At 40.5% G+C, this 144,179-nt stretch overlaps 1 protein-coding gene across 1 annotated transcript; it reads left to right on the top strand.

Annotated features, from left to right (window-relative positions):
• The first annotated feature begins 35,629 nt into the window (after positions 1–35,629).
• Positions 35,630–114,351, top strand: PIP4K2A (phosphatidylinositol-5-phosphate 4-kinase type 2 alpha). The gene is made up of 10 exons (XM_060782388.2): positions 35,630–35,989; positions 65,268–65,365; positions 70,714–70,810; positions 80,378–80,530; positions 91,115–91,261; positions 94,304–94,342; positions 97,268–97,381; positions 102,517–102,757; positions 103,252–103,355; positions 106,388–114,351. The coding sequence occupies exons 1-10, from the start codon at positions 35,849–35,851 to the stop codon at positions 106,466–106,468; spliced, it is 1,215 nt and encodes a 404-aa protein (XP_060638371.1). The 5' UTR covers positions 35,630–35,848; the 3' UTR covers positions 106,469–114,351.
• Positions 114,352–144,179: the final 29,828 nt, after the last annotated feature.

The following is a 144,179-nucleotide window of genomic DNA, read 5'->3' as shown; positions in this document are numbered from 1 at the left end:
AAGTAAAAAGCGAAAGGAATAAGAAGGGAGAGAGTTAAACCAAGACAAAATAAGGAAAGGAAGGGAAAGAAAGGAAAGAAGAGAAGGAAGAGAAGGAAGAGAATTAAGAGAACAACTAAGCTAAAAAATCTCAAAGCAAGAACTCAAAACAGGCTCAAAACAGGCTCACTCGCCTAACTGCTCAAACAAATACACTAAATTGTTAAAACCTACCCACCATTGCGACCTTGAAAACGCCGCATCCACCTCCCGGCACCATCCTCTTGGCAAATTAAACAACCCCCTCCTCCAACCTTGACAATACAAGATAAGATAAAGAAGCAGAGTCAAGAGGCGCACTCCCCCCACAGGCATAGCACCCTGCAAACGAAGAGCAAGAAAGGAGGAGCCCAGTAGCAACGGAGCACCCTGGGAAGGGAGAAGGCGGAAGCGGAGTACCCGCGAGGCGCGCTCCCTACCAACAAAGGGAAAGCCGGAAACACGTGGAGCTCTAAAGGGGAGAAGGCGGAAGGCGGAAACGGCATACCCGCGTGGCGCGCTCCCTCTGAGAGAAAGACAGAGCCACGTGGAGCCAAGACAGGGGAGAAGGCGGAAGTGACGACAGGGAAGGAGGGGGGAAAGAGCAGAAGAAAATACACGCAGAAGGTGCCTAGAGAGGTAGGAAGCGAGCGTAAAGACCGCGGAAGAGCAGCAAAGGGTAAGAAAAAACACCTGAACATATAAGAAGAATTATTTAAACATATAGTTAAATATATACACAGATATTCGGATACCTATCAAGCCTAACAAATAAACAAATAAGTAAATATATTTACACTTAAAAAAAATCAACCTAATCAAACAACTGTAAATAAATAAATCTTAAAAATAAATAAATAAATAAATAAATAAAAAGGAAGACAGAGCATAAAAAGTTTGAGGATCCCAACAAAAACAATAACAGATTGCAACTGAAAACTGACAATAGCGACAAGAATTAAGAAAAAGAAACTAAGGACACTTGAATTCAAATAACATTTTCCAACCTCTACTTTGAATACTCAACAGTACTAGCCACACCAAAACAACCTGTGGCAAGTGTGTATAATTTTCAAGCCAATGCTCTTGCTCTGAGATTCTTCCTTCTCGCCATTGTCGTCATCATCATCATCATCATCATCATCATCTTTATTTATACCCCATGACTATCTCCCCAAAGGGACTCGGGACGGCTCACAAAAAGCACCCAAAGGTGCAAATACACAAAATACAATAGGTGCATTAACAATATCACAATAACAATAACAGACCACATAAAATTATTAAACCCTACAAGCTAAAATCAATAAAATGCAACAATAGCTGCAGATATAAATAATTTGCAATCAATATCTTAGAACTGGAGAAGGAGAGCCTGAACCATAGAAATTCCAATAATTCTACTTGGAAATGGTTGCATGTGTGAGGCCTATTCCCTTAATGAAAATACATTCTCCAAAGTCCATTGATTACCTAATTCTGAATGTGAAAATAACATAGGTCAGGATCATCTTACACTAGCTTGTTTCCCAAAGAATTGCTTGAAAGATCCACACTGTTTCCATCCCTGGATTGGAGTCCCCCTTTTAACCATGTTGCCCTCATAGTAGTCTCATGTGGATGCCCACTGTCATTTTCCAGTCCTCAAAATTTGAAAAAAATAATTAAAAATGCATTTTAGCTGGAAAAACCTGGTGCCATTTTGTACTTAAACACTACTTTTCCAAAGCCAGAAATAGCAAACATCTGGTCCAAAATTGACCAAAAGTGTATTCTGGTTATGGAAGATAGAAGCTTTGGTGGGACAAACTGGATTGTATTTAGATCAGAAGGATTTAACATAGTTCTCCAGCTTCCAATTAATTCCCATCCCATTATTTTATCTTTACTACTCTCGTACATCATTAGCTGTGATTGAGGAGACACAATGGCTTCTTCCTGGTAATATATTTTGCATTGAATTAGAGAGGATGGGGTAGAACTAGACAAAGCTTAGAAGCCTTTCTGAACTACAAGTTCTAAAACCCTCCTAACTATGGAATTCTGGTAGTTGTAGTCCAGTGGTTCTGAACCTATGGGTCCCCAGGTGTTTTGGCCTATGACTCCCAGAAATCCCAGCCAGTTTACCAGCTGTTAGGATTTCTGGGAGTTGAAACATCTGGGGACCCACAAGTTGAGAACCACTGTAGTCCAAGAAAGTTATATTTTCAGATTTTTGGACATGACATTCCCGATTTTTTGCTCTGACTCCTCTTATCCTGTCCTGAGAAAAAGAAATCTCTTGGTGATATCACTGCCTTGAAAATAGAGGGTATCTGTGTATATGTTCCCTCATTTGGTAGACATGGTATTTCTGAGATGAATGTGACTTGGCAACCAGTCCTGGAAACTGGCTCTATCATTGCAACATCTCACCATTTCCATAATCACTGTGTGGTTGACTGACAACTTTCATCATCAGTGACTAACTTTGGGGATTCAACATGTGTGGTAAGTGGCCACAGGGTCTATCTAGGGATAATGCAAGAGTGGGTTGTTGTAGGTTTTTTGGGTTATATGGACATGTTCTAGAACATGGCCATATAGCCTGAAAAACCTACAACAACCCAGTGATTCCAGCCATGAAAGCTTTCAACAATACAATGCAAGAGTGACTATTGTGACAATACTGTCTTTTCTATTCTCTCTCAACAGCATCATTCAGATATCATTGCTGTGGAAAGCACATGTTCTGAGGCTAACCTAAAACTTGAGTTGCCCGAGGCAGAGGCTGGCATGAAATTCTTCCCTTATCCGATATTTAGATTGTTAGTTGATGGGACAGTATCCCAAACTACCTATGAGACACAAGGCAGAAGGGTTTAAGATAGACCCTTTGGCACATATGGCCTACAATGCAGGGGTCAAAAAGTGGGTACACTAGGAGAGACAGCCTAAGGGAGCTGTTGTTGTTTTCTATTATCTGCACCCTATGGCTTAATAATATCTCAGTAGTGTTAGCTGGACAATCGAATTTTTTCATCAAACATTTTGGTGCCGCAGAGGGTTAAACTGCTGAGATGCTGAACTTTCTGACCAAAAGGTTGGCAGTTCGAATCCGGGGAGCACGGTGAGCTCTCACTGTTAGACCCAGCTTCTGCCAACCTAGCAGTTTGAAAAAATGCAAATGTGAATAGATCAATAGGTATCACCTTAGCAGGAAGATAACTGGCCACATGACCTAGAAGGTATCTACGGACAACACGGGCTCTTCGACTTTAGAAATGGAGATGAACACCAACACCCAGAGTCGGACACAATTAGACTTAATGTCAGGGGAAACCTTTATCTTTTATCAAACATTTTAAAGCTCGTAATTACAGTAAATTATGCATAAATGTATATTCAAGGTACTTCTCTATTAAGAATTTACGGTGTTTTAATTCCTTAGAGAATACGTGCCTACATAAATACATTACTTTTCTTGTTATCTTTTTTTTAAAAAATCCTTCACTTTAGTGACTGCAGCTATAGAACACATGCATTTCACGAGCAGTGTGTTTTTTCGTCTGCACTTTGCAATGCGCATATTGTTAAAACAATATATTTCTCTGACGTTGTGTAAGCAGCAATTATGGGAACGCAGTTCTAAAATGCCTCTTTAACAGGTGTAATTCTGCACATTAAGAACATTTCATTCTGAAAAATCGTAGTTGTCGGAGTGGCTTGTTCTCCCCTGAGACGCATTGGCAATGTTTGATTCAGCCCAGCACAGGCCTGGCTGCTGAGTCTTCTTCTCTCAAGAGAGACATGGACAGTTTGTGCTTAGGTGTCCTGCATTAAAATTCTCATAAACTTAGCATCAGTTATTGAAAAATATTTGCAATACAAAGTTGATGGCACAGTAATAGTCATGTATACATAACTTTAGGATTTAGATTAAGAGTAACATTTTGGTGGTACGTCCAGAACATGGGAGTTGGGGGCAGAGTCGTGCCCCTTTACTAGCTTGTCTTTAAACCAGCTTGTTGTTTTGCAAGTAAATGGGGAACTGTTTGCAATTGGAGGAGAGCTTGGGGCATTTTTTACACAAGCTTGTAAAGAGTCCAACTGCTAGAAGAGGTACATTTTTAAGTGTAACTCCAGCCAAAAATATATATAGCTATATTAGCTTTGGATAGTATAGGAAAGGGTTAACATCTCTTTGGTGTTTCCTTTGCTGTCTGTGCCCCTATTCAGAAGATCTCACCTCAATTTCTGTCCCGGTGATAATTGAATTTTGAAAAATTTTGCTTGTTGTGGAAACAAGGATTGGTGCGAAAGCTCCAGTGAAAAACCCTTCCCCTATGATAACTCTTTCAGGAGCTAATTTCCCTTCCAAGGAGTACATTTCTCTCACTTCCTGTTGCCTCATCCTGTTTCATAACTATGAGTATTTGTAAGTCAGATGTTTGTAACTCAAGAACTATCTGTAGTGCAGATAAACTTTATGTAGATATGTCATTGCACTTTTCTTCCTTATAATTTTGATTCTAGGGGCCACATCAAGCCTTCTTTCACATAGTAATGAAGGACAGTCAGGACAAACCACCTTAAACATACCTGCACATTTGATGGGACTGAGAGAAAATCCTCCCTTGCAGATCTTACTGACTTGTATAGGTAGATACTGCCTTTAGGTCATATCCTATGCTCTAGTCAACAAGTGACACAGGAATCAGATGGTGGTACAGCAAGAGATGTCAGGTACTGAATTCAGCACAATCCAGAAGTTGTGATAGCAACACTAGAACTGAAAGAGTGCGCAAAGAGTACACATCCCATCTGAAATCCTGTTGCTGCTAACTTCAGAATTCTGGGGCTTTTAATTTAGGTAAGGGGCCTTTAAAATGCTCAGCCAGAGAGGTCCTGGGTTTCACTAAACTACAAGTCCCAGAAATCTGCAGCTCTTTAAACTCTTGTGTGACAATGCACCAAGTCAGTAATCCAAATAAAAAAGAAAGTAAGCAAAGCACATCTGTCAGTTGTGGCCAATCATCAAGATCAGGATCAGAGCAAACACTAGGAGCACTACCACTCAGTTATCAAGGTTGAGTTGTTGCAAGCATTAAGGAAACCAGGGACCTACTAGGAAATTTATAGGCAGCTATCTCAGGAAACTAGGTACTTAATTAGTCAGTATTTACTGTTTTAACAGACACAGCCTCATCACACTAGCACAGATCCACTTTAAATCCAGTTTCTGCCTCCAGCAGAATTCTGGGATTTGTAGTTTAGTGGGGCCCAGGACCTGCCTGGCTGAGCAGTTTAAAGGCCCCTCCCAAAATTACCAGCCCCATAATTCTGCAGGAAGTAGAAACTGAATTTAAAGTGGAACCATGCTCTAGTGATGAGGTCCAATCTGCATAGCCTCTACTTGTCTCTTTTGTGATCTTCAGAGGCCATTTCCCACCACCTGCCACCTCCTGCTGGGGAGTGGGCCTCCCAACTGCCTTATCCTCCAACTCAGTGGTTCTCAACCTGTGGGTCTCCAGATGTTTTGACCTTCAACTCTCCCTCCAAAAAATAAAAATCATGATACATAAAATATTTAGGGGTTGGCATCATGCAACTTTCTAGACATGAGACTATAGGTCCCAGCAGTCCCAGCCATCATTTGTAATGGTGAGAAATGCTGGGAACTGCAGTCAAATGACATCAGAAGGATCCTATGATCTCACCGCTGAACTAGATGCAAAGTCAATCCAACCGAAAACCCACTGAAATGAATGGACTTTGCTAATCAAAACTAACTTCTGTCCCATTAATTTCAAAGGAATTAGTCTAGAAAATCTTAGAAACTTCCTTCTAAGAGTTATATAGCAGTATGCTATAATAGCAGTATGCTATAAGACATATTTAGCTCTTGCAGGGGTCAAGTTCAGGCAGCAAACTACGTGTAGCTGGCTTTGCCACTGGTGACCCTTTGACTTTGCTTCTGCTTATCCAGCCCACTGTCCCAAGAGCAAGAGTGCATCACGATCCCATTAGAGATGGATTTGACAGAGTCACCTTCAAACCACAGAGCTACTACGTAGAACCTACTCTTCTGCAATTTGCTTTTGCCTGTGGATCCTGTTGACTTTAGTTGCAACAAAGAATCTTCCAGATTGTTGTTCAGAATTTAATGTGTAATTAGAAGTGAATGTTCCTCTCTATTTATCAATAATGCAGATTCAGCCCAGCTCCTCTGCTGTCGGTGCTGCTATTATTATGCAGCACAATATGTTCACACTGACAACACAGCTCCAATTAATAATTTATAGATGATCTGAATGAGTCTGTCACACCGAGCAACGGCATTAGTCACAAAGTTTGTAGCTCAGTGTTTGCAGATGAGCCCAGATTAATAATGATATTAAATTGGGTTCTATAACGTTAGCATGTCATTGATTTCATGTGAAGGAGGGCTAAGTGAAGCAATTCTATAAATGCATTATGTGCAAGGGAATTTGCTTTATTTTCACTTGAGAGTAAGCAGGTAAGGTTCTGGTCCGGACTGAGATCCCTATGTAACAAAATTAAAAAAAAAATATGTTCCTGGTTTGAAAGTGTTATTTCCTGTTTAATTGTGTGGTACTTACTTTGAAAGTAGTAGTTGTTATACTCCAGAAACTTTGTTTTTGTGGCTGCCACAAAATATGTTGAGATTCTGTAAGATATTAATTGAAAAACAACAACAATAAAAAACAATTTTATTTCCACAGTTTAAGGAGGGTTACAACATTGCTAAAGCACATAATCAAAACACATAAACATTTAAAAATACTCCTTAGAATACACATGTTAAAACGTATTGTCATAAAATACATATTAAAATACACAAAACAAAAGTTAAGACATAGAGTGGAAATTTAAAATTCATCAACATAGTGAAATGTACTATAAGATGTCCTGTGAAAACAAGGTTTTTGCTGTTTAATAAACTTTTTTGATGTTTTATAACTCAGGAACAAAAACCATGTTGCATGGTGTTACAAATGCCTCTAGACTGAGGATGATAGGCATTGAAACTCCTAGAGGGGACTTGGTTTACATGACTGGCTCAAAATACTTAATTTCTCAATTTAATCTGGGTTTTTTAATACATGTATTTTAGATTTTCACCATATCCTGTAACAATCCAAAGAGTTTGCACTAGGATCTATTAACAGAGCTGTCATTTCATGCCTCAGGGGAGCATGCTTGCTCCATCAATGTTTAACATTTGCGTAAATGATCAGCCGCTCCCAGAAGGGACAGAGAGTTTCATCTATGCTGATGATTATGCCATCACCACTCAAGCAGAGAGCTTTGAAATCGTTGAACAGAAGCTCTCCTATTGCAGAAAATACAGCTGATTCCGAATCTATCTAAAATCCATCTAAAATACTTTTCATCTTAAGAACAAACATCTCGGGCTCTGACAATTACCTGGAAAGGAATACCATTGGAGCATTGCAGCATACCCAAATACCTGAGCTGTGCTCTGACTTACAAGAAGCACTGCTCGATTATCAAGCAAATAATGGGTGCTAGAAATAATATCATACAAAAGCTGATTGGCACGACCTTGGGATCACAACCAAACACAGTGAAGACATCTGCCCTTGCACTTTGCTACTCTGCTGCTGAGTATGCATGTCCAGTGTGGAGTACATCTCACCACATTAAAACAGTGGGTGTTGCTCTTAATGATACATGCCACATTATCACAAGATGTCTACGCCCAACACCACTGGAGAAATTATACAGTTTAGCTGGTATTGAACTTCCTGAGATCCGTCAGGAAGTACCAGCCTGTAATGAAAGGACCAAAGCACTGACATTTCAAGTCCATCCTCTGTTTGGATATCAGCTAGCAAGCCAATGCGTTAAATCAAAAAATAGCTTCCTGAGATCTACAGAGATACTTGCAGGAATATTTCAGCAAGCAAGAGTCCAAAAGTGGCAGGCAAAAACCCAGAACCTCAATCAGTGGCTGATACTGGATGAGAAACTCCCTCCTGGGCAGACAGAAGAGTGGACGACTTTAAAGGTGATGAACAGACTGTGCTCTGGCACCACGAGATGCAGCGCTAACTTTACAAAATGGGGCTACAAAGTGGAGTCCACGACATGTGAGTGTGGGGAAGAGCAAACCACAGACCACCTATTACAATGTAACCTGAGACCTGCCACATGCACAATGGAGGACCTTCTCACAGCGACACCAGAGACACTCCAAGTGGCTAGCTTCTAATCAAACAAAATTTAGCATAATGCCAAGTTTTTAACTGTGTGATTTTAAATACATTATAACTGTACCCTCAATTCGCTTCTGACATGATAAATAAATAATTTCAAAGATAGACAGACAGATATGTATGAATACAATATACACGAAATAAACATATGCATGCAATATAAATGGCAGGAATGGCAATTCACCATAAAATGTATCCAGGCTGCTCTTGTGCAATTTGATGTGTTGAAAGCAGCTACTGAAGCTTTCCACAACGGGGAGATAAGAATGACCCTTAAGTTAGTGTTAAAAATACAAGAGCAGGTCTGTTTCTGCCAGTACATTCAATGTTAGAATTTACTGTTAAACAATCATACAAGTGTTTATTTTTAGCCTTCCTCCCACACACTCTCACGTAAAGTCTGCAAAGAAGTTTTATCCAGGCCTGTTATTCCATTATGCAGATGCATATGAAAACCTTGTTTGTTACCTGAAAGCCGCAGTGCACTTTCCATTTTTCTTTGAACCTATTCTTTGTTTCTTTAAATGCACTGTTCTTTCTCGCATCCCCTTGATGAAACCTTATCTGTAAGAACAGAAATAAATGAAACACAGATGCAACCAGTAGGGAGGCTTGTTTACATTCCACAACATGACAGTGGGCTGCCTGGAGTGGATAATAAGACATCCAGAATTCATTTAAGGCTTCAAACAACTTGAGCTTCAAGAATCCCATCCAGTAGCAGGTTTCAGAAGAACAGCCACGAAACTGTTGTACCAAAAAGAACAAAGAGTCCAGGGGCATTAAACTTTATAGTGGCATAAATCCAGTAGTATCACCCACTTTGGCAGATCTTTTTCATTTTCATTAGCATCATACAGAGTATGGAAAACTTCCCATTTTGCATCTACGGTAACTCCCAGTTACTTTAGCCCAGGCATGGGCAAACTTCAACTCCCAAGTCCAAAACACCTGGAGGGCTGAAGTTTGCCCATGCCTGGTCTAAAGGTATTGGGAGTTAGATGCAAAGTGGGAATTGTGGGACTTGAAGTCCAAAACACCTGGAGAGCTGAAGTTTGCCCATGCCTGCTTTAACCTATATGGCTTGTGGAGTGATGCTAGTTCAGAATTCAGAGAAATTTTCTCCACAATATATATATATTCCAAACCCTGATGCTAATACATTTAATCTATCACTTGATCATCATAGCCTAATTATCATAGGAAGTTTGCTTGCATATAAGCAGACCACATCTCCATAGTGCAGTCATCCCTCTAAATTCACTGGGTTGGAGCTGCAGAACACTCCAGAGAAGCATTCTCTCTAGGAATTTCTATGTTCTCCACCACAAATGGTCAATTTCTGGCAGGAATTGACCATAAAATCATATCAGAGGATCTAGAGATTCTTAGAGATAATATGTTAATTTTTTTATCGTGTCAGAAGCGACTTGAGAAACTCCAAGTCGCTTCTGGTTTGAGAGAATTGGCCATCTGCAAGGACATTGACCAAGGAAAGCCCGGATGTGTTAGCATCCTGTGGGAGGCTTCTCTCATGTACCCACATGGGAAGCTGGAGCTGACAGACAGGAACTCACCCCAACTCGCGCATTCAAACCTCTGATCAGCAGTTCAGCCAACACTTGGGTTTAACCCATTTCACCACTGCCATTCTGCTTATAATATGTTAATCAAATCCAGAAATGATCAAATCCACAAAATTTAAATGTAGAGACTACTATATCTAACATTGTTTGCAGTGTCTCCTGAATCATTGATGTTTTCCTTTTCCAACAAATAAACCTGAGTTTATCTGGGTTCATTTAAAATTGTGAAAGTGGGATATAAAATCTTTTTAATCAGGAATACCAGAACTTGAACCTTGGGCCTTTGACAAATAGTCAGCAGGTGTGCTCTAGAACTAAGATGTGATCTCTCCCTGTGGACCCTTTTATAAACATTTTCTGGACTTTGATTTCGGAAGTGTTGGGCACAAATTAAAAGCTTAGATGTAGAACACCACTTATCTTGCTTGCTCTATGTTAATTGCATGGCAAGGATTTGGATTTAATGGTCCTTGTAATCTCTTCCAACTATGATTCTATGATGCCAACTTCCCAATTTAAAATGAACTCTGATGCAAAGGGAAAATGCCAGGCTCATTAGAAAAATGAATTTAATATGAAATATGTTGCAAGTAGAATTTTAGATGTTCTTTAAAAATTATTAAAAAGAAAGCAAATAATTTTGCAACATAAGCAATAAATGTATTTTTCGCATGGAAAACATCTAATATGTTTGGTTTATTATTAAGTTCTATTCTTGTTGCCAGTTGATATTGTTTGGTTACCCTTGATGTCATTTATGCCATGCAGAAAGAAAGTACAACCCATTCCTTCGTGTTTCCTACATTATATGCTGAGCAAAGATGGAATGTTTTGCTTTGCATTCATATCTGCGGTAGCTAAAGACAATTAGAAGAAGCAAGCAGAATAGATTATGAAGCAATTAGCTCTGCTACAAGCCTGCAACATTCTTGGAACCGGTTGGCATAAACTGCATTGTGTTTGACCATGGAGATGGTGGTTGTTTTTACTATGCGGACATATTTTGCTAAACTGGTTGAAATTGTAACATCAACAGCCTCTTTATAGACATTTTATAGTTGTGTGAGTTCAAATTGTTTACAGCGTTTGGTAATCTTATCATGGAGTTTTCTTGGCAAGCTGTGCTTGCCATTGCCTTCCTCCAAGGTTGAGAGAGTGTGACTTGCTCAAGGTGACCCAGTGGTATTCCATAATCAATCAATAATTCAAATCCTGGTCTCCAGAATCCCAGTCCAGTGGTCAAGTCACTACACTAGGCATGAACATTTTTTTTTGCTTTGGGATCGCATTGTGGGCCTGGCCTAGAGGGCCGGGCACACACAGAGTGGGGAGGGTCTGGGAGAGGGAGAGTCAGGAGCAGGCAGAGCAGGGCTGGGGTCATCCTGAGGTTTTCCTCCCAGCATAAGGATGGGGCTGCTTGCTCCATCTTTATGAGAGGAGGAAGGCGGGACCCACAGCAGCTGGACCGATCCTCCTCCCCCAATCCTCAGGCTGTCCTCTTGGCATTATGCTGGGAGCGGAGCAAAATAGGCGGTGGCTGAGAGTGTTCCGGGGGGCTCTCAGCCACCGCATGCCTTCCTCAATCCACCCTCCTGGCGTAAGGATGGGCCGGTCGCGCCATCCTTATGACGGGAGGAAAGCAAGACGCAGAGTGGCTGAGAGTGCTCCAGAGGGCTCTCAACTACTACATGCCTTCCTCCCACATCTTTTTGCGATAAGGACACAGTAGCCTGCTGTATCCTTCTGACAAGCGGATAGGGAAAATGAGGAGGGACCTTCGTTTGCCCATGCCTGCACTACACCATGCTGCCCCCAGTGGTGCAGTGGGTTAAACCCCTGTGCCCGCAGGTTCGAATCCGGGGAGAGGCGGATAAGCTCCCTCTATCAGTCCCAACTCCTCATGCGGGGACATAAGAGAAGCCTCCCACAAGGATGATAAAAACATCAAATCATCCAGGCGTCCCCTAGGCAACGTCCTTGCAGACGGCCAATTCTCTCACACCAGAAGTGACTTGCAGTTTCTCAAGTCACTACTGACACAACAAAAAAAAAAACCATGCTGATACTCGATATATACAGTGAGTATTGGCTTACCAAGTCTTCATGCATTCAGCGAGTTTGCTCTAATTGGGGTGAACAATTGGATTTATGCCCAGAAGGTTAGGCAAAAGTTTTCCCATACCCAACATTTGCTTCCTGTTCTTTGAAAATGAGACAAAACAGATTGAATCTCAGACCTTCTGTATACAAAGCTGGGGCTATAACATGTCTTCATTACACAACATGTCTGCCATAGCACAAAAAGAATGATGGCACCTACAGCCAGTTCCATTCTCAAACTGTTCTTAATTGCAGAAGAAAGTATATAGTCTTCGTATATACATTTCCAAAGATAAAGATGAAAAACATCTGGCCTGCTACCTTTTGGACTATAGCTTTCACAATTCCTCGATATTGGCTATGTTGTGTGAAGCTAATGGGAGCTGTATGCACTTCCCACTTTGTTGATCCCTATGAAAACTTATCTTTGCATGAAAGAGCATGGGAGACCTCCAGCATTGTTGTAATATTTATGAATATACTTGCAAAGCACTTAGAGCACAAGTAGACATTTAAGACAGACAGCATTACCACCAATCCAGAATCAGTTTTCCCAAATGAATAATTACATCCTGGGGTTGCTCCTCAACCAACTCAAAGCTTTCTGCAACTTTTTTTGGCCTAGTTTAATATACCGTAAAAAAAGAACCTGAGTTTGCAAGACTTGGAGTGTATTTCCATGTAGAATTAATACAGTTTGACACCACCTTAACTGCCATGGATCAATGCTATGGAACCATAGGAGCTGTGATTTGATGAGGCACCAGCACTCTTTGGCAGAGAAGCTAAACATGTTGTAAAACCACAACCCCAACAATTCCATAGCACAGAGCCATGGCAGTTAAAGCACTGCCAAACTGAAGTGTAGATGCATACTTGCTTTCAAAGAGGTTAGTTAACACCAGAATCATATGCCCATCCTATACTTTACTTCTTCAGTAGGCAATTCCTGCTTCTGGGCAATAAACATTTCATATCTGTTCAATGTGCAATTCAAACTTCAAATGGCACCTTATCAGTTGGATTCCATATGGACAATTTTAAGAGTGCGTGTATGAGTCTAAAATATTTGTGCAGTCATTTCCCTCTGAGAGCTCTGCAATGATAAAGCATGTTTACACAGTGCCAACTTGGTTATATTCAAGAGCAAGACAGATGATTTTATAAAGCCCAGAAGGCTTGAGTAGGTACATTTCAAACTTTGTCTTACGTTAAGATCTATTTGCATCTTGGAAGGAATGTAGGTGTCTCCAATATAAAGTAATTAAATAAATCCACAGAATTTGCACAGGATGTGAAATCAGCTTTGTCTTGAGATTTCTTCCAGAATATCCCATATCAGCTGAAGATTAAAGGAAATTATATGATAGCCTTACCTTCATTTTCCAGACCAGCATGGTGGAGTGGTTCGAATATTGGAATTGAAATTGTTAACAATGATTCTGGACACCCTACATATCATCTATGGCTTATGACCTAATTAAAACTGCTGCCGCATACCCTCCAATTGTCCTGAATTGGCATGCCAATTAATCCTTTGTTGTCCCACTTTTCCAACTGTTTCTCTCTCCTTCTCACATTCCCCCCTTTGTCCTTAGCTTACTTCAGTGGCTACAATCTGAGCTCAGAGTTCAAAAGAAGTTATTTCAGTGGGAAGGCAAGGAGGAGTAGATGGGCTTTTGCCCTTCCCTGTAGACTGAGGCAAAAGCAAACTGCTGCAGTTCTTCCTAGTTTGCATGTCCTCTTCAATTAATAACTTTGCCATCTTTACAACATTTCAATGCAACAGGCCAGAGATGTATCTGCACTGTAGAAGTAATGCAGTTTGAAACCACTTTATCATGGCTCAGTGCTACGGAATCTTGGGAGTCGGTGTTTAGTGAGATACCAGCAGTCTTTGGTAGAGAAAGATCAAAGTACAACTCCAGGGATTCCATAAAATTGAGCCATGGGAGTTAAAGTGGTATCAAACTTCAATAATTCTGCAGTGTAGATGCCCCCATCCCTATTTTAATCTAAAATATTGGAGGCTATGTTATCATAATGTGTTATGGAAGACACTCTCCAACCAGCGCATTGAAATAAGACTCACTTGCCAGTTTGAGAAGGAGCCCCCAGTAGTGTAATGGATTCAACCCTTATACCAGCAGGACTGAAGACTGACAGATCGGAGGTTCAAATCTGGGGAGAGCGTGGATGAGCTCCCTCTATCAGCTCCAGCTCTCCATGTGGGAACATGAGAAAAGTCTCCCACAAGGATGGTAAAACATCAAAACATCCAGGCGTTCCCTGGGCAACGTCCTTGCAGATGGACAATTTTCTCACGTCAGAAGCGACTTGCAGTTTCACAAGTCGCTTCTGACACATAAAAAAAATTTAGGAAAATTCTGTACATGAAAATGGAAACAAGTTGTGTCCATTTCTCCTTAGCAAAGCTTGCTTTTATAGACTCTCACAAGGCCTTCAGCGGTAAAATTAATGCATTTCTGGTATCCAAGACAATTTACAGCTGATAAAGGAAAGACAAATAAAACACATGCATATAAAAACATTAAAAATGTCTTGAAATGTACGTGAATTGTTTTTATATTGAAATCCATTTAGAACACATATATTAAAAGGCAAAAATACAAATATAGAAAAACACATTATTAAAAAGCTTTTGCAGGCAATTTTCAAAATCTTATCATTTTTAAAAAAAACCTCACCTGCCAACAGAATTACAGTAAAGTGGGACTGAACTAGGAAAAGAATTTGAAAATCAGAGGATAGCCAATATATTTAGCAAATGCAAATATATTTAAGCTGAAGCTGCTCTGTGCAGAAGTTTACTTTAAAAATTATTGGAGCAGGAAGGCTGTTCTTCTCCATATCTGTTTGAGTCTGCTTTATTGATCTATAACATTTGCACAAGAATCAAACTAGAAAAACATTTGTCTGTAGGGCGTTCCTTTCCCATCCAGTCCTTTGGCATAAACAGCCTTCCCTGAAATTGAACTGAATAACAAATTGACGGGCTAGAAGAGAATATTACACCACCATCTGTTGTTGGCATTGAGATCGTGGTAAACATCTCAAGTGCAATTCGGAGAGCTGAGCAATAACACACCTGGGAGTAAAACTCAAGCAGTTTTTTCCAGCAGTCAAATTCACTCACAGTCTATATTTAGCACACACTTTTCTCCATCCTAACAGAACTCAGTTGTAGTTATTTACTGATCGAGTTCAGGGCCAAATAGTGAGGAAGCTCAAGAAGATTTACTTTCCGAGGGAAACCAGCACCATCTCCACCCTGAAATCAAAATCCATAGTTAATACTCATGGTTAGTAAAGTTATTTTTGGCACTCGAGGCAAAAAAACTTCCCTCTGTCCATCTGAAAACGATGTCAAAACCCAGCAGGTGCTTCAGTCTGCCAAATGGTAGGGCTGGCCCTGACCACAGGTTCTTCATGACCACCTATGTATGTTTGGGTTGCATCACTGGATTATTTAGAGAAGCCACGTTGTTGTCTACTTCTTATTCAACTTATGGTGACCCTATGAGAGACCTACAAGTCACCTTATTCTCAATGGATTTTGCATACGCAGAGCTGTTGCTTCCTGATTGAGTTTGTCCATTTATAATGTGATGCGGGGACATGAGAGAAGCCTCCCACAAGGATGATAAAACATCAAAAATCATCCAGGCGTCCCCTGGGCAACGTCCTTGCAGACGGCCAATTCTCTCACAACAGGAGCGGTTGGTCCTGACACAACAAAAAAAAATCTATAATGTGGTCAACCCTTTATTCCTACTGCCCTCCACTTTATTAAGCATGGCTGTCTTTTCTAGTGAGCCATCTCTTATTATTATATGGCCAAAGTACAACAGCCTCAGTTTTAGTCATGTCAGCTTCCAGGGAGAATTAATGACTCATTTGTTCTAGGATCCATCTATTGGTCTTTTTAGCAGCCCATGGTATCCACAGAACTCTCCTTCAGGACCACAGCTCCAGTTTTTTTTCATCCTATCATCTTTCTTATTCTGGTCCAATTTACCTGTCTGAACACATCTCCTCCTATGAGTCAACAAGAGCTTTAAGATCGGCTGGAGAGGCCCTGCTCTTGGTCCCACACAACCTTTGCAAGCGCGATTGGTGGGGATGAGAGACAGGGCCTTCTCAGTGGTGGCCCCCAGGTTGTGGAATTCCCTCCCCAATGACATCAGGCAGGCCTCATCTCTTCTGGTTTTCAGAAAAAAGGTAAAGACATGGCTCTGTACACAAGCATTTGCAGAATGAATCATAATAGTTTCAACACAGTCTTACTGTGTTATTATTCTATGTGTTTTATTGTTTAACTGTTTCAAGTGTTTTTAATATATGGGATAGGTTTTATGACTATGTTTTAAGAGGCATTGAATCTTGCCGGAGTTGTAAGCCGCCTTGAGTCCCTCTATGGGGGAGGGGTAGAAATGAAGCAAATAAATAAGCAAATAAATTTCTTTTTCTTTTTCATCCTATCAACTTTCTTCAGTTTTCAGGTTTCACAGTCATACAGCAAAATGGTAAATATGATGGCATGGACCATCCTAACTTTAGTATTCAGTAGTATAGCTTTACATTTCAGGATGTAAAGATCAGCCCTGTCCTTGCAACTGTATTGCACAATCTCCTGCCTGCCTTAGTTTAGTAATTTGACAACTATATCAGGCTATTGGTTATTTGTTGATGTTTGTTTTATGTTGTTTTATGATGTTGCTTTTATAAATTGTACTGTACTTATTGTAATCTATGTCTGACTGGATTTGTATCTATGTAAGCCGCCTAGAGTCCCTTCAGGGAGATGGTGGCGGAATACAAAAATAAAGTTATTATTATTATTATTATTGTTGTTGTTGTTGTTGTTGTTGTTGTGTTGTCTAGTTCCTTTGTAGCTACAGCTCACATACATACATGCATATTTACATACATACACAGAGAGATAAAGTAAAGCCTCCAGTTGTAGCAAATTGTAATCCAGTTGTATTTGTAAATCAGCAGACTAGTAAATCAACACAGCAGATTGTCCTGGAGTCCAGTCAGAAGTCAACTGTGCGAGAGATCAATTTTCAAACCATTTATTTCATTTTGAAAAGCCATCATTAGTCTTATGCGGTCTCTCTGCCATCACCCCATCCATCTCCCTCTCTATTCTCTCAGGGAGGAAGAAACAAATGTCTGCTAAGAACAGAACTTTGGAAATGACCATTTAAAGTTCATTCATTATCATTACACTGACAAGCCCATCACCCCGCCCTCCCAAGAAGTTACCAGTATAGTTCGTTACAATCATAAAAGTAACCTTCCCTTCCCAGACCTGGAAGACCTAGAAAGTCCCTTGAGAAGACACCGCAGAGGTACATGCCTTTAGTGAAATGTTTACTACAAATAAGCTACTGAATCTTTCCTGTTCCAACTATTCTTCACTGCCTACTAAACCATGACTTCTACATTATCAACAATGTACTATATTTTAGAACTATGTGCAATGTCAACAGTTGACTCAAATGCTGAGTCACATTTTCCTTTTGCAAAAGCCACACCAATTTTCCTAGGCAAAGGTTTCCTCTCCTTCATAACGCTGCCACGGGGCACAGGTTAATGGCAGGTATGTAATTTTTATGGTATTGCCCTGTACCCCAGCTTTAAATAACTGGTTACATTCCACTGCTCTAATATAGAAGCTAATTTTTATTGTGTTATATTCCATAATGTGTTATTCAGCAATTTACTATGATTTTTTATGAACTCCTCAGTAATTGCATTTTGGCTTGAATCTTTTTCATATGAGAAGATTTCTAAAGAATATAATACGCGGTATGGAGATTGGACAACTACAAGAGGCTCACGGATCGATAAAGGATAAAAGTTTCCTCTGGGGAGTGGTGATCATCTCCATTTCTAAGCCAAACAGCCGCCGTTGTCCATAGACACCTCCAAGGTCATGTGGCCGGCATGACAGCATCGAGCACCGTTACCTTCTTGCTGAAACAGTACCGATTGATCTACTCACATCTGCATGTTTTCGAACTGCTCCTTTGGCAGAAGTTGGGGCTAACAGTGGGAGCTCACCCCACTCCCCGGATTCAACCATCCACCTTCTGATAAGCAAGTTCTGCAGCTCAGTGGTTTAACCTTCTGTGCCACGATGGTGCAGGTGGATGTCAGCGTCAAAAGAACTGCAGTCATGTTCTTCAGAAACTAATAGATGCCAGGTAGCCATCCCTCTTTTTTGATGGTATTGGATTAAAGTTTGGGTGAAGGGTCATGTTACAATGCTATAATGCCATGTGTCTGATATTTTGGGAGGGAGATTTGTATGTGTGTGCATCCAATGCATGTGTGCCAAAGAATGAGAAAGGGCAGGAGTAATGTATTGGTGGAGGTAGCATGCAGAAAGCCCAAAATACTTTGTGCAATACAGTTTTAGTACAAATGGACACTGACATGATGTGTTCAAATAAGATGTGTTCTGAGGCTAAGGAAGTGTAACTTTTCCAAGTTGGGTTTAATAGCCAAGCAGGGATTCAAAACCTGATCTCCAGAGTCATAGTCCAACATTCAAAACACTACACCTTACTGGCTCTCCTTTTCTTAATTCTATTTGCTATGTTTGATGTAGTAATTTGCATCTTAAATGTGTTTTAACTGTTTTCATGATGGTTTTCATAACATTGGCATTTGGTTCCTTTTAAAATTTTGAAGAATAGTTTTAAAAAATGTGTTCTTGTTTTAAATATTGTTGTAAACCACCTTGGATTCCAACGAGGGAAAAAGGTGGGATCGGCAGTCAAGAAAAAAATACTATTCTTCCTGAGGTTACTTTACTCCCAAGTAAGTGAATAGTAGGATAAAAGACAACTAGAAAGGTAAAGGAATTATTCCAAGCCATCAGGAGCCACTCTTTAAATTTAATATTATTAATAAGAAACATGAAGATGTTTAATGTATTGTCGAAGGCTTTTATAAAAGAAATAAAAGGAATATCGAGGCAGGGTGGACACCACGATCACACCTCCGCCCTTAGATATAGCGCGTGGAACAAAAGGGCTGACCCTAAGTGACGGAAGTACTTGGTAGAAATATAGCTGCCACCACCTCAGAATTGCCGGCCTGAGGAACCAAAAGGGTGTGATTGTATAATAAGTAAAAGAATGTTTGAGCACTGAGACTTTTATGGCTGACTGGGCTTCAGAAATGTATTGGGAGAGTGAGTTCTGAGGGAAACGAATGGATTGAGGCGAACACCAGTTAAAAGTAAACTAATAAAGAGTTTATTTTAACTTGAGAATAACAACAACTCGTTGGAATGAGTGGTACAAAATCTTGATGCAGTTGCAGTAACTTGGTTGCTTGAACACAAACAGTTCTCCTGACAGAATAGCTTTCTCACCTTGAGTCTCTTTAACCAACTGTTCTATTATTAGACACAGTTTTACTTGGAGCACAGACCCCTGTCTGCCTCCCTCAACTGGCTATAAGGTATCTTTGAAACCTCTCTTAGGCTCAATAAGACACAGCTCTCCTTTACTAGCCTCTCTAGTAAAGCTCTAGCCTAATGTCTTCACCATATACCTTAAACCTAGAGACTAGCTAACGCTCTCCTTCTGTCAGTTCCCTGCTCTAAAAATCCAACTCTCTCTGTCTGATGTTAAAACTCTTCTCCTTCTCTGTCAGACAAGACAGCTCCTTTCCCTCCATTCAGCTGACTCCACCCCTGATTGTTACACCCAATCAGGAGTCAGCCTGACTCCTCCTCCTTCTCTGTACAACAGCCAGGAGACCAGCCACTGCCAAGCAGGCTTCGGCCTAGCCAGCTAAAAAGGTAGTTTTATTACAGCTTTCATGGCTGGAATCACTGGATTGCTGTAAGTTTTTTGGGTTGTATGGCCATGTTACAGAAGCATTCTCTCCTAACGTTTTGCCTGCATCTATGGCAGGTATCATCAGAGGTTGTGAGGTTGTAAGGCTGCAACCTCACAACCTCTGAGGATGCTTGCCATAGCTATAGTATCATGGGGTTGGAAGGGTCCTTGTAGGAAAATCTCCAGGCACCATAATCAGTTGAGGTAAGGGGAATGGTAACAAAAATAAGGGCACTGGTACTTCAACACATCTACAAGGCACTGGTTTGGGAAAAGCCGTTTTAGTCTATAGCCAAGAACTATCCTTTTGGAAATTTTGCCTGTTATTAAAACTTGCCATTATCCAACTCGCGTCTTGTCTCTACCCACACTTTACATTGTACCTTTCTCTCTCAGGTTTCATCTTCCACTCTGCCCTTTGCCTTCTTTTCCTCACAGGCTTCTAAATCTATTTATTCCACCCATTTCCTCATTATCAGCTTCGAAAATATATTTTCTCCTTCGTGTATTTTTATCCCTGCTACGCTGTACATTTCCCCCTCATCTGGGAACTGGTGTTTGATTTTCCACAGACCAAAAGATAATAGGTGCTATTTTTCACACCAACTGGTCTATGCACTGGGGACAACCCCAGATCTTCCTAAGCTAATTAAGTAATATCTGAAAATAATAGCACAGCCTGAGTCATGGCTGTATTGTGAGTGGTTTAAAGAAATGAAACACCACTGCAATCTGGAGAAATATACTGGGATATCAGTTCTATAGAGAGCCAGTGCTGTATAGTGGCTTGAGCACTGGATTTATTAATTACGACCCTGGAGAACAGGGTTCAAATCCCCACACCATTATGTAAAACCACTGGCTCTGGTCAAGCCACACTCTCTCAGCCTCAGGAGAAGGCAAAGGCAAAACACCACTGAACAGATCTTTCCAAGATAATCCCATAATAGGTTTGCTTTAGGGTCACCATAAGTCGAAAAGATCTTGAAAACCCACAATAACAACAGTTATCACTTCTAGTGCACTCAATGGACACAGAGATTCTAATAACAGTTTAAGGTAACAAGAGTAAAAAGAAAGTTTGGGGGGTTTTGGAAATTTTAATTTCACTTTCTTCAGATTTTGTAAACCTCACTTTCTCTTCCATGTATGAAGAAATTTGCAAATTTTAGCAAGTTCTTCAAAAATGAAACTAAATGAAAATTTCCCCTGTTAGCTACATCCCATGCAAATAACAACCAAGTAGCCTTATACTGAGTAAGATCACTGGTCCATCTGGCTCAAGATGTTCGGTTCTAACAACTGTGGCTCTCCAGGGTTCCAGGCAGTGTTTCTTCCTAGCCATACATAGAGACCTCCCATCCAAGTGCTAACCTGATCCAGCTCTGCATATCTGCTGGGGGTGCTTTAGCTCAGTGGTTCCCAAGAGTGGTCCCTATCTTATACCTCAAGATTGGAGAAATCTCTTTCAGAATGAGGAATCAATTCGATTTTCAACATTTTTGGAAACCATGTTCATTTGCTGGGCAAGGCCCATAGGGGACAGACCTTTTAGTTTACAGCTTTTAACTAGCTGTAACTATATATTAACAGAGACACTTCAGCCTCTTAGGCCCCTTCCACACAGCTTAATAAAATCCCACATTATCCGCTTTGAACTAGAATATATGGCAGTGTGACCAGGGACCAGGACCACTCTCCAACAGCCAACAGTAGTACCAAAAGGATTACAAATCTGTTTTTGGTCAACTTTAGATTCAGTTTGGTTTTTTGGGGTGCTGATTCAGAAAATTGCATTGGATAGACCACATCAGCTCTAGTTTCTGATACAGAACATATCCCACCCAGTAGTCCCCATCTGCTCCATAGAAAACCATATTTAATAAGCCTCGGCACTATATGAGAATTTCCCAAGACCAGTTGCTCTCATTGCAACAGTGTAGTAACGGTGAGGCCGTGGACCATATTTTAGTTATTGCATACCACTAGTGGTCTACAGACCACAGGTTGGGAACCACTGTCTTATACTGAATAAGATCACTGGTCCCTCTGGCTCAAGATATTCAGTTCTAACAACTGTGGCTCTCCAGAGTTTCAGGCAGCATTTTTTCCTAGCCCTACATAGAGACCTTGGTACTTGCTGATGGTAGTCTCCCATCTGAGTACTAACCAGATCCAGCTCTGCATATCTGCTGGGGATACTTTAGTTCAGTGGTTCTCAACCTGGGGTCCCCAGATGTTTTTGGTCTACAACTCCAAGAAATCCCAGCCAGTTTACCAGCTGTTAGGATTTCTGGGAGTTGAAGGCCAAAAACATCTGGGGACCCCAGGTTGAGAACCACTGCTTTAGTTGCATATGCTGTGCTGAGCACATGGTAAGAGTCAATGGCCCAACAGAGAGTGTTATTTATGTTCTACCATCTTCACCTGAGGGCCAGCATGAGGAAATGGAATAGTTTAGGCACATATACTCATGCAGAGCTTTGTATGTAATATTGGCATAACTAAAATTAATTAATTTTGGGAGTTATTTTAGCAGAGGTTCTCAAACTTTTTAAACAGAGGGCCAGTTCACAGTCCCTCAGACTGTTGGAGGGCAGACTATGGATCGGGGAAAAAATGAAAGAATTCCTGTGTATACTGCACATATATTATTTGTAGTGCAAAAAACATGAAATAATAACACAATATTTAAAATTAAGAACAAAGTTAAGCAATATAAAATTAACAGTATTTCAAACTGGAAGTGTGGGACTGCTTTCAGCTGATGAGATAATTAGAATTGTTATATTGCTTTCAAGTCGTTTCAGACTTAGGGCAACCCTAAGCCTAAAGTTTAGGGTAAATGACATTGGAGGGCCGCATCCAGCCTGTAGGCCTAATTTGGGGACCCCTGTTCTATAGGAATGCATTTATTACTTTCATGCATTGTGTGCCTCAGATCTTTTCTCTGTAGATACTGTAGGTTTGTGACTTCAGCTATATCTTTGTGCAATATGTAGCCAGGACTGTAGGAATGCAGAGCTCATCATGAGAGTTCCCATTCCTATGCCCCAAGGAGAGTTAAAAATGCAAGTGGCTGTACTGTGAGTATTATATGTACCGGTATAAATAAATAAACACAGACAAACCAGTTCAAAATGTTCAAGGAGTTCTCCTAACACCCAGGAGAACACGCTTTCTTTCAAAGTCAGTAAATCAATTGCAGTAATCATAGCTAGAAAAACCAATTTCTCACTCACTCCACTGCTGTGAAGATTGGCATCCAGAAGTAAGAGGGAAAGCTGAGACAGATGTAAGTAGTGGGTGATCCCTCCATTCTTGCTAATCAAAAAGTCCTGGTGCTTCAACTCAGAAATCCCTGGTTCCATGACAACACTGAATGGAAGTTATGGATAGCTATGCTGTAGGTTGAACCATGTCCTCATGTTCAGGATCTACACATATGTGTATAAAGATATATCCCCCACCTGATTGTTACGTGGATGCAACGGTTTGTAGAATGGACTAACTATTTATGAATTTGGAGGTTTGCCTTGTAAAATACTGCTAGTATGGGAATTTTTATGAAGTGAGTCAGATGTTTTGGCTGATTGTTCTTGTCGAGTGAGTAACCCTGAATGGTAATTTCCTTGTCATATAGTAAATGTAAAAAAAAAAAAAAGGATAATGGAACACCGTCAACTCTACTCATTTACTGTTTCTCATTTTTTTCTATCCTTCCTGATAACTTTCTGCCTGATTGTAGTGCATTTTCTCAACTGATATCTTGGTCCCATAAGGCATAAGTTTCTCTCGTGTTTGTTTTTCTGTAGTGTATGCAGAACATAAGTCACAGGTACTGAGACTGGATACAGTGCTCCATGTAACTCAAAACAAATTAGTCTTCTGGGCAACTGGGAAAAAGGAACAGGAGTAGAAATTTGCTTCACTTCCAACTTCTGTTCTCAAGTGGTGAAGTAAATGTTGAAATGCAGATCCTTATCAGGATATGCCACCCCCAAAGGAAGAGGGCCAATAACAACACTTATTATTATTATTATCATCATTATTATTACTATCAGTAGTTTGTATTTGTATTCTGCACTTCCTCTCTTCCAAAGGGGACTCAAAGTGGCTAGCACTAAAAATCTTACAATAGAGGTCCTAGGGAAGTCTAGTCAAAAGGGTGTGATGGGTAAACAAGAAGGGCAGTAGAGGTTATTAACGAGGAAGAGCACAAAAAATACTGTTTTATGCAGAGAAACTCCAGCATTTTGTACAGAGTTTAGAAAGATAACCTTATATTCCCTCTTTCCCTCTCCTGCTGACTTAAATGCAAACTACTTCTGCACTTTGGATTCATTATTGCAGCACTTGAAGGAAGCTGAAGAAGGAAGCAAAACTGGGTCATTTTAAAAGGGAAATGAGAAAGCAGGATGGCAGAGGACTAAGCATAGCTATCTTTGTCAAACTGGAACAGTTAGAAGTCCAGCTGAAATAGTCTCCAGGCTGTTCCAAGTGCCAGGAATCCACTCTCACTCCCCATTCCTACCCACCCTGGAAAATCTTTGGGATCTTTTCCTGGAAGTTAGGGACAAAAGAGGAGAGAGAGGAACAGGACCTCATAATCTTTGAGGGTGCCTGCCAGAGATGTGGGTGAAACATCAGGAGAGAATGCTTTTGGAACATGGCCATACAGCCCAAAAAAACTCTCAACAACCCAGGATTAGAGCTTTTTCTTTTCTCTTTATGTATTCTTGAGAAACGCAGGCAGTTTTTTATGTGTATTTCTATTGTCTTTCTATAGAAGTCTTTTGTAAAGCCAATGTGTCTTAATTGACCATTAAAGGTCAAGCTACTCTCAAATTATGTGCACTATTTATTTATTTACAGTGTTTATATTCCGCCCTTCTTACACCAAAGGGGATTCAGGATGGATCATAGACCACATATACGGCAAACATTCAGTGCCAATTATACAGTGGCAAGACAGACAAGAGATAGAGGTATATATACGCTTTTTCCCTCTTTCAGCATCCTTGGAGGTTGTACTCAGTTCCGGCCACAGGAGGCTGCTGTCGCTCCATCTCCTTGCTTTCCTCGTTTTTCTGCTTGGAACACCGTGCCTAAAATACCTCCCCACTTAATGTGGTTCCTAATTATCTACTCACATTTGTTTTCGAACTGCTAGGTAGGCAGAAGCTGGGCTAAGGTCAGGCACTCACCCAGACCCGGGCTTCAAACTGTCAACCTTCCAGATTTATTGCAGGTTGGTGATTGGCTCACAAAATCCACTGCTTCCCTCTGCAACTATGGAAGACTGCAGGTATAACTGGATGTTTTAAGGGAAGAGTTGTTGGGAGAGATTGGTGACTATTATTATTATTATTATTATTATATTTATACCTCACTTTTTGTCTCTATAAGGAGACTCAATAAAGGTCTATGCTAATTTAATATCAAGGTCTGTGCTAATCAAAAAGCCCCAGCACTTCATTTCTGTGAGCCCTGACTCCATCATACTACTGAGTACAATAGAGGAAGGTGGTGTCAGTCTCAAGAAGAAGGAGCCTGGCTGGTTTGAGACATTTTTTTCTGCCTAAGGCAAAGCAGCAAATGACATGTCTAAATTATTTTGACATCAGCCAAGTTCTTCTGATGTGTGAGACCAGAAATCCCACAAGCTCCTCTCTTCATCTCTGTCAGTAAAAACAAAACAATTACATATCTAAACATTTGCTGCTCTTTCATAGCACCGAAACTCTTTTGCCCGAGGCAGCCACCTCTGTCTGCCTAATTGTGGGACAATCCCATTGCATACTCCTGTGCATGAGCTTTGCTTTTATTAATTGTTTAACCTGGCACTGCATCCTAGGGTTTAAATTGAATTAACATTTCAACTGTCACAATGCTTTGGAGATGTACACTGACCTTGACACTTTTTCTTCCTTCAGAGATTTTAGAATATGCACAGAGGCACAGGACCTCTGGGTTTGTTTGTTTTTCCGCTCTTGGGTTTGCGCTGTTTTGCCTTTCTTTGCTTCTGTAAAATCAAGCTTCCCATTCAGATTCTTCTCCCTAGTGTTTTGAGCAAGGAAAAGCTTGTGTCTTGTTTATCTAGTTAGATGTTTATTTGGAGACTTTAAGAAAAAGATGAAAAGGGAAGTGGCTTTTTGATTGTCATCAGGGTTAGTCAATGCTTTCCACAGCATTGTGAAGTAACAAGGAAGTTGTATGCCTTCAAGTTGTTTCAGAGTCATGGCGATCTAAAGATGACCTAAGCTGAACCTAACACAGGTTCTTCTGAGGCTAAGGGTGCATCTACACTGAAGAATGAATGCAGTTTGACACCACTTTAACAACCTTGTTTTGATGCTGTGGAATCCTAGAAGTTGTAATTCAGTGAGGCATCAGCACTATTTTATAGAGAAGGTTAAAGATCACCTAAAACTACAATCACTGAACTATGGAGGTTAAAGTGGTTAAAGTTAAAGACTGCATTAATTGTATAGTGTAGATGCATTCTTAGAGTTTACAGCTACTGGATAAATTCTGGCAGAAACAGATGCTCCTAAGTAAAGTTGTTTGATGGACTAAAAAGGGGTATCTACTGATCCATTAGAGAGGCAGCATGGTGTAATGGTTTGAGCATTGCACTATGATTTTAGAGACTAGGGTTCAAATCACTATGTAGACATGAAAACACGCTGTGTGATCTTAGACCAGTTACACTTTCTCAGCCTCAAGGAATATATAAATCTCTGAGCATATCTTGCCAAGAAACCCCTGTGATAAGTTTACCTTGGAGAGGCCAGAAGTTGGAAGTGTCATGAAGGCACACAACAACAACAACAACAATTGCTTTTACCATGTAAATTATGCATGTCTGCACACAGCCATACATAAGCCTTCTATCCAAGCAGCTTGTGGGACTTAATATTATCACTACATTACCTTTGCAGGTGTCTTTGAGTGATGATTCACCAGTGAGAATCACACATAGGTATTTTAAAAGTAGTGTGGGAAACAGCATAACATAATGTGGAGGGAATAATGCTCCTGGAAAATGGAAATGTATATGCTAAACTCACTGATAATTTTTCTTTCATGCCAGAAGTAACTTGAGAACTTACTGCAAATTGGTTCTGGTGTGAGAGAATTGGCTATCTGCAAGGACATTGCCCAAGGGATACCCGGATGTGTTACCATCCTGTGGGAGGCTTTTCTCATGTCCCTGCATGGGAAGCTGGGGCTGACAGATGGGAGCTCACCCTGTCTCGCAGATTCGAACCACTGACCTTCGAGTCTTCTGGTCAGCAGTTCAGTCGGCACAAGGGTTTATACACTGCGCCACCGCGGCTCCTACTGAGACAATAAAACCATAATATTCCTTACTGTGAAGAGTTGACAAGAGAAAGAAGAACAGGATTGTTGAAAAGTCCGACAGACCAGACTTCATTTCCTGGGCCAGAAGACATGTCTATTTCCCAATAAACCCAGTATGCACTACTAAGTAAGTGCACAGAAGTTTGAAGCCTCCAATAGATTTAGAGCAGAATGAATGACCAGACGTGCTGTGCACCTTCAGTGAACTGCTGTGATTTTATGGTTGCCCTGGGCCTCAAGCTGTTTTTACCTCAACATCCTGACACTGAAAAGTACACAGGCATGACAGTGGCCAGGGAAATATAAAGGTTCAGAAATACTTCCTTTATTCCCCTTTGCTTTAAAGTCTGGCCGTTACCTTTTTGTCATTTTTAGAAATTTTCCGGACAGATTTGGCCAGGGCATATCACAATAATTTTGGGGGTTTTCTGCTGGTGTATTTTCTCATTAGGTCCCCCATAATGCATTGTAGGTGGTGGTGTGGGGGTGTATTTTACCTTCTGCTCAAAGCATATATTGGAGCCCCTGGTGGCGCAGTGGGTTAAACCCCTGTGCCGGCAGGACTGAAGACCAACAGGTCGCAGGTTCGAATCCGGGGAGAGGCGGATGAGCTCTCTCTATCAGCTCCAGCTCCTCATGCGGGGACATGAGAGAAGCCCTCCCACAACGATGATAAAAACATCAAAACATCCGGGCATCCCCTGGGCAATGTCCTTGCAGACGGCCAATTCTCTCATACCAGAAGCGACTTGCAGTTTCTCAAGTCGCTCCTGACACGATAAAAAAAGAAGAAGCATATATTATCCAGCAAACAGCTTTTTTGATTCTCCCAGCATTGCCTGGTTATAAAATTATTTCTGGGTCTTATTTAGGTTTTCTATCTCTCTTCTGACTTGCTTCGATTGTGTTTTTCTATCCAATGATTCTCTACAGCCCATTTCAAATGTAACAGCAATACCTACATAAACCCTAGAGCTCCCCTTTCCTTTCCTCTTGCAAAAACACAGAGATTTTAGAAACAGTTGCATTTGCTTCTAAATTATCTGGAATTCCTAACAGGTGGATCCCTAGTTAGTGTAAACAACAATTTGCTAACAAGCCAGGCTCATGAGAACTTGGACATGTTATTTTTGGACTACAGTCAATCAGTGTGGGAGGATTCTGGTATTTGCAATAGGAAACAGCATTTCCAAGTATTGGGTTTTTAAGTGCTGGCTTGTTCCACCCAGCCTTAGTTTAGAACAACCTTTTAAAACCATTTTACTTTGTAAGAATCCTTTAAATGTTTTTCAGGTCTCGGGAAACCCTGGCATGAAAGATATCTACAGCTAATATTTTCCCAATCATGACCTCTTATAGTATCCTAAGTAACCTCACATGGAATCTCAGGGTTCCAGGAAGCCATAATTTAAACCAATTAATTCCTCAGTTTGGCTGTAATGAGGACTTCTTGTTTAAATAACAAAAGTGATAATCTCCTCCTCACATCCAAAACTGAGGGTGGGAAAGGAAACTTGTGAGACCAAAGTTCACTGCTGCACTTTCCCATCACTTTAAATCATGCAATGCTAAATAAATTAGTAAAACATGCCTGTATTGTAGGCTTTCCTGCCCATAAGATGTGTTGAGTTACGTGTCTAGGCTGAGGATGATGGAACTTGTAGATCAACAAAACATAAGGAAACCTTGTAGATTAAGGCTGCTATATGATTTATAATAATATACCAATGTATCAAGGACATGACAGTCATCTTTAAAATATCTCTACAATATTCAATATTCAATGGATTCAAATGGTAAGGAAATTTCAATGAAGCTTTAGGAAGAACTTTCTAATAATAACAGCTGTTTGATAATTGAAGGTGGTAGATTCTCCTTTATTGTAGATTTTTAATAAATCAGATTACAACTTTTTAGTGTGCTTTAGTATTGAATTTCTGCACTGGCAGGGGGTGGACTAGATGGCGCTTGGGTTGCTTTCCAACTCTATCTATATATATAAATTTGTTAGGGGCATCCAATGAGGAAACAAAACTCAAAAACCCCCCAACGAAACTTAACCAAAATTCCCATGCCCATAACACAACCCACAAGGTACAAACATATCTACTCAAAATGAAAAACAACACAACAACACACTCACAAAACGGCAAAACAACAAAACTCAAAAATCCCCCAACGAAACTTAACCAAAATCCCTGTGCCCATAACACAACCCACAAGGTACAAACATATCTACTCAAAATGAAAAACAACACAACAACACACTCACAAAACGGCAAAACAACAAAACTCAAAAATCCCCCAACGAAACTTAACCAAAATCCCTGTGCCCATAACACAACCCACAAGGTACAAACATATCTACTCAAAATGAAAAACAACACAACAACACACTCACAAAACGGCAAAACAACAAAACTCAAAAATCCCCCAACGAAACTTAACCAAAATCCCTGTGCCCATAACACAACCCACAAGGTACAAACATATCTACTCAAAATGAAAAACAACACAGCAACACACTCACAAAACGGCAAAAGAACAAAACTCAAAAAAACCCCAACGAACCTTAACCAAAATTCCCATGCCCATAACACAACCCACAAGGTACAAACATATCTACTCAAAATGAAAAACAACACAACACACTCACAAAACGGCAAAACAACTGAGCATGCGCATTGGCGCCCAGCCGCAAGTTCCATCGCGCGCGCACATGGCCTTCCGGCCAACGTTCCCTCTGCGGAAACCATGCCCACTCCAAGCCCCGCCGCGCCGCTTCCCGCACACACACACCCCCTGCCGCACACACACACGCAACCCCACGCTCCATCACTCCCCCCGCCGCCGCACACACACACGCAACCCCACGCTCCATCACTCCCCCCCGCCGCCGCACACACACGCAACCCCACTCCCCCTGCCGCCGCACACACACACGCAACCCCAGGCTCCATCACTCCCCCCGCCGCCGCACACACACACGCAACCCCAAGCTCCATCACTCCCCCCACCGCCGCACACACACATGCAACCCCAGGCTCCATCACTCCCCCCGCCGCCGCACACACACACACAACCCCACGCTCCATCACTCCCCTGCCCCAATCTTACCTCCTTTTACTTCAGGCCACCTCCAAACCCCACCCCGCCCCTTCCCGCCCTGTCAAAATCTAGGAAAGACAGGAAGGAAGGAAAGAAGGAAGAAAGAGAAAGGGAGGTGAAGAAAAAGGGGGAAGGAAGGAAAGTTAGAGGAAGAAGAAAAGGAAAGAAAAGGAAAGATGGAAGGAAAGAAAAGAGAGACAGCAGAAGAGAAAGAAAAAGGGGGAAGGAAGGAAAGAGATAGAGAAAGAAGAGGAGAAGGAAAGATGGGAAGGAAGGAAGGAAGGAGGGAGGGAGGGAGGGAGGGAGGGAAAGAAGGAGAGAAAGAGGGAAGATTGGCCACAGCAACACATGGCGGGTAAAGGTTGTTATTTCTATTATTGTTATTATGCTATTGTTCCTATGAGACCCTTTTAGGGGGAATGGGAGAGGTGTCAGGTCCCGGAGGCAATGCATTGCATTATTGTTATTGTTATGATGGTGGTGAAATAAAAGGAAATAAAAAGTGAAAGAAGGAAGCAAACAGGGAGGGAAGAAAGGCAAAGGAAGAAAGGGGGAGGGAATGAAGGAAAGAGAGAAGGATGAAACCAAGTAGTGAAAGAAGGAAAGAAAGAAAGAGGTAGAGAAGGAAGAAAGGAGAGAAAGGGTGAGGAAAAGGGGGAAGGAATAGGTAGGGACCTCTCTTTCATAATAGTCCAGATATCTACCTCAACTTTGATAAGTTTTACTATAGGCCACAGCAACGCGTGGCAGGGCACAGCTAGTAATTCTATAACAACCAACATGGATGACTGGGTGAGTGATGTAAGTCATCTAACAACCACCCATAGTGTACTTCCTCTTAGACATACCATGGCATCTCTAATTTCATAACTGAACTGGAAGGAAAGTATCTGGAGGAGGAATGCACACATTGAACTCAAAGTAAATCCCATTCAGTTCAATGGGACTGGCTTCTCAGTTGGCTAGGATTGCACTTTTAAGTGTCACTCTCTGAAGCAAAGTCTGAACTCCATCATAAGCAGCGCAAACAGCCGTGGGACAAAAGACATTATAGAATTGCCCGTTGCATTGACTCGGCAATTTCTTCAGCAGCAAAAATGTACTTCCTCTGCAGTTTGCAATCCCTGACAGCTGACCTATTACTGGCTTGCAGAGGAAGTGTTGGCAGCAACTTCAACTGCAAATGTAGGAAGGGATGGGGTGGGGGCGGGGCGGGGGGAAACCACACAAGAAGTATGCACAGGCAAAATACCAGCAGCAGCAGTAGCATCCAACGTTGTACTTTTATTTGCTGCAGATGTAAAGCCCTTCTTAGTTTCAAAGAAACTGGAAGCGTCTGAAGTCTTCTGGAGGAGAACATTCTTGGATTTTAACCCAAAGCTGCTTTTTAAAAATCTTGCTTCTGCCAGTCTTACTTCTGAGTAAACCTTCAAAATGACATGCTCAAAGCTTCTGCTCATTTTCAAAGAACTGAGTCTCTATCAGATGATATCAAGATTTTCACCCTCTGTGTATATGTGCCTTCAACTGCCTGTCAATTTATGGCAACCCCATGAATTTCATAAGGTTTTCTGTTGGTCACTATAAAGTGTTCTGGATTAAAGATATAGTAGAATCTCTCTTATCCAACATAAACGGGCCAGCAGAACATTGGATAAGTGAAAATGTTGGATAATAAGGAGGGATTAAGGAAAAGCCTATTAAATATCAAATTGTGCAATGATTTTAAAAATTAAGAACCAAAACATCATGTTTTACAACAAATTGACAGAAAAAGCAGTTCAATACATGGTAACATTATGTAGTAATTACTGTATTTAGGACATTAGCACCAAAACAGACAAGGGTTCTTTCTTTCTGCGACTCTGGACATTATTCCACAGGTAAATATACACTCCACTTCCCGCACCTGTGGATCCAAGCAGGAGGCAGACACTTTTGGATAATACAGAATGTTGGATAAGTGAAGGTTGGATAAGCAAGACTCTACTGTAGCTGCAGTGCATAGCACCCATATTTTCTGATTTGTAAGGGCCATAAGGAAGGCTGAGCAAAGGAAGGTTGACACTTTTGAACTGTGGTGTTGGAGGAAAATTCTGAGAGTGCCTTGGACCACAAGAAGATCAAACCAGTCCATACTCCAGGAAACTCCCTCACTGAAGGGAAGGATATTAGAGGCAAAGTTTGACCACATAATGAGAAGACAGGAAAGCTTGGAAAAATTAATGATGCTGGAGAAAATTGAAGGACAAAGGAAGAAGGTCCAACCAAGGGCAAGGTGGTTGTTATCCTTGAAGTGACTGGCTTGGCCTTGAAGGAGCTGGGGGTGGCCACCTCCGACAGGGAGCTTTGGCGTGGACTGGTCCATGAGGTCACGAAGAGTTGTAAATGACTGAACGAATAAACAACAAAAAGAGCTTATAAAAATGTCCAGTTTTTCCAAAGATAGGTAGTGCTTTACAAAAAGAAATTCTTAACTATACCTTGTTCCAAAGATAACCATTGATTTCAATTGTGCTTTCTGCCTAGTTAGGATATGCAGCCCTAACATCTTACTAATATAAAAGAATTCATCAACAACAAATAATAAGAACTACAGCCATGGCCTGGAATATATTAGGTGTGGGAGGAACATCTTTGATGAGCGATATAAAGGCTCCTTAAGATGAAAATGTTTTTTCTGGCAGGAGCCCCAAACCGAGATGTTGACGTGCCTGTTTCAGTACAAAGAGCAAGAAAACTGGAGCTAGCATCAGACGCCAAGACACATCTGAGCTGGGAACATGGGAGCTGATTCAAAACGTAGGTCAGCGTACTGATGAACCCAAAACAGGAGATCTCTATGACGGAAATGGAAAGGGAAGTAAGGAGATGCAACAAGAAGAATGTATAAGCATTATCTATTTCATCTGCGGTAATCAAATGAGACAAGGTAAGTGCATGCAGCAATGATGATGATGAAACATTCAAAAGCAACAGAGTTATCTGCATGCACTTTTTGGGTACTGTGGAGCACTTTTATGAGTCATTAACACACCGAGTCATTAACACGCTGATTCTGGATTATAATTCCTCAAATCTCACAATTTATTTGGTTGTTGGCCAAGGGCATTTGGAGAGTTTCAGTTTATAAAGAGACCACACAAGGACTTCAGGAGTTCAAATCTCCTTGCCCATGGAAACCTATTGGGTGATTTTGGGCAAGCCACACTCTCTCAACCTCAGAAGAAGGCAGTGACAAATTTCCTCTGAGCAAACTCACCCACCCACCCCCAAAAACACACAATAAGTTTGCCATAGGGTCGCCATTAGTTTTTCATGTCAGGAGTCACTTAAGAAACTGCCCAGGGGACGCTCGGATGTTTTTGATGTTTTACCCATCCTTGTGAGAGGCTTCTCTCGTGTCCCCATATGGAAGTGTTTCTCAACCTGGGGGTCGGGACCCCGGGGGGGGGGTCGCAAGGGGGTGTCAGAGGGGTCACCAAAAAACATCAGAAAACACAGTATTTTCTGTTGGTCATGGGGGTTCTGTTTGGGAAATTTGACCCAAATCTATCGTTTGTGGGATTCAGAATTCCCTTTGATTGCAGGTAAACTATAAATCCCAGCAACTACAACTCCCAAATGTCAAGGTCTATTTTCTCTAAATAGTGTTCACATTTGGGTATATTGAATATTTGTGCCAAGTTTGGTTCAGATCCATCATTGTTTGATTCCACAGTGTTCTTTGGATATAGGTGAACTACAATTCCAAAACTCAAGGTCAATGCCCATCAAGCTCTTGTAGTATTTTATGTTAGTCATGGAAGTTCTGTGTGCCAAGATTGGTTCAATTCCATCATTGGTGGAGTACAAAATGCTCTTTGATTGTAGGTTAACTATAAATCCCAGCAACTACAACTCCCAAATGACAAAAATCAACTCCCCCCCCCCCCCGAAGTCCACCAGTATTCAAATTGGGGTGTATCGGGTATTTGTGTCAAATTTGGTCCAGTGAATGAGAATACACCTTGCATATCAGGAATTTACGTTACAATTCACAATATTCGCAAAATTACAGTTAGAAAGTAGCAATGAAAATAATTTTATGATTGGGGGCCACCACAACAAGAGGAACTGTATTAAGGGGTCATGGCATTAGGAAGGTTGGGAGCCCCTGGTGGCGCAGTGGGTTAAACTCCTGTGCTGGCAGGACTGAAGACCGACAGGTCGCAGGGTCGAATCCAGGGAGAGGCGGATGAGCTCCCTCTATCAGCTCCAGCTCCTCATGCGGGGACATGAGAGAAGCCTCCCCCAAGGATGATAAAAACATCAAATCATCCAGGCGTCCCCTGGGCAACGTCCTTGCAGACGGCCAATTCTCTCACACCAGGAGTCACTCCTGACACGACTAAAAAAAAATTAGGAAGGTTGAGAACCACTGCCGTATGGGGAGCTGGAGCTGACAGAAGGAGCTCATCCGAGCGGCTTAAGGAGCTGGGCATGTTTAGCCTGAAGAAGAGAAGGCTGAGAGGGGATATGATAGCCATGTATAAATATGTGAGAGGAAGCCACAGGGAGGAGGGAGTAAGCTTGTTTTCTGCTTCCCTGGAGACTAGGACACTATGGAACAATGGCTTCAAACTACAGGAAAGAAGATTCCATCTGAACACGAGGAAGAACTTCCTGACTGTGAGAGCCGTTCAGCAGTGGAACTCTCTGCCCCGGAGTGTGGTGGAGGCTCCTTCTTTGGAAGCTTTTAAACAGAGGCTGGATGGCCATCTGTCAGGGGTGATTTGAATGCAATATTCCTGCTCCTTGGCAGAAGGGGGTTGGACTGGATGGCCCATGAGGTCTCTTCCAACTCTTTGATTCTATGATTCATCCACGCTCCCCCCGGGATTCGAACCTGTGACCTGTCGGTCTTCAGTCCTGCAGGCACAAGAGTTTGACCCACTGCGCCAAGAGGGGGTCTATGGTGAGAGGGAAGAGCCGGCACATTCTTTTTGTCACGCATGCTCAGAGCGAGCACGGGAAGAGACTTCAAATCCCCTTAGTGCGCATGCTCAGAGCGAGGACGGGAGGAGACTTCAAATCCCCTTAGTGCGCATGCTCGTAGCGAGCTAGAGCCCGTCTGTGAAAATAAGAGTGTAGGGTAGTTAGTGGAAGAAACTGCACACTCCTGTTGCGCATGCGTTAAAAGGGAAGAGGGACTTAGCGCGCATGCTCACACAAAACGAAGTGTTCCTGCTCAGAGGGCGGGGAGGGAGGGTGGGTGAGTGAGTGGGCGGGGCGAAGGGAGGGAGGGAGGAGAGGGGGCGTGGCCTGTGCGGGGAGGAGGCGGAGGCGGCGCGCGGGGCCATATTCGGCGCGCGGCGGCGCAGGCGGCCAGGCCAGGATGCGCTTGGCATTGTCCTGCAGTGGCAGAAGCAGCAGCAATCGCTGCGGCACCCACACCGCCGCTGCCCTCTTGCCGCAATAGCGCCTGCCCTTCCCCTCCTTCCTTCAATCCTTCCTTCCCCTTCCGCCTTGGCTTCCTCCTCCTCCTGCTGCTCTCACCATGGCGGCCCCCAGCAACATCGTGTCCGTCATGGCGAGCAAGACCAAGACCAAGAAGAAGCACTTCGTGGCCCAGAAAGTCAAGCTCTTCCGGGCCAGCGACCCGCTCCTCAGCGTCCTCATGTGGGGGGTGAACCACTCGGTAAGACGGGGAAGGAAGGAAGGAGGGAGGGAGGGTTGCTGAAGGAAGAGGGACCTCTCTCTCTCATGACAGATCTGTGTCTTGGGAGGATTCTTGAAGGGCGAGTCAGCACAGAGGTGGTTTAACGTGGTTGAGCCTTGACAGGATGAGTGGGATCAATGTCATGGAGTTGGAAGAGGCCCCAGAGGGCATACAGCCCACCCAACCCTGATCTGCCACCAAAACATTCCCGACAGATGGCCATCCCGCCTCTACTTTAAAGCATCTACACCAGGCCTGGGCAAACTTTGTCCCTCCAGGTGTTTGGACTTCCACAATCCCTAATTCATTTCAATTTACCCACTTTTGTTGGAAGAGACTACCAGAGGTCATCCAGCCCACTCTACCCTATTCTACCACGAAAACACTCTCAACAGATGGCCATCCAGCCTCTGTTTCAAAGCCTCTACACCAGGCTTGCGCAAACTTTAGCTGTTTTGGATTTCCACCATTCCTAATTCACATCAATTTACCCACTTCTGTTGGAAGGGACCCCCAGAGGTCATCCAGCCCACCCAACCCTGATCTCCCACCAAAATGCTCCTGACAGATGGCCATCCAGCCCCTGCTTCAAAACCTCTACACCAGGCTTGGGCAAACTTCAGGTGTTTTGGATTTCCACCATTCCTAGTTCACTTCAATTTACCCACTTCTGTTGGAAGGGACCCCCAAAAGTCATCCAGCCCACCCAACCCTGATCTCCCACCAAAACGCTCCTGACAGATGGCCATTCAGCCCCTGCTTCAAAACCTCTACACCAGGCCTAGGCAAACTTCATCTCTCCAGGTGTTTCGGACTTCCACAATTCCTAATTCACCTCAATTTACCCACTTCTGTTGGAAGAGACCCCCAGAGGCCATCCAGCCCACTCTACCACCAAAACACTCCCACCAAAACACTCCCTCTGCTTCAAAGCCTCTACACCAGTCCTGGGCAAACTTCATTTCGCCAGGTGTTTCTGGACTTCTACCATTCCTAATTCATTTCAATTTACTCACTTTTGTTGGAAGGGATCCCCAGAGGTCATCCAGCCCACCCAACCCTGATCTCCCACCAAAACGCTCCTGACAGATGGCCATCCAGCCCCTGCTTCAAAACCTCTACACCAGGCCTGGGCAAACTTCATCTCTCCAGGTGTTTGGAATTTCCACCATTCCTAATTCACTTCAATTTACCCACTTCTGTTGGAACAGACCCCCAGAGGCCATCCAGCCCACTCTACCCCATTCTATCTCCAAAACACTCCCGACAGATGGCCATCCAGCCTGTACTTAAAAGCCTCTACACCAGGACTTCCACCATTCCTAATTTTACTTCAATTTACCCACTTCTGCCAGTTCTCTTCATACCTCTGCAGGCTCGTCCTTATCTGAAATACTTGGGATTAGAAGCATTTTCGATTATTGTTGCTATTGTTGCATTTGTTTATACATACTCTACTTTTCTTGCTTTGTTTTCATAAAAGAGATTCACAAAGGCCATCCAGATCCAATCCCTTGATATTTGAGCCCTACAGTAGGCTGTTAGGAATTATGGGAGTTGAAGTCCAAAACACCTGGAGGGCCAAAGTTTGCCCATGCCCATTATAAGTTTTTTTAAATTTTGGAATGCCCCCCCCCCATTGGCATATATGGACAACATCTTGGAGATAACAACAAAAACAACAGTAATAGTAATACTTTATTTATGTCCTTTTCTTCCGGCCCAGACCCTTTAAATAGTTCTTTAATAGGCCCTGGACATTAGTGGCCCTTGGCCCCCCAGTATGACCATTGCTGAGACCCGCTCCTGCACTGTAGCATTCTGTCGGCCCCATGCCTCCCTTTTCTCTGCCCTAGTTTCAGCCTAGCCCAGTGGTTCTCAACCTGGGGTCCCCATAGCCTGACCAATAGCTTAAGCCTTTTATCTGAATTTTGGCCCCTAGTAGCTTACCTTGCACGAAAGAAAAGAGCAGAATTGATTTTTAAATTGGTTTTAATATATATGTTGTGTTAATAGTTTATGCTTATGTTCTATGTTTCACATTGTATGTGTTTAGTATTTTGCATATGTGGAAACCGTTCTGAGTCCCCTAGGGGAGATAGGGCAGTATATAAATAAAGATTATTATTATTATTATTATTATTATTATTATTATTATTGTTATTGGTACCTCTGCAGGCCCATCACAGGTTGAATGTTTGTTATTTGAAATTTATTATTTTATTTATTTGCTATATTTATAAACCACTTTTCTCCCCCTTAAGGGAACTCAAAGCAGTTTCGAACATTATAAAAGCAAAATTCAATGCTGTACGTACATGTGAAAACCAAAAGATAATCGCAAGACCATAACATACAACTACAAATTAACCGTACCAAATTAAAATGTAAACATAAAATAATATTTAGACATAAAACATAAAAAATTAAACATTGGTAATACAATAACATTTATATTAAAAACCTACCGATAAAAAACACTATTTTAAAAACTGTTCGGCTGTTAGGAATTATGAGAGTTGAAGTCCAAAACACCTGGAGGGCCAAAGTTTGCCCATATCTGTATTAGAGGGGTTTTTTTTTATTTAGGAATCTCCCATTGGCATATATGGACAATATCTTGGAGATAATAATAATTATTATTTATAACCTGTCCCCTCTCTCTAAAGGGACTCAGAGATAGGATCCAACCAAGCCCAGAAACAAAATTAATTTTATGTTTCATACGCACCTTGTACACATAGCTTGAACGTAATTTAATACTTTTATGCATGAAATAAAGTTTGTGTATATTGAAAGCAAAGGTGTCACTACCTCATTCACCCCCTGTGGATGATTTCGGATTTTGAAGGGATGCTCAACCTGTACAAGCTTGGACAAGAGGCTTGGCACTCCCACCCGGGTGTGCACACACTGCTTTCCCCTCTTCCTCCCCAACACACGCCTTCTGTCTCATGTGTGCTTTCTTTTCTATAGAGTTCTGGCTGATTATTGGGCAGCGGGGGGTAGGTTCAGACATAAAAGTCTGAACAGAGGCTGGATGGCCATCTGTCGGGGGGTGCTTTGAATGTGATTTTCCTGCTCTTTGGCAGGAGGTTGGACTGGATGGCCCGCGAGGTCTCTTCCATCTCTGATTCTATAAGTTCCCCATCAAGGCACTGGTTAGTGTTGATGGATAAGAAAAGGGTGCAAATTATGAGTGTTTTGGTGTGGGATACATGTGCCCTTGGATACATAACTTCAGAGGTGATCATAGCAGAAGAAGGTGAGAAGTATTCTTTCTCTCTTATGTTCCCCTTTCTTTCATGTTGGGTTCTGTGAGTGCATTTTTCCTTTAGCGTTTAATGTTAGGAACTTGGTGATTGTTGAGTCTTGGTTATTAGCAATGATGACTAAATGGAGATGAATTTTCCTTAAATGCCAGACACAGACTATACACAACAGAGAAAGACTTTGCCAGTAGCATCTGACTGAAGGTATTTCACAGTGCTAGATGTGATAAACCTTAGTCGTATTATATAGCAAGCGCTTATCTTTACATCCTATTGTTTGGTACTTCTCTCTCCGAGACAGTGGGGCTGAGTAACTACAACAAATGCCATTCTTAATAGGATGTCTGGGATGTAGTTGACAGTGGGCAATACTAGATTAATGGAGGGAGCTGAGCATTTTACCCCAGAACTAATGGCTTTGCTGCTGTTCAGGCTGGATGCATTTTGCTGAGCAGTGGTTTAAAAAAAAACCGCAGGCTGCAGAGCAGCTAGAATGTCTTTATACTCACAGGGAAACCCCATCTTTCCCACCACCCTATAAAATAATGTATGTTGCATGCTTCAAAGACAGAACATTTAATGCTATCTGAGATGAAATATTGCCATAGTAGGAAAGCTGGGAGTGTGTTGCTGCCTTGAAATACTGCAGTCTCCTGGCCTTTAATGGTTAACAGCAGTTCATTTACCTGTGCAGTGTTAGGTTGGATCAGACTAAAGCAGGAATAGGCAAACTTCGGCCCTCCAGGCCCTACTGGCTGTTAGGAATTGTGGGAGTTGAAGTCCAAAACACTTGGAGGGGCGAAGTTTGCCCATACCTGGACTAAAGGGAAAATAATTGCAATTATTTGGTACTGCCTAGTTCTCGATTGTTACAGAAATGGATATTGTTATGATTATAGTTGTGTGCCTTGGGTTGGCACTGACTTATGGCGACCCTGAGGCAAACATACCACAAGATTTGTTCAGAGGGTGTTTGTCTTTGCCACCCTCTGAAGCTGAGAGAGTGTGACTTGCCCAAGGTCATGCAGTGGGTTTCTATGGGATTTGCACTGTGGTGACCAAAGTCCAAACCACTGTAGCCCACACTGACTGTGACCATGATGAATATTGTGAAGTTGACTTGAAGTGTCAGGATTGGGTTATTTGCCTTAAATTGTATGGCTTAATATTTTGCAATGAAAAAGAATGATCTATGTCTTAATTTGTTAAGTGTGTTTCAGATGGTTAGACAACCAGTACTTTATTTAAGACCAAATCTGCAGGGTTTGTTTGTATTTAAGGTGGTGGATACACTGTCGTAAGGCAACACGCAACTTGCAGGCAGATACGTACACATGTAAAAAATTGCTTTGATGCAAGGGAATGTATTGGGGGAACTACATCTGTATCACAGTTTATGAATTTTTTATACATGCACTTTGGACAAAAATGTGTGTCAAAAAAAGAAGTTGCAAATAGTCTGCCAGGGCAAAAATCTTGTGCTTTCTGGCTTCTCTCAATTACTGCAGTCTGTTTGTTAAAACGTTGCATTTGTGCAGCTATGTAAGCTGCCTGCTAGCATCTCTGAGCAGAAGCTAAATCTGACTACTTTATAATCCTGAAAACACAACTGATTCATATTAACCTCCTTGTGTGTCTAGAAAAGCTGTCAAATGCCTTGGTATGTTATTGTTGCAACAATCCATTGAGGGAATAAGCGAACAGTATCCACTGCTGTGTTGTCTGCAAACCTTGCATGAAAATCCCCATTTGCATTCAGTATTAATAACTTATTTTGGGAGCTTACTAGTGTATATAGCTTTACAACTGAGCAGAGTGATGTTGAACTATATCTGTGGTAGTGTTTGTGGTTTGGTGACTAATCTTCCGCTTCACTAAAAATAATGCAGTATTATCTGTTCTCAAATTTGTACGTTAGTGGGTTCATTAATCTAGCCACTGCTTCTGAAGTCAAGTTAGTAATTTTCTAATTTTTGAAATGAGTTCTTGCAAGTAAGAGTTTGACTGTAGTGTGAATAGAAGGGAATAGGATCACTGCTGTGTAAGGGATTCTTCCATTTACTCCAATATCCCATGAATATCACTCTGCAGCCTGTGTATTACAAGAAAGCTGTAATAAGAGCTTCTCATCAAAGGAATTCTGTTTTCTTTATATTTGGCCTGAAGATAGTGAAGAAATATTGCATGTGGGTGTAATTTATGCAAAGAAGCCATACTCGGGGCAATATCCTACCATTCATTAACAACCCCCCCCCCCCCCAATGCAAATGCTTCAGGCACAAGTTCTATTAATCCAGGCTCATATTTCTGAATATTCTGCATTAGATATGATTATTGTGGAAAGGTGGGTTGTTGACTCTCATTTTCAGATCATTTTTAACCTCTGATTGTTTACATCTTCAAGAGATAAAAATAAATTCGGGTGTTATCTCATCATAATTGTTCATGTAAGCAGACTTCTTTCATTTACCACAGTAGCTAATGCCATAAACTTGCTGATAACCTTTTGCTAATGTTCTAAATGTAGAACAAGTTAACAGAACAGAGTTTTGTCATGTCCAATGAAAGGTCTTAGAGGGCAGGATATAATGAACTGTAATTTTATTGCAGGGCTGCAGCCAGGCTTGCTGGCTTTATGTTTTGTACTGAAATAGCATATTTCTGGATTTGGGTATATTCTCAGTTCTTTCAATTAAATGATGGAAACTATAGGAGACTATTTGAATGTGTCAAGTACAGGTTGGTTTAAAATCAGTATTCAGTAGGTTGGGTTACTATAAGACTGAGAGCCATTCAGCAGTGGAACTCTCTGCCCCAGAGTGTGGTGGAGGCTCCTTCTTTGGAAGCTTTTAAACAGAGGCTGGATGGCCATCTGTCAGGGGTGATTTGAATGCAATATTCCTGCTTCTTGGCAGGTGGTTGGACTGGATGGCCCATGAGGTCTCTTCCAACTCTATGATTCTATGACTTTGGCTGCAAGATTTGACTTCACTACTTCATCACACTAGAGAAAAAAATCCACTTAAAATCCAGTTTGTGCCTCCTGCAGAATTCTGGAGTTTGTAGTTTAGTGAGGCTGTTAAAGGCGCCCCCCTAATCTACAAATCCCAGAATTCTGTGGGAGGCAGAAACCGGATTTTAAGTGTATTTTTTCTCTAGTGTTATAAAGTTAAAATAAATTTACCTTATTGGAAAAAGAAAACATTTAAAAGCTTGTTAAATTAACAGTGCTTATGGATGGTTTTTTTCCGGTGTGCTTTTATTGCAGATACATATCAAATATTATTTTCTTAGTATTCTTAGTATTATTTTCTTAGGGTTTGGTGGGCATTGACCTTGTGTTTTGGAGTTGGGGCTCACCTACATCCTGAGAGTACTGTGGATTCAAACAATGATGGATCGGGACCAAACTTGGCATGAATACTCAACATGCCCATATGTGGACACTGGTGGAGTTTGGGGAAAATAGACTTGACATTTGGGAGTTGTAGTTTCTGGGATTTCTAGTTCACCTACAACTAAAAAACATTCTGAACCCTACCAACAATAGAATTGGGCCAAACGTCCCACACAGAACCCCCATGACCAACAGAAAATACTGTGGTTTCTAATGGTCTTTGAGGACCCCTCTGACACCCCCTTGTGATTCCCAGGTAGAGAAACACTGGTTTAATGCTTCTCCTTGAGTTAAAAAAATCTTTCAAAATTTCAGTTTAATTGAATAGCTCTTAGTATGCACTAATGTTGAAATGTCTTGTTGTGCTAAAAAGAGTCTAAGTGTATAACTAAACTAAAATATAGCTACTCTTGAGTAGTCAGCTGTGTCATTATGCTGTCAGTTATTAAAACTAACTATTCTTTGTCAGTCTGGTTTAAAATCTCTTTTAGATTTTTGCTCAGATCCTGTTCATGAGGGCTTATGTCTAACCTACTGAAGAAAAGGGAAGCTTGGGGAGAAGTGATTATGGGAAAATATGCATTGTTTTGATGAAGGGTTGTACCACCTTGGATGACATTACTTTCCACTGCTGCTTGAGAATTCCAATGAATGGGAAGTAGCCCATTCAGTAGACACTCACTTTGTGTTTTATGTTTTCACACACAACATGCTCTGGGACATAGTCCATTTCTCTGCTTGGAACTCTTCACTAAACTCATTGTATACATCTGTTCTCCTCAATGGTGACAGCTTTGTAGTGCCAAATTCTCAGGACCTACATGGCTCCCCCCTTCAACATATTTTATTTCTTTTAATTTTTGAGAAGACAGGAAAGCTTGGAGAAGATAATGCTGGAGGAAATTGAAGGAAAAAGGAAGAGGGGCTAACCAAGGACAAGATGGATGGATGGTATCCTTGAAGTGACTGGCTTGACCTTGAAGGAGCTGGGGGTGGCAATGACTGACAGGGAGTTTTGACGTGGACTGGTCCATGAGGTCACAAAGAGTCAGAAGCAATGGAACAAATAAACAACAACAACAACTTAATTTTTAAATGGATGTTAGGAGGCTGAAAGAGAGCTAGAGCATAGGGGTGGAGTGGAGTGCCCCAACAGCAGGTGTTAGTGCATGCCGCACCAACTGGGATGGATTGGTTCATATTTTGCATTACTTCAGAAATATTTGCTTTTTTTCTCTTCTCTGTGTATTGGAATGGGGATAATCTGGAGTTCTAGATATCAAGCCACATTGCAAGTCCCATCAGCTCAGTCGGACAAGGACTAGAAGTTTGCAGCTCAAAAACACCTGACAAATTGCATAATTCCCATCCCTGTTCTTTATACCCAATAATAATCTTAACAATGAGGTCCATATAGACAACTAAAACTTGTGTGCCAGCTGCTTGCATACCTTGGGAAGTCAGACTTGGCCACGGTGGTCAATCTTCCCATTACATCTCAAATAGACGACTACAACACACTGTACATGGGGTTGCCTTTGAAGTCTGTTCAGAAGCTTCAGGGCGGCAGCCAGGTTTCTAACTGGAGTGATACTCAGGGAGCATACAACCCCTCCTACTGATCCAGCTCCACTGGCTGCTGGTTTGCTACCGAGCACAATTCAAAGTTTTGGCTTTAGCCTGTAAATCCCTAAACGGTTCCGGTCCAGCTTACCTATCTGAACGTATCTTTCTTTATGAGCCAGTTAGAGTATAATAATAATAATAATAATAATAAACTTTATTTATACTCCGCTACCATCTCCCCAAGGGACTCGGTGCGGCTTACATGAGGCCGAGCTCATAATACAACAATACAAGCTATAACAACAACAATACAAGCAATTAAAATCAAACAGAACTATAAAACAATAACACTAAGATCAGCTGAGGAGGTCCTGCTCTTGGTCCTGCCGCCCTCGCAGGCGTGACTGGTGGGGGCGAGAGACAGGGCCTTCTCGGTGGTGGCCCCCTCAGCTGTGGAACTTCCTCCCCAATGAGATTGGATTGGCCCCCTCCTTCCTGGCATTTAGGAAACTACTAAAAACATGGTGTTTAAAGCAAGCATTTGGGGAGTGAGATGAAGTAGCCAAAATAACTTCAGGATTGGTGCAATGTCAAATGTTTTATGATTTATGTTTGTATATGTCTGATGTTTTATAGTTTATTGGTTTAATCTATCACTATATGTTATTTTAGTTATGTGATGCATTTTGTAATGCATTTAATTTTGCCATTTACTCTGTTGTGAGCTGCTTTGAGTCCCTCCAGGGGTTGAGAAAAGAGGTATATAAATTACATAAATAAAATAAAATAAATAATTGGAATGGTGCATTGGCTGTTTTCCAGTTTTCTGATGGAAAGGCCAATTTTAGTGCTAGTCAAAGAGATGGTTAAGACATCTCGTCAAACACTGGTTTGTTATTATATGAATGAGTGGAGTTGGATCTTAGGCTGATATGCACTTCTTCCTCTTTATGCATGTTGATTCACCCTTAGCTGTGAGAAAGATGGTCTTTTCCTTACACCAAGAAAAGAGGGAAGGAATAGCTGTGTACAAGGGGATGGGAGAACACATAGACTTGTAATGAGGACATATGATATCCAATAAATTCATAAGTGTTTGAAAATGCCAGTGATTAGAAAAATGAACAGTGATTAATATTTCTGTGAGAGAAAGTATAAATTGTTTAAGAATAAGTTAATTGATTTAGTTTGGAGGTCAGTAATTTAAAATAATTTTTAGGTTTCACTCTTCAGTATGTATGTAATGTGACTTAAACTGTGACATATAAATTCCACTATAAAATTCCAATTAGAAAACACACAGCAGCTGTTGAGCTTAAATGCAGTATGATGATAGAGTCATAAAATGATTCATATGGATAATTGAATGTCTTCTAGCTTTTAAAATGCAAATTCACTTTTTGTGTAATTCATTTAGGCGAGGTTTACTTGATTAGATAGCTGTTGCTGCTTAATAAATAAAAATGGCTGTTCGGTTATGTTAAATATTTTAATTATCATGTGCATTGATATACATCCGATGCACAGTATGAGAGTACTGAAGGAAAAGGCCATGAAAAAGCCAAGATCTGCAAAATGTTTCTGAATATATATTAGTGTTGTTTCTGGTTAACTGCAGGGATACAAAGGTAATGAGCTATTTATGAATCGGAGCTAGGATTTTTATTTATTTAATAATTGTTTTCCTTATGGTATTTTGTTTGTCCTAGAAGAGTAGACTCTCGGCAACAGGGAGAGGTCAAGCACTCCAAACACAGTACTGGAGTTGCACTTTGGCCACCCCAGCATACGCTGGTCCAGTTGGATCTTTGTATTCCACAGGTACAATAACCAAAAAAACGTAAACATCATTGAGAGAAAGCACTCTAAAAGTCATGCTCACAGGGTAGAATCTTGCTATTCTCCCCCAACAGCAAAATTCTGATGATGTTTTCAGCCATTATACTTCTGCTTGTAGGATGCAGTGGGAAGAAGTGGGAAGCGTTATCCACAATTTCAATGAAGATAAGCAGTTATGCTATTTGGGGGACATTAAATTCACTCCAGTTTTGGATAACATGAGGTATAACTCAGCACATATCTAACTAGTATCTTTCTTGATTCCCTGCATTCCTTAAATCATCAATTCCATAACTTAAGAATCACTGTATTATATTAGTACTACAAACCAGGTTCATTTGTATATATTGCTAAAACTCTATAGCTTTCAAGAACTGCCCTTCAGTATTTAGTGTCTCTTTTTTGAACCCAGACTTCTTGGTTTGGGGGGTTGTTTTTTTTGTTTTTGTTTTTGGAGTGGAGGTGGGCAATCTTTGAAGCCTCAGAGGGTCTTCAGGCAGAAATTTGCATGGCACAATGTATCGGTCTGATATAAACTGTGAATGTTGGTGATGGCTAATTGATACTCCAAAGAATCACATATATAACAGTGAGAAAAGTATGAATTTGATATTGCAAAATTCAAATATTTGACTCCCAAGTTTTTATATATATTGATTTTAATCAGTTCAGTTATCCTATTGTCCATGTTGTTGGTGCATACTTACAGATCTCAACAATCATGTTTCCTGTGTTTCAGTATGACTATACATAGAGTAAAATAGCTTGGTATAAAACCAATTTCAGTTTGAATGCTATTCTTAGCAGTTAATATACTGGAGCTTTATCAATCCCTCCCCTCAAGGGTCTGGCTACTTTTAATCTTGTATTTCTTTGTCCCATTTTGATTCTACTGTATCTACTTAATTTTTTTTATTCTTTGGAAAGTGTTCACTGTGGCAAAAGTGGAATAATTTTGAAATTGTGGAGATCACAAGATGCTGTTTAATCTCCCTGAAATTTTCTGTTGGTCGGACTGATTCCAAGAAAGTGATTCCATTTTGTGAGATTCCTGTTTGGGGTTCCACTTCCATCCTACTTCTCAGACACATCTTTCAGCCGGGTGTCCTTGTGTAGACACAAGCCACAGTTTTTAAGAGTATATTTGTCTAGTGTTAATACAAAACAGCCCCTAGAACTATGTCTTATGACACCAATGTCATTTCGATAAACACATGTGGCTAAAATGCCATTTCTGGGATGTGATGCATTATTTATTTACTTTGCATGAATTTACAATATTTCTAGCAGCGAATGCTCCATTATTTTAAAAGATGGTGCATATTTGCCTTAGTCTAGTGTAATGCTAGAAAGAACATAATAATTATTATCTTTGGAATAAAAACTCTCCTATTTCTTATCTTTCATGGTACTTCCACACTACACTCATTTTTACATGCTAAACACTATATAGAAACAAAATGCTGCGCAATTTGATCACCTGCCTTCAAAGTTATAGAAGAAATAACTACTTATGTTTTTTGTATAGTAAGTGCCATCTGCAATATGTTGGAAACAGATATCGTTCGGATTCTAAATTGGCATAAATTTTAAAAACTGCTGAAAAGCCCTATGCACGCTAAGAAGCAAAATCTGTTTTTAACTACAAGACTGTAAATGGAGATGGGCATAGACACACAAGTTGAGTAACCAAGCTTATTTATTTACATAAATTATATTCTGTGACTTCAACACAAATGCATACTTCCAGGATGACTAACAACATTAAAGACAATAAAAATAGAAAACAAATCATTCACTTTCTTAAAATTCATGCTGCCTAACTAGTTTAAAGTTAAAGAATGTGCACACATACATATGACTTCACTTAGCGGAGCTATTGATAACAGGGTGATCTAGAGATCTAGGAGGCCTCTCACTCATACCATCACTAGAAGTTGAAGTTGACTTGACCCTAGTTAATGACAACAACAGAGGTTTAAATCAAATTTTCTGTTAATTAGGAAATGTGTTTCTGTGTTCAGGCTTTGTTGTTGTTCATTCGTTCAGTCGTCTCCGACTCTTCGTGACCTCATGGACCAGCCCACGCCAGAGCTCCCTGTCGGCCGTTACCACCCCCAGCTCCCTCAAGGTCAGTCCAGTCACTTCAAGGATGCCATCCATCCATCTTGCCCTTGGTCGGCCCCTCTTCCTTTTGCCTTCCACTTTCCCCAGTATAATTGTCTTCTCTAGGCTTTCCTGTCTCCTCATGATGTGACCAAAGTACTTCAACTTTGTCTCTAGTATCTTTCCCTCCAGTGAGCTTTAGTTGTCCTGTAATGGCAGGCTAACCAGGCATCCTGAATTTTAAGGGACAGTTGCTTATTTCCCTTAAAATGTCCTGCGTCCTGTGGAATTAGTAGCCGGGACGTCCCAGGTACTTGGCCAATGAGGGCCCTGTCCCTTTTTCCCTCTGCCCCCCTCCTCCTCTTAGGCAATTGACTTCCCTCCAACTCTTTCTTACCTCCTGGAAGGCCCCAGAATTCCTGTCCAGAAGTTATAAACTCAGATTTACTAGATTTCAAAAGTCTTTGTATATTCTCAGAAGATTTGTTTTGAAAGTGTCAGTGCATTCATAGTAAGGGGATTCTCCATCAATGGCATACTTTACATTTTCATTTACAATAGATTTGGCATATCCTACTAAGCAGTAACTGTACCTAAACAAATTACACCTAAAGGGATGACTAAATGTATTGCCTGGTCAATTAAAAATATTTTGTTTTTCTCTTCTTAGATTACCTGATACCTTAAAACATTTTCAAGTGTGAATCTGTTAGGATATTGGGCCTACATAATTTTATTCAATCTGCAAGAAGCTTTTCAATTCTTCCTACATGGGATTATTTTCTGTATGGAAAATTACATGATGTTTTTAGGTGGCCTTGATGAATGGTTAGAGTCTAAAGGGCAAGAAAACCCCAACAGAATATATCATTAATACTCTGTTGGCAAGATTGTCTGACATAGCGCACTGGAGCAAAACACTGAAAATTGAAATCTAGAGAAGAAATACAGGAGAAAGCTTACTGCCATCTGCTTTCAATTCCTTCTCTCTTTTTTAGTGAGAAAAATTGGCTTTTTCTATTGATCAAACTCCCAAACAACCTACTAGTATTTTAAATGAGTGTCCACCACACCTGTATCTAGTTTCTAAATGCTAAAATGTTTGCAACTATAGCTTAGAATCATAGAGTTGGAAGAGACCTCTTGGGCTATCCAGTCCAACCCCTTGCCAAGGAGCTGGAAAATCGCATTCAAAGCACCTTGAAATAAAAGGTCCTGTTTATGTGTCTCCTCTTGACATGATGACCCCATAGATTTTATTGGACTTTCTTAGGCAAGGAATACTCCACTCCGAGTTGGTTTTGCCAGCTCCCGCTAAAATATAGCCTCCAACACCTCATATACATTGGCTATCTCTCATCCAAGAACTAACCAGATTTGATCCTGTAGTTTCCAAGATCAGATGTGATCTTGTGCCTTTAAGATATTTCGTCCTAGTACAAGGATCGATAAAACCCTCTAATTCTTGTATTAGTTCTGTCTGCAATTATTCATTGGAGCCAGCCAGTACAATTGCTGGCAAATCTACTTGCGCTCAATTTATGCTTGTCTGGTAACCTTATTATATCATTCTGTCTATCCCTGTTTTCTGAGATGTAGGCTCTTGGAGAGGATTGATTATGCTTTGCTTGTTAATTAGTTCACAGCTGCTGGCATTTGCTATTGCTAGTGTTTGCTTCGAGTGTACTTCCGAGAGCCAGAGCCACATTGAAAGGCTGTTATGGGAGATACTTCGCCCTAAAACAACTCATATGGAAGTCAGACAATACTGGCAGCAACAGTAAGCATAACCCAGAATGAACAAGTTTTACTGAACCAAGTAGGACAGAAAGTATTACCACTTGTTTGTCAGTGAGCTGCGTCTCAGATTAGGATGATCAGGGAGGTTTGGATATGCTGTCATATTTTGTTAAGCCATATCTGCCATTCTTTCCTCCACTATACATGTACATTTAAGGATACATTTTAAGGATTTCCATTTTAACCAGGGAATTTGTTTACTGTAAATACATTTAAAATGAAACTCTAATTCCAAACACCAAGGTTTTTCCCTCTTATTACAAATAGAGTCCTGAGCCTTCTATTTTTTTTTTGGGGGGGGGGGGGGACTTGATGCAGATGGCTATCTCCAGGAGGAAAGTGAAATTATCTTTTTATAATACAGTCTGAAAGTCTCAGAGATTAAATTTAAAGCCCAGTATTATATTTTGCATTGAGTAAAATTAAGAGATACACAGAGCTGTCTGCTTCACCTTTTCACATGGTCTAGTGCTCTTTGGAATATATTTTAACCCTCTTTTATCCCCCTAGCATTTGTTCGCCTTCTTTCTCTGTAAGGGAATGCATATGGTAGACTTTATACTATTTATTTTAAGAATGTGTGATGAATGTAAACAGTTTCCTTTGTATATTGTTAGTTCTGATAGTATTTTCATCACTCTCTGCACTCTTTTCTTGTCCCTGGAATTGGAGATTTCAGTTTTGCATCCTTGCTTTTGTCTTGTCATTTCAAATCGACATAATCTTGAAAATTTTATAGATTATGTTGAATTGCAAATGTATTAGCTCTACCCTATGTCTAGTCATATGTCTGGCTGTCAACATCCTTCGTGAGCTAGATACTGTTAATACTACTTTGATATAAGCTGATTGACACAGTTTCAGGTTTTTTATTTACTATGGATACATTTCCATGTATAGTCGAAGTCCTTTTGACTATATTGTAAGTACAAACTAGATAGATCTCCTTTTCTATTGGACAATATAATAGGAATAAAAATGGCCCTGTGATGGCAGTCTTGGACTAAATCAGATGGCAAAGAAATAGTAATGAATGCTAAACTTGGAAAAAACCAATTTCCAGGCTCTAGGTGAGACTGGCAATGGCGTAGTCATCTTAAAAAGAACTGCATTTGTTACCATCGATATAATTGCTCAGTTGCCCTTTGTGATGTTGGAACTTGCAGAAATTCTCTGTTTGACATACCTAATAGTACGTGGTCTTTAGAATCACATCCATAATGAATGGAGTTAACCTGTTGGCTTTTGATCACATGGAATGCAGTAAAATAGATGGAGGCTATTTTAGGGTAGAACTCGTCTATGTTGCATTCTACACTGTTTGGAATATAGAAGTTTGCTGAATTGGCAGATAAGCTGGCAATACCTTTTTTCTACCTATTTTTCAAGGGAGTTTGTCAACTCCCTGTTTAAGGAATGTTGATGTAGGAACTGGAATATAAGCACTTTCACTTGGTATGTAGAAAACCCATGAAACAGTGGACCCAAAGATGTCTTGAAGAACTGTTTACAGTAGGGAATAAAAATGAGCAACGTAGATACCACATATTTTCCTCTCCCTGGTTCCACATTCTATTTACAAAATCATATACTTCATTCTTGGTTACTTATATAGCACTTTTAGAATGCTCTGTGTAATTTATTGTTTTGATATAGTGCAAAGTATTAGAGAACATGTAGGAGAATGGCTACCATGACTTGTTTGCAAATTCCTGTATGAGCTGACCCAATCAGCACCTCTAGGACAAATGTGTGGATAGAAATTAAATTATCTGCTGGCATTTGCTGACCTATTGCAATTCTGGGCTCAAACATGTCAGAATTCTATTTGAATAGTATATGTTTATAAACTTACTTGGATGTGAAAATATTTAGTTATGAATGTTTGTACAAATTAAACAGTCTAATACTGAAATGAGACAGAACAGATTTATAAGTGAATAAATGCAAAAGCAATGCACACTCGAAGTAGACTGACTCTTCCTCTGTAACTGCATACTTTTCAAGTAATGGAGTAATTAATGTACCACTAAATTCCTAAGTGTTACATATAATTGGATCCAGATTGATTCACAAACGGAGCCATAGAAACAGAACTATCAAAATACATGGGACTTATTAAGCATGCTGAACTTAAGTTTCATTGATTAGTACAGGTTTACTTTTTAGTGACTAAATTTGAATCTAATATGCAAATGTGTAGATTCTGTAGCTGTGGATATATAACTTGCCACACCAATTCATACATGCTGGGCAAGGAATTAATAATGTCACTATCTTTGTAGTCTTAGGCAAGTAGCAAAACAGAAAGTTTATCAAGAAGTTACTGTGGTAGCATACTTTACTTACTTACTTAGGCTATCCCTCATTGTCCAAGTGTGATGGCCTTCCAAGTGTAGGGTCTTAGTGGTGAATACATAGGTGACTGTAGAGCCCTATTCTTGACCCACATGTTCTTCCACAGTGGGAATATTGGTTTCCAGGTGGAAGTTGGTTCCGGTCAGGGTTGGCTTGACGAACCTTCCTCTTAGTATGTTTCTCCCTTTCACCCTCCATTCATGCCTCTTCAAATTCCACAGCAATGCTGGTCACAGCTGACCTCCAGCTAGAGCACTCAAGGGCCAGGGCTTCCCAGTTCTCAGTGTCTATGCCACAGTTTTTAAGGCTAGCTTTAAGCCCATCTTTAAATCTCTTTTCCTGTCCACCAACATTCTGTTTTCTGTTCTTGAGTTGGGAGTATAGTAACTGCTTTGAGAGATGATGATGTGCATTCGGATCACTAGTTCAGCGGAGTTGGTGGTGTAGGAGCATCGCTTCAGTTCTGGTGGTCTTTGCTTCTTCCTGCACACTGATATTTGTCTGCCTGTCTTCCCAAGAGATTTGCAAGATTTTTTGGAGGCAATGTTGACATTTCAGTGTCAATGTTGACTTTTGTGGAGAGTTGGCCACCATACGTACACTGTGGTACCATATATGGCTAGTATGTCACAAGCAGTTCAGTCATATTCTAAAGTAAAAATGGGCATTGTGTTGACTTCCAAATATTTGGACTGTACTTCCCACAAGGATAGCTGATAGTAAGGAATGGTTGGAGTGGCAAACCAACAACATCTGGAAGGTACAGATTGCCCCATCTATTCTAAAGAAGTCTGGTATTTAACAAATGTCATTATGTCAGTTCTGTGTCTAAGTTTATATCTCTTGTCTGTCTTGAATTGATTTTTTTAAGTTGGTAAAACAGAAACATAACAACCTCTTTGAAAGTAAATTAATTCTTTAAAACAGTAGCACTCCATTTTCCAAAAGTTGCCTCTTTAAAACATGTATAATTTAGCTGGTATTTGGGTATGTTCCATGAGCTTTGAATAGCTAGCGGTTTTCTGATCATAACAGCTGTTTGACAAAGGTTTGTCTTGTTAGTAGTGTGGAGTGACCTGATACTCAAATTAGGCATGTCATGTAGGGCATGCAGCATTTGTTATTTACTTTTCCATAACTGGATCATACTTTCAACTCTGCATTATGATGACTTGGCTAGTGTGTAGATCAAATCAAATATTAATGCAAGAAAGCCAAGATTTCTACTGACCCTTTTCAGCTGTAAATGTTCATGTGCATCTTTACTCTGTATGCCCTTTGCAGCTGCTTCTTGATACCCTTTTGCATATTTGGTAAGGCTGCTGAAGCTACAGGCTTGAGGACACTTAGTTCAGTATCATTGTACTGCAGTTGTTGGATTACTTTTAAAATGAGTGGTTAGGAGGCTGTATATTCCCCATGGGAGTGATACCATCTGTTTCATTTGCTACTTGTGGCAAACATATATACAAAACAGATCATTCCAGATACTATTTTTCTGCTTTTGGGCTGATGAACTAAATTGTTTAGTTACTAGGTTCTTGGTTACAGCATTCTTCACAGTATCAACTTGAAAGAAAGGTTGGCATGTCTAAGTGAAATAAAGATGCTGACATGGATGACTGGAAATAGAAACTATGTGGTCTCTGTTAGGAATTATGGGCGTTGAAGTCCAAAACACCGGGAAGGCCAAAGTTTGCCCATGCCGGCTTTAGAGCAAAATTAGGTTGTCTGGCCTTCCTGATGTTGGATTGAAATTTTCAGCTTTGTTCTCAATTGACTATGTTGACTAGAGCAGCTGGGACAGTTGGGTCACTGACATCTGAAAGGCTGCATGATTCCCCTGGTTTAGAGTTTCTAACAACACTTAAATAAACAGCATTTGTGTTTTCACGCTTGCCTGCTATGATAGAACCCCCACTGGAACTGCTAATCTGATCTCTGGAGTATTAATAAACATCAAAGCAGGAAATGTTTACTTGATGCTCTTGAAATACTGCATGTGAAAGCTCTTGTTTTAAACACATTTGGTTAGTTCTGAAATCTTAATGCGTTGAATCAAAAAGGCTTTACACTGAACAAGCAGGACAGTGCTGCACCTGATACGTCAGAATTATCTCAAACCATATACTTATGGGAAAACTTTCTGGGTGGATATGGTGGCAGAGGTCTTTTTGCAGGGATTCTTGTTATAAACTTAGTTTATAACCATTACTTACTAAACTTGACTACTGAACCCTTCATAATTGCATTCATCTAACACTAATATTATTGATTTATCAATCCATATGGCTTTTAGCTTTCTTATGTTCTACTATTCAATGCCAATTGCCTTGCACCTGAGAATAATTTCTGATTTGAACTAATTTTTTTAACAAATGTCATAAAGACTGTTTAGGGTTTGATACTCCAAAAATCTGGGTTTTCAAAAAAGGACTGTATAACTTTGATTTGTGCTGCTTTCTTCAGTCACTGACTGGGGAGAATCCAATTGTCAGTTGCTTCTAGAGCAGTGGTTCTCAACCTGGGGTCCCCAGATGTTTTTGGCCTTCAACTCGCAGAAATCCTAACAGCTTGTAAACTGGCTGGGATTTTTGGGAGTTGTAGGCCAAAAACGTCTGGGGACCCCAGGTTGAGAACCACTGTTCTAGAGGTAGAGGTGCCATTGCTTCTCCAATCTCTCAGAAGGCTAGAAAAAATCCATTGTTTTCTTTTCCATCCCCATCATTCCCTCGGGGTGCTTTCCTTGTCTCCTCTCTTTTTCCAATGCTCTGATTCACAGGGGAAAAAAACACTTTAACACAGGAGAAAGGTTTTGAATGGACAACTGTGCCAGCCCTGCAAATCTCATGAAAACTAACAAGAAGCAGGACATGAATGAAGTTCATATGCTAACAAGTGCCAGTGCTAGCACTATAAAAGTAAAGCTCTCAAAGTGCATCTCAAAATAACAAGTCTCCTCCCAAGAGCTTTCATCAAGAGCTTGACAAAGTTATTAGGTAGGGGATTCTGGGAGCTGTAGTCCCTTAAAGTAACTTTGCCAAGCTTTATCTTTTACACAAGCTTTTGCAGGCCCTTTTGACTGATGAGGGAGGTTTCCATTCCCTAAGATTTACTTAAGATCAGTGGTGTTTTCCTGCTGGAGTGGCAAATACCTTTGTTCTACTGTTCCCCACACTGTCCACAAAGTTATTCGAGTTCTATGTGTTTTCAGTTAGAGAATTGTATTGGAGCCAGTGAAGAATAAATTATTTTATTAGAATATTAAAGATTTGCCCTGTCATATTTGAATGCCAGATTACTTTAAGTGATAAATGCATATGTAGTTTGTGAAGTAACTAAATGGGACTTTCATTTTTTGTATGTCAATTGAAGAATAAATTTATCTCATTTGTGGCTTCACAAATGTTTCAACCTACACTGTAAGATCTGATGTAGTTTCTTGTGAAATGAGAATTTGAGCAGCTTCCTACCACCCCTCCTGGCACTTTAGTATTTAAAATTGTTTCACAACCTATTCGAACAGCCTGAATGAAAGCAGATATTCTAGGTAGCATTTAAGAATAGTGACTTTAAGTGCCAAAGTTAAACATTTTATTGCACAGTATTTTATAATTTTCTGTATTAAGATTATTTGGTATAAGACATGTTTGTACTCTAAACAGTTCACTTTTAAAGAAAAGTATATTGCAATTTTTCCAGTGTCCCATTTCTTCGTTATTCTTGGCAATAAGCAGTTACACTTCAACTGAACTCATGCAGTGCAGAATAAACTGTCTTCTGTGCTTAGCAAGGAAACCTTGGTAGAATTCTACTGTGTACAGCTGTATGTGTCATTATGAATGCCTTAGGCTTTCAGATCTAGGACTCAACTTTAACCCTAGAGATTGAATTGACTAAAACCTAGAAGAGCAGAGGAATAGATGTTTCATATTGGATTTGTTCCCCTGGACAGCATTGTACAGAGCACATTGTACTGAACTAGTTCCACCAGACAGCTTACAGGAACTTGTATTGACTCTTTTGGATTCATTGTATGAATATGCCTATTGTGACCTAAAGAAAACAAAACACAATAGATTTATTTAAATATAAAGTGAGCATATATTGGGTAAATATTGACAACCAGCCTCCCATTTAAGAAAATGTTCTACCTTGCGGTTGGTTGATAAGTCTCTGTTAGTACAAGCATGACATATTTTTTATGTATGTGTGATGAAGGGCGGGGAGACAGCTGTGTGTGTTATACAATTCATATCCAAACTGCAGTGTGCAAACACTTTGAGTGTTCTCCACATTGTTTTTCTTTTTACAAAATACACTTAGAAAAGAGGGATGTCGTTTTTAAAAGCATAGCATGTAATATTTGGAAAGCTATGTAAGCATGACCATTGTTGGTAAATGGTAAGTTAACCTTTAAAATCACAGAACTCATCAAATAATTGTCTGCTTCATAAAAAGAAAATTAGTGACAACATTGTTGGAATGCTTGAACAGAAGTTAAACATTATTACTTCTAAGAACTAGACAAGTTTGTAATTAGCCCTGGAGCATTAGAAGCTACCATGTGGGCTGAAACACTGTCACTCTTAAGTATATTGCTTTATTCCTGATCATTTCTCCAAAGTGTGCTCATTTTCCTCTAGTTTGTTGGCTGACTTTATTCATCCATAGAAGTAGATTGTGTGAACGTTGGTAGTAAACTTGCACTTTAACATTGTGTGGTGACCAGAACTGAAGTCAAAAGGCGCTGATGACTAAATTGCAGTTATAATAACTTTGGCTTTGGTGAAAATGAAAAAGCCCTCCTTCATTCAGGCCAGATAACCTAACATAAAACATTCGACTTCATTTCAGCCTGCACAGAAACAAGTAACTTCCTGAATGTTAACTGGCAAGTTTAAAAATGTCTGTTTAGCTCTGCCTTAATCCTGTTATGATTTAAAACCTTCTCTTAGGATTACTGCACAGGATTCTGTACTCTCTTTCTTTCAAATGCCGAGTCAACTCTGCCTCATTTTGGCATTGCATGTTCGTTGCCATAAAAACATAGGAAGCTGGCTTTTGCAAAGTCAGTTTGTTCATTTAGCTCAATATTGTCTAGTGCATTCGAAATTGGGAACCATTTGAGGAGTGACTCATGAATGACATTCCAACAGTGGCCAAGACTGAGGACATGGGGAAGCACAGAGTAGATCGGGCCAGATCTCACTAGACAATCATCTGCACCTAAAGAGCAGTATGTCTTTTTTGATAGTAGTTTCTTGTAGTTTCTTGAGAGAGAATTGTTAGCCTGTGTCCATTATTCTCAGTCTCTGGTCTAGATTTTGGGGCTTCACTTCTCACACTTCCTGACCATTGACTGCATTGGCTGGGACTTGTGAAGTCTAAGGCATCTGGAGGAGCAAAGTTTAAGAAACATTGGTCCAGGGGTACATCTGTTTCTAGCATCCCAGTCGAAGCCTGGTTGACTGATTGTGGTTATTACTATCTGGACTTATATATTCATTCCATTGATCAAGTTACAGTTAGGTTCATCTTGCTTGTTAGTGTGCATAGGAGTGATCATGTTCTCCTAAGAATGCTCATACTATTTAATTATCTTAAAGTAGTGATCCAGAGATACAGCATTACTTTGTTTTGTATTTCTTTTTGAAGTTTGTGAACTTAATTTAATTAATCTTTCCTCTGGGAAAAAATACTATATTCTTTCAATGATAGCTGACTAGACTAAGTCTGAATATAACTAGTGCAGTGAAACCAAGGCCAAGTCTTAGCCCAATCATATAAGGAAAAAAGTTTGCTATTAAAACCACCTGCGTTAAACTCACTGTGATGCTGTGCAATACAGAAACCAAAGAAGAAAGATTTAGAAGACAATGTTTGTTTGAGTAGTCAAAATCTGACATTAATGTTGAAGATTTTTTTTTACAAAAGCTATTCTGTTTGTGACGGAATTGGCTGTTGGATGTTGGTGGTAATTGTTGGTGGTTTTTCTTTTGAAGGTTTATATGTTTTACATTTGAGCATTCTTTTATGTACTATTGTAAACGATGGCAGCATATTGTGGTAAACTGCCTCATGTTGTTTTCTGTATTTAATAAACATTGTAAAAAGTATCTAAATATTTATCCAATATACCGTCTTCTATTTATTTTCATTATATTTTACGTATAAAGTCTTTCACTTAACACAGTAAAAGAATTGGTTATCTTTTGTAGGAGAACTTTTCTAAGTTCAGTGTAAGTTTGATATTGCCTGTGCACTAGGGACAATATTATGTAATAGAGGGTAAGAACCTCGATCTTAAATAGTGCTTGTGAAAAAGCCTGAAGAATTGAACCTCTCCATTTTTCTTTTGTGTGGATGTGTATGAATTAATAATGAAGTGGTATCATAGCTGATCACCAAAGGATTGTTTTGCAGGTTCTGCTGCATTTGCCTTAGAAAATGAATAACATAGAGCTATCTTGAGTTCTCCAAATGAACGTTGTACCAGTTATTTGTATGCTCCTGATTCAATCTATCAGTGCAGGATTATTTTGAGCAATTTGCTTTCATATACTGCATTTCACAGTAAAACATGAATTCTGAACTTAAAAGGAAGTGAGGTTGTAGCTCATAATGAAATATTAATTGCTTCAACTAATGTGCATGTTCTGTTCTTTTTCTTCATGCATGCCCTCTTTTTCCTCCTCATGCTTGAGTTACTAAAAGTTAAGGTACATTGATATCTAGTTTCCTAGAGAAAAAAGAACTACAGACTGTGCAACTCTTGGTTTCAAGATATTGATCATCTTCAGTGTTACCTGCCAAGTCTTTAAGATGGCTCACTTGAAATGTCCCTTAAGTCAGTTTTAATTTGCATTTTAGTGAGAGTCAAATCTAGAAAATGATCAAGTAGATTGACTTCCAGTTTTGTAAAACTTTCAATTCTGGGAGCTGGCATTGAAAAAAATATGATACTGCTTAGAATTATTGGATGTATTTTCAAGCTTTGTCAGCAAAGCCTAGAAGGCTACACAACAATTCAAGTTTATATTATATTGCGAATTCTCAGACAACTCCCTGCTGTGTACCAAAGTAATAATCTCTAACAACAAGCTGAAAAGTAGTTTTATGGTTCTTGCCACAGGGTATATACATGGGGATCTGCAGTGACAGAGAAGCAGATTTTGAGAAGCATCTAGAGCTAAAACAACTTGTGTGAAAAGCTCCTTGTCTCAAAGGGAATTTGTCTTGATCTGCAAGTCTTGAGGAGAAGGTAAACACTTGTCAGCTTAGTTCTTTTGACAACTTTTTGGAGTCTATCAGGGCTATGGAGTTGGATTTGTGAAGCCAGAATCAGAAGCGATTTTGGGTGGAGTAGGAGTCAGGTTGTGACTTTGGCTTCCAGATAATAATTTATGATATTATAATATTTCCTTTCATTGGAATTCTGGAAAGTTTTCTTGTTCCGAAATTTTAATCAAATACAGTAAATATTTTATGTTTTGCCAGCCTCAGTAACCGGTTGATTCATATGGTGATAATAGAATGCCTTAGACTACCATTTTACTACAGTAAAATTTGTAATTACAAATTTATAAAGTAGTTGGAGGGTATTAAAATGGAGGAAATGGAGTTTGAGTTAATGGTTTGATGCACTGTCTACACAGCCATGCTTCCTATACTTTAGCTAGCTACAAGTCTGGTTTTGCCTTTCTCATCTTTTTAGTATCTTCAGTCCCCTTTGTGATAAACTTCTTCATTGGCTGGGTTTTATGCTGTCACTCCACCATAGCTTTTCATGCTTTGCTACTTCAAGAATCTGCATAGTGAGCAAAGAAGTGGGGATTGCATGCCAGTTTGAACCAAAAGTCTTTCTCATAAATCCTTTTCAGTTTCTTGTAGCTATTCACAGACTGATTTAGAATAAAGCTCCTGTAAAATCAACCTAAACTAAGAAGTTAGGTGTCTACTAATTAATGTGAATGTACTCTAGAATCCTGTTGTGAAAAAGTATTCATTGAACTTTGATAGAGAAAGTTTGTGGAAACAGCATATGGAAGCTTTTAAATTAACCATATGTGCTGTAGTTCTTCTCCATTATTACCTTATAAATTGGCATTATCTATCCTAAATTCAATAGCGTAGATTTCGGGAACAATGTAGTCCTAAATCTTGTGAACCGTGCAGGCAGATCATAATCTTGTTTACTCATGATGAGAATTCCCTAAGGCACATGCCTTTTAAAAACTATTTCCAGAATGGAGGCCACTTTTGTACTTACTGAAAAGATTACAATATTAGAAACATAACAATAGCGTCATGGATATATTGCAATAGTTCCCAAATTTATTATGCTGTAGCCTGTGTAAACAGTTCCCATTTTTTCTTTTTTTAAAAAAAAAAAAAATAGTATTGTACACACACATGTTGAAAGTGGCCTACAATTTTTTTAAAAAAACATTTTTCTTGGCATTTGAAGTAGTTTGAGCAAGTAAGTGGAAATAACATGAAACTCAATTTCATTCAAAAACAATGTCTAAAACATAAGATTATAGGATGATACACAGGATATCCTGCCTTTGAATGGTGTAGAAGATTTTGCGACCAGAGGGACAATACCAAGCCGCAGGTCAGTGTGACTAGTATACAAAGTCAGTCATGTTATGTTACCTCCTGAGCCAACCTTTACCCCCCTCTCTGTCAAAATACACTATTAAGTGAAATAATTAGTTGTTTCCTTTTTTCCATATCACTCTAAATGTGCATTGACATGCCTGACTCGCAGTTCTCAAATGCAGGAGAACCACTCCTCTGTTTTCAGAAACATGGCTGTTCTCTTTCTGTGGAAGTGGAGATTCCACTGTACTATGGACTTATTTCCTTATACTGTGTGGGTGGGTTGTTAAAACTGTAATTCTTAAAAGGTTGTAGGAAACTATGCATTATGTGTGTGTGTGTGTGTGCCATCAAGTTGCCTGTTGACTTATGGTGACTCAATGAACTTTACAGGGTTTTCTTGGACAAGGAATACTCAGAAGTGAGGTGGTTTTGCTGAATCCTTCATCTGAAATATTGCCTACAGCACCATTTATTTGTTAGTGATCTCACATCCAGGTACTAACCAGACCTGACTCTGCGTAGCTTTCAAGTTCAGTTGGGAATTTGTGCCTTTATGGCATCTGGGTCCCCAGATGTTTTGACCTTCAACTCCCAGAAATCCTAACAGCTGGCTGGGATTTCTGGGAGTTGTAGGCCAAAACTCCTGGGGACCCACAGGTTGAGAACCACTGTTTTATGGTGTTTGGGCAATATGTATAATACTGCATCATTTCTCTCTCTCTCTCCCTCTCATTTCTGTAAAATTGTTGAACATTATCTGAATCAGTTCTGACTAATTATGCAGACTGATTAATGAGCTGTTTTGTTTCAGTTTGTTCCTTTTTGTTTTCTCCCTGTGCTCAAAATTTAAATATTTGAAGTCTTTAAAAGGAGCACTGTTTTCATTGAAGACAATAAAGACATTTTGGAGAAATGGCATGTGCTTTTCTTGGTTTTCCGTTTGGAAAAAAAAATGTAATATATGAAAATAATCAAGAAGTGACATTTCTCATTTGTCAGAAGGCCAGGCAGAAGCCTCTCTTCTAGAAATGATACTTTTAACAAGATGATGGAATCACAACTAAGTCTTCTCTGCAAGAATTACTTATGATTCTTTTGAGAGAAATCAGGAAGTCCCTTCCCAAGTGTATACAATATTCACTCACATAAAGGAGGAAGGCAATAAGTGGTGTTGTCCTGTATACTTGCTTGAGCATATGTCTGTAAATGACTCATTTTTAAAAAGGAAATAAGTCTTTCTGTGACATAAGTGAATAGGCTTGGATTTAGCTCAAATGTACCAGGATGGGGGTAGGGAAATGGCAGCCTGTGGGAGGCAAGTAACCTGTGATGCCCACCCCATCTGTCACCTTCTTTGTACTCCCTCCTGCCCAGCAGTTTATTTTTTTAAGTGTCAATTGGCAATAACAGAAGCTCTTTAAAATGCACACATAATTGTATGTATGCAAGAGGCAGAACTGGTGAAAACTAGCCTGCTTCTCCCCATATAGAATATTTATCTTTTGCCCCCAAGTGCTGTTACCTTCATCTTGAAGGCAAGCTGAAGTATTCCAGGGTGTGGGATATTTTGTGGAAAGGTTTACAAATTGTGATGTCAAGGTTACCCCTATGGGACTGTTAGGCTCTATCAGTGAAAAGTACTTTCTTTGCTTGTTGTTTACTTCAGCTTATTAAACCACTGGGTTCTAATTCTAGAAAAAGCCACTTTCATTCTCAGGAAACATGTTCAGAGGTAGCTGTGTTGGTTGCATAGCAAAATCCACCAAAACTCACAAAAGAACTATGACTTTATTGGCCAACCAAATGCAGACAATGCATCATACAGAATTTTGAAGTTCTACTGGCTTCTTCGGAGCCCCCGGTAGTGCGGCACGTTAAACTGCTGAGCTGTTGACCTTGCTGACCAAAAAGTCAGCAGTTTGAATCTGGGGAGTGGGGTGAACACAGTGCAGTGGCATCAGAACAACTGGTACTAGAATTAGCAGTTCAAAGCTCAAGAATTCAATAAGGGATATCAGTATATTAGCCACAGGTGGTGCTCTGGAAATTGTAGGAAGGTTAATCATGATCTAAAAGAGGCATCTTCATATCACATACCAAAAATCAAAGGAAACAATCAAATTTCTCATAAGAAGGAACCATGCTAGATTAGACCAAGGACTAAGTAGGCCATTTTTCTATTTCTACAATGACCAACTGTTCGCCTACTAGAAATCAATCAGCAGGATGTGACTGCAACTGTAGTCAGTTTGCTCACCTCCCACTTTATATTTGACAGATTTCATTTGTTCATTGTAAGAGTTTGATTTATTAAATAAATCCAAGTCAATTTAATTACATAGGTATGTTTATGTATGTATGTCAGCAAGTATTATTCTAATAGCTTAACTTGTACCATGATTAATGTGTTAGTCTTTTACATGGTTTGTATTGTATCTGAGAGGTTCTTAAGGACTCTTATTTCCTACCAGAATTTCTGCTATGACGTTTGGCCAAAACTGCTTTATAGTCGTCTGATGCCATCCAGATCAACATATGTAAGCATGAGCTTAGAAAAGCCTGTCTTGCATTACTAAATGGATTCCTTGGAAGTAGTTCTGTTATAGTCTCTCAATATACTTTTGAAACTCTTAATACCTGGTATTGAGTTTCCAGGGATTGAATATGCTTGACATCAACTTAATGGTTTGTCACTGAACAAGCCCTCATAATATAATTAATTTCCCCAAATAATCCAAGTTATACTGACCTTTTTATTGTTTTGTTCAAAACTGTTTCCTTGTAGAAACTCTTGCCTAATTTATTATCATATCCCCATTATATTGGATCACCAGATTAGACAAAGGTTCCTTTCTCTGTAGTGACACAAAAAGACACAATTGCAGCTGGCTCCTCCCAGTCTTCAAAGCCAGGCACCAAAAATTGTGAAACAACGGACTCTTTTCCGATTTCTGACCTTCTTGGCTTCTGGGGGTTTTTTTATCGGAGAAGGAGAACAAAGGCTACTCAAAACCTGCCTTGTTGTGCCTGTCTCTATTGTGTTCAGTTCCAAGCTCTCTATCTGTAGTTTAGCTTCTGTAATCTCATAAATTTGTAGAAAAACATGGATTTTGTGTATGATGTAAATGTCACTTTAGTAATTAGCAAGACGAACTGAAAGTATGTTGGATTCATATGGATGGAAGGAAAAAAGTTGATCCAGCAATGGTTTAAATTGGATTTAAATTTATTTGCCAAAAATACATGGTGCTAGGTATTGAATTCTGAAGATATGAGAGAGTTCTGGCTGAAATTCATTCCCTATGTTCACAATTACTGATACGACTGCTCAAGAGTTAAGTTTTTTTACTTTTTTAGTGGGTATGATTAGAAAATAATTTGTAATACACATTTGCTAAAAAGATATATCTCTTGAAAAACCCTTTTAATTTGAACTCTATTTTCAGTGTAGGCAGAACATAATCTTTCTTTATTGATTTATTGATTGCATATTAGTTATTACTTGGAGCCCCGGTGGTGCAGTGGGTTAAACCCCTGTGCCGGCAGGACTGCTGACCGAAAGATTGGCGGTTGGAATCTGGGGAGCAGGGTGAGCTCCCTTCTGTCAGCTCCAGCTTCTTATATGGGGACATGAAAGAAGCCTCCCATAGGATGGTAAAACATCTGGGTGTTCCTTGGGCAACACCCTTGCAGATGGCCAATTTTCTCATGCCAGAAGCAACTTGCGGTTTCTCAATTCGCTCCTAACATTGAAAAAAGTTATTACTTTTGTTTTAAATTATGCCTCTAAATATAATACCCAAGCCAGTGTAATATAGTGGTCAGATGTTAAACAAAGATTCTGGGAAACTAGGGTTTGAATCTCGGATTAGAAACGTAATAGTTGACCTTGGGCAAGTTACTAACAAGCTTAAGAAGAAGCAATAGAAAGCTTTCTTTGAATAAACCTTTTCGGGAAAACACTATAGTAGACTTGATGTAAGTCAGAGTTGACTTGAAGGCACACCACAGCAGCAGCAACAACAACAACAATGCATTACCCATTTCTCATTTTTCTTCTCTAATAAATGTAGAGAAAAGTGGTATGTATAATGAACTAAGGGATAGGAAACATTTGGCCTTTCAGATTTCTTGAAAGGCAGCTCTCATAGCCTTTTCCCATTAACCATGCTGAGGACATTCATTGTAGGCTGGGTGTTCCAACAAAATCTGGAGGTTGCTTACCTAACAGATATAGCTATTGGCCTATAATGATATTTTTTTCCATGTTTCATATTTCTCTTAATTTTTGTTTCCTCATTCTCTGTAGATCAATGAACTGAGCCACGTTCAAATACCTGTTATGTTGATGCCAGATGACTTCAAAGCATATTCAAAGATAAAAGTGGACAATCACCTTTTCAACAAGTAAGTAGATAACCTTGTCTGTAGTATGAATTGTAAATTCATGAATAGAAAGGGTCTTTTTTTACTTGGATACTGTGATTTTGTGAAAACATTAGCTAATGTACTGTGGAGCAGTGTGTGTGTTTTTATCATATTTGTATGATATTTTCTAGAAGTATTATTAATCATTTTTAAATTAAAATTTCATAAAATATCTGCATATCAAATGAAATATTTCACCACAGAGCAGATGACAGTGGTGTCCTTCTCATTAATTTAAAACCAGCTAAAAGCAAAATATTATAGAATTACTCTCCCCACCCCCTTCCCTGCTCTCTTGTCATAAAAGATTGTGCTACATGAGTTTTTGTTCTGGCTTGCTTAGCCTGTACTCTCACTAGAAGAAGCCAATATGGCTAAATTGAAACTATTATATTGTGGGCATAGCATGAGAATATTGCTAGACATATCACACAGAAAGACAATTGGTAGGGTACAAGGCAGTAGGGAAAGAGGAAGACTACCTTATAGATTCAATCAAAGAAGTCCTGAGAAGGACTTTCGAGATCTCTTATTAATAGAATCACAATAGGCCGAAGTCAACTGAACACAAAAGAGCTAAATGCATGTGTGAATGTCACCATCAGAAGCCCTGAGCTTAGTGGTGGAGGTAGCATGATGTACTGGTTTGAGTGTTGGACTGCCAATCTGGATAAAACATTTTCTGTTCAACTCAGGCATGAAACTTGCTAGGTGACCTTGGGTGAGTCACATTCGTAGCTGCAGAAAACGTCTTGATAGGTTCATCTTAAGGTCACCATAAGTCAGAAACTATTTCAGGGTAAGCAACAACAAACTGTGATTCCAACAATAGGTAGTTGTGATACTGCACCTTGTTGATGGGAAGCTTCCCACCAGCGTGGAAATCATTTGACGGACAGATGGTAAGCTATTTAACCTCAGCAGACTGAAAGCTAAAACCAACATCAAAACAACATATTTTGTAGAACTCCAATATACTCATGATAATGTGGTCTGTGCTCATTCAGAAGAGGACTTAAAAGCCACCCTAAAAGTCTTTGCCGAAGCATACGAAAAGCTTGGCCTCTACTGAACATTGAGAAAACCAAAGTGCTCTTTCAATAGGCACCACCCATTCCCTCTGTAATGCCAGAAATACAACTTAATGGTGTAATGTTAGAAAATATTGATAATCCGCTATCTTAGCAGTCACCTCTCCACAAAAATCATCATCAGTACTGAAATACAACACCGTCTGTGCTCTGCGAGTACAGCATTTTTCCAAATAAAGCAGAGACTGTTGGAGGACTGGGATATTCGTAGGGAGACCAAGGTGCTTGTTTACAAAGCTATTATTTTCCCAACCCTCTTATATGTCTGCGAAATGTGAACCACCTACAGATGTCACATTCAACTCCTGGAACAATTCCATCAGCATTGCCTCCAAAAAATCCTGCAAATCTCTTGGGAAGACAGGCGGATAAACGTCAGCATGCTAGAAGAAGCAAAGACCACCAGCATTGAAGCAATGACCCTCCACCATCAACTCTGCTGGACTGACCACGTTGTCCGAATGACCGATTACCAGCTCCCAAAGTAGTTACTCTCCTCCTAACTGAAGAACAAAAGGTTGGTGGACAGGAAAGGAGATTTAAAGAGGAGCTTAAAGCCAACCTTAAAAACTGTGGCATAGACACCGAGTACTGGGAAGCCTTGGCCATTGAATACACTTACTGGAGGTCAGCTGTTACCAACAGTGCTGTGGAATTCGAAGAGGCACAAATGGAGGGCAAATGGGAGAAAGGTGCCATGAGAAAGATGCATCAGGCCAACCCTGACTGTGACCGCCTTCCATATGGAAACCGATGTCCTCACTGTGGGAGAACATGCAGGTCAAGAATAGAGCTCCACAGTCACCTATGTATTCACCGCCAAGACCCCACGCTTGGAAGACAATCCTACTCAGACACAAGTGATTACTGATGATGACTTGTTTGTGAATCAGTTTGTTTAAAAGAAAGAAATTAATATATTTTGTTACAATAGACCAAGGGACAGGATAAACAAATGCTCCCAGTTTTCAGAAAATGAGAAGTGAGATCAGTGGAAGATGGGAAGGGGAGAGGGGTTTTCCTTTTTCCTTTTGTGCATCCAGCAGAGTGCATCCAGATGAAACAATGGTAGCCTGGAGAAATGTATCATTTTTTAGAAGTTTGAATCCAAGTCAGGTTCAAACAGATACATACTTTTTTTGAATGTAAAATTTGGAGGAGAAGAAATCCATTAATGCAGCGTTAACAGTGCTATGCAGTTTATGCTTAATACACCACATTATTGAGAGGGTACTACTGAATGCTCATGGGTTCCTGTGAGACAAGGGATTACCATGCTAACCGCTTTGGATGCATTTGTTATTAAAGGTGTGTGTAAATATATTTTTAATGGAGAAGAACAGCAAATAGGTTAAGCCCTTTTGATCTTTTAAAAGACAGTCACTATGGATTGTTTCTGGAAACAAATGGGGAACTGGAGCACTACAGTAATGTACTCTTGATGATACACCACAGTCAGGAGACAGGCTGAATCTTCTATCAGGAACAATCCCACATAGTGTGCATTGCACTAGGCTGTCCTTTGAGTAGCAAAGACATGAATAATACATTGTTAAATCAGACTCCTGTTAATTAGGCTGGGAGCTTTTGACCAGATGGAAGTGATTAGAGAATAGTGCTCTACTCTAGAGTTTCAGGCTCACCGAAGGAACCACGTTCTGCCACAAGGCCAAGAACCCACTTAACCTAGGGAAACAGCATTTGCAAATGTATAGGTGGGGGTTGTAATAATGTCACATCACGAAATATAATGGGATCAGCAAGAAGAAAGTTACTCTGTTGGTGTGGTAAGATTTCTAGTTGCTGTTTAGATTTACCTTTTAATCACTTTCAGAGACATTTTGATAGGAATGTTTCAAGCTTTTTGCCATTTCTAACCATTGTAACACTATCTTCAAAGTCATCAAAAAGTAATGAGCAATGGAACAAGTTTCCTTTTAAAGCACTGTAATTGCTGGTGTTAACAGTTTAAGTAGTTGAAGCACTACAGTGAGTAGCAGAAACAAAATAGTTGTCAAGAGTAACTGTCTGATCTGTGATTCACACCATCTCCAGTTCATTAGGATTGGGCAATCACCAACCTTGGCCAGTTTCATACTGCACTTGGCCTGCTTTCAAAAGCCCTCTGCAAATCATCAGTTCAAATATCTGGCAAGAGTGATCTGTCTCTTTACTGGGGGGAAGAGGGAGGGAGGAGAGGAATGGTAGAGAGGGGAGAGGAAGCAACTGCTGAGTACTGACAAAGCCCTGACAGATTCTGTCACCACTGAGAGAACGCAATCTTCAGCGGAAGAAACTTCCTCAACCCTCACTTAAATGGCCTACGAAACTAGGATTGGGAAATTCCTGTGCATGAGTTCTTGTAGAGTTGGAGTCCAAGTAGACAATAATATGGCATTTACCATGCTATCTTGGAATGATAAGACTTGTAGTTTAATACCTCTCCAGGGACCATGTCAGGGAAACAGGATTTTTTTTACAATATTTTTGTTTCAATTTTACAATATCTTGTTTACACTTAGTTTCCATTGGTGCTCATATTTATACACACTTCAGTTCCATGTAACATTGCTTTTATCTGCACCCTCTCTTTTTATACATCCTTCTGTCTAAAAAAGGGAAAAAGAAAAAAAGGAGGAAAAAAGGGGGAAAGATAGGTAACCTCTGGTCTAACCCAGTCTAGTCACAAAGAAAGCTAATATCATATGCTTCACCCTCGAGACCTCTCTTTATTTACTCTTTTCTCATAACAACATAGACAAAAAACCTTTAATTTATTCTTCAAAACTCAGAATTGGCAAGCCTTTCTCTTCATGCAAAAAGCAAATAAAAGTCTTTTAAAGAAAGTTTTCTTTTTTAGTAGACATGTTAGTTTGTCCATTTCAACCAAGACCATCATTTTTATTATCCATTCCTCTGTTGTTGGTATTGTTGTACTCTTCCATTTCTGTGCGTAGAGTAGTCTGGCTGCTGTGGTCATATATTGCCATAGTCTATCCTGGTTATTTTTTATCAGTCAGACCAAGTAGAAAAGTTTCCAGTTTTAGCTGGATGCTAAAGTGGGATTTTTTTCAATGAATAACTGGACCAGGTATGAAGACAATTTCTTTTGATCATGTTGGTATTTTTGAGAAAGTAACTGATAGCCTTCTAATCAAGGTGAAAGAAGGAAGCGCAAAAGCTGGGTTGCAGCTAAACATAAATAAACCAAAGATTATAGCAACAAGAATGATTGACAACTGGGAAATAGAGGGAGAAAACATGGAGGCAGTGACAGACTTTGTATTTCTAGGTGCAAAGATTACTGCAGACGCAGATGGCAGCCAGGAAATCAGGAGATGCTTACTTTTTGGGAGGAGAGCAATGTCCAATCTTGATAAAATAGTGAAGGGTAGAGACATCACACTGGCAATGAAGATCCACATAGTTAAAGCAATGGTATTCCCCATAGTCACCTACGGATGTGAGAGCTGGACCATAAGGAAGGCTGAGTGAAGGAAGATAGATGCTTTTAAACTGTGGTGCTGGAGGAAAGTTCTGAGAGTGCCTTGGACCGCGAGAAGATCCAACTAGTCCATACTTCAGAAAACAAAGCCTTCCCGGAGGGAAGGATAGTAGAGGCAAAGATGAAGTACTTTGGCCACATCATGAGAAGAAAGGAAAGCATAGAGAAGACAATTATGCTGGGGAAAATGGAAGGAAAAAGGAAGAGGGGCCAACCAAGTGCATGATGGATGAATGGGATCCTTGAAGTGACTGGATTGATCTTGAAGGAGCTGGGGGTGGTGACGACCGACAGGGACTGGTCTGGCGTGGACTGGTCCATGAGGTCACGAAGAGTCAGAAACGACTGAACTAATGAACAACAACAAAAACTAACAGAGATCACAACTTCCATTTCAGGTATTTTGTGATTCCTTACAAACATAATGAAAGAAGATCTAGTGGTTTGAAGCCGAGATTCTCTAAAATGGTATTTCTGTGCTATTTTCTATTACAGATAAAATAGTCTTCACTTTTTCTAGTTAAACAGGACTTCCTGAAGGGTACTGAACAACATGACATTGTGTGCCACAATGCAAAAATGTGTTGAAATTCTCTATAATGCTTTTTGATGTTTTATATTAGCACTGTGTTTGAGACAAAGTCTGGATCAGCAGAAGAGGGAATGTACTGTTGCTTAGTTATGGGAGGTAAATATTCCCAGCTAATTTATTTATCAAATCTCTGTTGCAGAGAAAATATGCCAAGCCATTTCAAATTCAAAGAATATTGTCCTATGGTTTTTCGTAATCTGCGTGAGAGATTTGGAATTGATGATCAGGACTTCCAGGTAGGCGGTTTTTTCTTAGTAATCAAATGTTGCTGATTTGAGCTGAATAGATTCAAGTGGGGGATCTAATTGTGGGTCTGGTTTTGTCTCCTTTATTTGATGGCATATTTCATCCTGGGGGAAATGTGCTTTCTCGCCACCTCCTTATAGGGCTACAAAATCCAGACCTTCTGGTGCCTGTACTTTTGAATATATTGTGAAAGGCTTCAGTGTCTGTGTTGACTGTTCCTTCAACAGACCTCTTGCTCATCATCCATCCCTGGCTGTTATCTTCAGCAGGGCTTTAATTTTGCCTGAGAGAGAAAACAGTGGGCAACAGCTGATGGAGAAAAGAGGCAAGAAGGCCACTGGCTGTATTGTCACAGTGGCTCATGTAACTTTAAGCTTTGTTGAAAAGATATTCTGATATTCTCAACAGACTTCTGAAGTCCTAGCAGGGTAACAAATGCTGACATCTGACACTTTTTCCTCATTGTGAAAATGTTCTGCCTCCCTGCCATATTGCTATCATTTTCAGTGTGTTTAGGTTCCCTTCTGCTGTGCTCATTTCTTCCCTCTCTGTGATTTAATGTGTTCTATATATGTCATGATAAAGTTGCTTAGAGTAAATACCTTATCATTTGAAATCAGTATCTGTTCCACTTGACTACAAAATGGAAACTAGAAAAACACAAGTGTTTGATATAGTGTCCATAAACAAAGCTTGAAAAACTGTCTCTTTTAAACAAAAACATCTAGGAAAAAGTGGCTCTCAACCTGTGGGTCCCCAGGTGTTTTGGCCTACAACTCTCAGAAATCCCAGACAGTTTACCAGCTGTTAAGATTTCTGGGAGTTGAAGGCCAAAACATCTGGGGATCCACAGATTGAGAACCACTGACCTAGAATCTTCCATCCAACATGGCTAGTGGGCATCCATGGTGGTGGGCAGATTAGGGAGTTATAGTTCCAAATCTAAGCTTTCCAAGCCTGATTAAGTGCTGTGATCACAGAAATAGTTAATTACATGTAAGAATTGCCTAGTTACTGAATTCTCTTCAAAGACCCTGTTACATCCATCCACACTCAGAAGTTAGCAACAGGAGATGGAAGTGCATCAATGACTGTATCATGCTTTGATCCTGGAACTCCCTCTATCTATCCAGCTAGCATGAAGCAGACTTCTTCTGTTTCCTTGAGGAGATGCCACTGACTTGGGAAACTATAATAAACCTTCTCAGTTGCTGAACGAGAGGTAATTTGAGGAGATACAAAATAAAATTAGATCCGTAGGTAATTTTAATCTCATAACACTGGCCAAAGGACAATATTTACTGTAAGATCATCCTTCACTGACAGATACTTTAGAAAACTGTGTTATCGAAGAGGACAGACTTTTAAGTTTTGAAAAAATTACTATAGAATTGTGCTCTTTGCTGCCGTATCTTAAAATAGCTTAACATCAGTATGCTAAATAATACATTGGAAATATCTCAGACATTGATCATACTTCTGATCTATATTTGTTAAAAGTAGGCATCTATAATGGGATAGAGACGTAGCAAACTGAAATTATACTTTATTTATAATGTCTCCCTGAATAATATTGTTATCTAGGCTAATTGAAATGGATGTGTAGGGAAAAGTTCGTGCTTTGCATGGGTTTGATCTTGTGGCATGAACAGGAGGCATTTTCCAATTTTTCTTCAAGGTTTAAAACTGGGTAAGCCTGCCGAAAGAGATAGGTCTTCACTTGTGTCTTAAATTCTGACAGCTCTACCAGCAGGTCATTCCACAGTCCTGGGGCAGCTGATGAAAAGGACCTCTGGTGTTGGTTGCCAGTCAAGTTCTGGCAGCCTGGGATAGGCACCCTCAGAGGACCTCAGCGTTCAGGGCGGATTGCACAGGAGAAGGCAATCCTATAGGTAACCTGGACCCAAACCATGTAGGGCTTTAAAGATCAATACCAACAACTTATACTTTGCCCACAAACTAATTGGCAGCCAATGGAGTAGCTTTAGGATAGGTTTTAATATGCTCACTCCTAGATGTTCCTGTAACCAATCTGGCTGCTATATTTTGAACCAGCTGGAGTTTCCAAACTTGATACAAGGGTAGCCCAATGTAAAGTGCATTGCAGAAGTCCAACCTTGAGGTTACCGCTGTGTGCAGTGCCATCTTCAGGTCCTCCAAATCTAGGAAGGGGCTCAGCTGGCATATCAGCCGAAGCTGATAGTAAGCACTCCTGACTGTCGCATCTACTTGGGCTGACATTTGGAAAGACAGATTCAGAAGTGCTCCCAAGCTTCAGCAGTCCTTCAGGGGCCATGTAACCTCATCCAAAACTGGTTGACACACCTCCATCCCCGGATGAGAATTCTTGATGGCAAGCACCTCTGTTTTCTCTGGATTCAGTTTCAATTTGTTTTTCTTCATCCAGCCCCTGCCTGAGAAATGCATTAATAATTTGTTGTATTTGAGATTGAATTGCATCTTCTTCTTGGTTGACCAGCAAAGCTGGACAGGGATCAAGAACGCAGGTTGTCCTCCTTACTTGCTCCAGTGGCTTGTCCACATCAACTGTACTCACCAGTTGAAACTGATCCAGTGTAATCCTACTCACAGAGTTGCTGGGCACCTCATTGCTGGCCTCTGCTCCAATGACATCATCTAGTATATATGCATTTCATGCAGATTTGTGTCCTGTGGACCTGGACCAAAAAACCTTCTCGTTCCTTGCAGTGTCCCTGTTTCAAATAGATGGAATTTAGCTTAAAAAATCAACCCAAAAACCTGGGTCAGATTATCCATAGGTCAGTATAAGTGATGTACCTTAACTCTTACACAACATAAGTCACATATAAAAAATGTCAGGCCATCAAATGCTAATCAAGGTAGCCAATTGAAACATGCATACCTAGCTCCAACAGACAAGAGTTCTTTCTCCCACCCTAGACTTTCCACAGATATATAAGCCCAATTTTCCTAGTTTCCAACAGACCTCACAAACTCTGAGGATGCCTGTCATAGATGCAGGCAAAATGTCAGGAGACAGTGCTTTTGGAACATGACCATACAGCCCAAAAAACCTACAACAACCCACCTCTTACTAAGTTTTAAGAAATGGGAACCTTTTATTTTTGAAAAACGTGCATTTTCTGCTTTGTGTGCTTTAGAGTTTCAGCCACAGAGGAAGCCATCTCTGCTACTTCCGCTTTGTACCTTCTTCTGAAATTACTGTTGTAGCCACCACTTCCCTCTGTTTTGAATTCTTCTAAATTGCTCCACTGCTGTTTTGACACTTTACCATAGAAATTAATTGAAATAGGGTGTGAGTATATATGTATGTTGGTCATGGTACATTTACAGACTGAAAAACCGGGCACATTCAAATGTGGATGTAAATTGGTTTGCTGCACTTTTTTTCCCTTCTGCAGTTCAAGCCTGGCTTTGATTTGCTCCTCATCTGTCAAATATATTGTTAACCTTGATTTATTAGATTCTCTTACATGTACTTCAGGCAGGCTGCCAGCTCTTTTTTTATATTTAAAGCACTCAGTACATGTTTGTTTAAGGAAATGTACAAAAATATATTTCTGGATCATTGAGAGAATGTCCCGAGATTAGTTAGTGAGATAGATTTAACAGTTTACAGACAATTGGTATGCAAATCTGGCTTCTGTTACACACAAAAGACCTGGCTTTTTCTTCTGTAAGCAGTCAGAGATGGATGTAGTTGCCAGATTTTATACTGTGTCAGACTATTGATCCATCTAACCCAGTATTGTCTGTTCTGATTGGCAGCTGTTCAGGGCCTCATGCAGAGGAAACAGCTTTTGGTTCTTTTAGCTGAAAATGCTAGGTATTAAACCTATATGTGAGTGATGAGTGGGTACATTGCTCAAAGCCATATTTTCTAACTCTGGTTTTGAATACTTGGAACATGTGCCTCGGGAATACCAACCAGAATTAATTCTCAGCTATGCTATTATAACCGAACAATGCAGGACCAGCAGAGGCAAAATGGCATACTTCCCAGTTTGTTTAATAGGCCATGTCAGTGTAATTAAAACAACTGTTTCCCCAAATGTCTTTGTGCTTGGAATCTACAGTAGATGTCTCTGATAAGTTGTTCCAGTGGCTAGACATAGTATGTTCACAACATGAACTTCCAGAATCAGTTTACAGTTGATAAGTTGTGGAGATTGCATTCAAACTGAAATTGATTTTATCACATATTTGCCGTTGTGAAGTTCATAAGCATATTCTGCAGCTAGCATGCATGAGCAGATACATTAGTGAATTGCATTAGCAAATACATTAATTGATAGGGTTTCTCAGCTTAAATTTCCTGTGTAGTAGTTAAAATCTTGTCAACCTTTGTGCTGAATCTTTAAGAACAGAGGCATCTAATTCCTTTTATTCCAGATGGATGAGACCCAGATTAATATGCCTTCCCCTTAGAATGCTAGCAACAAAACCTTGGGTCTCCGTAGTTCATCTTCCAAGAAAGGTTTTTATTGTTTGAATTGCTTTAAAAGTGTTGCAAAGTGTTAATTTTTGGAAAGTTCACACTAAATAAAAAGGCGAAATGGTCTTGATTTGGATTGTGCTTGTTAATGTTTTTGACTCCACTGAGAGACTGAATCAATAGCTGTCAGACCACTGTCATAAAAGTAGGACAGTCATTAGCAGATGACTTTGACCTTTATCAGGGGAAAAGGCTCACTGGGTTTAATCAGTATGTTTACAAAGAACTGGTAAAACACCTCCACTTGAACAAAGCACTGTCTCAGTTTTAAGCTGTAGTGAAGCAGTTGAACTTTGCCGGGGAAGGGGGTGGCGATTGGCTGACAGTTCTAGCCTCTGCATTTCATTTAGGGACCATATTTCTTGTGTCTTTACAATCAAGAGTTCAGTCCCACTTCGGGTATTGTTTCTCCCTTAATTAGCATATTTGTTCATGGGAGGAAGAAGCTAAAAAGGCCACATTCCCCACATATTTTGAAAGAGAAGTGGGATAAACTGCTGTTCTGCATTTTGATTCTGCTGCTGTGAAGGCAAACAGGCACTGATCTGATTCCTTCTAGCATTGTTGTTCATATTCCAAATGCAAAAAAGCTACTTCTTCACTTCTATGACATTCCTTAATTTTGCATTTGAGAGTAGAACACTTAATATTTGGATGCAAAACTACTTTTAAGACCATGGCTGATTGTATATTAGGCTCACACAAAGAAAAGGTGTGAATTATGCACCTTTATTACAATTTTTTTAAGTGCTTTGCCAGCTGTTATTATCTTCTGGTCTAAAGAGCAACTTATCAATACCCCAAATCAGCATTTCTCAACGTGGGGGTCAGGACCCCTGAGTAGTCACAAGGAGGTGTCAGAGGGGTCACCAAAGACCATCAGAAAACACAGTATTTTCTGTTGGTCATGGGGGTTCTTGTGGGACGTTTGGCCCAATTCTATCATTGGCAGGGTTCAAAATGCTCTTTGATTGTAGGTGAATTATAAATTCCAGCAACTACAACTCCCAAATGTCAAGTCTATTTTCCCCAAACTCCACCAATGTTCAGATTTGGGCATATTGAGTATCCATGCCAAGTTTGGTCCAGATCCATTATTGTTTGAGTCCACAGTGATCTTTGGTCAAGTTCAATGCCCACCAAATCCTACCAGTATTTTCTCTTGGCCATGGGAGTTCTCTGCCAAGTTTGGTTAAATTCCTTCATTGGTGGAGTTCAGAATGCTCTTTGATTGTAGATGAATTACAAATCTCAGCAATTACAACTCCCAAATGGCAAAATCAATCTCCTCAACCCCACCAGTATTCCAATTTAGGTGTATTGGGTATTTGTACCAAATTTAGTCCAAATTTAGTCCATCCTGCATATCAGATATTTACATTACAATTCATAAAAGTAGCAAAATTACAGCTATGGAATAGCAATGAAAATAATTTTATGGTTGGGGGTCACCACAATATGAAGAACTGTATTAAGGGGTCACGGCATTAGGAAGGTTGACAACCACAAAATTCACTAAAATAGAGTAAATTGAGGATCATCTTTAGTATTATGTACACCCATGCTTTCTAATGATGTGTTTCTTTAACAGTTTCACTGTACACTTGTTTTCAATGTAAACAGAATACCTGAAATATGAATACTATTAAATAGGTTGTGCGCCTGCATAAGTAATCTTTAGTTGTGAGAACAACTTATTATAATTTAATGATATTAATATGCCAATGAGTGGCATAAAAGATTGGAGATTAGTACAGGCTAATTAAATTGACCTTTAAATCCTTCCCTTCCCTCTTGGAGTTTGTCGGTAATCCCTAAACACCCCTAGTGCAGATAAACTTCAAAGCGGAAGGATGTGACTGCTCTTCTTTCCCTATCTTGCTGTACCTTGAAATTTTCTTTGAGCAAATGTTTAGACAGCAGAAGATGTAGTTATTAGACTTCCAAGGACTCCTATATCTTTTATATAATCAGCACGATTAGGAAAACACTAAGATTTTCTCTTGATGGTGATGCTTACACATTACATTATTTTATTTTAAATTTTATTCTTTTTTCCCTTCTCTTTAAAAAGACAATTAAGATTTATACATTTGGATTTTTATTGTCCACCTCAGCTTCTTGCTTAGTTTACTGTTTGGATTTTTGGATCCGATGCTTCTTGCTCTTGGTCACTGGAAGGGTATGAGTCAAATAACCACTTGGCCATGAAGTCCATTCTGTGACTTTGGGCTAGTTAGTATTTTTCGGTCTAACCTACCTTCCATAATTGTTTTGTAGATAAGGATGAGGAAATCCTTACAGCTTCATTGAGCTCCCTTTAGCTCTTTGGACGGAATGTAAGACTTAAATTTAACACATAACTCAATAATAATAATAATAATGAGGAGGAGGAGGAGGAAGGGGCTATGGCTGCTTTAATTCACTGGAGTATTGAGCAGATGCCTCAACATTCAGTAGCATTGTTGTTGATGATGATGATGATGGTCAGATTGAAATTTGCAAGTCAAAATTCCAATCTGGAAAGGAGTCAGCAGAAACCAAAAATAGTAGCAGTGAGCATTCATTGTGGTAGATGCCTCAAAGTTTGAGAGACTGTTTTAGTTGTATTTCTTAGTTCCAAATTAAAAAGTTAGAATTGGGGAAACTTCACAGAAAGAAAAGGGGGAGCTAGGATAAGTCTTAGGAACATTGTGGTAGTAGTCTCCTCAGACTGACAAAAGTATGTTGTCTAATGTGTACATGAAACTGCTGAGCCCTCTTGGGGTTTGAGGGCTTCACCAAGCTGTGAAGTGTAGTCATTGTCACTAGTGGATGCACACTCCATTTGACTGAAGTTGTAAGTGTTGAAAGGTCAGCTTGAATTTCATGACCTTCAACAAAGACTCTTGCTGACTGCTCTCAGTGGATATGGGCAATCCTTTTGTTGACCTATGTAGAGACATCATGACATTTTCAGCTAAAGGTTGCCAAGAAAGCAGCAATTGGATGGGTTAGTGGTGAAGAGGGGCAGGTAGTTATGTGTTCAAAATGAAATGAAAGACCCTATGACCACAGTCCATATCAATATGCGGTTTCATTGTAGAGTTTTCCACTGAGGAGACTTCCAGTGTTTAGACTGCAGAAGGGACCGCTTTTTTAGTAAACTCCCCCCCCCCCACACACACACACACACTTAGCTATTACACTGATATACTTTAATGATTATAAATTACTTTTGAAAATAAACACCAAGGAAGTGACCCTCAAAGTATCTAGGGCTATTAAGTCTCACCATACTGTTGCCTTGTGAAGCAGCATTGGTACTTTTCCCTCTGTGCAGAATTTATTTATTACATGTCAAAATCATTGCATAAATAAATAAGTATAAAACTGATAAAATAGAGGGAACACAAGTGGCTAAATAATTTTAGACCAAAACCAGGCAATGGCAACCACATTGTCAGTAGCTTAAAACAGGGCATTGTGGACAAGCATACAGGCTGTTTGTTCTGCTCCACAGTACAAGATGGAGGGTTCTTCAAGGTAATGCCATTTAGCCAGGTTGTCTTTTGATCTGCCAACACCACTTCTGAGTCTGTTCAGGGACTTCCACGTTGCCCATTCTTGGTTTGCCCCTGGAGGAAGACCCCCGTGGGGTGGGGGGGGGGGCATCCAGTTGGAATTGCCTGATATTTCTGCCCAGAGGATATTCTTGCTGTTGTGGAAAGAACTTTAAGAGGAGTAGTGGTTCTTGTGAAACTTTTCCTTGATTTGAGTCTACTGAGAGGAGGCTGGTAGCCATGCAGTGGGTGGTTTACATAGTGTTCAACCTTACTTCTCTCGCAGTTGGCAGTAACTTCCCATGGGAGGGGGGCAATACCAGCTATCTTATAGCGTCTGTCAACAGGTGTAGGTTTGAGACATCCTGTGATTACCCCACATGTTTCGTTCAGTGCTATCTGTGCAAAATGATCCTCGACTAATCCATGAGTCATATCAAAATCCATAATTTTGGCCCCAAAACCTGCCCTTGACTTATACATGGGTTCAACTTATACATGAGTATTTACAGGCAAGTATACATCTGCATTTACTTTACAGCAGGCCCTTTTATTTTATTTTATTTTTAGCACTTCTTACTTGAGTCATTCTGATTCCTTTTTTGGAATGCAGATTTTAGTACATTTTGTACATTTAATGAAGATAGCGGCACCACTGGAAAGGCCTGCATGTAAATAAAGATTCAATTAAGAAGCTTGAGTCTACATTCTTGGCACCATGTTGTGATGGAACAAAGTGCTTTTTTGAACACGTCCTCATTCTTTCAGAATGACACTTGATCTTGGACAAAGTGCTGTATCTAAAAAATAAAACGCATTTCACTGTGTTGCTACTGTAATCCTGTGTCTTAAAATATACTAAAATGAGGCACTTGCTGAGACTAGCATCATTTGAAGATGCTCAGTATTAAATTACTAAGCCTAAACTTGTATTGTTTTTATATGAAAATAGCTGTCTTGCAGAAAGATAGCACTATTGTTCATCAAAAACTTGCAGTTTTGCTTTATATTAAATTTCAGCTTGCATTATATAGGACAGGAGAGTTACCTTTATATTTATTGTTGTTCAAATGGCAAACTTTCAAAATCTAAATTGTATTTTTACTGTAGCAAACAGTATATGTGTGATTGATTTGAAAAAAGATGCAAGAAAAATACTTTCAATTCAGAAAAACTTTGTATGGCTTGTACAGGCCGGTTCTAAACTGTAGTTGACCAGAAAATGTTGGAGTGCATTTACCAACGTTCTGCACCCAAAATATTCTACATAGCAATGCCTTGGAGTATCCAAAAAGAGGATAAAGTAGGAATTCCTCCAGATTCACAATGAAATTCCAAGACACTGCCCACTGATACATTGATTTGCCCCTACCCCAACTTTCCTCAGAGTATTCATGATATAATCCAAGCTGCAATTATAGTTTGATAATTTCATAATCCATTTGGATACTTTTGTGTTTTGATGGCCATAACTTTTTCTCTGACCTTTTTAAAATATGTGTGTGTGTGTGTTACAGAATTCTCTGACAAGAAGTTGCCCTCTTGCTAATGATTCTCAAGCACGGAGTGGGGCCCGATTCCATACCTCTTACGACAAAAGATATGTCATCAAAACGATAACTAGTGAAGATGTAGCAGAAATGCACAATATACTGAAGAAGTACCACCAGGTAATCTATTTCTTGTTTTGTAAGTCCAAGTTGGTAAAGTGAAACACTGAGAGCTTTCTATTAGTGCATGGGAAGTTGAATTAGTACCTCACTAAGTAATATTTAGAAATCCTGAGAGAGAATGAATTACTCTTTATTAAGAAGTCTGCCGAGATCTTGCTACTTTATTTATTCTCTACACATTTCTGAAGTGTCTGGCATAACTTAGTCTCTGTTCCCAATGGATGGCATTCATGTGGTTCCCTTGCGATGTTTGTGTGTATGTGCCTTCAAGTCAATTCTCAACTTACAGTCACTCCATTAATTTCTCATTGCAATAATGCACAGACTTTCTATACTTTGAGCTATCTAATCGAAATTTATTATCTTGAGTACTGCGTTGTTTTCTTTTTTCTTCCAGAGACCAAATTGGTCTCTTTCTACACAATACCAATTAAACTATATTTGAAAAGCTGATGCTAGTTCTTTATCGTCAATAAGTTCCTGTTGTAGCTCTGCTGTTTAATCCGCTTGACAGACTTTTTGGGGCAAGCTAATATTAAACGCAACAAAGTTTTTGGAATCTGATTTGAAATACAAAATGGCAACCAGTTGAAATTATTTTCATAAGAATGTGCAGCCTGTTCAGGATTGTTGCATAACCAATGCTGACATTGAAAATATGTTATTTTAATAATCTAAAATTGACACATTTCACTGGTGAAAACTTTTAATCATCAGAACTACAATAAAAGGCTTTGAATAATAATATTTATTTATTTATTTATTTATTTATAACCTGCCCTCTCTCCCCAGAGGGGCTCAGGGCTATTTCCAAGGTATAACAAAAATAGCAAACATTCAATGACAGGGACAAAGAAACACAAATCAAATCAAAACATAAAATAAAATAAACTGCATATAACTTATAAACAACCGAACTTGAAGGATCAACTAAATGAACATAATATAATACAATAAAACACAATACATTAAAAGCATAATATAGTATATCAAACAGCAGGCTGAGGTAGGTATCCAAAATTGAAGCCAGGATGAATGTGTAGTATGCTAATCTTCCTCCTCTACATAAGCTAGATTGCATAGGTAGGTCTTTAAAAGCTTTTTAAAGGAGAGGAGGGAGGGGGCATTTTAAGGAGTTCCAGAGGCAGGGATCAGCCACAGAGAAGCCCCCCCCCCCCCTCTCGTTCCCACCAACCACGCTTGAGACGGGGGTGGGACCGAGAGCAGGGCAGCCTCCGCAAATCTCAGTGCTGGTTTGAAGGCGGAGATGTGGTTTTTCAAATAGTCTGAGTCCGAACCACTTAGGGCAGTGGTTCTCAACCTGTGGGTCCCCAGATGTTTTGGCCTTCAACTCCCAGAAATCCTAAACTGGCTGGGATTTCTGGGAGTTGTAGGCCAAAACATCTGGGGACCCACAGGTTGAGAACCACTGGCTTAGGACTTTATAGGTAATGACCATTTTATATTTAGCCCAGTAGCAGACCGGCAGCCAGTGGGGCTGCGTTAGTATGGGAGTGGATCTCTCCCTGTACGGTGCTCCAGTTAGTAACCTGGCTGCCAATCTCTGAACTAGTTGCAGCCTCCAAACAATCTTCAAAGAGAGCATTGCAGTAGTCCAGGCGGGAAGTAACCAGATGTGGTGGCCAGATCTGATGTCTCAAAGTATAGGCACAGCTGGTGCACAAGTTTTAGTTGTGCAAAGGTGTTCCTGGCCACCACTGACACCTGGAGTTCTAGGTTCAGTGATGAATCCAGGAGCATCCCCAGACTGCAAACCTGTGTTTTCAGGGGAAGTGTGGACCCCATCCAGCACAGGCTGTAACCCCACACCCTGATCCGCCTTCCGACTGACCAGGAGTACCTCTGTCTTGTCTGGATTTACTTTCAACTTACTAGTCCTCATCCAGTCCATCACTGATGACAGGCAGTGGTTTAGGGGAGAAGTATCTGATATTACCAGAAACAACTATTTATAACTTCTAGTTCCGTATTTTTTATCTACTGTTATATCAGCATGTTGAACATTTCTGTTAACTGTGTGGTAAAGAACTGAATGATCATTTTACTTTTGAAGAACAGTTTATTTCCCTGAAGGATTTATAGAATCTATTTGGACAAAAAGAAAAAGGTACATTATAAAGGCAAGAAAGGCAAATTGTACTCCAAAGGCAGAAGTCATAAAATTGCTCTATCTCAGTGTTTGTTAAAACTTTATAAATTGTTATTGTTTTATGGCACTCATGATACAGAATGTAGGTGTCAGTTTTCATGAAGTTTAGACAGATGAAGTTTCTTCAGTGGTTTTTTTCTCAGATCAGAAATCTGTCTCACATAAATTTTGGAAAGTGATGTATTGACAGGTAGTAGAGGACAGGGAGGAATGGTCTAAATCCTTTAGCCCAAACCATGTGCACAAAATGGATGGAAATGTAGAATGATTTGACTCTTTTTCTACCTGTTGCCTGCCATAAGAGTGTTGCATTGATGAAAATCCACAGAGGAGGAACATTTGTGAAAACCACCACAAGTAGAAATACTGAAGCATGTATTCCAGCAACACTGGGAGGGTGGGGGTTGCATGGTTCTTTACTGACAATTGCCATATCCCTTAATATAGGGTGAACCAAATGTATATCCGTGAAGGCAGTGGCTCCCAGCCTTTTTTTGATCAAGGATCACTCTCCAACATTAATACCAAAAGGGTTACAAATAAGTTTCTGGTCAACTTTAGATTCAATTTGGTTATTTGGGGTACTGATTTAGAAAATTGTATTGGATAGACCACAGCAGCTCAGAACATATGCTATCCAGTAGTCATCATCTCCTTGCCCACAGAAAACTATATTTAATAATCTAGAGCTGATGTAGTAATAGTAATCTTTGGTGGATAATTTGCCTCTCCCCTCCTGACATCCTCATTGCCTCGGCACTATAAGAGGGTTTCATGAGACCAGCTGCTCTCATTGACACATGGTTTCAAGGCAATGAAATGGTGAGGCCACGGACCATATTTTCGTTTTTGCAGACCACTGGTGGTCTGCAGACCACAGCTTGCGAACCACTGCGTTGAGGGATCTGTGAGTGATCAGCAATCATTTCTCACTTGGAAGCAATTTACCAACACCAAAAACAACCTCCCATCTTTCTAAATTGTGCTAATTTTTTCATATAACTTTATAGTAAACATATAAGGAATGGGAACTGGTACAACAGTGAATATAGCACAGGGGCACTTTTAACATCTTACATCTCCATCTTCTTCAGTTGTTATCTAATACAAAAAAAGGTTTCCTCTTTTAAATTAGAAAAGAACATTTATTTTCTAATTTAAAACAAAAGGATAGAAAAGCAGGTGTGCAGTGGCAGAAGACAGGTTCTAAAACTTTGGTTCTCAACCTGTGGGTCCCCAGGTGTTTTGGCCTTCAACTCCCAGAAGTCCTGGCAGCTGGTAAACTGGTTGGTATTTCTGGGAGTTGTAGGCCAAAACACCTGGGGACCCACAGGCTGAGAACCACTGCACTAAAGCAATGTAAAAACCATCTGTTTAGGCTAGCATTTGATTGGCAAGGTTAGAATAGAAATATTATTTTTGTCTGGTACATGTGTATTGAATTTCTTTTAATTTTGAAAAAGCTTTGTTGTATACATTGTTCTCACTTTGAGCACTATAAGGATATAAAACTGGATTAAGATAAATTGAGATGTGCATTACAGTTTTGTGCAGATCTCTTTTCATTCACCCTCAGTGAAGCAGTGCAACTTAAATATATATAGGATCTTGACTCTCAAAGAGAAATGTGCTTCTTTTGTCAAATTGCATGCTGAAATGCTCTGGAGGAATTAGACTGGAATCTGCTGAAATGATCAAAGCACAGGGCCGTGCAAAGAACAAAGTCAGTCGAGATGATCACTGATATGAAATAAGTGTTTGAGTAGTGGTGACACCAACAGAAATCTTGATAGACATTTCTATGCACAGATCAATGTAAAAGGATGAAAGGTTTAAATTATAAATACACGATGCAAATAAGGTTGGACTTTTTTATTGCAGGGCAGTTCCCAAGGGCTGTTCGTACAACATCAGATGCTTATGTTATAGAATTAGACTAGTTATTGACGGTTCCCCCCCCCCCCCCTTAGTTTTCTTTCCTTGTTCTAGCATCAGGTAGTATATCCCCTTATAGTGGCTTGGGTTCCCCGTTCAGGATCATCTCAGGCACTGAACCTGAGACTGAGAGACAACCCTGGTAATGTTATTATTAAGGATTAAGTACCAACAACAGTGGAACAGAGGGTGAGCCCTGACACCACAATTACTGGAAAGAGGAGGCTAAATGTATAGACTTGACTGGAGATTGTTTGCAAGTTGCAGCAACAAATGAATGAAGTCTTAGAAATTATCAAAAGTGGCTGAGAAAGGGGGAACCTATTGCTGGGCTAAAGCTTGGTAAGGCGTAAAAACCCTGGGAAGCAACGAAACCCAACAGGATTAATTTGACAAAAGTAGAGAGAAATCGGACAGACCTAGCAAATTAGTAATATGACTAATTGATAATTGGTGATACCAACATGTAGAGGGGGAGAGAATAGTGATCAATAAGGGCTAATACACTCATTAGAGACAAAGTTGAAGTACTTTGGCCACATCATGAGGAGACAGGAAAGCTTAGAGAAGACAATTACGCTGGTGAAAATGGAAGGAAAAAGGAAGAGGGGTCGGCCAAGGGCATGGATGGATGGCATCCTTGAAGTGACTGGCTTGACTTCGAAGATGCTGGGGGAGGTGACGGCCGACAGGGAGCTCTGGCGTGGGCTGGTCCAGGAGGTCACGAGGAGTCGGAAACGACTGAACGAATGAACAACAACAAAGGGCTAATACTTTGCTTTAATTTGAATACTCACCTGGCAAAATTAATATATTCCTTCTAGAATCTGCTGTGTTAAATATTGAATAGAAGACAGGATTAAACCATTACTGTATTAAGCGGTCTTCAATAGCCAGGACCTGAAAATGAGCGATACAGTTGGCCATCCATATCCATGGATTCTGCATCCATTATTTCAACCATAAACAGCTTGAAAATATATTTTTAAACATCCAAAAATCAAAACTTGATTTTGCCATTTTGATAAGAGAAAACACTTTACTATACCACTGTATATAATGGGATTTGCACATCCATAGAACCAAACCCAGGGTTTAGTAAGTATTTTTCTACCCCTATTGTGTCTCCCTGTAGAGTTCTGTTTATCCTTTGTTTAAGGAGATACCATTTAGTTTATGATTTAATTAGTTTAACCAAGCCTAGGAGCAAATTCTTTAGAACATCTGAGCTTTATAAATAGAATATATCAAATGGGGATTTGATCATAACTTAATGTCTATTGGTATATTGAAAAACTGCTAGTTACTAGCATCAGAGTACATGTCATAGGACTCCTTCCCAAAGACACCACTGTGTTTGCTTTACTTTTCAATGAACATGAGAACAGTGGGAGTTTTTAAAGAGAGAAGGATATGATCACATAGATAATCTTTGGAGGGGAAATATCCTACCACCCCATCCCCATACACACTTTTACATGTGTTTGTTGAGAGTAGATTGTGAAGTAATCTCATTTGATGGTTGACGTTTTTCCCAAGCTTAGTCTACAACAGTTCAGAAGGAAAAACTATGGAAGGGATCTCTTTTCCATTATTTTTTCTGCCTATGAAGTAGTATGTGCTCTGTGTGTGAATAAATTAATGTGTATAAACACATTATATATAAAGACTGACATGGCACCATATCAGTTGGGAGAAGTGTCTAAGATACTGTTTTATCACTGATCCCTCTTTTAAATATTTAGATCCAGGACTTTTCAGTAGAACATTAGACTTTCTTCACTTGGAATTTAATTGTTGCTCAAAGAAGGACTTTAATTAATTCCATTAATATGCCTGTCACTGCATAAATTTGCTTTAGTGACACTCTCCTTAGAATACTATTAAAGTGTACTTTACTTTGATGAATCCATGCATAACAAGCGCAGTAATTCCTTTCTCCGTATAGCTAATAGTATGGTGCAAAGCAGGACCTTACTTCATATTAAATAATAGCTGCTGTTCGGGATTTCACCAAAAGCAATTGAAACTATTAGTAAACTGTTGAAATAAACATCCATTGATATCTTTTAAAATAGAATATTCTATAATGCTTATGTTTTTCAGAAGTTCCATTAGTCTAAATTATGTGTGTTATTTTGCAGCAGTGGTCAGCACCTGTAACCCACCCACCCCCCACCCCCGATTTGCCTACAGTCCCATCAGATAGTCATAGCCATCATGAGAGATAATTGGAGGTCTACTATAACAACATTTGAAGGACCACAGTCACCTGATTTAAGAGTATATTCAATATTTCAAGACAGAGTAAGCTTTAATAACAAATTGTTAAATTTTTGAAGTAGAAACTACCCTGAAAAGAAAACCTGTAGTGAATGATATGTTGCAAATTTGAGGTATGTTACTATTCATCCAAATACTATTTTCTGAAAATACTATTTTTCTGAAACATCTATTTCTGCTTTCTCCATTATCCAGAGGATATTGGCAATCTGGTCTCTCGTTCCTCTGCCTTTTCGAAACCCAGCTTGTACATCTGGCAACTCTCTCTCCATGTAATACTGGAGTCTTCCTTGTGGGATCTTGAGCATTATCTTACTAGCATGAGAAATAAGAGCCACTGTATGAACGTCTGAGCATTCTTTAGCATTTCCCTTTTTTGGTTTAGGAATATAAGTTGATTTTTTCCAGTCTGATGGCCATTCTTGTGTTTTTCATATTTGCTGGCATATGGCATGCATCACCTTGACAGCATCATTTTTCAATATTTTGAACAGTTTGGCTGGGATTCCGTCATCTCCTGCTGCCTTGTTGTTAGCAATGCTTCTTAAGGCCCAGTCAGCCTCACTCCTCAGGATGTCTGGTTCTAATTCACTCACCACACTGTCAAAACTATCCTCAATACTATTATTCTTCCTATACAATAACTGGTATAAATAAATACTAGGCATGTGCACGAAATTCGTTCCTACCATTTCTACCATTTCTTTCGTGTCTTCCATTTCTTTGGAAGCACGAAACCGGAAGCCCCCTCCCCACACGAAAATCATCTTGACACTAAAGCCTGCTTTTGTGTATATCCGAACTTGCCTCCTTGCCTTGGAAAGAGAGTTCGTGTGTGGTAGGGTGTGCAGGCAGGCAGGCCCAGAGCTCAGCTACAGGTGCACTCTGGGCCTGCCTGCACTCCCTGCCACACATGCACTCTTTTTCCAATGACAATGCGTGTGTGGCGTGGCATGCAGGCAAGCCCAGAAAGCGTGCGTGCTTGCCAATGCCTACAGCTGAGCGCCTCTTACTCTAGAATAGAAGCAGCAGGTGCGAAGTGAGAAGAACACACGCTGGTAAGGGGAGCCACTGCCCCCCCTCCCATAATGGTCCAATTTTTGGGCCCTGAAACTAAAGAACCAAAAACAAACCTCCCAATTTTGGGAGGCTCAAAAAAAACAGATTGAGGCCCCCAATGAAAGCCAGAATACGAAACGGAGCAAGGTACCCTGAGTGCACATATCTAATAAATACTGCTTATTTACAGTACACCTGGTGCCTATGCTCTACTAATAACAATACTGAAATTGGTTACCATACTTAAATTTGCTATTGTACTACCATTTTCACTGTGAATGAAATCAGATATATTTAATGTACACTTCATCCAAGAAATGCTTTGCAGATATGGAAATATTAGAATTGGAAAAAATGCACCACATGGCTCTATAGTTTGGTAAACTAATATGTGTGATTTCTCTGGAAAGGTAGTAGGGTGTGGGGAGAAAGATCTTTCTGAAGTCAATTCAGAGCAAACAACTGAGTTTGCAAGATTGGAAAAGATGAGGCACTATTCCAAGGCAGCAGTTGTAATGGGAAAAGATGTTAGGTTGGAGGAAGGCAACTTTAAAAGGGCAGAAAGAGCCTTTTTGAAAGCCAGTAAGAAAACATGCTCCCATAAGGTCAAGAGTGATAACGTTTGTAAATCCTGTGGTGTGACCCAGGATTTACTAATGTCCCAATCAACAAGTTAATCACCATAATGATAACTAATTAAATTATTCCAACTATTGGTGTTCAGAATGATAAGTTATTTTTCTGTTTTCTAACAGTTAACATTATTGAATTAATTTGCAAAAAAGTGTTGCAAGCTCTGTAAAAGCTTCATAGGATTAACCCAAATCTGTCTCCATAGCCGTCTCTTGATGTGCTACTGATCAACAAAGTGTTCAAACTAGAAGTGGCTTTACTATGTTTACATTAGTATTCCTTTTAAATGCAGTCAATTCACGTAATATGATTTGCTAGACTCTGTATTTGATGTAGATTTTCTAAAGATTATGTCCTAAATCCATTGGCTAGTCCCAAGTAGAGTGAATCCATTGAATCAGATGTTGGTTGTAAATCCCACTAAATCAGGGAGTTGGGCTTTTAAAACTGGAATGGATTTAGCAGTTGGATTAAGGCCTCTGAAACTGAATTTTACTTTTATTTGGTTCTTTGTAACTTGCATCTCAGAACTTGTTCTACTATAAACAAAAATATTTTCCTTGGGAAAATAAACACAGCATATTCCAGCTGTGATTGGGGTGTTATTAAAGCTGGAAGGCATTATCAGTTATCAAATAGTTTCTTTTTATGTCTTTCTTTCTCAGTAGGAATAAAGTTTTATGTATCTCTAATTGAAACTTACTGAAATGAGAAATCAGGCAGGCATTCTGTTTTAAGATCTATGAGTTTGTAAGCCAGACATAGGATCACTCAACTTTGGGAATGTATGTTATGTTATATTATATTCCATGTTTACACTATCAGCGATTGAATGTTCCCTCAACTGAAGACTTTCTGGAGCACTTCATATTGGGGCATTGGGAAGTAGTGACAGGAGTTACAGAATATACTGAGAGGAGGAGCTGCAACAATGCGATGTGGCGGCTACAAAAGCCAATGGGATTTTGGCCTGCATAAATAGGAGTATAGTGTCCAGTGGAGTCATGCTACCCCTCTATTCTGCCTTGGTCAGACCACACCTGGACTGCTGTACCCAATTCTGGGCACTGCAATTGAAGGGAGATGTTGACAAGCTGGAATGTGTCCAGAGGAGGACAACTACAATGATCAAGATCTGGAGAACAGCTTAAAGACTGGGCATGTTTAGCTTGAAGAAAAGGCTGAGAAGAAGCATGATGGCCATGTATAAATACAGTATGTGAGGGGAAGTCATAGGGAGGAAGGGGCAAGTTTGTTTTCTGCTGCCCTGAAGACTAGGACGCAGAAGAATAGCTTCAAACTACAGGAAAGGAGGTCCACCTGAACATTAGGGAGAACTTCCTAACTGTGAGAGCTCTTCAGCACTGGAACTCTATGCTCTGGAGTGTGGTGGAGGCTCCTTTGGAGGCTTTTAAACAGAGGCTGGATGGCCATCTGTCAAGGATGCTTTGAATGTGATGTTCCTGATTTTTTGCAGGGGGTTGGACTGGATGGCCCACAAGTTCCTTTCCTACTCTCTGATTCTATAAGACCCCAAGTGGTCTCTCCAGATGGTCCCTCATGTGTCTACTTGTGCAAGATCTTGTATGAAACCTTAACAATGACTCTTTGCACAGTTGTGTGACTATGTTCCAGTTGGTCATGATAAGGTCATTGGCATTTGCTTGAAGGTGTGTGCCCACAGAACAGTTGGTAGCATATGCTTTTACTTTCCTATGACAGTCTTTTTGGGGTCCTGCTGTTTCTGGAAGAGGAGCAGCTGATAGAAATTGGAGCTGAGAAGCCCTTCTGTCTGCATTGAACATAGCAACATGGGCATGGTCCTCTCCTCTTTCCTCCCTCACAAGTAGCCAGGTGTTATATCAAATAGCAGGAGAATGGCTCAGTTCCTTATATTATTCATAATGCTTCGATGAATCAGTTGAAAAAAGATTTTGTTACTGGGAAAACACAAACAGAAAACAATTGTTGATGCATACTGTGTTATCTGCTAGATGAAACGGGTCTTGATATCCATTTTGATAGCTCCCATATATCTGCAGGTGGCAGGCTCCAAGGAAGACATCCTTTTTTGTGAGGGAATGCTGAGATCTTAGAAGTGAAAATACATAGTTTCTACCTGCTGCAAGTGAACTGTGTAATGATGAGATACAGATTTGAGGTGAGAACTAGTAGATGAGGGAATTGGTAGGTTATGTGGGCTCTGAATTTTTATGAGAAACAAGAGGTAGCAGAACACCCTGAAGAGATTCCAAATCAAATGGAAAAGATTCACTTTTGTTTCATTTGTTTTGATCGACTTTTCAAATTATGCAACACGGCGCAAGTGAGTGCTCTTAAAAAGTTTTTCTCGGTGTTTGCTGACAGTAAAAAAATTTCATTATGTGCCTGAATCTTTATCTGTAATGTTCTTGTATCTGCAACGCATAGCTTTACAAAATGTATCAGAACAATCTATTAAAGTTCTAATATTGCTTCCTTTTTTTCAAAAAATGCTCTAGTTTATAGTGGAGTGTCATGGCAACACACTACTTCCGCAGTTTTTGGGCATGTACCGACTTACCGTTGATGGAGTTGAAGTATACATGATTGTCACAAGAAATGTATTCAGCCATCGTTTGTCTGTTTATAGAAAATATGACTTAAAGGTGAGCAACATCTACGGCTTATGGACATTCAAGTAACTGTTTTAATTGTTTTTTAATATGGTAAAACATTATGTTGAATTCTTTGCATGCCAAAATTTAGCTATTACAGCATGTTAGAGAGAAGAAGAAAAAACCCTAACCAAACATTTTTGCTAAGTTGTAATAACTAAAATAGAATTTGTGCTTTATCTAATTCAAAACCTTTTAGAGAAAGACATGGTAATTTGAGTGGTATTGTGTGTCATAAAGGAAGTGGTTTAGCAGTATGTTAGCTAAAAGTAGATAAGTGCTAATGGTTATAGTCAAAGCCATTTGAGGGTGAAGAAAAAATAGAGGAAGCTCTCATGCATTTTGCAGGTTGCTAGAACTTTTCCTGCATGCAGATTTTGTAGTCATGAGTAGATTAATGTTAAAGGCTTATGTTAGGGTCTTGTATCACTTTGACCAAGGCTAACTTAGTTAATATTAGCTAGAAAACCCATAGTAAGCAATTTCTGTGTATGTTACTCCTTACTAATCTAACTCCTTTCCACATACATAATACTGATTATAATGCAATATTATTATAGCCCCTGGTCTCTCAATGGGTTAAACCCTTGTGCCGGCAGGACTGAAAACGGACAGATCAGAGGTTCAAAACCAGGGAGAACGCGTGGATGAGCTCCCTCTGTCAGGTCCAGCTCCCTATGCAGGGACATGAGAGAAGCATCCCACAAGGATGGTAAAACATAAAAACGCTCAGGCGTCCCCTGGGCAGTGTCCTTTGGGACGACCATTTCTCTCTCACCAGAAGATTTGCAGTTTCTCCAGTTACTCCTGACATGAAAAAAAAATATTCATGGACATGAACATTCATGGACAATAATACATAATGTAACACTGAAAATTTTATCATACATTTCATTGAGTTTAGGTTTTTTTATCATGTCAGAAGTGACTTGAGAAACTGCAAATCGCTTCTGGAGTGAGAGAATTGGCCGTCTGCAAGGACGTTGCCCAGGTGATGCCTGGATGTGTTACCATGCTGTGGAAGGCTTCTCTGATGTCCCCTCATGAGAAGCTGGAGTTGACAGACAGGAGCTCACCCCATCTCTCAGAATCGAACTGCTGACCTTCAGGTCAGCAGTTCAGCCGGCACAAGAGTTTAACCCATTGTGCCACCGCGGCATTTAGTGTAAAGGGGTGGAAGTCATACTTGATAGCAGTGTTTGATAGCTAGGGATCTATTTACTGTATTTGTATTCTGTCTTATCAAAATCTCTTCGAGATGATTCACCTCTCAAAAATATTAAAACATCAAGGCAAAGTAACAAATGAAACCAGCATGATAAAATAGCAGATTATTAAAACAAAAGCCATAGCAGATATTTTTAATGCTAGAGACACTGTAGACATAAAAATAACAAACTGAATGGAAATCCTGGGCAAATACAACTGTCTTATTTGATGACTAAATGCAAGAGTATATTTCAGACAAGAACTTAAGGAAAGAGCACAAAGTCGGATCATTATTTGGAGGATTTGAGGGTTTTTAAAAATGCCCCCATCTCACAGGATGAAAAGCAGATTAGTATGGAAGCAAATAGTCCAAAAGCAGATTCTGCTTTGTATTGTGTCCAAAACTGAGTGGAAAACCAGTGAAGCTGTTTTAAAACCACTAAGACCTTATCTACACTGACTGCTTAATGCAGTTTCAAGCTGGTATTGACCAAATTGGTTTCATTGTTCACAGGATTACAAAGGAAATCCTGAAATGAGTTTGAGGCCAGGATAGTGATTTGTGTGTGTGTGTGTGTCAGGAGCGACTTTAGAAATTGCAAGTCGAGAACCACCGACCTGTTGACTGACAAGTCAGCAATTCGAATCTGGGGAAAGCAGGTGAACTCAGATGCAACTTAAAGGCATTCTTCTTAATATTCATGGAGCCCCCAGTAGCGCAATGGCTTAAATCCTTGTGTCAGCAGGAGTGTTGACCGACAGGTCGGCGGTTTGAATCCGGGGAAAGCAGGTGAGCACAGATTCCCCTTAAAGGCATTCTTCATAATATTCATGGAGCCCCCAGTGGTACAATGGCTTAAACCCTTATGCCAGCAGGACACATCGCCGATTCAAATCCAGGGAGAGCGGGTGAGCTCCCTCTGTCAGCTCGAGCTCTCCATGTGGGGACATGAGAGAAGCCTCCCATAGGATGGTAAAACCTTCAGGCATCCCCTGGGCAATGTCCTTGCAGACAGTCAATTCTTTCACACCAGAAGCGACTTGCAGTTTCTCAAGTCACTCCTGACATGAAAAAATATATATTCATAATTAGGTCTTCTTAGATTGCTTTCTGAAACCCCTGAAATTTGTTTTTTTTTTTTTAATGAAAATAGTCCAGCACAGCCTTATTTTGCTTAGTGGATACTGCTCCATTCTATAGAGCAAACAATTTTTTGGAATCCAAAGTTTCAAAATGTTTCTGATATGCCATGGAGAGAACTCATTCAAACCACCCCCCTTCTCCCATTGCAGCCAAGCTGTTTGGATTCTAGGCACCACTAATAAATAATCTACTTTGCATCTCTGTATAATCTTGCTAATTATCACTAGATTGATTACTGTGCTGTAATTATAATATATAGGGACAGCACGGTTTTGATGGGAGCTTTCCTTACAGATTGCGTTTTACATTATTAGCGAAGATTTCTCCAGAGATTTATAGTACAATTAAAGATGGTAATAGTAGGACAATGAGAATCTAAACCTCCGTAGAGAAAGTGCCCTTCTGTGACTTTTGGTTCATTGAGCTGCTGCCGAGATGTTTTAATGAAGTGTTTTTGATATACTAACAGTTTACCACTGTTATGACAGAATATTTGAACTGTATTGTGATGTTATGATATTTCTTGTATGGTGTAGTGTGTTCCCGAGTTTGCATAATTTTATGTTACGCTTGTGGGGAAAACCTTACCACGAACAGAATGAAATAATTCTACAGTAAATAACACCTGTGTCCTTAAGCCTTATTCCCAGTGGCATTTCTAATACAAATATCTGTTTCAGGGCTCTACGGTAGCGAGAGAAGCCAGCGACAAAGAAAAGGTACTGCAAGATTATATTTATGTGTTGCTCAGAAAGTTATTTTTTTTAAAATGGTAAATTTGTGTTTTTGTCTTCAGTCAAAATCTTGATAGATATTGTAGAGGTTTACATTATGCCCACTGAATCAGGGAGTAAGCTGCTTCATTGAACTCAGGCCAAAATGTAAAGATGCAAGATGGTAAATCTCAGCTTGTGTGACTATATTTCAATCTGTTTCACTCATTTTGTATTTTTAATATTTCATAAGGTCTCCTAGGCACTTATTAATGGGCAAGGTATACATTGAATGTATAGATAAGGTAAAGGTTTCCCCTTGATATTAAGTCTAGTCGGGTCCGACTCGGGGGTGGTGCTCATCTCAACTTGTAAGCCGTAGAGCCGACGTTGTCCATAGACACCTCCAATGTCATGCAACCATCATGACTGCATGGAGTGCCGTTACCTTCCCACAGAAGCAGTACCTGTTGATCTACTTGCATTTGCATGTTTTCGAACTTCTAGGTTGGCAGAAACTAGGCCTAACAGTGGGAGCTCACCCCATTCTCCGGATTCAAACTGCCAACTTTTCAGCCAGCAAGTTCAGCAGCTCAACCATTTAACCCACTGCAATATTATATTTGTTCCCACAAATTAAAGCATTGGAAAAATTATTTCTAAATACCTAAACTTAATAACTTTATTTTATTAATCAAAATTATGTTATTTTGATGGGAAAATTCACAAATTATCATCTTAAAATATTCTGCAACTCTGTGGATAGAATTCCCAATCCTAAAGTATCACCTTGATAACACAGAGTAGAGTTGAATGGCTTCTGTTCATAGAAGTGCTTGTTCAACTTTCCATATTCTGGCATTTATCACTTATGTTGGACTACAGTCATCCCAAAACAGAACAGCCAGTTGCCAAGCTGGTTGGAGATTATGGGCATTGTAGTACTAGGTTAGAGACAGGTGAAAGAAACATTGTGGAAGTAAAGTGAAACTAAATCCAAAGTTGCCAAACTACTTGTATAAGCTGAAGCCTGGTGATGACTTTCTGTGAACTGTCTCATAACAATTATTGTACAAATAGTCGTAGAGGGAAAACTACTTGTGAATCTTTGGGGTGGAAACATTCTTGTTATTTTTCCATTTTGCATGTTCAGCAATGGTGACATAGATTTTTGGATTTCACTGGAGAAGAAAAATTCAACCGTTGTAAAATTCTGACAGCTGCTCTGCATTTCCTTTGCTTAAAACCTCCACAAGATATATATTCAAGTGGCATACCTTCTAATTCCTCATTACTTATCTAGACGTTGCCCTCTTCCTCTGCTTTCTTGTTAATATTTTGACTTTTTCATCCCATCTCTCCCCCTTTTTTCTTCCCCTTCATGTTAAAATTGATTTTACATAACCTCTTGTACAGAGGTGTGAAGTTTTCTGTCCTCTGCCATAATATCAGTCACTCCAGGAAATGTTCAATTAGTTCCATTTTGTATGAAACTTTTGTTGGGCAAGTGGGCTTATTAACAAAAGACCACTCTCATAAATGCACAGCAGAGTAACTTAGCAGCAGCAACGTGACCCAGCACCAGTAGCCAAAAGTGATATAAAGAACAAAAACACAGAGACCAATATTATCTCTTCCATAGAAGGCTTTTCTTTGTAATAAAATAATATGGTTTCACTATTTACAAAAACAAGGCTTCCATGACGCAAATAAAGCTCAACCTTCACACTGGAGCTTCACACATGAGACCTTCTCATACCAAGGCCTACTTCACACACTGAGGCATTCTCTCACACGGGGGCCTTCTCATGCTGAGGCCTACCTCACACTGAGGGCTCTCTCAGACTGAGGTGAATTAACACTGAGGCCTTCTCATACTGACGCCTACTGAGACCCTTCTCCCATAGAGACCTCTCACAGACTGAGGCTACTAAGCTACAGGCACACCTGCTTATCTTGAACTGCAGGTTTTGTTGAGTCGTTGCATCCATTTAACCCTTTCAGTGCTTGACTCACATTTTTGTAATTAAAAATACCTACCTAGTTACTGTCCTGATTTTAGAGTTTAATATTTTTGACCACTTTAAATTCACAGTTAAATGTAAAACTTCCTAACCCCTAGAAATTTACTTTTGACTTCTCAATGGTGAGATAAAAAGTAGGAAGGCTACAATCTTCTGCTACGATTACCAGAATTGCTCTTAACATAACTGAAACTGGAAGTGACATTTCTTCATTTTTGTTGAGTTGCAAAATGACATTTTTTTTCCCAGTCTGGTTGAGTCTTAGGAGGTAGAGTAGTCCAAATGTCTTGTTTTTGTGATAGTTTGGATGGTTTGAGAAGTCTACATAGAGTTTGTGGTGGCAAGGAACAAGGCCTGGGGACCACATTTTATTTACTTCTGATTTCATCAAAGTGGAAATGTATCTGAACAGGGGCTTGTGAATATGTTTTGCTTACCGAGTATTTTGTTGGCATTGCAACTTAGAATCTGTTTCGTGTTACTATCTGTCATGCAGTAGAAGTCCTATTCTTAGAGTTCTGCTTCAACTGAAAGAGTTTATCTTTCTGTGAATGTCCGCGATAAGTAAAATGTTGGCCTTGCTGATCAGCAATGTATTTCCTTTATAAAAAAAAAGAACCAATTACTCCAATGATTTGATGCAGTGACAAAAACAAATTGTAGATCTCGTTAAGAAAGGAAAATAGGATGCAAATGTGTGTGAATTCACTTTAGAATTGTTACCAGTGTACTTTGGTGCCATAGCTTATTCATGCCCCCTTGTGGCTATTGTTTTGCTTTTTGATAGCACTAAATATTTGGTTTCACTAAAGATCATACTATCTTTTATTCATTCAGCATGTTGCTTTAATAACATTCATTGTTTTATAAAGGTTTTCATGGGTTAGCTTTTATCTGTTTATCTTAGGCCAAAGAACTGCCAACATTCAAAGACAATGATTTTATCAAGAATGGTCAAAAGATTTTTATTGATGAAGCCAACAAAAAGATGTTCCTTGAAAAGCTTAAAAAGGATGTGGAGGTAAGAACACCATCTGTCCAACGCAGGTGCCACACTGAGCAAAGTTGCAGAAACACCTGCTAGACAACATTGCCCATTAAGACCAAGGTTTTAATTCCTGCTTAGCCATGAGAAGCCATTGGTTCATCTTGGCCATGTCACACTTTCTTGGCAGAAGAGGAAGACAGAAGCAAACCTCTTCTGAATGAATCTGGCTAAGGAAAGCTATGATGGCTCATAACAACGGTGGGAAAGGATGAGACTTGGGCATCCCTCTTTCTTAGCACAGTAAACTGGTATAAAAAGAAAAATAAAGTGTACTTTTGAAGTGCAGATGCGTATGCTTCTATCTAACATTTCTAACAAAGGGTTGCTGTGAGTTTTCTGGGCTGTATGACCATGTTCTAGAAGCACCCACATCAATGCAAGGCATCCTCAGAGGTGGTGAGGTTTGTTGGAAACTAGGCAAGTGCGGTATATATATCTGTGGAATGTCCAGGGTGAGAGAAAGAACTCTTGTCTGCTAGAGGCAAGTGTGAATGTTGCAATTGGCCACCTTGATTAGCATTTGATAGCCTTGCAGCTTCAAAGCCTGGCTGGTTGCTGCCTGGGGAAATCCTTTGTTGGGGGGTATTAGTTGGCCCTGATTGATTCTTGTCTGGAATTCCTCTGTTTTTTAGTATTGCTCTTTATTTACTGTCCTGATTTTAGAGTTTTTTAATACTGGTAGCCAGATTTTGTTCATGTTCATGGTTTCCTTCTTACTGTTGAAATTGTCCACATGCTTGTGGATTTCAGTGGCTTCTCTGTGTATTCTGACATGGTGGTTGTTACAGTAGTCCAGCATTTCTGTGTTCAAAAGTGTAGAGATTTTTTACCATTCTCTTGTCTAATTGGTGGATCTTGATGTTCTATAAGCACAAGAACAGAAAGAAAATACTAGCTTATTAATTTTCTACTTCCATCACAATGATGTAGCTTGATAGTTTAAGCCAGGCTTGGGCAAACTTCGTCCCTCCAGGTGTTTTGGACTTCAACTTCCACAATTCGTAACAGCCAGTTTGCCTGAACTGACTCTTAAGTGTATATGCAGAAAATGTTACTTTTTTGAACTACCAGTCTCGGAATCCCTTACCAACTTGGCTATTGACTTCAGGCAGTGTTTGCCATCACTCATTAGATTCCAGTTTGTGTTGTTTCCCAAAATTCAACACAACACAGCATATTTGAAACTGAATTAGTGTAGATTATTTACCTATTCTGACTTTTCAGCAATTTCTGAGATGAGTTAGATTGAGAATAGTGACAAGTTGAAAGTAATCGAGAAATTGGGGAGGAAAAACAATTTGCTTTCATCTGCTGATCCACCTTTTATAGTGAAATGTCTCTACCCTCTAATGACAGGGAAATCACTCCATATGCTACTATCCTTAGGTCAAATTTTCCTGTGTCATAAGACCTAGAAACCCATGCTTCTGTTTCTTAAACTTTCTGGTTCTTGTGAGCAGGTGTTTATTGCAGATCTCTGTGTGAAAGTGAGTTCAGGGGCCCAGGCTACTGTACTGGGAGAAGGGTGGGTCTAAATTAAAGAAATACAAAAACTTTTATTAGTTGGGCTTTTAAATATCATTGCCATCCCTATATAAAGATCCGTTTCTTGTGGAATAGAACAAGAAGTCCAATATTGAGTTACTAAGCATAACACTATCTGAGTGTGTTGGCCATTTTGTTGTGAATACTTGATTTCTGTGATAATTGGATTTTGAAAAATTTGGCTTGTTGTGATTCAGTGGAGACACCTTTTCCCCATGATAACATTTTCAGGAGTGAATTTCCCTTCCTGGGGATAGATTTCTCTCACTTTCTGTTGTCTCGCTCCATTTTTAACGGAGTTGTCAGATGTTTGTAACTTGGAGATTCCCTGTACCAGGCCATTTCTCTTTGAGGTGTGGGTCAAAAACTCTTTTTGCTGTTTAAGCTCTTAGAAGGTCAGCCGTATAATTGTGTTTGGAGAAACTTGTGTGGTATTGATTAACATTCATACAGAAGTACCATTAAATTTGTATGTAGGCAATTATAGCAAAGTGGCTTGGCATCTCTTGCTGATAATGGAAAGCTAGAACTGCCTCTATCTTTTATCTTTAAATATTCATTTGACTGCTTTGCTTGATTCTGATATATTAGAAACCGAAAGAAGGAGCACTGCTTATGTTTGTTAGATATTATTTGTATTTGAGTATCTCTTAAAATATATATCAATTACATGATTTGATTGCTATTTATAACAATAGTTATCTGGGGTTTTTTTTCTATTTAAATGAACTTTTCTGGAAAATTTGGACTTGGTTGACTACTCAGTTTGACTTCCAGTTCCATGGAGTTGGAGCATACTTGGTCAACTCAGTGTGATTTCATGGAGATCTTGAAACTGTTCTTTAAATGTACAGTGGCACATATGCCAGTATTTATTCAGTTACACTGCTTCTGCATTGTGTCAAGAAAAATCTTCTGAGCAGGGTAGATGTCATAATCACATTGTTTGATTATATATATATATATATATATATATATATATATACACACACACACACACACACACACACACACACGCCTCTGGAAGAGGGGACGAGTTATTGCATGATGGAAAGGATACAATTCAAAGTGGGGTCTTTCAGCAGCAGGATAATATCCAAAGTACAGTATTTGAATGTTACTCCCTTCTAACATTCTGCAAAATGGTTAAGACCTGGCTCTTCAAGCAAGCTTTTACTACTGAAGCACAATTAGACAAAAACGAATATATGGAACGACCGACAATGCAATTGGACAACAATTTTAGTAAGGAGACGCCAAGGATTTTGTTTTTATAGACATTGTTTCTTTTATATTACATTTTAAATGTTAAATTGTTTTTATAATTGTTTTAACTGTATTTTGATATGTGAATCGCTGCCGACTGTGAACCGCCTCTGGCTGAGAAAGTCGGTGTACAAATGCGGTAAATCATAAATAAATAGTTTGGAGATGCACCAGCTCTCCTTGGCAGAGAAGGGTAAAGAGTGTGTAGAACTACAACTCCCATGATTCCATTGCATTGAGCCAGGAGAGTTAAAGTGCTGTCGAGCTGCATTCATTCTGCAGTATAGAATCACCTAAGGAAGCTGAGGCAGGATAAACAGCATTGCCTCCTTGAGGGAAGAAAATGTTATCTATTTCTCTGGTTTTCTTTTCAATTGCTGGAAGATTTGGTGTTCTAACACTTTTATTTTATAGAAGCAACTCTAAGAAGGCAGCAACTGTAATGCACATCTTCTTTGGCCAAATTTCAAATATAATGAGCAACTGCTCGTTATATTTGCCAGCAAATTAAGGTGTGCATTATATTTGATGGTGCACTAGATTCAAGTAAATACTTTAGTTCCTATTGGTACTAATTGCATATTTCCTTCCATTTAACTAACAAGGAAAGACAGCAAAGTCTGAGTTGACTCTTTCTCTTTCACATGACAGCAGCATTTATTTGAAATCCACTAAAGGGCAAAACCGTTTGATAAGTGTCACATCTAGTTTTGCCACAGTTACAAGACTGCGGATGTTGTCATGTGTATTGCTCAAATTTGCTTTCCTTGAATTTTTTTAAAAAAATGTATATATAACAAAATAATTTCTGAAAGCACCATTGGTCTTCTGTCTCACTGGCCACCTGTTCAGCCATATCATACCCAACTGCTATTTTCCTTAGATAGGGAAAACCAGCACTAGGCACCATCCTTGAGTGATGAATAATGTTGAAGCGGCTGCAGTTACCCAGCGGTTTCCCTCAGATGGAAGATGACAGTTGAATGTCCCACATGGTCAGCCTACATCTGATAAACTCAGGTGTGTCAGAGGATGTTATGGTCTTGCTGGGACTGGAGACTAAGCAACCAGTGTGGTCACCTTCACCTTCTGCTGATGAATGGCATGGGGAGCTACCTTTGCCATCTGTTCAAATGGACAATTATCTTTACATCATGCAGATGAATGATATGTTTGTTTTACTCACTACTTCATGTATTTAAATATACAGGCACATTTCTTGTCAGGTTAAACTTCAAAACGTTTCAGTTTCTATCTTTAACTTACAGGGTTTAACAGTCTCTTTTTATAACAGTCTACTTTCAAAGGAAACTCAAGCCTCAGCAGTTTCCTAACTTCCTAAACTGACATCTCTACTCAAACTGACTCCAGCCTCAACTGTCATCCTATTAAACTGCATTCTAAATGGTCACTGAACCAGTCACATAGTCTGCAACCCCTCCCACTGCCTCAAGTATATAGAGTTAAGAAAACTGCAAGAAGGCATAGACTTCAGGAAATAAATGTCACATTATAAACAGACAAAGCATTAAATAGAAGAGGCTTGTGAAGGTTGCTATCTCCAACACACTATTGTTGCAGGGTAGGGTTAGTGTGTTCAGAATCATACATTGAAAATTCATTGGCTTCAGGATCAATATATTGTAGTTGAGTTCAGCTTTTAGAGTGTCAGCAGATTCATTCTGATCCAAATTTCTTCTGAGTTGAACTCAGTAGATTTTTATATTTTAATTGCTCCTACTGGATTGGATCAGAGTCTCTCTAGGTAGTGCCATTAACCTTCTCTCAATGCTGTTGTCCAGGAACTGATATTCAGTGCCATTCCGGTTCCCAACACGAGAGCTTCATTTAGTCATCGTGACTAATCTGTATCTTTCATGGATTTATCTTGCTGTTATTGTTATGTGGCTTCAGGTTGACTCCAATTTATGACAATCCTTTCATGAAGATTTTTTTGGCAAGATTTATTCAGAGGAGATTTGTCATTGCCTTCCTCTTAGGTCGAATGTGACTTTCCGAAGGTGACTCAGTGGTTTTTCATGGCTGAGCATGGATTCAAACCATGGACTCATGGTGTCCTGGTCCAATAGTCAAACCACTATCTTAGATGGCTTTGCCTTGATCTTATTCCCTTCTTAAGTCCGAAATAATCTCATAACCATTCCCACTTATTTATCAGAGTCTGCTTTAAGTCAGTTATCCTACAAAGTAATGCTTGTCTTTATAAACTGAATATTAGGTTCTCTCTACATTTCCCATTGTCCCATGGTAACATACCTTTCATTATTGCCATTTAGTTCCTTGCTCAGTTAAAACTCATGGACTACAGCTTGTTGGTTGGGATTCACGATGTTGAGAGAGCGGAACAGGAAGAAGTAGAATGTGAAGAAAATGAGGAGGACGAAGGCGAAAGTGACGGGACTCACCCAGTCGGAACACCTCCCGATAGTCCAGGAAATACACTGAACAGCTTGCAGCCTTTAGCTCCTGGGGAATTTGATCCAACCATTGATGTTTATGGAATAAAATGTCATGACAGTAAGTGATACTTGCTATAAATATTTAGTTGTGGAAGACTTTTTGTCTCTAGGGTTTTTAAAAAAGGAGAGTTATAGATGCTGCACTATATCAATCACGCAACAGAGAAGGATTTTTAAGTACCTCTCCTTAACAGCTAACATTCAATACAAGGTTTATTCTCCTGTGACTTGAGTCTACTGCTTTAACATTATGCAATTGTTGGTTATTTTCTGAGAGGTTTCATATAGTTACAAGCACCCAGTGTTGCTATAGTTCCCTTAACATTGCTGCATGCTTTGGAAAGTATATTTAAACTTTTTAGTATCATACATTTTGTGTTACATTCTATAAGTTTGGAATTTCTAAATGTTGTGGAATTTCTGGGGACAAAAGCAATCTAAGTAAGTCCAACAGTTTGTTATCTTAATGTATTCCCATTTACTTCTATAGGTGTATCTGATCTTCTAGACATGACATATGTACAGTTTTAGTTACATGTTTTTCCCCCACAGATGCGCCTAGAAAGGAGGTATACTTTATGGCCATCATTGACATTCTTACCCATTATGATGCAAAAAAGAAAGCTGCACATGCTGCAAAAACAGTCAAACATGGCGTGAGTATCACCATTTGGAACATTCCACTTCTGCTAAATATTTTAAGCATTAACCATTATGGATGGGGGACCAAGAGGAGTGAGGACCTGTGATTGTTTATATAGGCGTTCCCTGTTTGTCTCAAAAGCAGTTGTCAGTGAATCTCAATTAAACCTTGACTGACAACTGCTTTTGAGACAAACAGGGAACCACCATGTACAATCACAGGTCCTCACTCCTCTTGGTCCACTGTTAATGACACTCAATTAAATCTTGGAGCCCCCAGTGACTCAATGGATTAAACCCTTGTGCCAGCAGGACCGCTGACTAACAGGACCAACAGACAGGACTGCTGATCAATCGTTATATTTTACAATGCTCCTATTTTAATTGTGTTTTTGCTTTAATGGATTATTTTGCTTTTATGTTTTGTGGGCATTTTGACCCTATGTAAGCCGCCCTGAGCCCCTTTGTGAAGATGGTGGTGGGGTATAAGAATAAAGAAGTATTATTATTATTATTATTATTATTATTATTATTATTAGCACTTCATCTTCTTGTGATAATAATAATAATAATAATAATAATAATAATAATAATAGCTTATTAATTATCTACTGAAGCCCCCGGTGGTGCAGTGGGTTAAACTCTTGTGCTGGCGGGGCTGAAGACCGATAGGTCACAGGTTTGAATCCAGGAAAAGCGTGAATGAGCTCCCTCTTGTCAGCTCTGGCTCCCTATGCAGGGACATTAAGGAAGCCTTCCACAAGGATGGTAAAACATCAAACATCCGGGCGTCCCCTGGACAACATCCTTGCAGACGGCCTATTCTCTCACACCAGAAGCGACTTGCAGATTCTCAAGTCACTCCTGACACAGAAAAAAAAATCTTCATTGCTGAAAAAAGGACAATGCTTGCATCCCATGCAATTTACTTATCCGAAGCTCTCTCCTTCCATTGAAGCTGTTATTTGTCTGCTAACTTAGGAAAACAAAGATACAAATTCTCTAAAGACATCTCTAATTTGTGCTTGAAAGAACCCTTGAAAGCAATCTGTACAATTATTGCCTGCGGTCCTGTTTACTGGAGAGTAATTGGATCAAGTTCCTTAATTATATGACTGTCAGCCATTTGTGACTCTAACACAAGAGAGTGCAGATGGTGACACGTTTTTATTTACAAAGTGTTTTTACCAAGAGAATTATGAACACAAGTGGAAAGATGGAGGAGACGAGAATGGCTTGGGGAGATGGGTAAAGCTGAGGGGTGACATTTTGAACGTCATTACTTTTGAGGAGGGCACTGGCAACCCTAAGGGTGTCCCATTTTGAGGACTGCGAGAGAAGGTGTGCGTTGTTTGAATTACCCTATTAGTTTTCTCATTGTTACTATTTGCTAATCCTCCTCAACAATTTCTCAGCCTCACACTTCTGCTGAAGCATGTTTTTCCTTGCAAGAGCTCATCCACAATAATCAGCTGCTGAAAAAAAGTCACAGATTTCCCCTTGTCTTTCCTTCTTCTCTAACCACCTGAAGCCTAACCCTGCCAAGACACAAGTGTGTGTTTTTTACCTACGGGACCATGAAGCCAACAGGAAATGGAAAGTTATCTGGGAAGGTCAAGAGCTTGGACATTGTTTCCACCTTAGATCAAACACTAACATACAGGAAACACTGCATGAACAGCAAGCACAAAGTAGCTGTACACAGTAACATCCCGTGAAAACTAACTGACAGCACATTGGGTGAAGACCTAAAATTAGTAAGAACATCAGCCCTAGCCTTGTCTTACTCAGCTGCCAATTATGCCTGTCCTGATAGGCATAAGTCTGCCCATGTGAAGCAGGTGAACATAGCACTGAACGAAACATGCAGAACAATCACAGGATGTCATAAATCTACACCTGTTGATAAACTCTACAAGCTAGCTGGCATCCCCCCCCCCCCCCCCCCCGCTCCCGGATATGTGATGGGAAGTTGCTGCTAACTGTGAGAGAAATAAGGTTGAACACTGTGAAAGCCATCCACTACATGGCTACCAACCTCCTCCCAGTAGACTCAAATCAAGGAAAAGCTTAACTCCTCTAAACGTTCCCTCAGCAACAGCAAGAGTAACCCTCTGGGCAGCTAAACCAAGAAATCCCAGTTGGATGCCCCACCAACGTGGATCTTCCTCCAGAGGCAAACCAAGAATGGCCAACTTGGAAGACCCTGAACATACTTGGAAGTGGAGTGAGCAGATCAAAAGACAACCTGGCAAAATGACACTACCTAAAGGAATCCTCCATCTCATGTGACTATGGAGCAGAACAGACAACTCCGCATTTGTATGCTTGTCTGCAATATCCTGCCTCATGTACAAAGGAAGAATTGTTGGGAGGCTACAGACAATGAGGTTGCTGTTGCCTGTTTTTGGTCAAAATGATATTTAGCTGCTTGTGCTCCTATTTTTATCTGTTTTATATAACTTTATGCAATGGGTTGTTGTAGGTTTTTCGGGCTGTATGGGCATGTTCTAAAAGCATTCTCTCCTGACGTTTTGCCCACATCTATGGCAGGCATCCTCAGAGGTTGTGAGGTCTGTTGGAAAGTTGGCAAGTGTCCTGATTTTTAATACTGGTAGCCAGGACAGTAAATAAAGAGGAACACTCAAACAACGGGAGAATTCCTGACATGAAACAATCAGGGCCAGCTAAACCTCACAACAAAGAATTTGCCCAGGCAGGAATCAGACAGTCTTTGAAGCTACAAGGCCATTCAATACTAATCAACATGGTCATTTGCAACATTCACACTTGCCTCAAGCAGACAAGAGTTCTTTCTCCCACCCTGGACATTCCACAGGTATATAAACCTCACTTGCCTAGTTTCCAACAGACCTCACAACCTCTGCCATAGACGCAGGTGAAACATTAGGCGAGAATGTTTCTATGACATTCTGTGATTCTGGCCATGAAAGCCTTCGACAATACAATTTATGCAATGCTTTTGATATGAAATAAATAAACCTCTTTCTCTGCTCCCCCCTCCCGCATTGTTCTTGCTTTGCAGGCCGGTGCGGAAATTTCAACAGTTAACCCCGAACAGTATTCAAAGCGGTTCTTGGACTTTATTGCCAACATTTTGACGTAACCTAATGTTCCATGGGACAGATACGAGGTCTGGGAACAGCAGCAATGGCTACCAGTGTGTAAGGGATAAAAGCTTCTTTTAAAAGGAACTCTCAAGTGCTATCTTGCAGAAGGCAGCCCCCTTGTTTACATCTGCTGGCAAAGATGACTGACTGGGGTGAAATATTCGCTTTTAAACAGCTGCCTGATTATGCCCAGCATAGTTCTAGCTATTTCCGATGCGCGCACGTGTGTGTGTGTGAGTGTGTGTGCGTGTATGAGTGTGCAAAAACAAATATAAATTAACTAATATTAACTAAAATAGTTCAGCTTCTTACTCGGTGTGCATTGCAAGAACAACACTCCGTGGATACTAGCTGAGATGGAACGAATGGACAAAGGAGTTGGGGTGGGAGGGAGGGAAGGGAAGGGAGGAATACGTGCATGTTAAGCTCAACAACAACAGCGTTGGTATCAAAGTTAAACTGTGGATCAGTTTATTTTTTGAGCCAAGAGGTGCAACACAGTATTGGTGGTGATGACGACTCTGACCTTTCTGCACAGGTTACACTTAACAATCCTGCATGCTGACTCTCCTTAAGAATAGCTCCATGTGTTGGAAGCGTTCCTGTTGGCAACACTTAGATTTTAATTTTATTAAATTGGCCTATCGCAACAGGAAACAGTCTTCCAGGAATTGAGAGGTTTTGGCTCTAGTTTTACTACAGTCTAAATGCCATAATCATGCTGGGTTTTCTTTGCCAAGGGTAAACATATTCTGGGGGTGGGAGCTGGAAAAAAAAAGGAGGTTTCACTGTTTTAGTACATGAAGATTTCACACAGTATGTTTATCATATAGGAACTAACTCTGCTACAGAGGAAATCAGATGGGTTTTTAGGAGAAATGCATTGTTTTGGGCAATAATAGTGTTTTCCACCTCACGAACAAAGGAATAGGAAAGTCTGTTCACTTCTGATTGATCAAAAACCGAGAAAAAAAGTTTTAAATGCTTACATGTGCTGTTTTTAATATTCTATTAAAGTACTCCTTTTTTAAGCCCTAAACTTTACTGTTTACATTACTAGGAAGACAGGGATGCTTTTGAGAGGCTGTGTGCAGTATGTGAATCTGAAGTTTACATGTAAAGTTATTTTGCAGTACAAGATGAAGTAATATCTTGAGATGTAATATGCAGTAATGTACCCAGGTGGATGCTTCACTCACTTCCATGATAGATTTTGCAATTAATGATGGCCGATTGTTTGAGGAATTGTTTTAGAAGTGGCATTTTTATTACTTCAGTGGTAATAATCAGCTTTGTCTTTTCTCCAAATCATGATGTTTGGTTGCTTAAAGGTTTGCCGTCCCTTGTTAACCTGTTTTCAATACTCTGACCTTGGGGAAAGTTCCAAACTTCAGTAAAGACCTAATTAGAGATATATGGTTAAAATTATGTTCTCTACTTACTTACACACTGTGCTAAAATTGTGCCTTTTTGTCATTCTTTGTTGAAACAGACATTCGTGGGCAACTCATAACAACGAAAACTCCCCTCTCCCACTGCAACCTAAAGCTTTTCCCAAGAGTGCCAGGTTGCCTTCTCTTGTAACACAATGCCAGGACTGTTCAGACTCTAGCTGTGTATAATGCATTGACTTTAGCAAATTCTGATGAAACAGCAGTTAATACCACCCTTGTTGTTAAGTTGTTTTTTTAAAAAAAGATTTAACGTATCTAAGTGGGTTTTATTTTCTCACCAAAGATGAGAAATTTTAAGGGTTTAATTAATTAGAGGGTGCCCTGGTGGCACAGTGGGTTAAACCGCTGAGCTGCTGAACTTGCTGACCAAAAGGTTGGCAGTTTGAATCTGGGGAGCAGGGTGAGTTTCCACTGTTAGCCCCAGCTTCTGCCAACATAGCAGTTCGAAAACATGCAAGTATGAGTAATAGGTACCACTTCTGCGGGAAGGTAGCAGCACTACATGCAGACATGCTGGTCACATGCCCTAAGCTCTTCGGCTTAGAAATGGAGATGAGCACCATCCTCCAGAGTCGGACACAACTAGACTTAATGTCAGGGGAAACTTTTATTACTTCATAGAATCATAGGATCATAGAGTTGGAAGAGACCTCATGGGTCATCCAGTCCAAACCCCTGCTAAGAAGAAGGAAAATTGAATTCAAAGCACCCCTGACAGATGGCCATCCAGCCTCTGTTTAAAAGCTTACAAAGAAGGAGCCTCCACCACACTCCGGGGCAGAGAGTTCCACTGCTGAACGGCTCTCACAGTCAGGAAGTTCTTCCTAATGTTCAGATGGAATCTCCTCTCTTGTAGTTTGAAGCCATTGTTCCACATCCTAGTCTCCAGGGAAGCAGAAAACAAGCTTGCTCCCTCCTCCCTATGACTTCCTCTCATGTATTTATACATGGCTATCATGTTTCCTCAGACTTCACTTCTTCAGGCTAAACATGCCCAGCACTTTAAGTCGCTCCTCATAGGGATTGTTCTCTAGACCCTTGATCATTTCAGTCGCCCTCCTCTGGACACATTCCAGCTTGTCAATATCTCTCTTCAATTGTGGTGTCCAGAATTGGACACAATATTCCAGGTGTGGTTTAACCAAGGCAGAATAGAGGGGTAGCATGTCTTCCCTGGATCTAGAAAGTTATAGTCCTATTTATGCAGGTCAAAATCCCATTGGCTTTAGGAATTGTGGGAGTTGAAGTCCAAAACACCTGGAGGGCCGAAGTTTGCCCATGCCTGGTATAGACAGTACTGCGCAAGACAGACTAATGTCTAACCTTGTGCAAGACAGCTTTCTCTATTTTCCTCATCCGTAGCTCTTCTGTTGCTGCCTCTCATTCACTTCTGCAGCCCTGGCTCACTTCCCAGCCAGCTATACATCATTCATGATTGTGTGAGAGAAGAAGCGTCGGCCACATTAGGTTCCCACCAACTTGTTCTCCTTCCTCCTTGATATGTTTATAAACGTCCAGAATTGCTCGATGACTGTGTTGCGCAGTGATCATGCGGCCCCACTATGTTTTAATGTTATGTCAACTATTTCGAATGTGGGTGGCATTTTAATTTCTTTCAGGGATTAGCTTTCTTCCACAATTAAGAATAGCTGTAGCTTCCATCCTAAGGTCCATTATGGAACATGATACCCAAAATTGTACTCATCAATTTGGATATGTTACAGAAATGACACATGTCAAAGTAACTCAAGGAAGATCTGTCAATCATTGTTTTACGTTTCCTTGTTGAATTACACTACATTTGTATATGTGTACTCTTTCCACATATAGACATTCAGCAAATGTTTTTGTTTTTTTCTTAACCTGAATATCTTCTCAAATGCACCCCACACTTTTATGAAGGAGGCCACACTGGATGTTTGTAGACCTCCATCTGTGTTTCAACCAATGTGTCTCGGAAAGATGCTTCAACAATTATATTTCCATCTCATTTCCCATTTGAGCTGGTACAATTTGATATATTGTATACTGTATCCTTCCCTGGGCTGTCACCACAAATTCTACCATCTGTGATTATCAAGAATATAAATTAACTTCATAATAGACATCTTTAATTTCTAATGTTTCGCTAAATGTGTTGCTTCACTTCTAATGTTAGTCCACATAATAGATTCTCACAGCTGTAATCATATATTGAATATGTGTTGTTGAAGGCTTTCATGGCCAGAATCACTAGGTTGCTATGAGTTTTCCGGACTGTATGGCCACGTTCCAAAAACACTCTCTCCTGACATTTCACCCACATCTATGGAGCCCCCAGTGGTGCAGAGGGTTAAACCCCTGAGCCGGCAGGACTGACAGGTTGCAGGTTCTAATCCGGAGAGAGGCAGATGAGTTCCCTCTGTCACCTCCAGCTCCTCATGCGGGGACATGAGAGAAGCCTCCCACAAGGATGATAAAAACATCAAATCATCTGGGCATCCCCTGAGCAATGTCCTTGCAGACGGCCAATTCTCTCACACCAGAAGCAACTTGCAGTTTCTCAGGTCACTCCTGACAACAAAAAAAACAAAACAAAAAACCCACATCTATGACAGGCAGAGGTTGTGAGGTATATTGGAAACTAAGCAAGGGAGGTTTATAGATTTGTAGAAGGTCCAAGGTGGATGAAAGAACTCTTGTCTGCTGGAAACAAGTGTGAATGTTGCAATTAATCACCTTGATTAGCATTGCAAAGCCTTGCAGCTTCAAGGCCTGGCTGATTCTTGCCTCTAATTTTAGAGTTTTAGAGTTACTGTTCTAAAATTAGGACAGTAAATAAAGAATAACAGGGCAATTCCAGACATGACACAATCAGAGCCAGCTAACATCTCCCAACAAAGGATTCCCCCAGGCAGGAATATACCTCACAACCTCTGAGGATGCCTACCATACATGTGGGAGAAAAATCAGGAGAGAAAGCTTCTGGAAAATGGCCAGACAGCCCGGAAAACTCACAGCAACCCATATATTGAAGAATTTGTCCATATTTCTTGTCCTTTTGTGCTTTCATCATTCCCAACAAATTCTAGTCTTTTTTGTAATTTTTTTTATGTCCTCTATCATCATATATATTTCAGTCCAGTATTTCTATGCTTCATCTCATGTCCACCACATATGTAAATTCTTTCCTATTGTCATTCAGGAGCCTTGTTGATCACTCTGCAAACAGTCCTCATTTTGCTTTCAGTAAAGCTAGTAGCTGCTGTATGGTTTCCTTACATGTTTCATTATTTTCTGCCCTTGTATTTTTATGATTTTTAGCCACATATATTCATACTCCATTTATCTAGAGTTGGATTGAGTTTTCTGCCAACTCTTCTTTCTGATTCCGTTGTGCACATTTAGAGATAACCACTGTCTATATCTTGTGAGGCTTGCTATAAAATTGAGGTCTGCATTTCTTTTCCCACTAAACCGTTTCCCTTCTATTTTTGTCTGCATTGCTAGCATAGCTTGGTCACCATACTTCTTGGCTCGTCCCTCTAGATTCCATTTACTGGGGTTTGGGAAATATGGTTTTGTTTAGTCTCAGACATTCGTTTCAAATGGATTTTCCTCTTATAGGCTTCCTTATCCATCAGATGATTTATTTATTCGTTCATTCTCTTTGTTTCCAGTCCATATTGTGATATCATCATTATTAGGGCACAAATTGTTTTGTATAAGCTTTTGAGACACCCTTCATTATCAATTCACCAATCATTTTTTATAAGTGGTTTATTGGTTTAATAAAAAGTATTGTCAGAATATGGACTTCAGCATTTGCTGTTTGGTTTAAACCGCTGAGCTTGCTGACCCAAAGGTTGACGGTTCAAATCCAGGGAGCAGGGTAAGCTCCCGCTGTTAGCCCCAGCTTCTGCCAACCTAGCAGTTAGAAAACATGCAAATGTGAGTTGATCAGTAGGTACCGCTTTGGTGGGAAGGTAACAGCGCTCCATGCAGTCATGCTGGCCACATGACCTTGGAGATGTCTATGGACAACACCGGCTCTTCGGCTTAGAAATGGAGATGAGCACCACCCCCAGAGTCAAACATGACTATACTTCATGTCAAGGGGAAACCTTTATCTTTACTTTAACACAACATCCTTTGCATTTTTTTTTCTGTTTCCAATCTATTGCTGAAAATTGGTTTGTGTCTTTGCCATCTGCTCACCATTCATCAGCTGCACCCTCTCTAGAAACGGCGTCCTTTCAAAACTTAGGCTAAACTATTTGCTTGTTTTGTGATTCTCTACTGGGGCTAACTTGCAAAGCAGTCTCCTAAGGAATGTGCAGATTCCCCGTATTTGAATTCTTCTTCTTCTTCATTCAGATTTTCCCTCAAATTAGAGATTATCTGCCCATGTGCTACACCAAGCAGTTAAGTCAGTAACTTGATCTGATTAGAGTTTGGATGTCAAAATAATCACAATAAAAATTCAAAGTATACTTCACGCAACAAAATCTTATTCTCAGTTCTTGTGAGTTGCCGTTTGTCCGTGGCACAGCACAGTGATTACACTAATTCGTTCTCCACAACTTGAGGTCTTCTCTTCTGTCTCCACGAGGTCTGTAGTTGCTCATATTCAGTTGCATTGGTTTATATGCTTTTAATTACTGCTTGTAACAACACGCTTGTCATTTTCAACAAAGATATATCATTTATTGTCATAGGTCACAGTTGTCCCATTAATACAGACTTGGCTTTCTCAGGGTAGCGCACCCTGTTCCCAGTCCTATTCTCACAATTTTATTAGACGCAGACGTGAAAAGCGTTATTGCAAGCCTCACCAATGTTAATGTTCAGATCCCTACTGAATAGATAATAAGATTGGCATTCACTTGGGAAGGGGTGGCTCCCTAGATTCCTTCTTGGATAATGCAGTTTTTAATGCACCTTTTCATTGGCATTCACTCGTGTTGGTCATCCAAGCATGGGTTTATGTTCCTTATGTTATGGGTTTTCATAATTGCCAGAAAGCCATACCCAGCCAATAGTCCATACATATATTGCAGAATGCCATATCTAATATATTTACTTTCTAATAAGTTGTCTATAATTTCATAAGGGAACAAATGAGAAACCCCTCTGATGGGTTGTGATAAGCCCAGATGAGATTGGGGTGTCTTACCAAGGCACTCCAAGCGTTTTGTGGTTGGATCAAACTGGATGATTGGGCCTTGGCTACTACGCATGGGCAATCCATGGTTCTAAATGGTTCGAAAGTACTTACAAAACTAAAGTTCTGGTGGTGAAAACTAAGGGGCACTGATGCTTTGTTTCTACAGTGTTGCTAAAGTTCTGTTTGTGAAAATTTCAGAACTCTTAACAAAACTTTCAAAATTGTATTATTTCATTATTGGCAATTTTAACGACAGAACCAATTAGGAACTGCCATTTATAACGAAATTTTGAAAGTTTTGTTAGAGTTCTGAAATTTTCACCACCAGAACTTTAGAAACACTGTAGAAGCAAAGCATTAGCGCCCCCTAGTTTTCACCACCAGAATTTTAGTTTTGTAAGTAGCTTTGATCCATTTAGAACAGTGGTTCTCAACCTGTGGGTCCCCAGGTGTTTTGGCCTTCAACTCCCAGAAATCCTATCAGCTGGGATTTCTGGGAGTTGTAGGCCAAAACACCTAGGGGACCCACAGGTTGAGAACCACTGATTTAGAACCACGGATTGCCGCTACCCTTCTTTGCCAACCATTGAGAACAAGTGGGTCCATATTCCTACCAGCACATCTGTTAGTCTGTGTAACAGGATTATTTGAGATCAGGATTGAGACGTAGGTCTGGTCTATCAGGCACAACTTGTACATTATTGCTCTCCAGGTGAGGCATACACCTGGGCTTTCCTAACAATCCCAGATAGATGCCTTCTTCCTGTGTGTCTCTCTAGTCTCCTTCCAGGATCCCAACTTCCTCCCAATCCTGTTGCTGTGTGGCCCTTCTAGTGATGTTAACAGTACTGTAATGTATGTGTATAACTCTGTGTATTTATGTATTTAAGTTGATAAGTGTGGCTTGGTTTTCCTATTTGTGTCCCCCTCATACACGCACACCCATTTCTCTTTTGACACCACATGAATGTTTTAATTTTTTACTCTACACAGTGGCTTCTAAGGTGTATCATGGGACTGAAAAGATACTACCAGGAAACTTTAAGAGGTACATAATTGTTACATTTTTAAAAAGGTAAATATTCCAATGTGGCCAATTAACATACGCTTTTTAATGAAGTAATTACAAAGCCTTTTTTTTGTCTGTAACAATCTTTGGCACTCGTTACTGTTAAATTGTTTGAAGAAGGTGAGGAAGTTTCACATTGTATCGCCTAGTTCTAAAAACACTCCAGACATGAGGCTTTATAAAATAAAGCACTTTGACTTGCTAGGAAAACCTTTGTCCTTTTTTGTCTCTCGTGTGCGTTGAGTCACTTTTGCAGCCAAATGTTGGTTACCTCATTAACATGGAGTATGCATTTCGACATCAGAATCACTAGGATGCCTTTTTATTAAATATTCCATCTTGAGTCCAGATGTCTGTATTCATTTTTTACACATTTCCTGGGAATGAAATAATGTTTGATGCAAACTTGAGAGGCTCCACTATCACCACAGATGCCTGAAGAAAGGCCTGACTTTGTGTCAGATTTATGTGGCACAGTGGGTTAAACCCTTGTGACAGCGGGACTGATGACCGACAGGTCAAAGGTTTGAATCCAGGGAGAGTGTGAATGAGCTCCCTCTGTCAGCTCCAGCTCCCCATGCAGGGACATGAGAGAAGCCTCCCACAAAGATGGTAAAACATCAGAACACCTGGGCATCCCTTAGGCAATGTCCTTGCAAACAGTACTTAAAGGTTGTTATGTGGGGTAGCATGACTTCCCCGGATCTAGAGACACTAGACTCCTATTGATGCAGGCCATAAATAGTAGTCCCACCATTACCATTGATGTTTTAGCAGGCTGGTTTGATAACATTCTTCTCTCTATTGGGAAACAACTTGTTCCTCATCATGGTCCCAAATCCTCTGGAAATCTTAGAAAAACATTAATGAGAAGGAGCTTTCCAACACTTAATTAGAAACAGATACATCTCATAGCCCTGTGACTTTTGACTCAGTTGTAACTTACTGGAATGTGAAATGGCTGAGCCTTTTAAAAATAAAAATGTAGCTTACCAGCCTATTCACTTACCCTGAGACCTGAAGGGAGCTCTTTTGAACAGAAATCGGAAATTGATCGTTGAACTTACCATATATGTTGGTATTCTGTCCCAGGTACTGATAGAAATCATTATTAAAGCTCAAATTGTTCAAGTAGTGCTTGAGAGGTTGGTTCTGTGGGAGTGGGAGTGGGGACATGTGAGATGCAGCTTCTGGGATCTCCCAAATATTTATTGTATAGGTTCTTGTGGGTTTTTTCGGGCTATAGAGCCATGTTCTAGAGGCATTGCTCCTGACGTTTCGCCTGCATCTATGGCAAGCATCCTCAGAGGTTGTGAGGTCTGTTGGAAGTAGGAAAAATGGGTTTATATATCTGTGGAATGGCTGGGGTGGGGCAAGGAGCTCTTCCCTGCTGCAGTTAGGTGTGAATGTTTAGCATTCACATTCACACCTAACTGCACCAGGGAAGAGCTCCTTGCCCCACCCCAGCCATTCCACAGATATATAAACCCATTTTTCCTACTTCCAACAGACCTCACAACCTCTGAGGATGCTTGCCATAGATGCAGGCGAAACGTCAGGAGCAATGCCTCTAGAACATGGCTCTATAGCCCGAAAAAACCCACAAGAACCTAGTGATTCCAGCCATGAAAACCTTCGACAATACATTTATTGTATATCTTCAGTTGGTGCCCCTTAAACAAATCTGTCACATATACTGATCCTTTATCTCCAAGACTGTGCAGCTTGATCCCTGGATGAGGAATACTACATTGTGAAGACGTTAGCTCTTAGAAAATCCTATAAAAGTTAAAATCCGTCTACAGGACTTTTTTCCAGATGCCTAGATCAAGTATATTAATCTTATGAGCAAAACTGTTCAGGTTTCCAAGTGAAATAAGGAGTGCAAACGGGAGAATTTCAGCAGGTGTTTGGATAACAAGCAACACCTGGAATTATTTCTGCTGCAGAACTACGAGGGGTACCTGGAAAGTAAGGTTACAAGGTTTTTTTAAAAAAAATGCAAAGAATGAATATATTTTAATAAAACTTACATGGATTATAGCATAGGTATTACATTATTTTTCCACATAATCACTATTCAGTTCAATACATTTTGTCATCTGTGCAACGAGTTTTTTGGTGCCTGTGTCATAGAAGTCTCCCGCCACCTTCAATTTTCGTCACGTCAATTTTCACCACCTCCTACTCGCTGGAAAAGTGTTTTCCACCCAGGAGTTCCTTCAATTTAATGAACAGATGATAGTTACTGGGTGTGACTCTTGGGGTGCATGAGCGATGTGAGGAGCGCATTGTCATGAAGGAGACAGAAAGAAATGGAATGAGGAAGCTCATCTCCAACCGTCACCACACCAGTTGATAAGCTACTGACGACTAACACTGCTCATTCACTTCCGTTGGCTTTCCGCTACATGGCAGTGATACAAACTTCTCCGGGGAAAATTCACTGCAAGAGCTATGTGCCTTATAACCTTACTTTCCAGATAACCCTTGTAATAAAGGTACAGGCACCTTGTCCCTTATTTCAACTGAAGAGCTTCAAGGTTCGGATCAACAATATGTTCCTACTGACTCCGTTGTACTGAACCCCCTTCATGTGAATAACTGCCTTTAGTTGGGATACCTTTATCACCAATGTTTGTTCAATTGAGAGTGTATCTATACTGTGGAACTGATGCACTTCGACACCGCTTTAACTCAATGCCATGGAATTATATTATTTGTAGTCTGAGACACCAGCACACATTGGAAGAGAAGGCTAAAGACACTATAGAACTGCAACTCCTATAGTATTGAGCCAAGGAAATTAAAATGATGTCCGGTGGCACAGTGGGTTAAAGCACTGAGCTGCTGAGCTTGTTGATCGAAAGGTCGCAGGTTCGATTCCGGGGAGCGGCGTGAGCTTCCGCTGTGAGCCCTAGCTTCTGCCAACCTAGCAGTTCGAAAACATGCAAATGTGAGTAGATCAATAGGTACCGCTCCGGCGGGAAGGTAACGGCGCTCCATGCAGTCATGCTGGCCACATGACCTTGGAGGTGTCTATGGACAACGCTGGCTCTTCGGCTTAGAAATGGAGATGAGCACCACACCCCAGAGTCAGACATGACTGGACTTAATGTCAGGGGACTACCTTTACCTTTACCTTTACAAACTGCATTATTTCTACCGTGTAGAGCAGTGGTTTTCAACCTGTAGGTCCCCAGATATTTAGGCCTTCAACTCCCAGAAATCCTAACAGCTGGTAAACTGGCTGGGATTTCTGGGAGTTGTAGGCCAAAACACCTGGGGACCCACAAGTTGAGAACAAGTGGTGTAAAGGCATCCTCAGCCTGGGCCAGCATAAAGGGAGCAATATTCCATTTAGCAGAAGTGAAGAAATGCTGTGAATCTTTAAAGCAAGGCTTGAAAAGCTGCCTGAGGAGTTTGGAGCGCCACCCGCATCCCGTAGGGCTTGTGTTTCGTATAATTATATATTGCCCTTCAATCAAATGGTTTCCTAGGCAGCTCACACCAGAATAAAATAACAGTAATAATACATTCAACCTGATCAAATAACAACACCAGGCAGGAAGCGAAGAATTAGGAGCAGCTGTTAAAACTCACAGGTAAAAATTGTTTCACTTTGTTGTTGTTCTAAAGTAGGGATAATAAAAAGGTTAAATATTGGCAGCTCTTTGGGAAGCAGGATACTGAACTTGATGAAATGCAGAGTCAGTTTGGTAACACATTTGTTTCTGTCACACAAACGAGATGCTCCAGCAGGCTGATATGACACAAAACAGACCCTGTCAGGGCTGCAACAAATTGCAGACAGATTGCTGCTCCTGTCAGCTTATGTATTACTAAGAGAGAACTTTTCCTTCCTATTAGCAGGGAGCCCTTGTGCCTTCATAAGCCACAGATAATGGGGCTGGATTTCCTTCTGTTGTTTTTTTGCAATAGTAGAAGGGGACTCTTTGGGGGAAAGGGCATGGAAGCACATGGGCAAGTTTTAAAAAATCACATCCAGGCTAGGAAACACTCTGAGGATGAAGTCACAGGAAACATCTACTGTGTTCAGGCCATCTTTTCTCAACAGCTGCCCTCTGAAGTATCACATTACGATTCCCTTTATCACTAATGTCCTATGCTAGGATCCCCTGGTGTCGAGAGGACCATTTCCAATTTTTTTTGTCATGTCACTCCTACTTGAGAAACTGCAAGTTACTTCTGGTGTGTGAAAATTGGCCGTCTGCAAGGACGTTGCCCAGGGGACGCCCGTATGTTTTGATGTTTTATCATCCTTGTAAGAGGCTTCTCTCATGTCCCCACATGAGGAGCTGGAGCTGATAGAGGGAGCTCATCCGCACTCTCCCTGGATTTGAACCTGCGACCTGTTGGTCAGTCCTGCCGGCACAGGGGCTTAACCCACTTCGCACCAGGGGCTCCTTTTCCATGATACTACATGGCAACATTCTTATTAAGATCTTAGTGACACACCGTGCATAGATGACGAGATTTATTTGGGATTCAACGTCTTCATTTCTGGGATTTGCATGTCAGAAATAAAACTTCCAACATGGCTCTGCAGCTAAGAGGCAATTTGTGAAGTCCCAGAAGGCAGCCTTAATACAAGTGCAATATGTGGATGGGAATATGTTAGATATATGAATCTGACTTGTTTTTGCATGAGCTGCATCTTCAGAACCAAATTAAAGGGCAGCCCTAGCCTAATTGTTGAGGTTGCTAGTGCATACACTACAATACGTAAACAATCCTTATCCAGGAATGGATATGATTGTCATATCACCCCAAGCTGGTCATGCACATCTATCCCTAAGTTAAAAGGATTGGACTGCTGGTGATGAGAGAACCAGCTGATAACTGAAGATCTGATCCATGTTTCACATCCTTTTGCCCTCCAGGTGTTTTGGATTTCAGCTCCCAGAAATCCCAGCCAGTTTACCAGCTGTTAGGAATTGTGAGAGCGGAACTTCAAAACACCTGGAAGACCTAAGGTTTGGAAACACTGATCTAGATTAATAAATCCCCCAAACATGTATAAGGTAAGATTCCTGTGTTCCTCTTTGGCCAATATAACTCTGCATAATATGGATTTTACTCTTCTATTCTGCCATCTGTCATAAACCTCTTAATTTTGCTATTTGGAGATGGTGTTTCTACCGGCTGGAATAAGGGAAGCCTTCCACAACTTGGCCAGAAAGAGTGCTTCCCCTAACATGTGATACATCCTCTCCTTTCTGTCAGTTGGGATATAAAAACTTGGCTCCCACTTTTTTATCTGAGCCAATGCTTTGATCCATTGTTCATTGGAGCCTGGAAGCATTTTCAGTCATTGATATCCTTTAAGGAAGGTGGGATCGTGCAGGATGCTTCAGTTTGCTCCCTTCCAAAACAACAGCTATCACAACAAATGAATGGTGTGCTTCAAGAACTATTAGTTGGAAAGCTTATGTTGAATTCAGCAGAGGGCCTTGCCTGGAACATAACTCTTCTCTTTCTGTACACAACTGAAAAACGGGGACAGACATGGGCTGGACGATGGTACTTTCCACACCATAGCCAAAATGCCTTCAGGAACCATGTCATATGCTCTGGAAGTGAGCAAACCACTTCAAAAGCTGAAAGTTAATGTGACAATTGCTTTCTTTTCCAAGAAAGTCTCTCTGTAAAACACAAATGTGGAAACAAGCTAGCTTTACTGGAGGGCGAATGGGTTGGCTTGACTTCACTGAATCACTCTTGGAGAGCGTTTCTTTATAACATATTAGGGCAGAACAAGCTTTAGGCTATATGAGGGTCAAACATTAGTTTGGATCAAGAGAAAGCTGGAGTCTCTAAATACATATGCATACAATATTAGAAGGGCCATCCAGTAATATATATTTATCATATCAGAAGCGAATTAAGGGTACAGTTGTAATGTATTTAAGAAACACAAAGTTTTAAAACTTGGCATTATATTAAATGTCCTTTGACCAGTAACTGGCCACTTGGAGTGCCTCTGGTGTTGCTATAAGAAGGTCCTCCATTGTGCATGTGGCAGGGCTCAGATTGCATTGCAATAGGTGGTCTGTGGTTTGCTCTTCTCCACACTCACATGTCATGGATTCCACTTTGTGGCCCCATTTCTCAAGGTTGTCTCTGCACCTCGTGGTGCCAGAGCACACTCCGTTCAGCACCTTCCAAGTTGCCCAGTCTTCTGTGTTTCCAGAAGGGTGTCTCTCATTCAGTATCAGCCATGGATTCACAGGCACGATTGGTGGGAACGAGGGACAGGGCCTTCTCGGTGGTGGCCCCGTGACTCTGGAACTCCCTCCCCAAAGACATCAGGCAGGCCCCAACATTGGCAGTCTTTAGAAGGAGCTTGAAAATATGGATGTTCCGGTGTGCCTTCCCAGAATAAGGAATCCTAAGCAATATGTCCTCAATGCACTTTATGAGAGATTTAGAACTGTCTGCACGTCCACCTTTCCCAAAATATTCCTCCTATCCCCTATAAACTTCTCAGCTTTTAACTTTTAAAACTTTTACATTTGGCCCGCCTCATGTTTTTAAAATGTGTTGTGTTATTATTGCATTGTTTTGTTATTTATTGTTTTGTTGTTGTTGTTTTCATGATGTTGTTGGGCTTGGCCTCTTGTAAGCCGCACCGAAGTCCTGCAGGAGATGGTAGTGGGGTATAAGAACAATAAATAAATAAATAAATAAATAAATAAATAAATTCAGTATCAGCCATGGCTTGAGGTTCCGGGTTTTCATCTGCCACTTTTGAACTCTCGCTTGCTGATGTGTTCCTCCGAACATCTCTGTAGATCTTAGGAAGCTATTTCTTGATTTAAGGCGTTGGCGTGCTGGCGGATATCCGAACAGGGGATGAGCCGGAGATGTCACTGCCTTGGTCCTTTCATTATTGGCTGCTACTTCCCAGCGGATGTCAGGTGGTGCAATACCGGCTAGACAATATAATTTTTTCCAGTGGCATAGGGCATAGACATCCTGTGATAATGTAGCATATCTCATTAAGAGCTGCATCCACTGTTTTAATGTGTTGAGATGTGTTCCACACTGGGCACGCATACTCAGCAGCAGAGTAGCAAAGAACAAGAGTAGATGCCTTCACTGTGTCTGGTTGTGATCCCCAGGTTGTGCCAGTCAGCTTTCATACAATATTGTTTCTAGCACCCACTTTTTGCTTGATATTCAAGCAGTGCTTCTTGTAGGTCAGAGCACGGTCCAGGGTAACCCAGATATTTGGGTGTGTTGCAATACTCCAATGGGATTCCTTCCCATGTAATCCTCAGAGCTCAAGATGCTTGACTGTTCTTAAGGTGAAAAGCATACATCTGCATTTTAGATGGATTAGGAATCATCTGGTTTTCCCCATAATAGGCAGTAAGAGTACCTAAATCTGTAGGCAGTAAGAGCACCTGAGATAGGCCTGCCTCAAGGGGAGCCTGCTTGTTCATCAGTGTTTAACATTTACACAAATGATCAGCCACTGCCAGAAGAGACAGAGAATTTCATCTATGCTGACGATTGTGCCATCACTGCCCAAGCAGGGAGTTTTGAAATGGTTAAACAGAATCCAGTAACGACTGAGTTGTAATGATTACCTTCTTTCAAAACAATAACAGAGATGGGAAAGTTTAGATCAGAACCCTGAGGCAAAGAAGAGCCTTGTCTTTTCTAGCCAGTGTTCTAAGTGTTCTTAGAATTTCTAAAACAAATGTGAGCTTTTCACATGCCTCCTATATTGGTATGTGTTGTCTTTTCAAATCACTTGTTAATGTAACAGAAACCATGAATTTCATAGAGTTTTCTTAGACTAGGGATAATCAGAGGTATTTTTATCAGTTCCTCCTGAAATATAGCCTATAGTAGCTGGTATTCATTGGTGATCTCTTATCCAAGTACGAATCAGGGCTGGTTTTATTTAGCTTTTAGAGTAGATATAGTTCCTATAATTCCTTATCCTCATCAGTGTTGAGTGCAGGAATTCTGGAGTTCATTGTTCAAAATGTAACATACTCTCCAGTGTTTCACTGATAATACCAGGACCATAAGAATGTGGCCGAGATGGCAAAAGTTACTAACGAGGAAGAACACACAAGTTAGGAAAGTCTGCTTCTGTCTGAGCTTAGTGAGAAGAGCCCCATCCTATCTCATCCCGTCCTCTGCCCCCATTGAATGAACTGAGTGCAAAGTACTTTTGCTCTTTGTACTCAGTTTGCAGCAGCTGAGGGAAGTAGGAGACAAAGGGAGAAGGTGAGAGAAAGAGAGGAAAATTGGGGCATTTTAAAAGCAGCTAGAAAAGTATCAATGAAGGAGTAAACACAACTGTGCCTGTCAAATTGGGACAGTTGAAGGAAGGGGTGAAAGTCCATCACACTAGACTGCCTCTCCAAGTGATTTGTTTTTTTCTGAGTTACAAAGGTAGGCAAGCAAGTATTTGAAAAGGAAACTTTGGAAAGGAAAAACAAGGGAATTTTCCAGATTGATGTAAAGAAGCATTAAATTATTGCAATATATCTCTATGGACAATTCCATTCATCGCAGCTCTTCTGTTTAAAAAAATACGATTCCTGGGGTTTCTCCCTCCTCTCATGCAAATGCCATCCATTAAACAGTTAAAAGGCAATTAATTAGCTATAAACATTTAACGGACTTGCAACCTGCTCTTTAAAATGCTCGGCTTTACAGAAGGGGAGGAACAGCTGACTCGCGGCACGGTGGCAAAGCCACTGTCCAACAAATGGTAAGACATTCCCAAGATAACACAACAGATTGAGCTTTTGGTAGGAGATGGAACGCAACCAGCTAATGTGTGTATCAGTCAGCACAAGCCGCAGTGTCAGGTTGTCAAGTGTTTGTTTCACCACATGGGGACATCTTTCTGCTCCCTTGCTTTCTGTTTGTGCTTCAAACCATTAATTAGTGCCAATCTTCTCTGGTACGTCGCTCTGGGTCCCCCATCGGCTCTCATCTCGGCAGGCAGGATGCCGTCCTGTGGCCTGCAATGGAAGCAAGTGCACCAAAGGTCCCCTAATATGTGAAGCGGAGGATGTCGCTGTATTCAAAGGCCCTGCCCTAACATACAGCCCGGGCTGTCATTTGCACATCTGTGCAACCAGACATTTGTTTTGTGGCACAATCAAGTCAACACAGAGCTCAGGAAAGTTCTGCTGTTGAATTGCAACTCCCCAGGTCCCCCCACCAATACATAACTCGTTGTTACATGCATATTAATTGAATCAGGCTAGGGACAGGGATCCAAGTTGACATCCACACAAGCAGGTACCCCACAAAAGCTTACATTTCCCCTTCAAAACAGAAAACCCTCCCTTTATGTCACCTTCCCATGTAGAAGCATGCTTCTGGGAGCACGGTTCCACTTACAAACAAGGTGAATGAAACATATTAAATATGCTGTAAAGCTTGATGTGCTTTTCCATCACCACAATGTTGCAAATTCAGTAGTATTGGTGTTCAAGGGAATGAATAAAAACAACAAAAATGATTCCACATGTTAGGAGAGAATGCAGCAGCCTGTTTTTGCCTGATCTTCTTGCGAAAGAAAAGAGTTCTCCCCTTCTCTTATCTGGTGAGTTATTTGTCATGTCAGAAGTGAGTTGAGGATACAGTTAACACAAACAAAGTTTTTTTAAAGAACTTGGCATTATGCTAAATGTCCTTTGACCAGAATCTGGCCACTTGGAGTGCTTCTGGTGTAGCTGTGAGAAGGTCCTCCATTGTCCATGTGGCAGGGGTCAGGTTGCATTGCCCTATAGCATATTAGGGCAGATCAGGCTATATGAGGGTCAAACATTAGTTTGGATCCAGAGAAAGCTGGAGTCTCTAAATACATATACATACAATATTAGAAGGGCCATCCAGTAATACATATTTACTTTATCAGAAGCGAATTAAGGGTACACTTGTAATGTATTTAAAAAACACGAAGTTTAAAAACTTGGCATTCTATTAAATGTCCTTTGACCAGTAACTTGCAGCTTTGAGTACCTCTGGTGTTGCTATAAGAAGGTCCTCCATTGTGCATGTGGCAGGGCTCAGACTGCATTGCAATAGATGGTCTGTGGTTTGCTCTTCTCCACACTTTGTGGCGCCATTTCTTAAGGTTGGCTCTGCACCTTGTGGTGCCAGAGCACAGTCTGTTCAGCACCTTCCAAGATGCCCAGTCTTCTGTGTTCCCAGGATTGTGTCTCTCATTTGGTTTCAGCCATGGATTGAGGTTCCGGGTTTTCGCCTGCCACTTTTGGACTCTCGCTTGCTGATGTGTTCCTGCGAGTATCTCTGTAGATCATAGGAAACTATTTCTTGATTTAAGGCATTGGCAGGCTGGCTGATATCAAAACAGAGGATGGGCCAAATATGTCAATGCCTTGGTCCTTTCATTGCTGGCTGCTACTTCCTGGAGGATGTCAGGTGGTATGATACCAGCTAAACAATGTAATTTCTCCAGTGGTGTGGGGCGTGGACATCCTGTGATAATGTGGCATGACTTGTTAAGTGCACTGTTTTAACATGGTGAGATGTTTTCCACACTGGATGTATGTATTCAGCAGCAGAGTAGCAAAGCACATGGGCAGATATCTTCACTGTGTTTGGTTGTGATCCCCAGGTTGTGCCAGTCAGCTTTCATACAATATTCTTTCTAGCACCCACTTTTTGCTTGATATTCAATCAGTGCTTCATAAGTCAGGGCACGGTCCAGAGTGACCCCTCTCCCCCCAAATATTTGGGTGTGCTGCAATGCTCCAGTGAGATTCCTTCTCAGGTAATCCTCAGAGCTCGAGATGCTTGTCTGTTCTTAAGATGAAAAGCACGTGTTTGTGTTTTAGATGGATTAGGAATCAGCTGGTTTTCCCTGTAATAGGGAGTAAGAGCATCTAAAGCTTCAGAGAGCTTCTCTTCTATCATTTCAAAGCTCCCTTCTTGAGCAGTGATGGCACAATCGTCAGCATCAATGAAACTCGGTCCCTTCTGGCAGAGACTGATCATTTGTGTAAATGTAAATTTTGGTGACTTGAGTACAAGCTACTTTTGCAGCACTTAAAGCTCCATTCTTAGTAACTGAAGCAAGCTGAGGACAAAAGGGAAAGTGAAAAGAAGGGAGAGAAACCTGGACATTTTAAAAGCAGCTGAAAAAGTAGGGTGACCTAGGAAACGACTCACAGTTAAGAACAGGGGTGAAACAACAGAAAGAGGGAAATCTACCCCTCAGAAGGGAAATCCACTCCTGGAAGAGGAAAACATGTCTCTATTGAAGCTTTTTCACTAATCCAATCCCAATTTTTCAAAACAGGGACAGAAAGTGAGGTGACATCTTCTGAACAGGGGCACAGACAGCAAAACAAACACCAGAGGGATATTAGCCCTTCCCTATGCTATTCAAAGCTATGTGCCTATATACTTAAAAGTGCTCCTGACGTATGAAATCCCAGTAGTCCCTTTGCAGAAACAACAACACAACAGAATAATAGTGGAATGAATCCTTTGTGTAGCTTCAGTTGTGTGCTTTCTTCTCTTATAGAGAGAGACAGCTCTATACTGATCAGTCTTTGGGGAGAAATACTGAAAGGAACATTTTACATAGAAGGATAATATCTGAGGATTACATGGTGACTCTTTTCTTTTTAAGCTTAAAGTGACATTTTATTTCTATTGCTAGGAATTCCTGGTAGGATATCACTGCTGGAGTTGTTTCACGGTTATCAAAACAACACTCAGGTTTATCTTCTAATGTCTTCCTTTCAAAAAATGTACATAATCCTTTCCTCTGAGCTGGCAATCTGCAGGATATGCCAAGGCCTTGGTGGGGTATCAAAGCACACTGCGCAACGGCAACATCTTACGCTTGATTCCTTGTCTTCTAAATTGGCGAGATTTGGGCAGCACTAGCAATGGAAAGAAAAAAGCCATGGTGTGATCAGCTGAAGCTCTGTAAAAGGAGTTCGTGGTCATGATTCTAGATTAGCTACTTAGCTACCTTAAGTTGTATAGTTCAGTACTGTGTTCTTATCTGATACCCCCAATCATGGTTTACAGCAGTGGTTCTCAACTTTCCTAATGCTGCGACCCCTTAATACAGTTCCTCATGTTGTGGTGACATCCAGCCATAAAATTATTTTCATTGCTACTTCATAACTGTAATTTTGCTACTGTTAAGAAGCGTAATGTAAATATCCGATATGCAGGATGTGTTTTCATTCATTGGGCCAAATTTGGCACAAACATCTGATACACCCACATTTGAATACTGGTGGGGTTGGGGGAGGGTTGATTTTGTAATTTGGGAGTTGTAGTTGCTGGGATTTATAGTTCACATACATTAAAAGAGCATTCTGAACTCCCCCAACAATGGAATTGAACCAAACTTGGCACACAGAACTCCCATGATCAACAGAAAAAACTGGAACGGTTTGGTGGGCATTGACCTTGAGTTTTGGAGTTGTAGTACACCTACATCCAAAGAGCAATGTGGATTCAAACAATGATAGATCTGGACCAATACTCAATATGACCAAATGTGAACACTGATGGATTTTGGGAAAAACAAACTTGACATTTTGGAGTTGTAGTCACTGGGATTTATAGTTCACCTACAATCAAAGAGCATTCTGAACTCCACCAATGATGGAATTGAACCAAACCTAGCACACAGAACTCCCATGACCAACAGAAAATATTGGAAGGGTTTGGTGGGCATTGACCTTGAGCTTGGGAGTTGTAGTTCACCTATATCCAGAGAGCTCTGTGGACTCAAACAATGATCTGGAACAAACTTGGCATGAATACTCAATATACTCAAATGTGAATACCGGTGGAGTTTGGGGAAAATAGACCTTGACATTTGGGAGTTGTAGTTGCTGGGATTTATAGTTCACCTACAATCAAAGAGCCTTCTGAACCCCACCAACAATAGAATTGGGCCAAACTTCCCACACAGAAACCCCTTGACCAACAGAAAATACTATGTTTTCTGTTGGTCTTTCACAACCCCTCTGACACCCCCTCACAACCCCCCCCCCCCGGGGTCCCAACCCCCAGATTGAGCAACACTGGTTTAGAGAGTAGCAGACTGATATTTCCACCATCTCCCATAAGCAAACTTCGATGCGATAGTCAAAAGGAGGATCCTTCTCCCAACCAGAGACTATTTGTGGGCGGATTTTGGAAACATCCCTCTGCTGTGTCCTAATCAGCAGAACAGAACCTTGCAGTTCATAGAATAATAGAATCATGGGGTGGGAAGAGACCTCAAGGGCCATTCAGTCCAACTCTCTCTTGTGCAGGAACACACAATCAAAGGACTCCCAACAGATGGCAATCCAACCTCTGTTTTTCAAAGCCTCCAATAAAGGAGACTCCACCACACTCCAAGGCAGTATCTCTCACTGCCCAACCACTCTTAAAGTCAGGAAGTTCTTCCTAATGTATAGGTGGAATCCTTTTTTCCTACAATTTGAATCCATTGTTCCATGTCATACTCTCATATTGCCCCCTCTTCAATGTGACATCTTTTCAAATATGCAAACTAAAATGTCCTCTCTCCACCTTCTTTTCCTCTAGCTCAGTGGTTTCCAACCTTTGGTTCGTAGACCACCAGTGGTCTGCAATAACAAAAATATGGTATGCAGCTTCACTGTTACTACACCATTGCCTCGCAATCTCACAGCAACGAAAGCGACTGGTCTTGCAAAATCCTTTTATAGTGCCAAGACAACAGGGATGTCAGGAGGGGGGAGGCTGACTACCCACAAAAGATTACTACTACCACATCAGCTCTAGATCATTAAATATGGTTTTCTGTGAGCGAGCAGATGGCGACTACTGGATGGCATATGTTCTGTATCAGAAGCTAGAGCTGATGTGGTCTATCCAATGCAATTTTCTGAATCAGCATCCCAAATAACCAAACCGAATCTAAAGTTGACCAAAAACTGATTTGTCACCCTTTTGGTACTAATGTTGGATAATGGTCCTGGTCAAAGTGATCCCTGGTCAAAAAAAGGTTGGGAACCACTCCTCTGGTGAAATACCCCCAGGTCCATCAGCTGTTCCTCATGGGACTTGGTTTCCAAACCTTTGATTTTTTTAGTCTCCTTTCTCTGGACACATTCCAGCTGGTCAATATCCTTCTTGAATTGTGGCATAATATTCCAGAATTGGGCCCAGAATTCCAGCTGAGGACTGACCAAAGCAGAACAGATGGAGACTGTGACTTCTCTCAGTTAAGAAACTATGTTCCTTTGGATGTAGTTGAGAATTGCATTGGCTTTTTAGCTACTGCATCACACTGTTGACTCATGGTCTGCTAAGGCCCCTTCCACACTGCCTCTGTATCCCAGGATCTGGTCCCAGATTATCATCTTATCCCAGATTATCTGGCAGTGGAGACTCATATAATCCAGTTTAAATCAGATAATCTGGGATCAGATCCTGAGATACAGGCCAGTGAAGAAGGGGCCTAAGACTCCTAGATCCTTTTCACATGTACTGTTTTCATGCAGATGTCAGACAATGAAAGTGATGGTATTCTGCTACCTGTATGGATATTTAAAATAATCTGCTTTTTAAATAATATTTTCTGGTTTCTCCGGGTTGCACTGAACCAGGAGTGAATATGGCAACTGTCAGGAGTGCACCTTTCAGAATGCCATCCAAAATCCCTATTGAAATCATTGTTTACATTACCATAGACTTTGGTTATTATGAACATGTATAATTTTACTATCTTCATTCATAAAAGAGCTTTATATTCAACCTGCAAACGTTCGACATGTTACATTGCCTGCTTTACCCCATTAACATTATTAGGGGAAATGCACACCTTCAGGGAGGCATATTTGTTAGCATTGCATAGCCTCTTTTTCCTCACTTGGGACTCCAAAGGCAACCGACCATGCAAGTGATGGCATCTGGGAAAAGAGCATTTCCCTTGCTATGGTCCAATAAAGGTCGTTTCCCATTCCTGGAGAGAAAGGACACATTTGCATTCATCACTTACAGTTCATTGTCCAGGGGAAAAATATGCTGTCACGGGCTAAACAAAAGCCACCTCATCCAGCCTAAATGTGCCTGGCTTTCAATCTGCCTTATCTCACTGAATAGGCCCAAGATCTTGAGTCTATGTCATGGCAAAAGATGTGACCCTCAGAAGAGCCAGATTTGTGTAACTATAAATGTCAGCGCTCCGCTACTCTTCTTTTCAGCGCTTTGAAGGAATCGCTGTCTTTGTAAACAAAACACTCTTGAGAGACAGGCACCCCTCCTTTCCTTTGAAAGAATGATGATGGGTTTAAAAGAATAGCTTTGAGAGGATATTATATTTTGGACTAGAAAATCCAGAATCCCGCACTTTGTTTTGTCTAAAGCAAAACAGAGAAAGAGGAATGAATGGTGGTGCCAGTAACAGCTCAGGCAATACATTTTTCCTAATGGCAGGACCATCCCTAAACAAGAAGGTCCTGAATCAGCTGAAGTTGGACCCAAAGACCCATGACTCTCCCTCACTATAAAGCTCAGTTGGGAACGATCTGACACAGTTTGGTCATGACTGTGATCGGGTCATTTCAATTGGACCTAGAGTTCATCTTCACAGGCCACTTAATCCAGGGCCAGAAATGCTCCAGACTAACTCCAGGGGTGACCAAATGCACTTTGTCTTCAGTCCACCAGACAATCACACCAGACAACTCCAATTCAAGTGCTGCAGGCAGAGCTCTCCAAGGGCTCTCCTCCAGATGGACTGTGCCTTGGGTTCCAACCGGTTCTCAGACTCCTCCAAAGACATGGTGTTCTCACTGTACAATACAAGGAGTATGGGATGAGTGTAGAAGGAGTACTGTCTTAATGTCAGCACTTGGATTGTCACCTTGCTGTCCCTGTCACCATCTCTCAGCCTCTCATTGAACATCGAGAAAACCAAAGTGCTCTTCCAGCAGTCACCAGCCAATCCCTCTGCAATGCCAGAAATACAGTTAAATGGTGTCATGTTAGAAAATGTTGACCATTTCCACTACCTTGGCAGCCACCTCTCCACAAAAGTCAACATTGACACTGAAATACAACACCGCCTGAGCTCCACGAGAGCAGCATTTTTCCGAATGAAGCAGAGAGTGTTTGAGAATTGGGACATCCATAGGGAACCAAGGTGCTTGTTTATAAAGCTGTTGTCCTCCCAAACCTGTTATACGCCTGTGAAACGTGAACTGTCTACTCCACTCCTGGAACGATTTCATCAGTGTTGCCTTCAAAAAAATCCTGCAAAACTCTTGGGAAGACAGGCAGACAAATGTCAGCGTGCTGGAAGAAGCAAAGACCACCAACACTGAAGCAGTGCTTCTACAGAATCAACTCCGCTGGACTGGCCATGTTGTCTGAATGCCAGATCACCCAAAGCAGATCCTCTACTCCCAACTCAAGAACAGAAAATGGAATTTTGGTGGACAGGAAAAGAGATTTAAAGATGGGCTTAAAGCCAACCTTAAAAACTGTAGCATAGACACAGAGAACTGGGAAGTCCTGGCCTTTGAGTGCTCTAGCTGGAGGTCAGCTGTGACCAGCAGTGCAGTGGAATTTGAAGAGGCACAAATGGAGGGCTAAAGGGATAAACATGCCAAGAGGAATGCACATCAAGCCAACCACGATCAACCTGGAAACCAATGCCGTCACAGTGGAAGAACATGTGAGTCGAGAATAGAGCTCTACAGCCACCCACGTATCTACCACCAAGACACTACACTTGGAAGGCCATCATACTCAGACAATGAGGGATTGCCTAAGAGGAGAGAGAAAGAGAGTCACCATGCTGTCCCTGTTACCGTTGCTACTGTCCCCAGGGCTCTGTGAGAGCTCCTGGGCATCATGGGCAGATGACAGCAGAGGCACCTGAAATGCTCAGGAGCTTTCTCTGGCATCTGACAGCACTAACGCTGGTGACATGAGCTCAATCATCCAATTTTCTTTGTGCAAGGAAAAGAGGTTGTAGTATTGATCTGGGTGAATAGCAGGCCCGTAGCCAGGATTTTGCTTGGGGGGGGGCTGAGTTTGGTTCGGGGGGGGCTGAGTCTGAGTGAAAGAGGGTCTACCCTACCAAACCTTTTGTATCGTTACCCCAATACCCCCATGCATATGGGATATATTGAGCATGGTGATCAGATCATGATATGAATAAACATAACAGTTTAAATAATGCACCAGTAAGGCCTTCTTGCCCCCCCCCCCCCCAAAAAATACATGCCTGAGTGAACTGGTCTGCATTAGACCCGATTCTGCTTTCTCTACACTGTGCTGAAGCCACCGTATTGCTCCAGATTAACCCAGTTCCCACTGCAACAAGCACTGGAAGCTCCAGAACATTGTGGGAATGGCCAAGAGCAACTGCACAGTCAGTATGGGCTATGAAACCCAGTTAGACAAGCCCTTGGTCATTATTTAAAATGCCTTCAGTGGCTACAGGAAGTTACTGTTTTTCTTCTCTCAAACTGGCCATTATGACAGAAAAATCATGGCTGGGTTGTGGTGCAGATCTGCACATCTTCTGAGATTTAAAGCATTGCTTGCTGGAATGACTCCTACACTGTGTCACCAATAGTTAGAACAGCATTTGACAGAGATCCTATTCTTTATGCTGACCTTATATTGCTTCCACGTATTCCACATATTCTTTGTCAATTAAGGGAACAGCATAGGCTATGATATCTAAACAAAAAGAGCAAATATGGCTTTGAGCCATCCTCCCAAAATTGCTGTGTCTACATGTCTGTGTGAGAGAGACTCACAGCCAAGTGCAAGTCAGATCTGAAATTCCTCCTGGGATGTGAGTTTTCCCACTTTAGCCTCAAGGAATGCTCTCTCCCTTCCTCTGAAATATGAGGGAGAACATATTCAATTACGGCAATTGTTAAGCAATATTCATAGTTCAAATTGTTTTGAACCTACTCTAATGTTTGCTGTAATAAAAAAGGAAGGGAATGCATTTGGAGCAATGTTAAGTAGTAACTTCATTGGTTGTGTTTTCACTTTAAACATTTGGATTGTGAATAATTGAAATATTAATTTTTACAGAAGCCACTTTCCAGAGATTCTTTGGCCATGCAGGTAAAATATAATAGAAGCTGGAATTCAGCAGTACTTGAAGGAACTGGAAACCCCATTATCCTCAGACAGTATAGTCATTGTAGCCCAGCATGTATCTGCAGCCCATGAGGAAGATGGCTGCTTTAGTGTTTCTGAAGAAAAATGTGCAAACGTCAATAAGTTCATTTATTTATACGATATGTTTGCCAAATGCAAACTCTTGGCCTTAACAAGCCTGCAATTTAAAATTTTGTGGTGAAAGACTATCAGGGTATAGGACAATAGTTCCCAACCTGTGGTCTGTGGACCACCAGGGGTCCACAAGAACGAAAATGCGGTCCACGGCCTCACCATTACTACACCATCGCTTCGAAACCACACGGCAATGAGAGCGACTGGTCTCACGAAACCCTCTTATAGTGCCGAGGCAATGGGGATGTCGGGAGGGGAGAGGATGACTGCCCATGAAAGATTACTACTACCATTAGATTACTAAATAAGGCTTTCTGTGGGCGAGTGGATGGCAACTACTGGATGGCATATATACTGTATCAGAAACTAGAGCTGATGTGGTCTATATAACGCAATTTTCTGAATCAGCACCCCAAATAACCAAACCAAATCTAAAGTTGAAGATTTTTCGGACTTTATGGCCATATGCTAGAAGCATTCTCTCCTGATGTTTCGCCTGCATCTATGGTAATGAAAAGTAATGAAAACCATGAACCTAAATCTGGCTTCCAGTATTTAAAAAAAACTCTTAAATTTTAACAGTAAATAAAGACCTCAAATACAGAGGAACTCCAGTCAAGAAACAATCAGGGACAGCTAATCACCTCTCAACAAAGGATTCCCCCAGGCAGTAACAAGGCACACCTTAAAACTGTCAGGCCATCAAATGCTAATCAAGTGGCCAATTGAAACATTCACACCTAGCTCCAACAGACAAGAGTTCTTTCTCCCACCCTGGACTTTCCACAGATATATAAACCCAATTTTCCTAGTTTCCAACAGATCTCACAACTTCTGAGGATGCCTGCCATAGATGCAGATGAAGCATCAGGAGATAATGCTTCTAGAACATGGCTATACCGCCCGAAAAATCTGTAACAACCCAGTGATTCCAGCCATGAAAGCCTTCGACAATACATTGATTTGTTACCCTTTTGGTACTAATGTTGGAGAGTGGTTCCTGGTCAAAGTGGTCCCTGGTTAAAAAAAAAAAGTTTAGGGACCACTGGTATAGGGGAATCAGTATGGAACTCACCTATGTGGTCAAGCAATATGTTCAAAAGTTATTTAACTGCATTAACCACAAAATGTTTTGAAATAAGATTAAAAATAAGTGCTTACAGCTTGTCATATATACTAATACAGGTATACCACAGTGAGCAAATTACTGATAAGTGAATTACGGAGCTTTATTTCTTAAAGAGACTTTTAGTACCAGACCCAATATTTTAACTAATGCTAACTATCTCCATCCCTGCTTCTATTAGAACATTATAATGAACACATTTTTTCGTATTATTATTATTTGCTTCATTTTTCATTTACTAGTGTGGTAGTGTTTGAATTATAACACAACATCCTTTTTTTCAATTGCTTAACACTGTCATGAGTTTTGTCTGCCTTGTTTCCTGGTCCTTTGTGCTGTTTGTAATGATTTGGGTCCAATCCTAATTTCCATTAGAGCAATCAATACTCAGGCTCTCATTGATTTCAGAGGAAGTTCGGCTGAGCCTTTGATGTTGCCTTGTCTTGCAATTCAATATTGTTCCCCCATTCAAGAAAGCAAGAAATTGACTGGTTTAATATTTTTGTTTTTATTCTTGCCCTTTACATCTTTTAGCCTAAGTGCTGAGTAACGGAACACTTACTGGCACAACCGTACACCATTAAATGTCCAAACGTACGATTCCCGTGGCCAAAAAGATGCTTCAGATGAATATATTCCAGGAGAGCTGCTTTGTTCTCATAAGCCCAAGCAGAGATGGTTGCTAAATGCAAGGATGAGGAAACTAGTTAGACCAGTGTGTCTCAACCTGGGGGTCGGGACCCCTGGGGGGGGGGTTGAGGGGGTTTCAAAGGGGTCGCCAAAGGCCACCAGAAAACATATATTTCTGATGGTCTTAGGAACCCCATTGGCAGAGAAGGCTGAAGATCTCTCCACCTGTCCTTCTCTTCCTTCTTGGAAACAGATGCCGAATCCTCCCACCAAAAGCCCTCCTCCGCTGTGATTGGCTGACTTCTTAGCCAAGGGGAGGGCTGCTTCTGAGACTCCAAGCAGGGAGGGAGAGCAGGCATGCTCAGCACACGGCAGCGTCATGCGCATGTGTGGGTGAGAGAGAGCATGCAAGGCTGGAGGGAGGATTATGCTAGCGAGTCCCATCAAGGTTCTGTGTGGGAAGTTTGGCCCAGTTCTACCATTGGTAGGGTTCAGAATGCTCTTTGATTGTAGGTGAACAATAAATCTCAGCAACTGTAACTCCCAAATGTCAAGGTTTATTTTCCCCAAACTCCACCAGTGTTTGCATTTGGGATATTGAGTATTTGTGCAGGTTTCGTCCAGATCTATCATTGTTTGAGTCCAGAGTGCTCTCTGAATGTAGGTGAACTACAACTCCAAAATTCAATGCCCATCAACCCTTCCAATATTTTCTGTTGGTCTATGTGCCAAGTTTGGTTCAATTCCATCATTGGTGTTGTTCTGAATGCTCTTTGATTGTAGGTAAATTATAAGTTTCAGGAAGTACAAATCCCAAATGACAAAATCAATCCCCCCAACCCCACCAGTATTCAAATTTGGGTGAATTGGGTATTTGTGCAAAATTTGGTCCAGTGAGTGAAAATACAACCTGCAAATCTGATATTTACATTCCGATTCGTAACAGTAGTAAAATTACAATTATGAAGTAGCAATGAAAATAATGTTATGGTTGGGGGTCACCATAACATGAGGAATTGTATTAAGGGGTTAGAAAGGTTGAGAAGCACTGAGTTAGACAGATATTTGGGGCTCATGTACTATTGTCGGAATGTCACAGACCTCAGCAACACATTAGTAATGCTATTGTAATGGAAGGTCCTTCCTTGGAGGCTTTTAAACAGAGGCTGGATGGCCATCTGTCAGGGGCACTTTGAGTTTTTCCAGCATGACAGGGGGTTCGACTACATGGCCCATGTGGTCTCTTCCAACTCTATAATTCTACAATACTGTGTCCAAAAGTCAGCATCTTGCAAAGGAGAGAGGAGGGGAAGGGTGGATCTAAAATGGCTCACATCATTTAGCACAAATGAGTAAGACACCATCTCCAATCCCAATGGAATTTAGAGACTAGAGAAAACACGGGCAAACTTCAGCCCTCCAGGTGTTATGGACTTCAACTCCCACAATTCCTAACAGCCAGTAGGGCAATGTTTTCCAAAGTGTAGTCTTCCAGCTGTCAGTGTAGACTCATATAATGCACTTTAACTACCTCATTCATGCATTTATTGCAGAATTTCTCAACCTGAGGGTTGGGACCCCTGGGGGGGGGGTCGCAAGGGGGTGCCAGAGTGGTCACCAAAGACCATCAGAAAACACAGTATTTTGTGTTGGTCATGGGGATTCTGTGTGGGAAGTTTGGCCCAATTCTATTGTTGGTGGGGTTCAGAATGCTATTTGATTGTAGGTGAACTATAAATCCCAGAAACTACAACTCCACCAGTGTAGTTGGCACAAATACTCCACCAGTGTAGTATTTGTGCCAAGTTTGGTCAAGAGCATAGTAGGGGGCAGAGCAGCCTTCAATAGCCTGCAGCTCCGCCCCTGTCAACCACCTCCACCAAGTCTGGCCTCCTTAATGAGAGCATTCAACACACACACACCCAACTCGGTTTCTTCACTACATTGGCTATTGCTGCAAGTAATGACAGTGTGAATAAATTGTCAATATTTTCTTGAGATAGTGCTTACAGTTCTGGAGGGACTCTTAATTTTTTGCATCTCATAGACTTAGCATGGGGATTTGGTTAACCAGTTAAAATTCATGAGTAAACCAGTTTTTTAAAAAAAAAAATCTGAAACATTTCAGGGAGGGTTGAACCCCTAAAACACCCCCCTCACTACAGGCCTGCCCCCAAGCCCACCAGCATTCAAATTTGGGCGTATCAGGTATTTGTGCCAAATTTGGTCCAGTGAATGAAAATATATCCTGCATATCAGATATTTACATTATGATTCATAACACTATTTATTTATTTACGTTATTTCTATCCTGCATTTCTCAAACCCAGAGGTGACTCAAGGTGGCTTATAATTGGCAGCCATTCGATGCCATAACAGCTTATAATTTAAACATCTAAACAAGATTAAAATTATACAATACAATATGCAAAATTACAGTTCTGAAATAGCAACAAAAATAATTTTATGGTTGGGGATCACCACAACATGAGGAACTGTAGTAATGGGTTGCGGCATTAGGAAGGTTGAGAACCATTTATCTACAAGGGTTGGATGAAAAGTAATGCTTCTACCTTCATTACTTGGGTTTAGATGGGAATATTTTAATAAATCAAATGCAGAAATAATCCTTAGAATGTGCTCTTTAACTACCACTATTCACTTTTCCAAATAATCACCAGACAATTGCATACATTTCTGCCAACGATGAATAAGTTTTCTGAAGCTGAACGGAAGAAGTCGACACTCTGTTTCCACAACCAGCGTCTCACAGTTTTTTCAACGTACCTATTGTGCACAGATTTTCTGATAGCCAAGCAAAGCAATAATGTGATCCATACTTTCTTGTGAAATGCCAATGATGTTTGAAATTTCTCTCTGAATGATACGACAATCATCCTGAATCATTCTGTCAACCTTTTGCTTGTGAAACTCAGTGGTTGCTGTCACAGGATGTCCAATTCTTTGTTTGTCACGCAAGTCAGATGCTCCCACCTCAACATCTTTAAACTTACTCACCCAACGATGCACAGTACTCACTTCAACACAATCACCATAAACAGCTTGCATTCTCTGATGAATCTCCTTTGGGGTGACACCTTCTGTTGTCAATTCAATGACTGCACATTGCTTAAGTCACATTGACCGACTGTCTGCACAGGGTTCCATACTTCGCACTTTAACAACACAACTGTTCAATGCTAAGGCTTCCCACCAAAATGGAACTGTAGAGGAGACTCTACTGAACAAGCCAGTACCTACTGCATACCAGTACTGCCATCTGTTGAGGAGTTACAAAGGTGGAGGCATTACTTTTCAGATGCTCCCACCTCAACATCTTTAAACTTACTCGCCCAACGATGCACAGTACTCACTTCAACACAATCACCATAAACAGCTTGCATTCTCTGATGAATCTCCTTTGGGGTGACACCTTCTGTTGTCAATTCAATGACTGCACATTGCTTAAGTCACATTGACCGACTGTCTGCACAGGGTTCCATACTTCGCACTTTAACAACACAACTGTTCAATGCTAAGGCTTCCCACCAAAATGGAACTGTAGAGGAGAGTCTACTGAACAAGCCAGTACCTACTGCATACCAGTACTGCCATCTGTTGAGGAGTTACAAAGGTGGAGGCATTACTTTTCAGATGCTCCCACCTCAACATCTTTAAACTTACTCGCCCAACGATGCACAGTACTCACTTTAACACAATCACCATAAACAGCTTGCATTCTCTGATGAATCTCCTTTGGGGTGACACCTTCTGTTGTCAATTCAATGACTGCACATTGCTTAAGTCACATTGACCGACTGTCTGCACAGGGTTCCATACTTCGCACTTTAACAACACAACTGTTCAATGCTAAGGCTTCCCACCAAAATGGAACTGTAGAGGAGAGTCTACTGAACAAGCCAGTACCTACTGCATACCAGTACTGCCATCTGTTGAGGAGTTACAAAGGTGGAGGCATTACTTTTCATTCAACCCTCGTATTGTATAGGGTTGCACTGGTTGAAACCGTTCTGAAAACAGAAATCACTTTATTCCCAGAGTAATCCCATTGCTTTTAATGCCATAAATCTAAGGGCTATTACTTAAGCATTTTTCTGACGATGAGCCCAAGCGCATTTGTTAGTCCTGATAAATGTCATTCTTCTGACTCCTCTCTCCATCCACAGAGTGTCGGAGGCTTTTAACTTATCATATGCAAGATCCAGTAGCCATTTTTCCTTTTCGCTGGCTCTGAATTGTTCTGTTGCATAATAGAATAGAGAAGGCTCTTGCTTTTAGGGACATCTCGGGAGTTCTCCCTGAATTTTGATAGAATTAGTTTAAGTGCCTTCCTTCTTTGTTATCTCTTTTAATAGATTTTTTTTCTCTTCTCTCCCTTGCTCTGCCTCTCTTGGTTTTCTGGGCTGAAAAGCTGCTTTTGCTCTCCTTGGGAACAAAGAAACAGTTCCTGTTTAACTTAATCAAATACTCTCTTCTTTCTGGCAGAAAGGAAAGCAGTCAATTTACCTCCCAGCTCTATTAAGCCTGCAACAAATTTCCTGTGTTCGGTTATTGCGAAGCCTCTTGGTTTTGTTTTAGGTCTCCCGCCCACCCCCCTCCCTCGTTGTCTTTCTTTTTCTTGCCTCAGCTTTCTATTTTCTGCCTTATACAAGACTACCCATTTCAAAAAGCCTTTGCACACATTATTATTTCGAGTCTTCATTAGCATATCCTTGAAATTTTTTCCCTCTGAGCCGATTAATGGGCATCGGGATGAAAAATTATTTGAAAACTCAGAATATTTGTCTATTCTTTTTAGTTCCTTAAGCTGCCGCTCTGTATACATACCTGGAAGTCTGTGCTATTGAATCCAGTGGTGCTTATTTCCAAGCAAAATTGGGTAGATCTGGGTGCATTTACATTCTAGGATCATAGAATCGTGGAGTTGGAAGAGACCTCGTAGGCCATCCAGTCCAACCCCCTGCCAAGAAGCAGGAAAACTGCATTTAAAACATCCCAAACAGATGGCCATCCAGCCTCTATTTAAAAGCCTGCAAAGAAGGAGCCGCCACCACACTTCGGGGCAGAGAGTTCCACTGCTGAACGGCTCTCACAGTCAGGAAGTTCTTCCTCATGTTCAGATGGAATCTCCTCTCTTGTAATTTGAAGCCATTGTTCTGCATCCTAGTCTCCAGGGAAGCAGAAAACAAGCTTTCTCCCTCCTCCCTGTGGCTTCCTCTCACATATTTATACATGGCTATCATATCTCCTCTCAGCCTTCTCTTCTTCAGGCTAAACATGCCCAGCTCCTTAAGCTGCTCCTCATAGGCCTTGTTCTCCAGACCCTTGATCATTTTAGTTGACCTCCTGTGGACACATTCCAGCTTGCCAACATTCTAGTGATACCACTTTAACTGTGGTGACCCAATGCTATTGGATCATAGTAGTTGTAGATTTACAAGACCTTTAGCCTTCTCTGCCAAAATCAGGTGGTGCCTCTCCAAACTACAACTCCCAGAATTCCATAGCATTGAGCCATGTCAGTTAAAGTGGTGTCAAATTGAATTAATTCTACAGTGTTGATCAGTGGCTCCCAACCTGTGGTCCGTGGATGACCAGTGGTCCGCAAGAACTAAAATATGGTCTGCAGCCTCAATGTTACTACACCATTTCAACAAGAGCAACTGGTCTTGCAAAACCCTCTTACAGTGCTGAGGCATATTAAATATGGTTTTCTCTGGGCAAGCAGATGGTGACTACTGGATGACATATGTTCTGTATCAGAAACTAGAACAGATATGGCCTATCCAATGCAATTTTCTGAATCAGCACCCCAAACTGAATCTAAAGTTGACCAAAAAGTGATTTGTAACCCTTTTGGTACTAATGTTGGAGAGTGGTCCCTGGTCAAATGGTCTCTGGTCAAAAAAGGTTGGGAACTACTGGTGTGGATGCATTCTCTGATTGTATACAACTGGGTCCTTCCAACAGAAAGCTTGTTGTTACTGCTGTTAGTACCATCAGGTAACATAAGCTAAAAGACACTTCCTTGCCTTGAAGACAAGATTGTGTTTTGTACCACAAGGCAATGGCTTACATTTAGTGCTGGATACGTTTTGGGTGGTAAACAAATGTATAAATAGTTCTAGACTACTAATTATAATGCAAGGAGGCATCTTCTACTCCATAAATAAAGTCATCTCTCCACATTGATTGCGTTGATTTTTGCGAATTTGATTATGCACTAATTTGATGTAAAATGTTATCTCATAGAAATCTATAGGTCCTCCAGTGTCAATCTATTGTCAACATTCTCCCATCATGCTGGAGGACCACAGCTTTCCAAACTGTGTGTTGGGACAAATTAGTGTGTTGCCTGTAGTCCATGGGTATGACACATGAAAAATGCTTTCCCCTCCCCCCTGCCACTCCTGTCCTTATAAACAGAGGTTGCCTGGCAGGAAGACACAGTTAAAGCCCTCCCAACAGAAAGGAAGACTGACAGACTGACATCCAGCCTCAGTTCAAAAACCTCCAGAAAAGGAACCTTTATTTTAAAAAAGGTAAAGGTAGTCCCCTGACATTAAGCCCAGTCATGTCTGACTCTGGGGTGTGGTGCTCATCTCCATTTCTAAGCCGAAGAGCCAGCGTTGTCCGTAGACACCTCCAAGGTCATGTGGCCGGCATGACTGCGTGAAGCGCCGTTATTAAACTTTATTAGACCCAGGCAATCTATACTTCACTAGAACTGGAAAGGATCCCCAAGGGGCTTCTAGTCCAACCCCTTCTGCTATTAAGAAAGACACAGTCAAAGCCTTCCCAACAGATGGCTATCCAGCTTCCATTTAAAAACCTCCAAAGATGTTTAATCACTACAGCAGTGTAACACTGGTGTTTTTAAACTGTAAGTACTGTTATAACTCTTATAATCTGCAAACTTTGTTGACTGAGTTGCAGTAATTACCACTAAAATGAATACGTTTCTAATTAAGAAAAGAAATTCTGTTGAAAATTATGTTTGTGATAAACCCTATGGAGCAGCTATAGAGAATCTAGACAAGAATCAACTGTAGTACATAAAAAGTCTAAAAGAATAATTTCCAACCCTTATTTATACAGCAAAAATTACATGTAACCCACATATATAATATATATTATATTAAGTGTAATTATAATATAAATAAATGTATTTCTAATATAAATATATAATGTAAATATATCCTCCAGTGCAATTCTGTATTTGGCTTCGAGCAGAACTTGAGCACAGAGTTATGATGGAAGACCTAGAAACTCATAGAAAGATGTTCTCTCAGGAAAAGAAATAGCAATTTCCTATTTATGTTTTTCACTTTCATAAGGGTCCTATGCCCGTAACCCCAGTGAATGTGGAGGTTTGACTGTACTATGTGTCTCTCTATTGTTGAGGACCACATTCCCTTGCAAGTTTGCGTGTTGCCAGTAGATGGAATCAAGCCTAGCCGAGGATTAGCCGGTCCAAAATTGGGTGGGACCATCCCTTTCTTTTTCTGCCACCCCTTTTCTTCCCACTTACTGGGTTGCCAGGAAAAGGACAGATTGCTCTTTGTAGAGATCTGAAGGTATTATTACAAAGGGATTTTGAAATAAGGAGTAAGGTTGAATGCTGCATAAAAGGAGACCATAGGCAGTATGTAAAAATGTGCTCAGATGTATTTCTCAGTATTATCTTTACCCATCATTATAATGCCTTTTGGTAAATGGGAACCTGCCATTTACCATTTATACACCAGGTCATACAAGCCTTGCCTATTATTGTATTCTGCCTGGCAGCGGTTCTCCAAAGTCTGAACTGGAAGTCTTTTTCATCCGCTGTTATCGGATTCTTTTATTAGGAAATATCAGGGATCGAGCCATAGTCCTCCACGAAAAGCCCTTCTATGTACTTGAGCACTAGTAACTCTCCTAGCTAAATGAGGTTCAGTTTGAGATTGCCTTTTTTAAAAAAATCTAATGAGTTTCATGTCCAGACAAAAACTCAGGTCTAGGTCCTCAGTGATCCCAGTTCCTTGCATCCTATTTTGATTTCTGCCTTAGAAGCAAGTCCTGCTTTTATGTCACAGGCAGACACACAACTGCAAATGTTTAGCAGGCAAATGGTAACTTGGGTAATGTTTCAATTTAGACAGCTTTAAAATGCCATGCAGAAAGGCATCTTTGAAGCTGGCCCATGCACACCATATGAACCAAAATTAAGTGGGGTTTGAAAAAAAATGAATAAATTCAAAACAGAGGAAGACACTTCTATTTGGGTTGTTGTGTGTTTTCTGGGCTGTATGGTCACGTTCCAGAAGCATTCTCTCCTGATGTTTTGCCAGCATCTATGGCAGGCATCCTCAGAGGTTGTGAGGTCTCATGCCTGCCATAGATGCAGGTGAAACATCAGGAGAGAATGCTTCTGGAACATGACCATACAGCCCAGAAAACACATAACAACCCAGTGGTTCTGGCCATGAAAGCCTTCAATAATACACTCCTATTTATTGACCAATAAACAGATTCCTTCAGTGGTCTGAGTATTTGCATACATTGTAGATGTTGCATTTATTTGTGCTGGGGGCATATCGTTATACATCAAGATGGGAAGATGAAGAGGCAATTCCCATGTTCGCCCCCCACTAATTTGGCTTTCTTTAAATGGTTACTGGTTTCCTTAATTGTGGGATGTGAGCATAGCTCCCTCTGTTGGCTTCTATCCAGAGCTACATTCAGTGGATTATAGTCTCAGGAGCCACCGGTGGCGCAGTGGGTTAAACCCTTGTGTCGGCAGGTCTTTGACTGACAGGTCACTGGTTTGAATCCAGGGAGAGCACGGATGAGCTCCCTCTGTCAGCTCCAGCTCCCCATGCAAGGACATGAGAGAAGCCTCCTACAAGGATGGTAAAAAATCAAAACACCCAGGCATCCCCTGGGCAATGTCTTTGCAGATGGCCAAGTCTCTCACACCAGAAGTGACTTGCGGTTTCTCAAGTCGCTCCTGACATGAAAAAAAATCTCAAGGCTTATCATGGCCCATTGAATCCAGCTTTCTACTCAGTGTAGGAACTCTAGCTATAGCATTCCCAGCCTCTTTTTAAAGCCACCCAAAGGAGACTGCACCACATTTCTAGGGAGCGGAGCGCAGGGAGCACACAACCCCCCTGTTGCACCAGCTCCACTGGCTGCCGATTTGCTACCGGGCCCAATTCAAGGTGTTGGTACTGGCCTATAAAGCCCTAAATGGTTCTGGCCCAAGATACCTATCTGACCGCATCTCGGCCTATGAACCCACCCGAACTTTGAGATCTTCCGGGGAGGCCCTGCTCTCGGTCCCGCCGGCCTCTCAAGCACGGTTGGCGGGGACGAGAGATAGGGCCTTCTCGGTGGTGGCTCCTCGGCTATGGAACGCCCTTTCTGTAGATGTTAGGCTGGCACCATCTCTCATGACATTCCGTAGAAAGTTGAAGACCTGGATGTTTGTGCAGGCTTTTGAATAATTCAGTGCAATCTCTGGTAAATTGAACATAGGAAAGGAACAATGGACGACGAATTTGGATCATGTTTGGATGATGAGGCGATCTGGGGTGGGTTTTTTGTGATAACTGTGTATTGATGTTTGTTTACTGCTAGAAATGGAATTGTGTAGTTTAACTGTTATGATATATTGATTACTGCTGTTTTTTACTGTCTCTGTTGTTTGCTTTCAGGAAACCGCTGTGAGTCGCCCTCGGGCTTGAGATACAGCGGTATACAAGAATAGTAAATAAATAAATATTAAATAAATAATTGGTGCCATTGGACAGCGGCCAGATTGCTCACCGGAGCGGTGTACCGGGAACATACAACCTCCCTGTTGCGTCAGCTCCACTGGCTGCCCGTCTTTTCCCAAGCACAATTCAAAGTGCTGGCTTTACCCTATAAAGCCCTAAACAGTTCTGGCCCAGCTTATCTATCTGAACGTATCTCCCTC

Source organism: Anolis sagrei, chromosome 6 (genome assembly GCF_037176765.1).
Source record: "Anolis sagrei isolate rAnoSag1 chromosome 6, rAnoSag1.mat, whole genome shotgun sequence".
Classification (NCBI taxonomy): domain Eukaryota; kingdom Metazoa; phylum Chordata; class Lepidosauria; order Squamata; family Dactyloidae; genus Anolis; species Anolis sagrei.
Note: the sequence above shows the minus strand (reverse complement) of the source record. Positions and strands in the feature narration are given on the sequence as shown.

Excerpts from the sequence above, each read along its gene's own strand:
- PIP4K2A (XM_060782388.2), top strand. The coding sequence starts at position 35,849 with ATGGCGGCCCCCAGCAACATCGTGTCCGTCATGGCGAGCAAGACCAAG. Across the intron at positions 35,990-65,267 it reads TGTGGGGGGTGAACCACTCG|ATCAATGAACTGAGCCACGT; the intron begins GTAAGACGGGGA and ends CATTCTCTGTAG. Across the intron at positions 94,343-97,267 it reads AAGCCAGCGACAAAGAAAAG|GCCAAAGAACTGCCAACATT; the intron begins GTACTGCAAGAT and ends TGTTTATCTTAG.